Source organism: Gymnodraco acuticeps, unplaced genomic scaffold, assembly GCF_902827175.1.
Source record: "Gymnodraco acuticeps unplaced genomic scaffold, fGymAcu1.1, whole genome shotgun sequence".
Lineage (NCBI taxonomy): Eukaryota > Metazoa > Chordata > Actinopteri > Perciformes > Bathydraconidae > Gymnodraco > Gymnodraco acuticeps.
This window is the reverse complement of record NW_022990692.1, coordinates 689897-814403: the sequence shown is the minus strand read 5'-3', so window position 1 is coordinate 814403 and position 124507 is coordinate 689897. Positions and strand designations below refer to the sequence as shown.

Below are 124507 nucleotides of genomic sequence, written 5' to 3'. Positions count from 1 at the left end.
TGTATTCTATAGGACAGTAAAACCAAAAATATCATTTAAAACTGGAGAGATTAAAAAATATCCATAAATAAATGTTAACTAGGTAAAATAAGATATGAATGAAGAACAAAAATAAAATAAGTTACATTTATTTGTTATTGGCTGTGGTAGGTTATTGGTTATGTTCACATACTTATTTGATTATTAAAATGAAAAACGATCTTTTTCATATGGGTGTTTAAAGTTGTACCCCTAGGTCAGGTCTCTAGTAATTGGGCGCTCAAAGTGCACCAGGTTGAAGCATTCTACTTTAAAATGTTAAAACAAATCTTCCTGGGGAGGCATATCCCTGACCCCCCTAGAGGATGTGATGTCCACCCCCCAATTAAAATATGTTCATACAATACTAAATGCATTTGAAGCCTTTTTATATAAGCTGTCCACCATGTCAATACGTTTATCTTTTTGTGGTGTATTTGTCTTTTGTAGAGGTTTTTCATTGCCAGCTAAAATCTTGCCTTGGTTAGCAAATTGGTCAGAACCAGCCCTGGTGTCATCCCCACAGTACCCCCCATTTGAAACATGTTCCCACGGCTATGGATGCGTAAATCCATGAGTGGGAAATATAATCTACGTATTCGTCCAGTATTGGATCTTCTAAAGTTTCACCATCCCGGAATAAAACAATAAATCTATGTAGGTTATTGGGTTATTTTTCAATATTTGGCAGATGGGACCAAAATGGGAGGTGTAGCTCAACAGGAACCTTTGTGTTGGGTAACATTGACTCTGTAAACATGACTCTTAAAGTATGTGGGTCACACTCATGGTCACACTGCAGCTTTTCTAAGTAAAATACTTTGATAAATGGTAGTTTTTAATGCTTTTGCCTTTTTATTTCTGATGCTAACTGATGTGGTCCCCTGAAGTGGCTGAATTACTTTAAATATTGTGTATATATTCAGGTGTACAGCCCTGGTGTCATCCCCACAGCACCCCCCATTTGAAACATGTTCCCACGGCTATGCCTGTAAGTGTGCTTGATGTAGCTACAGCTGTTCCTGCTGCAAACCTGGCTATATCTTGTCCTTTCCTCAAAACTATGCCTACTACTTCAACCCCCACTGCTACTCCCGCTACCGCATTCATCCTTGCACATTACTGCTGCATATACTGTATTTGTTGTATGTATTCTTATCAGTGTATTTATTCTTATTTATACATTTGACATGAGACTTCCTCATCAGAAACCAAAGCCTGCATGTCTGAGATTACTAATTTCCAACAAGACACTGTTTCAAAGACATACCCGTATTTTCAAAACATTTTCAAGTTACACTTTTGTTGCACTCACATCTAGCTCAGATACATTTATATCAGAGGTAAAACCCTGACATTGCACAATATCTGCACATATCTTATCACCTAGCTCCATTGTCTGGTCTGAATGATTTAGACATTTGTGTTGACCACAGAAGACTTATGTAACTGCTGTCAATGCTATTGCAGTGGCTTCTCTTAATAACGCTTCCCTAAAAGCAGTCACATGTGGGCAATGATAGGTTGTGATCTGTACACGAAAGGAACATTCTGTGGATAGATTAGATATGAGTTTTGCATTATCAAAACTCATATCTAATCAATTTGTTCCTTCTATTAGCTTACATTTCAATTACAGTCTTTTGGAATGTGTGAAATCATAAAATGGCATTCTGTTATTTGTTTATTGGGTTACAGTTTTAACATTTTTAAATGTAATGTTATTCACTGACACACAACTCAAACCGCTAGAATATACCGCCTTCTAGTGGGCAGTTGATGCAACTGCATTATTTAAAGTGTTTATAGAGAGTTAGTCTTTTTCTCTCACCTTTTCTTGAGCATAGAAAAGGGAAACCATTCATCTATCTATTACTAGAGAAAAATGTGTATCATGTGTGTTACGTTCCGTCCTGGTGCAGGGGTACAGAGGGAAGTAATCAAATATAAAAATAACCGGCAGAGAGAAAAAAGAGAGAGGAAACTGATTTCTGAAGCCACAAGATGTTGTTTGAATGAATCAGAAAGTAAAGAGGGCACACCAGACAATATGCATAGTAAACTAATGTGTGTGTGTGTGTGTGTGTGTGTGTGTGTGTGTGTGTGTGTGTGTGTGTGTGTGTGTGTGTGTGTGTGTGTGTATATGTGTGTGTGTGTGTGTATATGTGTGTGTGTGTGTGTATATGTGTGTGTGTGAAAACAGTAAGCAAAGTTTCAACAGGAGACAGAAATACAGCAACAACAACAGTGTTTGATGATTACATTAAAAAGAAAGTTACTTTACATGACCTCTAACTGAATCTTATTAATGAATGATGTTTAAACTGATTTTGAATTATGTGGTTATGAAATTGGGAATGTATGTACAATATCAAATCTAAAGTTAATGTGAGTAAAGTTCCTGAAAAGGGAATAATTGAATTAAGCTTGAAGTTCAGACAACAAAGTCAAGCTTATGAATACAAATGATCAGCGTATTGATTAAGATTTCTATACGATATCAATAGAGATGTGATACTTGGTGATGCATTCATTTCTTGTCCTTAGAGTCAGATTGATCTTAAGCCTTTTAAACACTCCGTCTTTAGCTTGCTTTCTGACTTCTTCCTGTGACGTGTTTCCTGATGACTGTCAAATGAGCTCCACCTCTTTTTGTATTTGTTCCTCCACTGCTTAGCCTTGTAGCATCTCATTGGTGTAGTAGCTTCCTTTGTTTGCCTTTACCATCTCATCTATTGTGTTGAGTAGCTCCTTCACCTGGAACTGGTTGCTCCTGTATTCATCCTGCTGGTTGTTCTCCCAGTATCTATTATCTATGACGTGGCAGCGGCCTCCGCACTTCTTCACAAGATCCCTCGCAAGCTGGTTCTGCTGGACAAACTGCTTAATTGTCTGTCCTTTATCGAGCTGGTCACCATGAGTGAAGAGAACTGTTGCGTATTTGAAGACTTCTTCAAAAAAGTATTGACTTATTTTTGTGATGACAGCCTGTTCTTGCTCTGTGAATCGACGCACTTTAAATACAATGAGAAAAGCATTGGGCCCAGGAGCGCACTCTATGATACACCTTATTATCTCCGACTTCAGCTTCTCCTCTGATGTATATGTGTCGAAGAAACCAGGAGTGTCGACCAGAGTGATGCTTCTTCCATGGACATATCTGGTTTCTGCTTGACATGTACTTGTTCCTGATTTGGTAGAACTGATTGCTTTGAACACTTTTTCTCCAAATATGGTGTTAGCCACGCCGCTTTTCCCAACTCCAGTTTTCCCCAAGATAACAATTCTGTTTGACTCTGAAAGAGAATCATTTCCATTAATAATACTCTATACTTGTCTTTTGGTTGTTTTTGTTAGAAAAAAACGAGGCAAAGAAATCCATAAAAACTCAAATAATTGAACTTACTGTAAATTGTCAAAAGCAAATCAAAAGTGGAGCGACTGCTAGTTGCAGCTTGTTGCTATGAGTTAACACAAATCTGGACATGGCTTCATGTGTGCTTTTATCTGATCAAACCACATTCCTCTGTTAGCATTCAGATGTGGGCCATGATAAAATGCTGTCTGTACACGAAGGGAACATGCTGTGGATAGTTTTGATTTTCATAAAATGGCATTCTGTTATTTGTTCCTTGACTTCAATTGTTAACTGTAGATGTAGTCTTCTTTACTGACATACAAACCCACCAAAGGTTTTTACCCAAATCCTTAGAATAAACTGACGATGAGCTAATCCCCCCTAATTCTAATGTAAATCTAGATAACTTTATTCCACCTATTCAGATGTGTCCACAGACAAGAAAGGAATTACAGACAAAACGTCCCATCATGGCACAGATCAGGTTACCTGTGTTCTAGTCAGAGTAGAGATAGTCAAATGTACTTTAAAAATATTTGCTTTGTGGATGACTGTTTGCTTTTTAGACTGATTAAACCACATAGTAGTCACTGCAGACGACTTTTCTGTTTCTGTATGTATGAATAAATGACAATGAATACATATTTCTTTCAACTATTATTTAGCTTTTTTTTCTGAGAATTAATCAGAATGGATACTGATCCAATTAACAAAGTCCATTTACTCAAGTACTGCACTGAAGCACACATTTGAACTTGAGTTGAGTATTTTCATTCACACTTCATACATCTACACTACTACATTTCAGAGGAATATAATATTCTACTTTATACTCTACCACATAGTTACTTCACAAAACATAGGATAAAATCACAATACATTGCAACACCTTTTAAAGATTAATCCGCCCTACATTTACAGCTCTGCAATAACACCAGATATCAAAACATTTGAAAAAATCAATTCTAGAGGTGGTTGTAAGCCATGTTTGGGATGCAGAGATTGGTGGAATCTGGTTGTTTTTTATTCCTTTTAAAATCCTTGTTTAACTTTTACCAAGCCTCCGAAAGGGAGGAATCTTTGGCCTAATTCCAATAAACAGGGCTTTTAAAAAAATACAATAAAAAAATAAATGCATGAATGACAGTTTCCTGATCAGCAGGTCTGCTTTTTAGGGTGGCGACTGCATGTTGTTTGGAAAGAACGGATTGTGTAGACTTTTATTTTGAAAGGTTTATTAGTGGAATCAGGCCTCTATGTAACCCTAACCCAGTTTGTATGAACATGACATTAAAATAATTGGCCAACAGTACGGTAATCCTCCCATCCTGCATTTGCGTATTTTGACTGACATAATTTGTGCGCAGTGAAAACCATAGTCAGTGCAGCTACAATAAGTGGTTCCCTCTCAAATACGACTACGTTCACAGCTTTCAACACTCCTAATATGATTAAATTCAACATATCATCAATAGAATATGTAGTCTTTTAATATTTCGTGAGAAGAGGGAGGATGGCAGCTGCACCCTTTCATATCTTTTAAAGCTGGAGTGGTTTGTCTCAGAGTGATATAACAGGTTTAATGGAATTGTATCTGTTTTTACTGGCAGCATCCAACAGCATCGTACATGTACGTACATGTTAAGGTTGTTCAGGTCGTTTTCTCGTCAACAGTATCACAATAATACAATTCCAGTTGCTACTTTTGAGACACTCAGGAATTCAGATTAATATAAAGAGACTAAAGCGAGAGTGAGTTAGTCTCTTCAATGATGATGTAGATTTCAAAGAAAGGTGTACAAATGAACAGCTACATAATAAAAGGCACAATAATTTACAGTGCGTTATATTGGCAATGGTTTTTCACAATTTTCGGACAACAAAGAAACCTTATGCCACATATTTGCAACTCATCTTTTGGTTTGGTTTGTTCACCTACATTTTTAACAGTACATTTATATTGTTTTATGAATAAATACATTTAAAAGCAACCTATCAGCTGTTTGATTCTTACATAATACATGAAAAACCATCCTGGTCTCACCAGAATGCGTGACTCCACCACGACTCCTTAACACCGCAGTACGTGGTGGAGTCACGCACTTTGCTACATTTATGTGTCGGCACCACGCAAACAACCCCAACGTAAAGTGAATGAGGCTCCTTTGTCGTGGTGCACACACGCATTTCTACAACGTCCCGCAGTGAGCTTTTATTCTATGAAACGTTTTTAAAATCTACTTTATAGCTTGTAGTAACTCACGGGAGGCTTCTTTTATTTTATTTGTATTCATAATTTTTTTTTAAATTCGTCAGAATGTAAATATTACATTAGTTAAGAGTTTTTGTTCTCAAAAAACAGTGCATTGTATGTAATACAACTGTGATTTTTATTAAATTAGTTACTACTCATCAACTCAAAAACACCAGCAACAACAACAGTGTTCGATGATTACATAAAAATAAAGTTAGACCTCGAACTGAATCTTATTAATTAGTGTGAATGCTGTTTACAGCTTTCCACTATAGTTCTTTGAATCTTTATTCTTTCCACTTATTTCAGCCAATACTTTGGCTCTCCATAACTTCAGCTTATTTTCAGCTACAGAAACCATTCAAATAGTAAACTATTCAGCCTGTTCAGGAATCAATGGGAAACCTTCAACTTAAAAAAAATATTTTATACTTTTTGAAATATTCAGGTTTTTAAACTCTTTTTTTAACATGGAAGTCATTACAATGCATTTGAGCTGTAACAATTAACACAGACAGACAGACAGACAGACAGACAGACAGACAGACAGACAGACAGACAGACAGACACACACACACACACTGTGGGTGTTTCTCAATCGCGAGTACGCTTGCTTGGTAGCACATGTCTGCCGAGCATCTTGCTTCAGAAGCGAGGCAAGAATACTTCCTGCCATTCGGAAAACAAAGAGTGGAACAGGCTAGCAAGTGTGCAGGTGTGCGTCATATGAGAGGCCCCACCTGACATCTTCCACCACAGATTTGGGGAAATTGGTCCGTGCGCAAAGCATTGTGGGGATTTTAAGACCGTGGAGTCTACTCATCCCTCGATATGTCTTCAAACGGAGTACGCCGGGCTCGGTAGATTTCCAAGTATGCTGGAGATTGGAACAGTACTTTGGCGGCACTCGATGACGTAGTATGCTTGAAATAGTGGCTCTGGAGCAGCTTTACTCGCGATTGAGAAACACCCTCTCTCTCTCTCTCTCTCTCTCTCTCTCTCTCTCTCTCTCTCACACACAGACACACACCGATGATGATGAATGATCAAGAGAAGAGAGAGAGGGCGATCAAGATAATTGAGAGAGGGCGATCAAGAGAAGAGAGAGAGGGTGATAGAAGAGTGAGAGGGTGATCAAGAGAAGAGAGAGAGGGCGATCAAGAGAAGAGAGTGATACAAGAGTGAGAGGGTGATCAAGAGAAGAGAGAGGGCGATCAAGAGAAGAGAGAGAGGGCGATCAAGATAATTGAGAGAGGGTGATAGAAGAGTGAGAGGGTGATCAAGAGAAGAGAGAGAGGGCGATCAAGAGAAGAGAGAGAGGGTGATACAAGAGTGAGAGGGTGATCAAGAGAAGAGAGAGGGCGATCAAGAGAAGAGAGAGATGGCGATCAAGAGAAGAGTGAGAGGGTGATCAAGAGAAGAGAGAGAGGGCGATAAAAGATTGAGAGGGTGATCAAGAGAAGAGAGAGGGCGAGCAAGAGAAGAAAGAGAGAAGAGAGAGGGCAATCAAGAGAAGAGAGAGAGGGCGATAAAAGATTGAGAGGGTGATCAAGAGAAGAGAGAGGGTGATCAAGAGAAGAGAGAGGGTGATCAAGAGAAGAGAGAGAGTAATGTAACCTCCTAATGTAATGTATAACTCCTATGAACATTTTCAAAAAGTGCTCAAACTTCACATGTGTGCTAACAGTCCAGCCGTGAAGACATCGACAGTTTTGAGATTTCTTCAAATGCCGTTGCCATGGCAACACAATGCTCACCATGAAACACGGTGTTCTCATAACTTCAGTGAAAATGCTCGAAATGGCCCAAAACTTCACAGGTTTGGTAACGATGCAGCCATCAACACATCTAAGCGTATTATGGGGTGCTAAAAGCAGCTACCACATCTGAGTTTCTTCCCGTTAAATGGGTATGACACATTAATAGGTTTTTAAATATTAAGAAGCCCTGAGACACAGTTTTGTGAAAAAACACCCCACTGCCCCCTGTACAGGGGGCTCTAGGGCTTAACACATAATCATTATTAAAGGTTACAGATTGATTTTGTATTTCACAACCGTAACGTTTGTGGACTCACAACAGACACATCAAAAAACAGTATGGATGACATATTCTAAAAGTCATGACCATTGCCCAAACAACAACTTGTATATTTAAGATAAGTTAAACTGAGTAAGGAAAATACACATTCCATGTATTTGACATTTTCTAAAAATTGTTTGTTTGTTTTTTTAACTCAGTATTTAAAAAAGAAAGCCAAAAATGTAAAGCAAAGACGCAAGGACCATCACAAGGTAAGATCTCAAATAGACAAATTAATTTAACCTCAAGTTACTAAATCTTATAGCTTAAAAAATGATTGAAATAAATGTACATGTGTGACAAACCTGGACATGTCATCGCCAATTGCTTAACATTGAAGCGCAAAGAATAGTCGCAAAATCTGCCCCAGCCAAAAGGCATTGGCTTGATTACAGACGAGTCAGTCACAATAACTAACCTTGACTCTGAGATTGACCCATGTTTCAAGCCTTTTGTCTTTGACAGGAGGGTCCCAGTCTGTGATTGTTGCTTCTGCGTTGCCGTTTTCCAACCAGTCAGCCTGTGACTACGGCTCAATATTCCATGGCATTGAGATGGGTTTTATCCAGTGGCCACTCGTCATTAGGGGCACAGCCCCACCTAGTGTCATCAGAAAGTAATGCAAATAATAATTCAAAAATATGCATAAACAATATATGTAAAATATATTTTAAGATCATCTCAAGAAACGTCATCTCATAATTCAGAGAGCTGATTGGCTATAAGTATGTGTGCTGCGAAAATAGTAGTTGTGAAGAGGAGACTGTGCAGCGTATAGTGATTAAAATCAGTAAAACGGAAAGAAAATGAATGAAGTAGATCATCTACTTCAGGTTTGGTAAGTTCATTTTATGTCATATATTTTGTTGATCTTTTTTGTTTTGCCTATAGGCTATTGCTCTGCTGCTGGATCGATTGATATTGTGACCTCGGTGGTGAGTGTCTGTGTTTTCCTTATATCCCCCCCTTAAAGTGGACCTATCATGCTATATTTTAATAATATAGTGTAGGACCATATCTATATAAGGCATATTTATACTTTTTTTTTTCAAAATACCAAACAGATCATGCATTTTAGCCATGCCTCATTTCGCTCAATTTGCACTTTTTTACCCCTGTTTTTGCAAGGGCTGATTCTGTGAGAACAGCACCACCTACAGGCCTGGCATATGTACTACAGCGTCTCCAACGCTTTCGAACGGCAATGGCCGTGGCTGTCTCCTCCTGATTGGTGGAGTTGGCCCAATAGCCGTAGCATCACTGTCCTGACGTCAGGAAAGTGTTAAAATCTGGATCAGTTTTTATCAGATCCGTTGCAGCCCCTTTTTTAGAGATTTGGGTATGGAGGAAAATAGAGAGGGTTGTGTTTTCTGACACTTGGTGAGTTCCCTGGAACACCGGGGACACATATTCATGTATAAAAGAGGTACAAAAGTGAATTTTGCATGATAGGTCCCCTTTAAGGGAGGGGGTGTTACGGCTGCCGCCTTCTATCTGCCCATTAACCTTTCTGTAAGTGTTTGCCGCTGTGTGTCGCTGTGTGATGCCGGCTTCCTGTCCCTCCCCCGGTAGGCAACACCGAAGATCTGGATTGGAGCATGCCGGGCCCGACTCTCCAATCCCCACACACACCTTCCAGGGAAAACTACAAGAATGTGTGCACCTCAGTTAGTCGGGAGAGGTCTGAATCTGTGGCAGACGTCTCTCGGTACTCTCTCAGTACATTCATGTGATAGCCCGTTAACAGTGGTTAACTCAGTTGTTTGTGTATGTGTTCTTGTAACTCTGTTTATCTTGTAATACAACGTTAACTGTGGTTCACTTGTACCCAGGCTGTGTTTAGGTGACTGTCTATTTTTGTTAGCCTTGTTCTTTTTATCCCACTTTAGAAGTGAGGTTTTCTTTAGGTTATTTTGTTGTTAGTTATTTTGTTGTTTGTTTAAACTGGTGCCTTTGTGGCCTTTTGGTTTGATTGTGGCTGTCTTGTTGCCAACTTTATTGAGCACTCTCAATAAACAACTTCCAATTTACCAATTCCAACTGGTTATATGTTATTTTCCACTTTCCACGAGCCGGGATGTAACATGGACCCAAACTTGTGAAAACATTATTATAATATTAATATTATTTATAGAATAAGTAACCTTAACTTACCACTCATGCTTGGAAAAAAGGTAAATCAGCAGACTCTGATCTGGAGGTTGTTGTGAGTGCGTATCGTTTCTTCTGCCTTTCGCTTTGTTTGACACCTGTTTGACTTGTTTCTTAGCGACACACTAATGGCATGAGCATATCACACAGTGGACATTTTAATTCAAGTGTCCACATTTGTAATAAGCACCAGCTTTGTTGCATGTCAACAAGCTACAGAAGCATGTTCCTTATTTTTAACATTTCACATCTCCACTGTTTTTTATTTTTACCTTTATGGGGCTTCAGTTTGGATTTCTAGACCAATTGTTTAAATTATTGTTGTTTGTGTACTTTTCAGCACTGCACATGCAACTCCTTTCTTCCAGGAAGGAGTGAGGATGATTTAAAATAAAACATTGATAAGACATGGTAGACATCCTGCTGCTGGATTTACATCCATTTTGGAATTTAAACTTGTCAGTTGGTTAAATATTTTCTAACTAATCCTGATCCTTATTGACCAACACACTCTCACTCCATTAATGTCCAGGAGCGACGCTTGGTCAGGGTCCCGAGGCGTGCAGTTGGGACGGTCCTCTCCTTCAGCTTCATAAAGGGACGCAAATAGCTGATTGAAAACTGATTGCAATGTATTCCCATCTGCGGCGGGATTTGACGCTCATGGAAGCTCGGCATTAGTTTATGTCGGCAGCATTTAAAGGCAATGTGAGCATCCATTCCCATTGGATAACGGAGAATTGTACACCCGGAAGTAAGTATTCCCCTTACTGTCGATTGATTTGACAGTGATATCTGCACTACTCGTCAACTAAAAAACATTGATTGGTTTAAATTGTGTGCAATGCTTTTGTATGTTTCCCCTTCGATTCGGAGAAACAAATATTTTTTCGGAGTTTAGGTTTGGCAGAAGACACTACACTACCCAGAATCCCCAGCTATCATTTAGGACTACACCATGTGCTCTGTTTGACAAACCCCGTGATTAGTTCTCAAGCTCTGTGATTGAATTCAGTGAAGGTGATTGTCAAGTGCAAACAATCAGGCGAGATATTAGATAGTTGGTGCTTGAGAAGACAACAAATGTATCTGCAGATCCCTATAAAGCATATTCATTACTCGTTATTCTCTAATTGTTCATCAAAAACTGTATATAATGGCTATTTTGCACATCCCTTTCAAGATTTCAAGATTTTCAAAGGTTTATTGAAATATCATATACACAACTACGGTGTAGTTATGCAATGATGACAAACTTGGGTCATAGGTTCCTCAACAAGAGATCTATCAATATGTGTATACCTCCACGACGAAGGTACGTTTTAACCGTTTGTTTTTTAGTTCTAATTGAAACAAAAGAAACTCCAGAAACGGGTCGTTTTTTGTTTTTCAATTTTGCCCCAAAACGGAAAAACGGCAATTCAGCTCGTTTTTTCGTTTTTCTGTTCTTACTGTTAAAACAAGTATACCACTCAATGTTTCGTATCCATAGGTGGGTGGGTCTCCAGTGCCTCCTTGCTTCTGATTGGCTAGTTTGCCTTATGCTTGCGCTGTACTCTTCAAAATAAAGGTTCTAACTCTTTGCCTTTACACAGTGCAAAAATGACAAGCTTCTGCTATCTTTGATGAGCCATTATTTTTGGCCATACGTTTTTCATAAGACTGATGAAGTTGTAATCAGTTGTAGTTACAAGTAACTATCCCAAATACTATGAAATACTTTTACTGTGTACTTCTTGATACTCTCCTGTCAAAGTCCCCTCCATGGTGCCTGTCTTGCTGCTATATGTGACGAGCAATACAAATACTTTCAAGTTCGAAGACTGATCATGTTGGACTCAGTAGTTAGACTACTAGCGTAAAGACTATAAAATACTTTTATTTTGTATTTTCAGAGATTACTTTCTGTGGTGGTTGTACTCTCCAGCCACCTCCCCTGTGTGTGTTTTCCCTGTCCCTGTCTGTGTGGGCGTGGTGGCTGGCATTCCTGGCTCCCGGCTCCCGGCTCAACCTCCACCTGCCTGCTGCAATCGTTGTTTAACCCCAGTGGTAAAACTCTCAGCCTTCTCAGCCTTCTCAGCCTTCTTAGCATTATTAGCTATTTCCTCTAAACCTGAATGTTCTTCTTACCTGTTCTTCTTGTGCTCCAGGATCACTCTCCAGCCGGATTATTCTCCACGCTCCTCCACCTCAACAGCCGCCACCAGCCGGATTATTCTCCACGCTCCTCCACCTCAACAGCCGCCACCAGCCGGATTATTCTCCACGCTCCTCCACCTCAAAATAAACCTTTTTTCAACACTCTGCCGTGTCCTGCGTTTGGGTCCTCTCGGATAACCGTAACAACTTTCCAAAAATTGAAAGTTATCTTGGTCCCGCTCCCCACGTGAAAAACAGGGTACGTTTAGTGCTGCTAATGTAATGAAAATGGCTAGTAGTGTTTTATTTAAATGGATATTTAGATAGTCAACTAAGAAACATAAAGTACTTGAAACGTACATTTTGGTAACAATTTTGAATATGATCATTTTCTTGAGCTTTAAACTACTGGGGTCAAAATTACCACCAAGGATAGAGGGTGTTAAGCAAATGTGAAGATAAAGGAGGGTTAAGAATGCGCCGGTGAAGATGGCCGCATCGTTTTACGGCTCCTCTCCAATTTTGCCCCTTTTCGTATTTTGTGTGTATTTATTTTACTTTTGCCGTTTTACTTTTAACATGGTTTGCAATACGCAAGCTGACCGCACCTACTCTGCCATACAATATAGCAGAGAGGAACTTCTTTACATTGGAAACTTCGTGGACAATAAAAACCCTCCGACAGACAATGGAGATTCGCCATGGCTACCTGAGAGACGCAAGAAGAAGAAGAAGAAGACAACGCGAGGGTGCCGGGCCGGGCTGCTGGTCAAACTGAGGAAACGGGAGAACCGACCCCCTCTTCCAAGTATTCTTCTAGCTAATGTTCAATCCATTGAAAATAAGCTAGATGAACTCAGAAGTCGGATTGCTTTTCAACGGGACATTAAAAACTGTAACGTGTTAATTCTCACTGAGACTTGGCTCAACCCTGCCATACCAGACTCCGCCATTGCTCCTGATGGATTTACTATTATTCGCCAGGACCGGACTGCTAACTCGGGGAAAAGTAAGGGAGGCGGTGTGTGTGTGTAATGACTAATAACAACTGGTGCACAGATGTGAAGATTATCTCTTCGGACTGTTCGGCTAACTTAGAGCACCTTATGATCACATGCCGGGCTTTTTACCTGCTGAGGGAATTCACATCTGTTGTGATAACAGCAGTGTATATCCCCCAGCAGTCGCTCGCCGACAACAACACGGCACTCGATCAGCTGTTTGGGATTATTGATAAGACCGAGACTTCACGACCAGATGCGGCGTTCGTTGTGTTTCAACACCGCCAATATGAAGAAGGTCTTGCCAAAATATTACCAACACATCAGCTGCCCGACGCGTGGGGGAAACATACTGGACCATGTTTATTCCCCTTTTCAACATGGTTATAAGGCTCTCCCACGCCCTCCCTTCGGCAAATCAGACCACTTATCACTGCTGCTGCTGCCTGCTTACAAGCAGAAACTTAAAAGGAACAGACCGGTAACAAGGACAGTACAGCGATGAAGCGAGGAGTCAGATTCAGCACTGCAGGATTGCTTTGCATCTACGGATTGGAGTGTGTTTGAGGACAATAATATCAACACACACACGGACACTGTCATCTGCTACATTGGGAAATGCATCGATAACGTGGTACTGAAGGTTACTGTACGACCATTCCCAAATCAAAAGCCATGGATAAACGGCGAGGTGCGCGGCAAGCTGAAAGCGCGCACTATCGCGCACAGAGCTGGAGATTTGGAGGAGTACAGGAAATCTAGGTATGATCTCCGGAGAGCAATCTGCAATGCAAAGAGACAGTATAAAGAGAAGGTTGAATCTGACTTCAAAGGCAGTAACACCAGGAACATGTGCGCGGGACTAAGAACAATGACAGACTACAAAGGAGCAGCGGGGGGTGCTGCGGGAGTGTCTGCATGTGCATCTCTCCCAGATGAGCTGAATAGTTTTTTTGCACGCTTTGAGAGCAGCCGGCCTGTGGAGGTAGAGAGGGACCAGGAGCTAGAGCCCTGCCCTTTTGTTTTAAACAGGGCAGATGTGTGTAAATCCTTTAAAAGGGTTAACCCACACAAGGCTCCTGGACCTGATGGCATCCCTGGCCGTGCTCTCAGGGTGTGTGCAGTTCAGCTGGCAGAGGTGTTCACAGACATCTTCAACAGGTCCCTGCTGCAGTCTGTAGTCCTCTCTTGTCTTAAACACTCCACTATCGTTCCTGTCCCCAAAAAGACAATAATCACCTGCCCCAACGACTACCGCCCAGTAGCACTCACCTCCATCATAATAAAGTGCTTTGAGCGGTAAGCGAATGCTCTGGTTTTCGGACAAAATTAACATGGGATCAGTCCGGTCACTGGACGTACTTCGTCTCACTGGAATATTAACGGTCATAGTGAATATAAAATCGTCCCCATGTATCCGGCCAATGACGGGAGAGTTTTGAAAGAGACAAAACACTATTCCATACATTTAAAAACACTTAAACAATGTTTACCCAGGCACCTTCCCTGGCTTTTAAAGTGCAGAAATGCGCCCTGGAGGTATTAGACTATTTACAAAATGTGGCACTCTGTTTATTTCACACTTCCAGGAGAGACAACGGGGAAATTCCCTCTTTGTGCCGCTCACAGACCCCCAAAGGACGGCTTAGAGACCTCCAGCACGAGTCCCTAACAGTGGCACTCTGTTTATTTCACACTTCCAGGAGAGAGTCCGGCAAAAGTCTGTCTATTTGCCGGCCTATAGACCCCCAAAGTACGGCCTAGAAACCTCCAGGAGGTGTCCCTGAAATGGGCACTCTGTTTATTTCAGACCTCCAGGACAGAGACCGGGAAAATCACCTCTCTTTGCCCGCTCACAGACCCCCAAAGAACAGCCTAGAGACCTCCAGCATGTCCCCATAACAGTGACACCTCCATAACTTTGCACACCGTGAGTCCCCGGGCCCCCATTACATTACATTACATTACATTGCATTTAGCTGACGCTTTTATCCAAAGCGACTTACAATAAGTGCGTTCGACCAACAAAATACAAACTTGAAGAAAACAGAATCATATAAGTACATCAGGCTTCATAGAGCAAAAACATTTCAAGTGCTATCAACTGGCTTTAGATAAGCCAGCCCTTTATTAGTATATAAGTGCTTTGTTAATAGTTCTATCGCTCGAAGTGGAGTCGAAAGAGATGAGTTTTCAGTCTGCGCCGGAAGGTGTGTAAGCTATCTGCTGTCCTGATGTCAATGGGGAGCTCATTCCACCATTTAGGAGCCAGGACAGCAAACCCACGTGTTTTTGCTGATGGGAACTTGGGTCCCCTTCGCAGCGAGGGTGCAGCGAGCCGTTTGGTTGATGCAGAGCAGAGTGCACGTGCTGGGGTGTACGGTTTAACCATGTCCTGGATGTAGGAAGGGCCAAATCCATTCGCAGCATGGTACGCAAGTACCATTGTCTTGAAGTGGATTCTAGCAGTTATCGGAAGCCAGTTAAGGCAGCGTAGGAGCGGCGTGGTGTGGGAGAATTTAGGAAGGTTGAAGACCAGACGTGCCGCTGCATTCTGGATGAGCTGCAGAGGTCGGATGGCACATGCAGGTAGACCAGCCAGGAGGGAGTTACAGTAGTCTAGGCGTGAGATGACGAGAGCCTGGACCAGAACCTGCGTCGCTTTCTGGGTCAGCTGGGGACGCATCCTCCTGATGTTGTAAAGCGTGTATCTGCAGCAGCGGGTTGTAGCAGCTATGTTTGCAGTGAAGGACAGGTTGTTATCTAGGGTCACACCCAGATTCCTTGCAGTCTGAGTCGGGGAAACAACAGAGGTGCCAATGTTGATTGTTAGGTCAAGAGTGGGACAATCTTTTCCCGGAAGGAAGAGCAGTTCAGTCTTGTCAAGGTTGAGCTTGAGGTGATGGTCAGACATCTACAGTTAAGCACTCCCCCACGGACTAAACCCAGGTATTCACACCCACCAGAACTTCGTGCCCCTGGTTACCCTAAAGGGGGGTGGATTTTGTGGTGCTTTTATGTCCGCCCCTCAGCATCCAAATTTGGCCTTCTTATTGGCACCACCACCCCTTCTGTGGAGGGTATTCTCATGCCCCTGGTTGACTTAATGCTGCCTGCCCCTCAGCATCCAAATTCGGCCTTCTTATTGGCACCACCACCCCCCTTCTGGGCTGGAGGTTCAAACACTTTAACTTTTTTTCACCCTCCTCTGGCTTACACCTCCTCCGCCAACACTTGAGCGCTCATCACAGGGTTCAGCACCAAGGACAGTGCCTCCCCGGTGCTGATGGAACGTGGCACTTTATCTGCCCCTAGGAACCTTCAAGGTTATATCTAATATTTATTTATTTACAACCATGTACAACAATGTACAACTATTTACAACAATTTACAACAATTTAAAACTATTTACAACAATTTAAAACAATTTACAACAATTTATAACAATATTTTAACAAAAAGAGAACAGAAACAGTATACACGGTATACATATTCACAATTTTTAGCGGGGTTCCGGGGACCATATTAGGGTTCTAATTCGTACGGTGCACCAGGGCAAACGAGTCCACGGCCCCTGCCCCATCCTCAGGAGTGTCAACCGGCCCCGGTCCCGACTTCATTGGCCTCTTTCCCTCCCGCTTCCGCTGCTGCTGCTGCCGCTCCAATGACCCATCAGGTTGCTCATGCTCTGAAGAAGAGGTATCATTGGGGTCTTGTCTGCTGCTCTCAGCCCCGGAGCCCTCTTCGGAGGTCTCCCCATCTGACAGCGGTAGACATCCTTCTGATGCTGATGCAGCTGCTGCCGCAACCGATGACGCCCTGAACATGGAGCAGATTTGCAATGCCTCCTTTATTCCAGGTGCATTCGCGTAGAACCGGTCAGCCGTGGTTACGTTGTGACACATAAACCTGGCGAGAATCGACCGGCTTGCTGGATCTTGGTGATGCTTGATATTGTCAGCCAGGGCAGTGCGCAGGATTGTGAAGGTGACGGCTGTTACCAGCCCAGCATCAGCCCTTACCCTCTTCAAGTGAGCGTTCAGGTTCTTGGAGGCAAAATTCCCCGTTGTGAAAAGGAATAATTCATTCTGAGGACCCAGCAATGCCTCTTTAATCCCCATCCACCGCATGACCCAGCTAAACTCCTCTACTGTAAGCGCCAGCTGTGCTTCGCCAAATGTCTTGGCCGTCTTGTGATCCTGCACATGGATGATGTAGCCCTCAGCAGTTCCCCTTTTGGCCGCCTCTAAGACCTCAGTGTTGGTCATGTTTGCGTACACGCCCGGCCGGACCCGGACGGAGGCTCCAATGGAGGGTGAGATAGCCATAGAAAAGGTACTGGGTGATTGAGGTCGGCTTGCTGGCCATCAGGGCGAGAAGCTCCACCTGGCTCGGCAGACGATCCAGTTTGTTCCTCTTCACCTTAAACTGGTGGAGAGTGACTGCCTTATTCAAGTTTTTCGTGTTGGCTTTCACCTCTCTCATTATGTGGGTCATATCAGACTGGGTGAGCCTGCACCCCCGGGGCTTTGACTCAGACATGTACCCCATGAAGTGGTTCACATTCTTCAGGAAATACTCTGATGTTGTGACTGCCCGGTCCCCCTTTGCAATGTACTTGCTCCAGCCACGGATCATCTTCATGTTTCTTAGGAACAGCCAGTCTGACAGGCGGTTAACACCATGGGCCTGTGAAGTTCTTTATCCGGCTGACCTTCGACATAACGTTGTTTTTATGTTTTGCTGTCGGAGCGACACCCAAACAATGATCCCAGTATGTCTGAAGGTACGCCTCCATGCTTTTAGGCAACGTGATTTCACGCATGGTATTCCCCCGTCCATACCCAGTGGACCAGTAATTTGAGGGAGAGGGCAAGTCCTTAGCCAGCTTAGCTTTCAGCTTATTGTAGACAGACGCACGGCCAGGGTCTTCCGGCATACAGGGTTCTCGCTACTGGAGGCTACCAGGACTGCCTGACAGCCTTGACCGGGCTCCTGAGAGGGGTGTTGCTGCATGAGGCTACTGGGGACTGCCTGACAGCCTTGACCGGGCTCTCGAGAGGGGTGATGCTGCATGAGGCTACGGGGGACCGCCTGACAGCCTTGACCGGGCTCTCGAGAGGGGTGATGCTGCATGAGGCTACTGGGGACTGCCTGACAGCCTTGACCGGGCTCTCGAGAGGGGTGATGCTGCATGAGGCTACGGGGGACTGCCTGACAGCCTTGACCGGGCTCTCGAGAGGGGTGATGCTGCATGAGGCTACTGGGGACTGCCTGACAGCCTTGACCGGGCTCCCGAGAGGGGTGTTGCTGCATGAGGCTACTGGGGACTGCCTGACAGCCTTGACCGGGCTCTCGAAAGGGGTGATGCTGCATGAGGCTACGGGGGACTGCCTGACAGCCTTGACCGGGCTCTCGAGAGGGGTGATGCTGCATGAGGCTACGGGGGACTGCCTGACAGCCTTGACCGGGCTCTCGAGAGGGGTGATGCTGCATGAGGCTACACTGTAAAAAAAAAACTCGTTAAAAAACGGTCAAAGTACTGGCAGCAGCGGCTGCCAAACAAAAACCCTTAAATTAAAGTAAAATACTTTAACTGAAATAAAGTGAATAAGCCATTAAGTTACGGGAAATGTCCTTAAAGAATTTACAGGAAAACACTGTAATTTTACAGATGTATCCTCTCTTTTTACAGTCAATAACCTTTAATAAAAGTACAGCACTAATACTTCTACGGGCAAATACTCTAATTTTACAGATTTATCCTCTCCTTTTACAGTCAATAACCTTTAATAAAAGTACAGCACTAAAACTTCTACGGGCAAAAAACCCATAAAAAAAAGGTCAAATGACTGGCAGCAGCGGCTGCCAAACAAAAACCATAAAATTAAAGTAAAAATACTTTAACTGAAATAAAGTGCAAAAGCAATTAGTATACAGAAATTGTCCTTAAAGATTTTAGAGGAAACTTTTCAAAATCCATTGTCTTAAAATGTTACATTCAAATACCTTAAATAAAGTTCTGATGAGAAAAACAGTTTTTAAATTTTTTTTTAATTAGATTTGTCAAACACTAAAATAAATACAGAACCTAAAGTTCTACAGCTAGAATACTGTTGTTTTACAGCTTTCTAACATTTTCCAATCAAACAGGTTCAACAAAATGTTCTGTAGGAAACAATTACTCCTAAAAAAAAACTTAAAATATAAAAATATTTGTAGAATTATAGTACAACTAATGAATACAGCATTTCATATTTAAACATCATACTTATAAACAGTAGAAACAAAAAGTAAGTTGAATTTGTTAAGATTACTTTGAAACATTCTCAACTGAAAATAACAGAAATTGCAAAATGGCGACATGTTCACATTGTCAATGTGAAGGAGCAGTGAGCAGGATTTAGTACGTCTAACATTGTAGGTTCCAACCAATGGATAACTTGTTCACTCACCCTCCTATCCCAAGTTTGTAGGATAATGAATATTGGCTGCAAAAAACTTGAGGCCCAATCATGTTTCCTCTGTCCATTCTGTGCTACTGTAGACGTGGCAGTGCAACCTAGAGGACAAACAGATCAGCATCAGAAACGGGTTTATAGACAGGTAGGTTCACACGTACGAGGAATTTGACTAGGTGTCGTACATACAAATTAACAAATTTAAAAAAGTACACAAATAGCGAACAATATTAAGAACACTGTAATAAAAATATAGTAAGATAGAAATAAAATAAAGCAGTAATTTACATCGAAATAGAATGCAATAAATTATAGAATATAAAATATGTGCAGTAAGCAATATTTAAACATTGCATTATTTACCATCCTGTGATCTCCATTATGTAATGCATAGAGTCTGCGTTGTGGCTGAGGTAAAGTGTCAGTGGGGGGGGGGGCGGGCCTTGTTGAGGTGGCGAGAGGTTTTGGTCCTGATGGAGAGAGGTTCTGGTCCTGATGGAGAGAGGTGTTGGTCCTGATGGAGAGAGGTTCTGGTCCTGATGGAGAGAGGTACTGGTCCTGATGGAGAGAGATTTTGGTCCTGTTGGAGAGAGGTTCTGGTCCTGATGGAGAGAGGTGTTGGTCCTGATGGAGAGAGGTTCTGGTCCTGATGGAGAGATGTGTTGGTCCTGATGGAGAGAGGTTCTGGTCCTGATGGAGAGAGGTTCTGGTCCTGATGGAGAGAGGTTCTAGTCCTGATGGAGAGAGGTTCTGGTCCTGATGGAGAGAGGTTCTGGTCCTGATGGAGAGAGGTTCTGGTCCTGATGGAGAGAGGTGTTGGTCCTGATGGAGAGAGGTGTTGGTCCTGATGGAGAGAGGTTCTGGTCCTGATGGATTGTGTTGAAGGCAGAGCTGAAGTCCACAAACAGGATCCTGGCGTAGGTTCCTGCTGTGTCCAGGTGCTGGAGGAGGAAGTGAAGTGATAATTATTAGTAAACCATAATGATGGATGTTATTATCAGCAGCTGCCAATAGATCCCCTAAATCTTGTATGATGGACCTTTGAAGCACAAGCGCACACACGCATTATTGTGGGAACAATCAAACGCACCCTCCCAGGCACTACGTGTTAGCGAAGTACAACTGGGATTTCGAAGAGGAAGATATGCTTCGTCAATTCTTAATAAAAAATAAAAACCAACAAATTGAGCACTTGAGTTTTCATTAGCAGCGTCTAGCTACAGCTGTGGAGCTTCGGTCAATACCACTAACAGTCTATTTCCTTAAAATGGTACATATCGCTGAATCTATATTTTCATCTTCAGGTGATTAAATCTGCATAATGTCCCTGTACAATAAAATTCGAGCATTTTGTAATCCAGTGAGGAAATTCAAGACCAGTAAATATTGATTGATTAAACAACACTAAATAAAATGTTAGTGTTTTCTTCAAACTCAGACAACACTGGGTTCGATGCATCAATTCATGGTACACAGACCAAGGGAGGGCTTGGGTTACCACCGGGTCGGATGGTCCCACCTCCGCACCAACACGGGGCTGGTGATGGCAACATTGGGTCCGATGCATCAATTCATGGTGCCCCGACCATGAGAGGGTTTGGGGTGCCCTGGAACCAGGCACCACCCCAGCAGGAAAGAGTGATAGAACCGGGGTAAAGCAAAGAAAGTGTCCGACAATAGTGACTTGTGAGGCGGCCAGAGAGTCTGTCATCTCTCGGTCCTATCCTCCGGGCAACACTGTGGTAAAAACTGGGTTAAAATGCCCAAAAAGTAAAAAAATAATTCATCCATGGAAATATGGGTCAAAATAAAATAAAAGTACCCAGAAATAGTGTCTCATGACCCCGCAAGAGAGTCGTCGAGGCAACGCGGTGGCCGAAACTGGGTAAAAATGGCTAAAAAGTAAAAAAAATAATATATTTCATCCATGGAAATATGGGTCAAAATGAAAAAAAGTACCCGGAAATAGTGCCTCATGACCCCGCAAGAGTCCCCTGTTGACTCTCCTGGCATTCCTCCATTGGCAAAATAATCAGAGTGAACTTTTTTGAGAACCAGGAAAATGAGAAAATTCTATCCCAAAATAGTGTCTCATGAGAGTCTGTCATCTCTCGGTCCAATCCTCCAGGGTCACAGGGTGTGGGGTCCGAGCCATCTCCAGTCCGTGTTTACATTGAGAAAATGTATCCCAAAATAGTGTATCATAATCTCCTGCCAACTCCCCTTGCATTCCTCTAGAGCCACAAAGTCAAACTTAAAGTATTTGGAGAACCAGGCTGGGGGGTCAAAAGGCACAAAATAAGGCTGAGCCAGAGTGCATGGTGAGCGGACACGTTACCCTCCGTGATTGTCAACAGCCGTTTTTTTTTCGAGTGCACCCAAAAACTGGGTTTCCGATTTCGTGCAGACGGTAGTTTGAAAAGTATGGATGAATTTTTTTTTACGGATTATCGGAAATTAAGCCCCGGACACTTTTCCACATCTCCGTTGCACCTTACAACGGAAAAGGGGGAAAAACGGCCCGAAGCGCCAAACAGTTGAGCCACTAACCCGTTGGCACTCAAACTTCATTTTTGATTATTTTAAGATATAATTAACCGTTTTCTTCACTTTCATTTGCTTTCCACGGGTGGGGGCGCATGGCAGGCCGCCTGTGAGCACCCAAATTCGGCCTGGATCATCCAGGATTTGTGGGCTAAGCTCCATAAACTGACTAAATCACCCAGAAAGGTCACCTTTCTAGCCCAAAAATATATAATACAAATACATTTAAATAGTAAAAGGTACAATTGTGCTCTGCATTACCCGGAATTTGATTTCCATAGCCCCATGATAGTGATTAAAAATCATTTTCATGGGAAAAAGTGTTAAAACGCCTGATTAAAGCATATGCAGGACCCCAGTGAGCTCCAGACTATGTGCATTGTGTTAAGGAACCATATTAATGATAGAATAAATGCATTTAAACGCAAAAGTAATGATTTAAAATCATTTTAGGGGGACAATTGTGGAGAGGAGAACTATCTGTTCATCTGGTTTAAATGTGGTGGTGATAGTGGCATTAACTAGTACCCAGTACCGGGAGAGAACCAGGCTACAGCACATGTCTTTTCAACCCAGGAATAAGTGTCTGAATCATGGGTACATTGGTGTTTAAAGTCCTGGGAAATGTTTTAATTCAGGATGTTTTAAGTATGGCTTCCCTTCTAGCACACACCCAGGGGGGAACAGATGACACATGTACCCAGGAATAAGTGTCTGAAACATGGGTACAGTAGTGTTTAAAGTCCTGGGAAATGTTTTAATTCAGGAGGTTTTAAGTGTGGCTTCCCTTCTATCACACACCCAGGGGGGAACAGATGACACATGTACCCATAAATAAGTGTCTGAAACATGGGTACAGTAGTGTTTAAAGTCCTGGGTAATGTTTTAATTCAGGAGGTTTTAAGTGTGGCTTCCCTTCCAGCACACACCCAGGGGGGGAACAGATGACACATGTACCCAGGAATAAGTGTCTGAAACATGGGTACAGTAGTGTTTAAAGTCCTGGGAAATGTTTTAATTCAGGAGGTTTTAAGTGTGGCTTCCCTTCCAGCACACACCCAGGGGGGAACAGATGACACATGTACCCAGGAATAAGTGTCTGAAACATGGGTACAGTAGTGTTTAAAGTCCTGGGAAATGTTTTAATTCAGGAGGTTTTAAGTGTGGCTTCCCTTCCAGCACACACCCAGGGGGGAACAGATGACACATGTACCCAGGAATAAGTGTCTGAAACATGGGTACAGTAGTGTTTAAAGTCCTGGGAAATGTTTTAATTCAGGAGGTTTTAAGTGTGGCTTCCCTTCCAGCACACACCCAGGGGGGAACAGATGACACATGTACCCAGGAATAAGTGTCTGAAACATGGGTCCAGTAGTGTTTAAAGTCCGGGGAAAAGTTGTTTGAATAATACCTCCAGGGCGCATAACTGCACTTTACAAGCCAGAAATAATGTTTAAATGGTCGGGGAAAGTATTTTTAAATGTCTGGAAGAGAGTTTTAGCCAGTCATTTTGCACGATATAATTTAACATTGACGCCAGGAGAAAAAGAGAGAGAGAGAGCGCAAAATGACTGGCTAAACCCCAGGAATAAGTGTTATACACACGGCATCTATTGCACGTCTGTCCGTCCTAGGAGAGGGATCCCTCCTCTGTTGCTCTCCCTGAGGTTTCTCCCATTTTTCCCTTTAAACTGTGGGTTTTCTTCGGAAGTTTTTCCTTGTACGATGTGAGGGTCTAAGGACAGAGGGTGTCATATTGTCATACTGATATTTTGTACAAACTGTAAAGACCACTGAGACAAATATAACATTTGTGATATTGGGCTATATAAATAAACATTGATTGATTGATTGATTGAAAGGCGGGGAAAAGTTGTTTAAAATAGTCTGATACCTCCAGGGTGCATCACCAAAACTGTACAAGCCAGGGAAGGTGCCTGAATCCCGGATACTTTAGGTCTGTCACTTAGGGTAACCGCACCACTAATATACATCTCCCGAGAACGGACGTCCATTATTCGTAAGGCCTCTAAAGAGGGTTAGTCAAATCATTCATCACCTCCTCCCTCCCTGACTCTCTGGACCCCCTGCAGTTTGCCTACAGAGCAAACACGTCCACAGACTACGCCATAGCCCTCACCATCCACACTGCCCTCTCACACTTGGACCCGAAGAACAGGAACACATATGTGAGAATGCTGTTTATTGACTACAGTTCAGCATTCAACACCATTGTGCCCTCCAAGCTGGTCATCAAGCTCAGAGAGCTCGGGCTCAACAGCGCCCTCTATGACTGGATCCTGAACTTCCTGACAGGCAGACCCCAGGCAGTGCGGGTGGGAAACATCACATCCTCCACCCTGATTTTCAACACCGGTGCCCCTCAAGGCTGCGTGCTCAGCCCTCTCCTCTACTCCCTGTTCACTCACGACTGCGTGGCCACACACAGCTCCAACACCATCGTGAAGTTTGCTGATGACACGACCGTCATCGGCCAGATCACAGACGACGACGAGACGGCGTACAGAGAGGAGGACGAAAACCTGACATCTTGGTGCCAGGATAACAACCTCCATCTCAACATCAGCAAAACAAAGGAGCTGATTGTGGATTACAGGAAACAGCAGGGAGAGGGACACGCCCCCATCGCCATCAATGGGACTACGGTGGAGAGAGTCAGCAGCTTCAGGTTCCTTGGGGTCCACATCACTGAGGACCTGACATGGACTCTTCACACCACCACCATCACCAAGAAAGCTCGATAGAGGCTCTTCTTCCTCCGCAGGCTGAGGAGGTTCAAAATGGATTCCAGGATACTCTGCAACTTCTACAGATGCACCATAGAGAGTATCCTGACTGGCTGCATCACGGCCTGGTACGGCAGCTGCACCGATCTCAATCGTAAGGCTTTACAGAGGGTGGTGAAAACTGCACAGCACATCACCAGGACGGAGCTGCCATCCATGGAGGACCTTTACTCCCAGCGGCTCAGGAAGAAATCCCTAGGGATTATCAAAGACCCCCATCACCCCAGCCACAAACTGTTCCTTCTGTTGCCGTCTGGCAGACGGTACCGCAGCATCCTGGCAAAAACAAAAAGATTCGGAGACAGTTTCTTCCCGCGGGCAGTGAGACTGTTAAACAATTGAACTACTGAACCAATTTCACAATATTCATCTGCTACTTAGTCATATATATATATATATATATATATACTATCTAATATATATCATTCCAATAACTTGTATATAGACTCGTACTGAACTATTCCACTTACTCACTTTATTTTAGAACTATTTTTCTTATTGTATTACTTTTACTATCTGTATTATTATGTTGCATTGTTGGAGAAGCCTGTGACATAAGATTTTCAACGACATAACTACTCTGTAGCTATGTTAGTTTGACAATAAAGAACCTTGAACCTTGAACATTATATACATAGCTGTTTTTTGTTTTACAATATCCTAAAGTCTATTTTTAACACACTATTGAGTTGGCTTTTTCATTACATTTAAAATATAAATTGTACCTAAAATAATACGGAGTGAGCAGGGTATACATATTCACTCCATATGCAATCAGGATATTTTTAGTTCGAAAGATATTTGTCCAAATTGACTACAAAATAGTACAAATGCAAAACATAAAAAAAGAAAATGTTTGGTGAGTGAAGTCCAAAGCCGTATTATAGATTATTTGATTGTGTAATTACAAGGTGAGAGAAAAATAAATCCACATTGTCCTATTCAAATTGTATTTTTCAATTTGTTAGTACAATCTTTCTCAGAAAAACCTTTTCTAAATTAAAGTAAATTATTTAAAAAGGTTGAATAGTTGAAATTGAACGTAAACGTTGTCAAACACCACTCCTGAAATTGACTTTGGTTGAAGTTTATTATAATATTGATATTATATAAAGATCTATATATAACATTGATTAAGACTTACGGGTCCCTTTTAAAATATATATATATTTTGTATAATGTTGTGGTGCCTTATTTTCAATTTGAAAACACATGGAATTTTATTAATACAGCAGATGAAAAGATTTGCAATTCTTCATGGGTGTCATTGGCTCTCTAGATAAAGGCAGTATCTGTTTGCTAACCTCAGATATTGATTTATTTAAATAAGTGACCTTTGAATACATATTGCAAACAGAGCCTTAAAAAGGTGCAGGAAAAGGACTTCAAATATTACTTAAAGACTGGACTTTTTAATTCAGTCAAGAGAAGAGAAAAGAGAAGAAAGGAAAGAAAATTGTTATAAGGGGTTATTAATGGCAGACATAATATGGCTAGGGAGGCTGTGGCTGATCGTGCGTTGATCTTCGGATCAGGGGGGACTGGTTAAATCCCCACTGCAGTCAGCATGTCGTTGTGTCCCATGGGCTTCACCCCAAATAGCTCCTGTGAGGATTGTCTACAGTATTGAGTGTATGTAAGTCACTTTAAGGTAAAAGCAACTAACAAGTAAGTCAGTGGCACTCAGACTCTACAGGGGTCATTTTTTGATCATGGGACATCACCCTTGTACAGCATCAGGACAATATCTCTATGGAGTCAGACACTGAAAGTGTGCTGGAGGCTGATGCGTTGACTGGGACAGATGGAAAGATGAGGATGATGAGACTGAAGAATCTGCGAGGAACGAACTAGGGGCAGAGAAATAATCATATTTTAACTAGGGCTGTCAAACGATTACAAATTTTAATCAGATTAATCACAGCTTAAAAATTAATTAATCATGATTAATCACCATTCGAACTATGTCCAAAATATTCCATTTATTTATGTATATTGTTGTGGGAATGGAAAGATAAATGAAAGAAGGCGGATATATCCATTTAACATACAGTATCTATGTTTATTATAACATTTTTCTGCGTGTCAAAATGAAAGACAACCCACACACCTATCAATCATCAAACCGTGGGGTCTTAATTCATTACGTGTTGATTTATATCAACGGGGGAGTACTTCAGGAAAGTCGACAGAGAGAGAGGGGGGGGCGGCGGCGGCTAGTGGAGTGACCACAGAGTGTGAACGTTGTGATCAGCTGTTTTAGCGCAGTTTTCCAGTGAAGGGGGGGGGAGTCTCCCTCCGCAGCCGGTTGGCGTAGTTTTGGCACAATTCCGTTGTACAGACCGACGTTAACAGCAGCCCTGTCTGTGCACACGGAAACCGACTCTGTCGTCCGGTGATCTAACCGCCTTCTGGAAAAGCTTCACAAGTACGTCGGTACGCAAATGCGCTTTGTGACACAAGTGACGGTACGCATTTCAGATTACACACATAACCTGCGTACCAGTTATGTGCACCCCTGTACTACAGCAAAAGTATTCTCCGTCGGGACTTCCTGCAACAACACCACGCCGTTATCAAAGATGTTCTATTGAGAAGTCGATCACTACGTGACAAAAGTTTTCAAAACCGTGGCTACTGAAATCAATCTTACTAACTGCTGTCTGTGCAATATACTCCGCGCGAGTTGGCAGACTTTATTTTGCTTCCTTTAACATCATTTTTCAGGGTGGGGCTAAGCCATTTATTGGTATGGGTGTAGCCTACCCCAGCCATACCCTGGCGCTGCCACAGGTGGCACGTATGGGGCGGGCCATTCTGCACATGCGTTAAATGCGTTAAATATTTTAACGCAATTAATTCAAAAAATTAATTACCGCCGTTAACGCGATAATTTTGACAGCACTAATTTTAACCCTTTAATTGCCAGACCAAGAAGAAATCTATGGACAAATTATTTATTTGCATTTTTTTTATCAAATAGGACACAAATAACCACAAACCATTTTGTTACTGACCACACAGTTTTGTTTTTATGAGCCTCTACCAACTGGTCGAGCTGGCCTTGGCAAAAGTGCATTTTCAACAATCATCATATAGTACAGTATTTGTATGCATCAAACTCAAATAAAACAAACTCAAATAAAAAAAATTTTGTTATGGAAGATGAGCAATATATACAACCAGATATATTCATAAAAAATTATAATTGTAAAACAAAAAAGAAATGGAAAAAAGTAATGGAAAGTGTTTTTCATTATAAAACGTTTGGCCTAACAACAAACAACTGGCCTAACAGCAAATATCTATATCTTGTGTTGGCCTAACTTGTTCATGTGTGTGCAACTTTGGGCTGCATTTCATGCATGAAAGGTGCTTGTGAAGCTGACAATTGAGCGGCCCAGACCAAGCAAGGAGGCAGAGGCAGCACGTCCCAAATATAACCCGGTGTGGGCATTTATTACAGCATGAACACAATACACACAGCCTCAATCCTGCTGCTGCTGTTCAAGTGGGCACAGCCTGCAGCCACCAGGATCTCACACACACTACCAGCCTCCAAACAGACAGGGCAACAGACCCTAAATACACACACTAATCAGCAATTCGACACAGGTGGGGGGGAGGAGACAACACAGGGCACCAGGTGCACACAATCAACAGCCACAGACATGGGCGAAGGGGAACACTTTTAACATGAAACAGAGACAGACAAACTTACATAAATTACATATATTCCCATGCTTCCTGTGCAATGTTTTTAGTGCTATATTACCCGTAACGGAGGCCGTGATCTATGGGCCCAGAGATCACCTCCGTTACATTTCCTTACCCCTCTCCCCAGGAAATACAATGTCTTAGGAATCTTGGCTTCCTCAGGGGGGGCCGTGAAGTCGAAAAGAAGCTTCCCTTTCTTCCTCTCCATGCGCTCCTGCTGGTTCTGCGGTCTGACGCGCTCTCTGTCCTGACGGACCTTCTCGGCCATCTGCATTTTGCGCTTCAGTTTTTCCCGCTTCTTCCTACGTCGGAGGTGCCGGTAAACGTGGAACTCCCCGCTGCCTGCAACAGCGCTGGAACCAATCACCTCCCGGACGAACTCCGGAGTTTTGGCAATTATCAAAAGCTGCGACTCCTTTCCTCCAGGTTTCCTTGGCTTGTTATTCTTCTGAGTGTGCGCCGCCATCTTTCCAACCGTTCTCGATGCTTCTGCCTTCCTCTCTTCTTCCCTCTGTAACCAGAGCTGCTCCTCTTTCTGCTCTAGCACCAATCTCTGGTTCTCCGCCAAGATCTCTGATGCCTCAGCGGCAGAGCCAGCGCCCGTCGTGCCTCCAGCCAATCTGCCGTCCTGCCTCCGGAGTCTCCGTTCCTCTTCCCGTGCGAACTGCTGCTCACCGGCTGCCTGAAGCTGCAGGAGTGACCTCATCATCTCCCGCAGTTCCTCCATCACTCTCACCTCCTCACTTGGTCAATCCCACTTCTGACACCAATTGTGAAGCTGACAATTGAGCGGCCCAGACCAAGCAAGGAGGCAGAGGCAGCACATCCCAAATATAACCCGGTGTGGGCATTTATTACAGCATGAACACAATACACACAGCCTCAATCCTGCTGCTGCTGTTCACGTGGGCACAGCCTGCAGCCACCAGGATCTCACACACACTACCAGCCTCCAAACAGACAGGGCAACAGACCCTAAATACACACACTAATCAGCAATTCGACACAGGTGGGGGGGAGGAGACAACACAGGGCACCAGGTGCACACAATCAACAGCCACAGACATGGGGGAAGGGGAACACTTTTAACATGAAACCAGGAAACAGAGACAGACAAACTTACATAAATTACATATATTCCCATGCTTCCTGTGCAATGTTTTTAGTGCTATATTACCCGTAACGGAGGCCGTGATCTATGGGCCCAGAGATCACCTCCGTTACAGTGCTATATAAATGATTATCGCTCTTTCTCTCTGAGACTCATAAGGCAGTACTAGATTTAGTAATATTACCATGAATCTAGCCATTTATTTACCATATTCTATTGGAAAACATCTCTGAAACTCTGAAAAAGTCTTATTGCTAGTTTACAATATGAAAGCCAATTCAACCGGTTGGTTGAGCATATTTTCAAAAAAAATAATTACACCCTTGTTACAAAAATGTTTTGTGCATCAAGTTATATAATTCTGTTCAGTAAGTGCTCTGACACTAAAATATGTCAAAAATGATATGGTTACCTTACCAACATTTACCAAAAAGAGTCATTTCTTCAGGAGTGATTTTTAGCATGCCAACTTTCTCAGTGGAACCTAGCTGAAGGGCATTCTGTTCGAACCACAGTGACATCTAGAGGTTGTTTTGTGCATAACATGTCAACCAAAGGGTAGAGCTGGCTGAATCACATGGATTTACACTTTTTTATTTATTTTTCAACAAGATATCAAATCACAAAATGTGCTCTACCAAATGGTGGCGCTGGCTGCTAAAGGTTAAGACAGCATCATCATAAGAGGCCAACAAGAGTGACAAGGTGTGTCACTTTGCTGAAGGATAGACCAGCTATGCAGGATATTCTCTGAAGATTTCCCAAGGGGTAAAAGCTGCTGCTGGAGTACTGACTGGAAGTAGTGCTGATATCATGTCTACCATATCCTCTTAAAATACTCTGTCCAACAATATAAGTCTAATGACACATTTTTATTTAAGATGCATTCTTGTACTAAGGAGGGGAATTTGAAAAAGAATACCTGAAAAAGTACTTGTTGGTGTAGTTAAATTAGTATACTGAGTCAAACAGTATCACTCTCATTAAGAATTTATGGCAGAACATCATTTTATCTCTCATCAAAGATAGCAGAAAACATGCATTAATGTACTTAAGAGGGGAGTTTGACAGAGTACACAGTAAAAGTACTCTAAATAATATTGATCAATCCTCAACCTCCAAGCTATTTTAATATAGATGCTCGATGCTGACTAGGGTTGGGAACCGAAACTCGGTTCCAGATGAGAACCGATAAGAAAATGCCGGGTACCGGGTACCCATACAAAATACACAATTTCGGTTCTGCTTAACGGTTCCTAAACGCGGTAGACCCTGTATTCCAGCGGGTCCGTCTGCACCGCGGTGCTGCGGTGACCCGGTGGAATACAAGGCGGACCTGGAGAATCACAGAACGGCCGGTCGTCAGCGGGCCGTTGACGGCCGGCTCGGTACGCTGACGGCCGGCACCGCCCTTCATTTTTTTAAACGGCATCATATAAATTGCGCTGACAGGCGACAGAGGTCCACAGTTGCCCCGCAGCGATGCTCCCCCGCCCTCCCGTAGACATTTCACGAGCTCAGTCACTTCATAACACCAAAGATAGGTCGCGGTAAACACTCTGAAGTGAGGCTCCACTACACTAAAAAAGAAAAAGAAAAGGCAAAGTGTAATGCCTGTTAATAGCTTGCCACAGGCATAGCTCAGTTAAAATAAAGCACAGCTATTGTGCAATACATTTGTATTGCATGTATATTTTTTAGTAACAATTTCAGTTAAAGCTTTTAAGAATAAATATATTTTTGTTATCTAAACGTTTGACCTCTTTATTTTACAATTTTGGAATCGAAACGGGGAATCGATAAGAACCGGAATCGATAAGCAGAACCGGAATCGAAATCGGAATCGATACATTTCAAACGATACCCATCCCTAATGCTGACTTGACCACGCAAACGGGAAATACGGCCGCATCAATTCAGTGTCAGTAACATCAAACAGAGAGATACTCTACTTTATAAGATAGGGATTCATGGCTGACAGTGCAAGACAGACAGCCAGACAGACCAACAGACCAACAGACGCGCACACACATACGCACCCACACACGGACAGACTGTCTTCTGTATGTTTTGCATGTAGCCATATATTCAATGTATATTCGTGCAAACACGCACTGCACTGTCTAGGCAAAGAGTATGAACCTTTATTTTGAAGAGTACAGCGCAAGCATAGGGCAAACTAGCCAATCAGAAGCAAGGAGGCACTGGAGACCCACCCAGCTATGGAAACGAAACATTGGGTGGTATGCTTGTTTTAACAGTAAGAACAGAAAAACGAAAAAACGAGCTGAATTTCCGTTTTTTGGTTTTGGGGCAAAATTGAAAAACAAAAAAACGACCCGTTTCTGTTTTATTATTAGTTTCAATTAGAACTAAAAAACAAACAGTTAAAACGTACCTTGGTCCTCCACCATTAAACTGTCATATTCTGCACATTTCTTATTCTATCTACATACATCTTATAAGAGTATAATAAATATGTATAATATTGGTTAAAATAAGTGCTTCAACATAGTTAACTTTGCAGGAAAGTTGATTGTCAAGTCCCAAAACAAACCATGCAATATATTAAACGTTAAGTACTTTGTCAGGCTTAATATAGATACCCCCAAAGCTTTTTGCTTACATGTATTTAAAAGAAGACCTTAACCTAAAGTATTATTTAATGTTTAAATAAAGCCTAATTAGTTTGTCTGTTTTGCACATCCTCCTATCAATATCTTTGTACATCCGGCACTAAACTGTTATATTCTAGATACCATTTACAGTATCTTCTTGATATTTTCTATTCTATATTTCTATCATTGACCTTCTACTTTTCTCTTATTTTGTATATACTCTTAATATTTAAATGTTTTCAGAAAATATAACACATTCAATGCTTTACAAAAATGAAATACATTAAGAAAAAGGCATTTTAAACAGTCATTAAAAAGCAACACAATCTCAATTCAATTCAATTCAATTCAAAACCTTTATTTATCCAGGTAAAATCCCATTGAGATCAATTATCTCTTTTTCAAGGGAGACCTGCAATCTACCTGCATTGCATTACTCTAAACGTGTAATAACGTGCTTTAACCAGTAGGTGGGGTGGATTAAAAAGCTGTCAAGTTTACAGTGTTAACAAAATAAAATATACTGCTGTTTCTGGTTTAGTTTACGACGGATATATTTAGTTATTGGTTTGATATTTGTAACACAAAAGCGATGGAAAAAACCCACAGCAACACAGAAAAGATGAATCCGTGTATCTACCGTCCAATTGTTTTTCTTTATTAAACACGTAAACGGAAGAGCGTCTGAGAGGCGTTTTTGCTTTTTGCTTTTTACCTTACTAAATGGTCAAATGGTCCTTGGAGCGAGAGGCGGGGCTAAACTCACGGAAGTGATTTCAAAACAAAAGCACTCGTTTGCTAAAATCACACTTTGAATCACTACAGTATCCTGCTGAAGGACCGGTGATTATTATAAACAAGGGGAATTTAGCGACCACAACGAAAACGGCCAAGACACATATTGAGCCCAGAAAATTGATGTTATTAAAGGTGGGGTAGGTAATTTTGGAGAAACCAGCTCGAGTGCGCTAGAGTTGAAAATAGACAGCCGGAAAAAATCTGCCACTTCCTTACAGAGCCCCTCCTCCAACACACACGAATGCGCACATGACCACGAGATAAGTTTCTGCACAGATGGAAGGCTGGAGTAGAGAAATAGTCCTATTTAAAAGACAGCATTGTCATAAGAGGCCAACAAGAGTCACAAGGGTTTGTCACTTTGCTGAAGGCAGTCTCTAAAGACTTTCCAAGGTGTACAAATGCTCCTGCCGGAGTACTGACTGGAAGTATTGCTGATATCATGTCATATTCTCTTAAAATACTCTGTCCAACAATATAAGTCTCATGAAGAAAGGTGTTTTAACGCTGATTCAAAATAGCAGAGAAACATACATTCTTGTACTCAGGAGGGGACATTGACAGAGGATTAATCAAAAAGTAGTTGTTGCAGCCCAGGAGCCGGGCTGTAACAGAAAGCAGGGAGGCGAGACGAAGGGTAAGAAAATAGCAATTGTTTATTCTCTTATAAACAATGTAATGACAGAACCAGCCACAGGTCCCCGAGGCTGGCACGGAGAGAGTGCCCAGAGGAGTCCGCCAGACGTAACCGGCTGGGCTCCTCCTATATCCTTTCCTTTCCAGGTGTAGCTCATCAGCACCTGAACCTGTGAACCTAAGCACACCCACAAAGCACACACAGAAACAGCACCCCACGTGGTGTGGAGGGGTCGTCACACAAGGTTCCTGATGACTGTTTAATGAGCACCTCCTCCTCTTGTTGTATTTCTTCCTCCACTGCTTGTAGCATCTCATTGGTGTAGCATCTTCCTTCGTTTGCCTTTACCATCTCATCTATTGTCTTGAGTAGCTCCTCCACCTGGAACTGGTTGCTCCTGTATTCATCCTGCTGGTTGTTCTCCCAGTATTTATTATCGATGACATGGCAGCGGCCTCCGCACTTCTTCAACAGATCACTCGCATGCTGGTTCTGGTGGAAATACTCCTCAACTGTCTGTCCTTTTTTGAGGTCGTCACCATGAGTGAAGAGAACTGTTGCATATTTAAAGACTTCTTCAGAAAAGTATTCGTCTATTGTGCTGATAACAGCCATTTCTTGCTCTGTGAATTTCTCCACTTTAAGAAGGATGAGAAAAGCATGGGGCCCAGGAGCGCACTCTATGATACACCTTATTATCTCAGACTTCAACCCCTCCGCTGGTGTATTTGTGTCGAAGAAACCAGGAGTGTCGATCAGAGTGATGCTTCTTCCATTGACAGATCTGGTTTCTGCTTGACATTTACTTGTTTCAGAGTTGGCTGTATCATTAATGTTGAATACTTCTTCTCCAAATATGGTGTTAGCCACGCTGCTTTTCCCAACTCCAGTTTTCCCCAAGATAACAATTCTTCTGTCTGACTCTGAAAGAGAATAATTTCCATTAATAATACTCTATACTTGTCTTTTGGTTGGTTTTGTTAGAAACAAATGAGCTAAATCGTAAAAAAATTCGTAAAACCTAAAATAATTTAACTTACCGTCCATGTTGTCAAAAGCAAATCAAAAGTGGAGCGACTGCTAGTTGCAGCTTGTTGCTATGAGTTAACCCAAATCTGGGCAAGGCTTCATGTGTGCTTCAGGGCCCACTTATGAATACAAAAAAAGTATGCGGACCACATTCAACCATAAACAATATGGAGGCTAAATAAAGTTCTGATTTGTCAATTCAGAACATGTGATACGTTGTAAATCCAGTAGAACAGACCGCTGTCAAGGACTGTAATGACCGTTGCTAAGGACGATCGAGAAAGAGAAAGGAAAAGAGGTTCAAATAAAAATAAATCTTAATGAAAATGTTTCCACACAAATCATAATGTTTTGCAAATTATTTGGCGGCAAATATTGAATAGAGTGGCGAAGTCACGCCCATCTACATCTAAATTATGTATTGAAGTCAATGAAGAGAGAAAACTTATCTTTCGATCCCGTTTGAATTGTGCCACAAATTACACATATGATGTTTGTCAATGTAAAATATTATTTCCATGTCAAAAAAGTCAGTTTGTCGTAAAACTGTTGAAATATAAGACTATGAAAAATACACAACTAGAAAGACTACAAATCCCAGAGTCGCGTAAGTGATGTCATAACTGATGTCACAATTGTTTTCCTCCACTAAGAGATAACTAAGATAAGATAACTTTAACAAGATGCCTGTGTGCTTAGTACCAGGTTGTTATCATACCAGCAATGGGTCTTGCTCGTTATTTCGCTTCCCGTCTGATGAAAGGACCAGGAGTGGCTGGATCAAGTTAGCTACCTAGCTAGTAGCAAGCACGTCATTTTTATTAGCCTTAAAGAGCAACTTGCAGGGTTTTTTTTTTACTACATTTATGCTTAACCTTGCCTGAAAATTACAATTAAAAAAGTTAATGCAGGATTTGATATGTTTTACAAGACATAATGGCAGGAATTCAGAGGGAAAGGAGCCGTTTTGAGCTCTGCTACTAAAAACATATTTTTTTACGACAGTCACATGGGGCAGCAACTTTCTCGGACTCCTTCTCTGCCCAATCCGTGGTAGTAGTTTGTAGTTGGTTTGAGCAGTTGTGATTTATTGAGCTGGTATTTTTTCGGTAATTTTACATTGCATTTCACCATTTTTAATCATGGTGAGCTCGAGTTTGTGCAGGTTGCACAAACTCAAGCCTGTCAGGGCATCGAGTCCACAGTTTCCCTAACAGGAAAAGGACCGGAGCTAGCGTTCGTTCCTGGGTGCGTTGTGCGAGGTGCATCCACCCCCCTGCAGCACATATACTCTCCACAGCTGAAGCCTATCAAACAAAACGTTTATCAGGAAACCATATTACATCTCTCTCTCTCCCCCCCCCCCGTAAGACGTAGTGTGGAGTTGTATTAGGTAACGCGAGATACGGCTGATACTTGCGCATTAGTTTCTGTTATGGATCAGTATCAACAGTCCTGGCAGCAGGGGCGGACTGGCCATCTGTAGAATCTGGAGAACCACAGAACGGCCGGCCGTCAAGGTCCGTTGACGGCCGGCCCTTTAAAAAAAAAAAATAGTTTAACGTCATCATTTAAATTGCACTGACGGCCGACAGAGGGCGCTAATGCAGTTGTGTGGTTCTTATCTGTCAAATAATCACACACGAAGAAGAAAAAAGACCGGCCACACGAAGAGAAGGGATTAGACGCCGCGGCAGACAGGGAGAATGAAAAAACATGGATACAAATCAAAGAAAACAAAAAGAAAAAGGTGGGCCGAGAAGGCAAGAGAGAAAAAGGTGAAGTCACTCGCAGGTGAAGCATATCAATGTCGCAAATTGACAGACCTTTTTGGCAGCAGCGCTGCTACAAGCACTATCATCAGCAGCTTAGAACAAGAGCAAGATGATGAAGAGAATGATGTGGGCACGAGTTCAGATATACAGCCAGCCTCCTGCGTTCATGATGAGGGACAGAGTTGAGCTGGTGGAAGAACCATCTCAACTGGCACATACAAGTGCAGAGCAAGAGCAAGAGGTGGGTGAGAATTATCGCTTGAACTCAGTGTCGTTTTCTCCTGGAGGCCAAGGGATGCCAGGCTTCCCCTGTTTTTTTGGATTGTAGTTATAATTTTAATAAATAAATAAAAACACTTCGTTTAGTTTCGGTAATTATTCTGCCGGCCCATCTCTCCCCCATTCTCATTGAGTATTTTACAAAGAGTGAAACAGCGCCCCTCTAGATGTTATGGTGAAACAGTAGATTGCACTCTGTTGCGAGAGGAGGCTAGCCAAAATTGGCTTCCCTTGTTGAAAAGAAATTGAGGGATTGACCAATCAGATGAGGCTCACTCATGCCTCACAATCCAATCAAATCGGATCAACTTCAGTTCGTACTGTAACTGTCATCACCACCCTTAAAAAGTAGTAAGCAACTGAAGCAATTGCAATTATGGAGGGTGGAGAATTTCATCAAAAAATAATTGTACTAAACTTCTGCTACAGCAGCAACTAAAAATGTAATCTGATGACGGGCCAATGATCAAACTGGAGCTGTGTACAGAGAGGAAAAAAGGAGTGAATCGGACGTAAAACTTTAAATAATAAACAGCGAATTTCTAACATTTGATATTTCATGTGGCCGGACTGGGTCAGTTTCCAGGGCTGAATTTTAGTCCCAGTCCGCCCCTGCCTGGCAGTAACGTTACTATATTATCAATACTACTTTAGTTATAGCCTGATATATGATAGCTAACTTTACAATGTTGTGATGTGACTCACGTTAGCTAACAGCTGTCTGTAGCTAACGCCGGTCACTCACCAAGACAGCTGCCCTGTTCTCCACTGATTCTCCTCACACCAAAGCTCCATTTCTCGCCGATGGCCGTTATTTCTTCTAATCCTTGGCTGCTCCTGGTCTCTTGGACACCTAGCAGGCTCATAATTATAATCATATGCATTTGAATATATTAATGCTGTCAAAATTATCGCGTTAACGATAAAAAAATATGTAACGCATTTAACGCATGTGCAGAATGGCCCGCCCCATACATCCCACTAGTGGCGGCGCCAGGGTATGGCTGGGGTAGGCTACACCCATACCAAGAAATGGCTTAGTAGCCACGTTTAGACCAGAAACGGTTTTGAAAACTTTTGTCACGTAGTGATCGTCTTCTCAATAGAACATCTTTGATAATGTCTTCTGGCCAATCAGAATCAAGATAACAGCGTGGTGTTGTTGCAGGAAGTCCCGACGGAGAATACTTTTGCTGTAGTACAGGGGTGCACATAACTGGTACGCAGGTTATGTGCGTAATCTGAAATGCGTACCGTCACTTGTGTCACAAGCGCATTTGCGTACCGACGTACTTGTGAAGCTTTCCCAGAAGGCGGTTAGATAACCGTACGACAGAGTCGGTCCTCCGTGTGCACAGACAGGGCTGCCTGTTAACGTTGATCTGTTCTGTACAACGGAAACTGGTGCCAAAAACTATGCCAACCGGCTGCGGGAGGGAGACGCCCCCCGCACCCCCCCCCCCCCCCCCCCTTCACTTGAGAACTGCGCTAAAACAGCTGATACAAACATTCACACTCTGTGGTCCACTCATGCGGCTTTCACACCAGCGCTTTTCCCTTTCTAGCTCCGAGCTAGAGCTTTTCTGGTTCAGCTCCGGTTTTCCCTTTTCTGCTCCCGCTCTGTTCACGACACCGCCCAGCACCCGACTGGTGCTGCCGCTGCTGCGTCATGACGTCATCGTTTACATCGCTGATTTGCTCCCCAACGGCATTACGGCGCTCACAACAACAACAACAACAACAACGGGGAACTGCGTCGGGTCGATGATCGTGTTGCTTTTAATCACACGAAGCCAGATTAAATTGAATAACGACTTCTCCAACCTTATACTTTGCTCCAGAGTGCCGTGGTTCATTGTTTATTAATGTGTTTCTGCAGCATTTACCGACCGCTGCAGTGTTGGCTGCTCTTCCACGGGAGTTTATTCTCCTCCGTTAGCTCCCGGTTAGCTCACACTGCTGCGGCCGCTCTAAAGTATTCACTGTCCGACTCACACAAGCAGCTGATACATATCCCCAGTTCCCCTTAGCCTAAGTGAATGTGTGTCAGTCTGAATTGACGCTGTTTGGTATCACAACGCTGTTATGAAAGTTTCTCTGGTATGCTATAAAATGGGTGATGTTAGCATAGCAACCGAAGCTAAACTGACTACTTGCTATTGCTATCCTATTGTGGCATAAACCGTTTTCTCCAGGCACATTTTACCGGCGTATTTTTATTATGATTCTACTTGTGATAGTCGGACACGACAACCTGTGCAGCCCATGTATTGATTCCATCCGATAGCTGCTATAATACAAAACAACACGTCTGCCTCTCTCCACAATGATCAATCATGAACGGATGGTCAAAGTAAGGTACAAATAAACAATCACACGAAGCCTGGTTAGTATTGCCTGACTTTATAAAGTATGTTTATAAGCACTACTGCTTGTAGGCAGGCATGACAGTCGACCCATGTTCAGGGGAGGAGGGTTTAGTTTCCTGCACGTCTCGACGTAAGAGAGACGTAAGCGACGCCACCTCTTAGCTCCGAAGCTCTTGCCTCTAGACCGACAATTTTTTGGAGCTGGAAGTGAACCCGATTCCGGAGCTAAGAGCCAGCGCCGCTGCGGTGTGAACAGGAAAACCCGGCGCTTTTCAGGCTCCAGCTCCGAGTCGGAGCTGAAAAAGCGCTGGTGTGAAAGGGGCAAAAGTCTACTCCACTAGGCGCCCCCCGTCGACTTTCCTGAAGTACTCCACTAGTCCCCCCCCTGTTGATAGAAATCAACACGTAATGAAATAAGACCCTACAGTTTGATGATTGATTGTGTGGGCTGTCTTTCATTTTGACACACAGAATTTTTTTATAATAAACATACATACTGTGTTAAATGGATATATCCGCCTTCTTTTATTTATCTTTCCATTCCCACAACAATATACATAAAGAAATGGCATATTTTAGACATAGTTCGAATGGTGATTAATCATGATTAATTCATTTTTAAGCTGTGATTAATCTGATTAAAAATTGTAATCGATTGACAGCCCTAGAATATATATATTATCAACCTCTTCTGTGTCAAAAACTAGCATTGTGATCCATGTGTATTCATACGTTAGACCGGCCGCTCTCCCCCATGTTACGTCCAACCCGGTATCACAGCAAGACGTGAACATGTGACGATTTACCTTGCTGGGAGACGTGAAGATGTCACGATTTCGTCCCTTCAAACGTGACAGTTACACGGTATTGTTAACCCATGTTAATCAGTGGAGAAATAACCGGAAATGCCAAGCAAATGCTACCCCGACGGTCGGTTGTTATTGTCAATATTAATATAATAATGATTTATTTTTTAATAGTCACACTCGATTACGCAGATTTTCTTATTGCCCCTCAGTTTTGGCGTCAGTTCTCCTGTTTGTCTAGAAGTCTTCTCATCAGGCCTCTATAAATAGAGAATTACGGCAGATATGTAATATTTAATGCAGCCGTATTACAATGCCGTTATGTGATGACTTTCAAATAGAAAGCACACGGAATACAAATCTGCCACTTCCTTACAGAGCCCCTCCTCCAACACACACGAACGCGCACATGACCAATGAGGGCACGAGATAAGTTTGTGCACAGATGGAAGGCTGACAGGCAGGTAGGCCATCCAGTTATTTTAGCCGGGCCGGCTAAAATGATTGGTCGTGCTTTTTACAGTACTACGCAGACCCGGCGGCAGACATACGTCTCTGGGCGGGCATTTGATTTACCAGGGCGGGCCCACCCCGAAACGTACGTTTCCCGGGAAATCTCGAGATTTGTCAAGGGGGGGGGTTTAGGTTGCCAAGGCTGTTGACAGTCTTATTATAGGCTACATCTAGGGATGCACCGAATATTCGGCCACCGAAAATTATCGGCCGAAAATGGTTAAAAAGGCCCTTTCGGCTTTCGGCCGAAAAAATATCACCGAATGTCAGAACAGGCTTACGTTGGTAACCTAACGTGTTGTTGTGATGACGTAATAAAGACGCGGCGACCATGCTCGCGGCTGGCTCACAGGGGGGGGGGGGGGGACATTGACCTTTGTCATCGAGATTGCCCTGAGCCTTTAACAAATCGTATTAAATAATCTGATGACAGACTGTAAACAGAATAGCTGAAATTTTAACAAACTAAATAACTCAGTTACCTCTAATCATTAACCCATGTTTGTATACTGTAGTTAACTCCGTGTGTTGCTGCTAGCATACATAACACCTGACGTGGAAACGTTACTCGTGATGGAGCTACAGAGCTGCTAGAAAGACGGTCGAACCCGGTACATTCCTCCGTCTGCATGCGGTGCACTTTTGCTAAATGTTTAGACAAATTGCTCGTGCTTACATGCTAAACTCTTATTGCACTTATGGTAACAAGTATTCTCCACATCGAGACGGGTAAAGTTGAACCACACCTCGGAGCGCGTTCTCTCCGCCATCTCCGCAGTGTGCTCTGCTGCATGTAGCAGCTGCGTGTGTGTAAACTGCCCCGCCCCCTCGCACACAGACGGGGGAGAGAGATCTCGTCTGATCGAAAATACATCATAGACGCATTTGTTGTCTTTGCATATTAGAAACGAGTTGGCGACACTAAGACTGCGATATAATGTTTTTTAGCAATAATACATGACATATATTAATGTACTGTATGCATTCAAAAGTGCTGAATAAATGTTTTATGGACCCATAATAGTGATTATTATTTAAGTTAAGTTTTGCCATAATCATGTCTATTTCCATAATCAGAACAACATTGGTAAAAAATGTATACATTATATATATATATTTCTATTAATCATTTTCGGCCTTTCGGCATTCGGTTTTCGGCCAACTGTTTCCTATTTTCGGTATCGGTTTCGGCCAAGAATTTCCCATTCGGTGCACCCCTAGCTACATCCATTGGTTGTTTTTGTGGCACATTTGTAACGCTGTGCCAACTTGGGCAGCACACAGGGTGGAGAGGTGGAGTAAGGTTGAGCGATGGAGAGAAAGGGAGAGAGAGAGATATTGAGCGAGGCAGAGAGCATGTGCAGCGGTCTGCTTGCGCACAGAGCAGGAGTTTGTGAGAGAGCCGGCTTGAGAGTCAATTTCTCTTCAAAATATAATTGATTGCCAGCCTCCCTTGTCCCTGGCTGGCTTGCTAACTCGTTGGTAACGTAGCTGATGTCTTCTAATGTGCCTGCATCTGGCGCTGAGTTGCCATATTCCTTTCATGAACCACTTTCTGATATCCATTGTTGCAGATACATATAAATGATAATAGCCAAACTAACCTAGCAAGAGTGAAGTGACAGGCTGCTGTGCCGCATCTCACTCAAGACCCCACACGAATCAACCCAGCAAAAAACCAGTCGCGCGCGCAGCCTTTCATTCAGAATTTCATTCAGAATTTCATAGCAAAATAAAAAAAATGATATTAAACTAATCTTTCAACAGAGTTTAAAACAAAAATAAATATTAGGACAAAGCCCTACAAATATAACAACAATAAAAATAATCAGTGGCGGCTCCAGAGTGTTTTTGTTGGGTAATCTATGGTAGGGCTAACCCATACAGTGGTGGGGCTCAAGTCAGTATTTGCAATGTAATTACATACACGCTCCCCTTGACAGTGAAACGCCACGCGTGAGGTCTCAATCCAAATTGAACTGTATGAAATAAAAAGGCACATTTGTCTTGTAATAAATAAAAAGGGCGACCTGGAGCCAATTCTGCAATTTCCCCAGAGGTGAAAGAGTTGACCTGCTGAAAACCCAACCCCTGCAGGGGGGTCTGGGGGGATTCTCCCCAGGAGATTTTTTGAAATACTAACATAAAATACACATTCTGGTACTCTCTTGAGAATAAAAATAAATAAATCTATTACTACGCGACATATTTAAAAAAAAAATGAATGCCATTTTAGTTTTGTGTTACTTTGTTCTGAAAGCTGAACCTGCTGCTCCTCACAGAGAGAAGAGGGAAGAGGCTGTGAATTACTTTACATTGTGGATAAGGGTGGATAGCCCCCAGTGTTCTGTGTGTCAAAATGAAAGACAGCCCACACACCTATGAATCATCAAACCGTGGAGTCTCATTTCATTATGTGTTGATTTCTATCAACACGTAATGTTGTATCGATGTATATAGAGATGTACTACAGCAAAAGTATTCTCCGTCGGGACTTCCTGCAACAACACCACGCCGTTATGGTGATTCTGATTGGCCAGAAGACATTATCAAAGATGTTCTATCGAGAAGATGATCACTACGTGACAAACAATTTCAAACCGTTTATAGTCTTCGGTATTTACTGCTGTCTGTGCAATTTACTCCGCGCGAGTTGGCGGACTTTATTTTGCTTACTTTAAAATCTTTTTTCATGGTGGGGCTAAGCCATTTCTTGGTATGGCTGTAGCGCCGCCACTGAACATAATAATGAAAGAGTTAAAATGTTGTATTCAGCCCTGATTAAAACAGCGAGCCCAAATCCTGGATGGGCGGGCCCGGCCCCATGGGGCCCGCCCATGACGCCGGGTCTGGTACTACGGCTTCCACAGATGCATTTTTTTAATGGATTTTTTGTCAAAGCACTTAAGATATTCATTGCTATCGGGATGTTAAAAGCATTCCATGCAATATAACAAAAAGTGTATCTCGAGCCGGTTTCTCAAACTTACCTACCCCACCTTTAAGTGTGGAAAATGTATTTGAAACAGAAACGAGTGACCTAGGTTTGAAGCTCAGACAAGAAGTAGACCTTTTTACGTATAAATAGGAAGATTATCCTGAAGTCTGCAGAAGGATCTTTGTTCATACATTCTCTTTCCTTTATTCAGAAGATTATGTTACGTTTGGCCTCTGTTTTAAAACACCTTGTGCTTTATCTAAGACAGAGAGTGCTACCTCTGTAACAGCCTCTACTGCCCTCTCTACTGCTTCCTGTGGAGTTTCTGCCCCCTTAGCTGCACCAAGTCCTGCTACACCCCCCATCCCAGCTCCCACAAAAGCAGTTGCCCCTGTAAGTGTGCTTGATGTAGCTACAGCTGTTCCTGCTGCAAACCTGGCTATATCTTGTCCTTTCCTCAAAACTATGCCTACTACTCCAACCCCCACTGCTACCTGCCAGTTTGGTCAAAAGCTTGTTCAAATTGCTGCCTTTTGCTTTCTCCCTCACTTCTGTCTCTGGTGATTGTGTACTGTGCTTTTCCTCATTTTGTATTTCTTCCTCTTCTGCTTGTGGCTTCATATTGGTGTAGCAGCTTCCTTTGTTTTTCTTTATCATCCTATCTATTGTCTTGAGTAGCTCTGTCAACTGGAACTGGTTGCTCCTGTATTCTTCCTGCTGGTTGTTGTTCCAGTATTTATTATCTATGATATGGCAGCGACCTCCACACTTATCCACGAGATCCCCACCAAGCTGATTCTGGTGCACCAAATCCTTAATCGTCTGTCCTTCATCGAGCTGGTCACCATGAGTGAAGAGAACTGTTGCGTATCTGAAGACTTCTTCAGAAAAGTATTGACTTATTTTCATGATGACAGCCTGTTCTTGCTCTGTGAATTTCTCCACTTTAAGCACAATGAGAAATGCATGAGGCCCAGTCGCGTACTCTGAGCCGGTACACCTCAATATCTCAGACTTCAGCTCCTTCTCCTCGGATGTCTCTGTATCGAAGAAACCAGGAGTGTCGATCAGAGTGATGCTTCTTCCATTGACAGATTTGGTTTCTGCTTGACACTTTCTTGTTTCAGAAGTGAGCGTGGGGGAGGTTGTGTACAGTTTCTCTCCAAATATGGTGTTAGCAAGGCTGCTTTTCCCTACTCCAGTTTTTCCCAAGATGACAATTCTCCAATTTGACACTGAAAGAGAATAATTACAAATCAAAAACACTGCACATTGGACCTTTGGTTGTTTTTTATAGACATAAACTAAATTATAATTTACTGTGAATTAGGGGTGCAACAACTAATCGACTTAATCGATTCAAATCGATGACCAAATTAGTTGCCAACTAATTCAGTCGTCGATTCGTTGGTGACGTCATCACGTGTGTTTTACGCGCCGTTAAGGTCCAACGTTATCGGTCTTTTTACCGGTACTGGAGACATTTAAAAATATATGTCATATGTATTATTGCTACAAAAACATGATATCGCAGTCTTAGTGTCTTATTGTTAGATCTCGTTTCTAATATGCAAAAAGACAAAAAAATGCGTCTATGTTCGGTGTATTTTCTATCTTTCCAATCCAGACGAGATCTCTCTCCCCCGTCTGTGTGCGAGGGGGCGGGGCAGTTTACACACACGCGGCTGCTACATGCAGCAACACACGGTGGGGATGGCGGAGAGAAGCGCTCCAAGGTGTGGTTAAATGTTACCCGTCTTGAGGTGGACAATGCTCATTGCCAATAGTGTTTAGCATCTAAGGGCGGTAACACGAGCAATGTGTCTAAACATTTAGCAAAAGTGCTCCACATTCAGACGGAGAAATGCACCGGGTTCGACTGCCTTTTCTAGTAGCTCTGTAGCCCCCCGTCCACGAATAACTTTTCCACGTCAGCAACACACAGAGTTAACAAAATTATACAACATGGGTTAATGATTAGAGCAGGGGCGGTTCTAGGGGGGGCAGGGGGGGCCAGTGCCCCCCTAAGACTGACCTCTGACCCCCCTGTGGCCCCCCTAAAAATGAAAAGTGAAAAAAATGAAAAATGTATGATTTATTACACGATTTATTGAATGACGGAATAGGCGAACTAACGTTATTCGTCATTCTAGTCGGACCCATTAGAGCGGTGCACTCTTTCACTGTCCGGCTGAAGCGCGAGAAAAACAAACACTTTTCATCTCGGATCATCAGAGGCTGTTGCATCCAAGAAAGACTGATTGAAACCTACGTTTCGGGAGACTACCACGATAATTGAAGGTGATTTAAACTATTGTATCGGTGTAATTGTAGATGTAAAGTAGAGATGTAACTATTCATTGCCTTTATTTTTATATAAATATGATATGGTGTTAGTGCAAAAATTGTACTATAACTAGTCTAGTTCTCTTTTTCGTCCTGCATTTATTGTGCCCCCCTCAGAAAATAACTGGCCCCCCAGTGGCCCCCCCAGTCAAATTGGTCTAGAACCGCCACTGGATTAGAGGTAACTGAGTTATGTATTTTGTTAAAGTTTCAGATATTCTGTTCACAATTCTGTCATCACATAATTTAATATGATTTGTTAAAACATTGTTGTTCCTTCTGATGAGAAATATTATTTATTTAATTTAAATAAAAAGCAATGTTAATTTTGTTCACAATTTGTTAAGTTAATTTAATAATATATGTATTTTTGAATCAAGTATTCATCTTTATTGTCTTCATTGTTAGTTTCCACATGCCTAAAACAACCTCAAGCTAAATCTAAAAGTTGATGGCTAAATAAGAGCGTTTGAGAAATTGTGCAAGGCATACAGTAATAGTTTGAATAGTCGATTGATCGTTTCATTAATCGATAGATTAATCGATTATCAAATTAGTGGTTTGTTGCATTTATCCTCATTGACCAGAAAGCAGTTCATTTGCATAATAAGCCAAAGAAACGAGTAATGACATAAAAAGAGGCCAACAAGCAAATTAATGAACATTTTACTATGTTATGTCTCCGACAAGACCAAAACAATAAGAACAAAACAACAACTTTAACATCCATCCATCCATCCATCTTCTCCCGCTTATCCGTGGTCGGGTCGCGGGGGTAGCAGTTCCAGCAGAGAGCCCCAAACTTTCTTTTCCCTGGCGACATCAACCAGCTCTGACTGGGGGATCCCAAGGCGCTCCCAGGCCAGCGAAGAGATATAATCCCTCCACCTGGTCCTAGGTCTACCCCTTGGTCTCTTCCCAGCTGGACGTGCCTGGAACACCTCCCTAGGGAGGCGCCCAGGTGGCATCCTAACTAGGTGCCCGAACCACCTCAACTGGCTCCTTTCGACGCGAAGGAGGAGCGGCTCAACTCCGAGTCCCTCCCTGATGACCGAACTTCTCACCTTATCCCTAAGGGAGACACCAGCCACCCTGCGGAGAAAACCCATCTCGGCCGCTTGTATCCGCGATCTCGTTCTTTCGGTCATGACCCATCCTTCATGACCATAGGTGAGGGTAGGAACGAAAATGGCCCGGAAGACCGAGAGCTTTGCCTTCTGGCTCAGCTCCCTTTTCGTCACAACTTTAACATCCCACTGTTAAAATATGTGAAACCAAGCATTTATCATTTACATTTCTACATCTTGCAACTTATTGTGCCGTGTTCATATTCCGACAGAAATAACTGATTCACTTACTCTCCATGTTGTCAAAAATGAAGTAACTCTGCAGCAACTATAAGTTAGAAGGATGAGACTGCTGGAGTGTAGAGTAAGTTTCCTGTATTGCCAGTGTGTGATTTTTACCCAGAAAACCTTGTTTAACTTTTACAGCTCCTAATGTAACTCTACCACATTCCTCAGGAAGCACTATAGTGCAACACTATTGTAAATTAGCATTGGACAAAACAGTTGCACACACACACACACACACACACACACACACACACACACACACACACACACACACACACACACACACACACACACACACACACACACACGCACACACAGCAATTATTAGCAACTTAAGAGTGATATTATCTTAGCTATTGTCTTTCTGGTTGTTCCTCCAGTACTTATTATTCAACTGACCCTTTACAAGAGGATTCTGTTGTACAAACTCCTCAAGTGTGTGTCCTTCATTGAGCTTGTCGCAATGAGTGAAGACAACTCTTGCATATTTTAAAACGTCTTCATTAAAGTTTATTGTTGTGCTATGTGAATTCGTAATCTGAGGTACACCAATTTCCCAGTCTCCTGTTCCTCCTAGGATTTCAGTTTTTCTCGCAACATGACCATTTTCCTATTTGACACTTTAATGATTCATCCATCAATAATATACTCCACATTTGTGTTTTGGTTGTTTCCATGTAAAAGGTCCACATAAACTAAATTATAATACCATTATTGCTTCTTAACACCAGGAAGCACTCATAGCTTAATTAGCATATTCAGACACAAGATATTTGAAATTGGATGGACATTTTTCACTATTTTATTTTATTTTGGAAACCAAACGATCAATAAAGAAAATAAGCGGTGGATATCAAGTCTTCATTGCTGCAATGTTCAAGCCACAGCACATATTGTAACCACAATCTCATCACATTTCATAGCATGCTTCAAAATAATCAATATATTTGTTCATCTAAAAACTTAATTTGCTCAAATGACATTCTTTCAATTGTTTCAATGCTGATGCTTGAAAAAAAGTTTATATTAACAAAAGATAATAAGAAGAATGTGAACAAATCTTAGTAAGGGTGTAATGCAAGGAAGTGCCTGTGTAATAAAGCAAATAATAAATGTATCTCCCTCAAAAATGTCTCTTATGCTGTTCCAGTGTGATGACGTTGTTGGATTTTACCAGCATTACAACTTTTTTTTTGTCACACATTTTGTCAGATCTCACTTTTCCTCTATATACTTGTGTTGCACATTTAGCAGAGGTCAATTCACATTCAAGGTAAAGCGCTGCAAAAATGTAAATATACATAATGTAGGTGAGTTTTATACAAACGGGACATTGCATTTCAGCATTTTACATTAGACACCAAACGGAAAGGTTTTGCATTTTTTGTCAGAAATGCAATACTTTTTTTCTAAAAGGCCACACAAGCTTTTAGCATATTAAATTCTGCTTTATGTCTCCGAATGTGTCCCTCCTTATCTCTTTTCTTTTCAGGCGCTGACAAACACTAGTCTGGCGGTGTAGGCCAGGTCAGCGAGGTAAAGCAGGAAGTTGAGGGCAGTGAGCACGGCCACTGCGATGAGTTTCGACGTTTGGCCTCCACGCTGGTGCTGTTTGTCAAACTGGAACACGGGCCAGATGATGGTAGCCGTCAAGTACATGATAACCGCCAGGAGCCCGTAAGCAGACAGGAACTTGGAGAAGGGGATTGGGAGCCAGCCGGTGCACTCGCCTACACACAGCACCACCACGGCCATGGAGAGGATGAAGCAGATGCAGTACACCGCCATGCACCACTTGAGCGCGGCGTGGTGGTTGTACGAAACGGGGTCGCTGACCAGGATGAAGATGATACAGGCAACGAATGTCTGGCACACCTTCAACAGGCCGGGAGCGGTCGCCATGTACCCCGCCACCTCTCCCGGCCTCGCTTTAGTCAGGCTCACCTCCCCCATGTAGGCCACCGCCGCCAGGCAGGAGAAGACGGTGGCGGCGATGCGATGGCCGCGAACCTCGCCATCTAAGTGCTGGTCCTTGAGGAAAAAAAGCGGGAAGATGACGGAAGCCGAGAGGCAGAGGAGGGAGGCGTAGCAGGCCACGGTGATTGGAAAATTGGTCCAGGACACCGGGATGCGAGCCTGGAGGCCGAACACCTCAACCAGCAGGACCAGCAGGGTGCAGGCGAAGCTGAACACCCAGCAGAAGATGCACCAGTCAGACATGCCGCCGTGGTGCAGTTTGCCGCCGTGTGATGCAACACTGAACGCCACGCAGGTGAACAGCAGGGCGGCTACGCGCACCCATAGCCGCTGGGAGGTGGGGAGCACGATCAGTGGCATTATGGGACGTCACGTCAGTCAGGAATGGAGAGCGGCTTCTTGAAGGTGAGTCTTTAATACTGAATTTGAGCTCTTGTGTTGGCTGCTTGTCACACTCTGTAGATGTTGTTACATATTCTGCAGAAAGACAAAAAAGAGAGTGATTTGATTAAGTTTAAGCTCATTTTGATTTGATTTTAAAAACCTTGTGTGCTTGATTATTTCAGACTTGACGGCAGAGTACATGGGAAAAGTTAAATTGTAACAATCAGAAATCATGTAAAAAATACTATAATTTACCAAAAAAGGACAGACCCTGTAAAATACACAATATTTCAATCTTGCCCAAGATGTGCAATAAACAGGTAGCCTACGGCTCCACCAATCTTACTCAATTTTTATTTTGGTTGTTTGTTTGTTCCTTTAACTTGTGTATAACAGATTTGCAATGGTCTCTGGAATCTCTTTGCAAACTTAAACTCAAGCCCTGTAAAAGCTGAAGAATGCAAGAGCTGTTCAAGCTGTAACCTGTGCAGATAAAGTATACAGGAAGTGGAAGTGTGTCTGCAAAGGAGTTGGAAAGTCCCTTAGACTAAATGTGAAGAATGAGTAAACTCCAGTGTGCACTTACAGTTTGATATTGGTGACCTCAAGTGTGGTTTAAGTGAAGTTTTTTGTTCTCCCTCAGACAGCATTACAGTGTGTACAAGATAGGCAAGGTTAAACAGGCCTGAGAGCTGCAATGATAACATTTGAAAAGGGATGAACTGAAGTAGCTTTGAAGGACATTTAAAGTGATAGAATATCTTATTGTTGCCAATGAGGAGCCACCTGCTTTTTCATAGATATCATTAATACAAAGCACAAATAAATCTGCATCAGGTTGTTTTAGGGTAGAGCCAACAGCATGAGGTTTTCCATAGTCATGCACAGACATGATGGCTGCATTTTCCTGTCACAGAAACATGCTTCATATCAATAAAAGAAACCCATGTTTATCTTTCGACTGTGCCCCACTTGCTGTTTAAAGATCAAACTGCTGTCTAGTTCCCAGGTAAGATAAGGTGACATGGGGAAAATGTCATGTTGAAAAAATGGGAAAAAGGGGGCGAAACCTCCAAAAGGGGCGGGAGCTTTCTTTCAACTTTTGGAGAAGAATTGGGTTTTTTCTTACACGTGGTAACAATTTTTTTTGCTTTCAAAGAATATTGAAGTGAGGCAATGTGCCTTTTGTCGCAGGGACTCCAGGCCCCTGCCAAAATCTGAGTTGCAGTACTTTAAATGTTGCATCTAACAGACTGATCTCGGCCTGGTGATGTAGATTCACATGCAGACCGTTAGACATAACCTTGAAAAGCCATGAGTGCAAATCACCAGGTCCAAGGCCGGTGCATTGTTCATAGAGGAATTAGCTTCGTTCCTACTGCCTAACTTGAAAATTGCAAACCTAATTTGTGTTTTAGCCATTAACTCCATTCCCACGCTTCCTGTTCTATGTAATGACTCGTCATCATACACAGGACGCAGCTCTGAGCTAATGGCACATCTGTAGGAACCCACACTAGCAAAACAATCCAAATGCTTTTAATCACTTTAGGAATAAAGAAGTTAAAAAAATACAGCCCACATCTTGATAGATAATTTTAAAAAATCAACCTTACACCTTCTTTACCACAAGCTTTAATCCCTTGTATTTCGATTTATGGTGAAATATGTGAGTTAAAACAAACTTGGTCACCCAGTTTCCTTTCTGAGAGTGTGGTTTATACCTGAGATAAATGAGAACAGTGGTTGTGTGGCCTCATGCCCTGCCGACAGGAAACCATACTTTGGTGTGTATTTGTTGGTTTGATAGTATGCATAGGCCTACATACCATGCATGCCTGAGAGTTGGATCTTATATAAACCTTCCTGAATGCTACCCTGTATCACTGTATAGAGTTTAAATGTTATAGGCTATAGTTAGCTTGAGATTTGGGAACATGCACAGCTTCTTAAAAGTAACATACCACAACTATTTTACATTCTTTATTTTTTAAATCATGTTTTAAGCGAATCCAGACTGTAGTAAGACATAGCAGCGTTATAATAAAACCAGATGAGATACGTTTACTTGTAGTGATACAAAAAAAGCCTAATATAGCCGGCACTTAAAGAGGCTTTCCGTTCCAAATAGCGGACATACCGCACCCAGCCGTTGATATCAGCTCGCTTCTCCTATAAATAATCGTAAACCCTGAAAACTTCTACTCTGCCGAACATCTGAGGGAAAGGAAGTCTAAAGATTCAACTTACCGACTTTATTGGCTCGGAGTTGTCTTTCAGGTTATTGTTTTAAAGCGTAAAGTTCCTTGTTACACCGCGCATCTCTCCTCCACTCATACCAGTCTCAGCAGCATAATGGATCCCACGCCCCGCATTGGCCATATTTGGTAAAGTGTTGAAGCCTCTGTACAGGGTCATCACAAATCTTCTCATATTACGTAATGTAAAATATATATATGCCAAACCCCTTTACTCTGGGAGACTAAACCAAAATATGACTGATGATGTCATGTTGCTGGTGTCCCTAATCTGCTTCTTATAAAATAGATATACTTTTTTTATCCAAAATTGGGAATGTATTTAGCACAACCAGACTCAAAAACGTAATAAACTCTGATTTAAAAATACAATTAAAGAACACTTCATGCAGTCCAAAGATGTTGATCAAATAAACACTGTTTTTTTGTTAATTTGCATTGTGCCTTTTGAAGGCGCTTTCAATTATTGTTAAACAAATTGTCCAACAGGAATAAGAATTATACACAATATGAAAAACGACATCAAACATTTTAATGCAAAACATACACAGGGTTTACATGGATTCTCTTAATATTCATATAGTCTTAATTTTACATGAAGATTTTTCCTGCCATTTAAAAAATAAAACTGAACAAAGTAGATTTTTTTATATATAAATCCTCTAAATAAGACCTGTAGACTTTCTCTTTTAATTTGAATCTGAATCAAAATACTTAATTTCTCCTGGGGGGGGAATTATGTTTCGTGACAGGGGCTCAATTTAAGAATGAAATAAAGCAAAAGATACATACAAAATATAACATATATTTTTATAAACAAAAGTAATGAAAGTAAAAATGTATACTGCAGGCTATCTTTGTGGCCAACGTCCTGCAGTACCGCAGTCCATCCAGACGAGGCCACTGTTGCGCTCTGTTTGTCCGTATGATCATTGAGAACATGGTGGTGGATCAGCAGCCAGTCAAGACATCAGGATAACAACACAGCAGAGATCAGTATTCCAAGAACTAAGGATTAAACAAAAGAAAAACATATATACATATATGCAACGACAACCCCTGATACTTCTGGCAGACCAAGACAGAGAGAACCAACCCTCGGAGTTTACCACTGAATTGTTTTTAGGGGAAATCAGGACCTGAGGTGGAGCTTTTTACTGGATTGTATTCTAGCTAGCTGGCTAACATGCAGCATTAGTGTTTAGACATTTGCACTAAAACGAGAGTCTGGGGATATATATCGAGCTGAAATTCGCATTGGCTGACACTATCTCGACCATTTCATCCTCCATATCTTCGCATGCAGTTGTAGTCATGCTGGCATTTCACCTTGCAGACATAGCTGGTTAGCTAGCTACCTCCGAAGGACCGACTCGTTGGCGCAGGTGAAAGCCGAAACCACGGCGCTTTCGCTCGGCCTCAGGACCAACGCCATGCCGCGGGTTGAACTCGGGCCTTCCGTAGAGCTCACTTCAGGAAGCTAACGCTAGCTGGAAATAGCAGGCCGCTTAGGTCTCAACAGTGACTGTATGGTCATCTTATCAAGGTGTTTTGATTTGACTATAGCCTAGTCATCTGATTAGATAAGTGCACCTTTTACTTTTTATTCTGCTTTCGTTTGTATAAGCCCAGCGGCTGTACTAGCTAATGCCGGCTAATCTGATAATTAGCTATCTAGCTCATAGGCGAGTAATGCATAGCAAATCCTAGGTTGTTGTTTACATTGAAGACTACAAGATACAGTTGAAAACGTGTTGGATTTGTGTTTTAATGTACTGTAAAAAAAAGTGCGTTATTTTTTAAATGGTGTTTGCAATTGTAAGCCACAGACACACCAGTACACTTAATATTGTTATCAAAATAACACTCATGTTAGATTTGAACCCAATCCAAGAAAGCATATGAGTACAATACGTGCCACATTAAAGTATTGCTTAGCTTGTGTGGGATGTAAACAAGTCACATGTAAACAAGTCTGACTGCGTTTAAAGGTTTTGGTAATTTCATTGCAAGGTGTCACTACATATCAACCAAGATGATGCTGTGCTGTTATCGAGACTCCAGCTATGCTTGTTAAATAAGTTGTTTTGAACATATCTGTTCAGAATTAGCAGTAGACAGACACTGAAAGGCATGGGAGTTGTTGACCTCCTGGTGCATAGCGAGACATATCAGCCATTCATTCATGATTGATGACCTTTGAGGAGGCAGACTGTCCTTTATCCATTTCCCACTAAAGCTGATCCACTGCATCAAGCCACTAACAGCCGTGTAGTATTTATTTTTGAACCACTAATGTGACCTAGTGAAGCTGAGGACATTTTAGTTTTAGCAGCATTTTTGTTTATAGTCCTACTGACACATTGAACCACTGGGAGTGAATGGGAACATGAGGAACACTCTGTTTGATCTGAACCAGCTTCCCAGTTGAAGATCTGATCAACAGAGAGACCCATTGTGTGGACTGAAAACTGAAGAGGAAAGAGACGATGATGGGGATGATGATAAAAGAGGCCCAGTGACAGTGTTGATAGCCCACCAGGAAACAGAGGAGTGTCACAAGGCTACAGACATGAGTCTCCGCCAACCCACCTCCACGCTGGACAGGTACGAGCCCCACATCCGCTACACTCACACAGTTTCTGTGATTAGGGATACATCTCAATCCCTTGCTTAACAATGTAGTGCTTCCTGATGACACTGAGAGGTCCAGTCTGGTCTCTGGAAAAACTAGTCAGACAGGCTGTTTACTAGAAGGTGAGAAAACTGCTCTTTGGACAAGGAAAAAGGGAAAAATAATGTATGCATGACAATGGTAGCAGCCTGAGAATTCATTCTTAAACATTACTTTATTTCTTACCATATAATCCCAACATTGTTTATGAGAAAACGATATTATCACAATACCTATGTTTTGTCACTGGTTTGACAGATGATTTACCAAAATATAGTGAATGATGGGGATAGATTCTGTAACCATAACTGTGCAAAAGGTGTATGGCTGTCCGCTTTCAAAAGGTGGAATGCTTGTGGTCACGTACTGTGAGCTTTAACAATAATGCCCTATGACTAATAATTAACATACTCAAGGTGTCTGAACCTTTAACTCACTTACACAATCACGTATGTTCGTTTCTTCAATACCAAAGATAAGCAAATGTACATTTTATGATATCTCTTAATTTGATACTCCTGAATCCGCTGTAACCTAGTTCACAGCGTTGTGACGTGAAACACAGGGTTACGATTGGCCAGCCCTGAGGCATTACAAAAAAAGGTAAACAAAGAGGAGTGGCATGTCTATTTTGGTGTGCTGCTGGTATTCCTATATTTACTAAGAAACAGCTACATCAACACGGGTTTAAGATGCTAATATAATATAATATAATAATATAATACACCTAGTTTATTAACCTACCACTTCATTTAAATAAATACTTAAATAATACAATATTTGAAATTCACATGTTATGCATATATCACCACACATAGCTGCTGTGGTGTTGTTATACACAAGGGTTCAAACAGTGCTTACATTGAAACAAGATCAAACATGCTTCATCTGTATAACAAATAATACTCTAGTATGCAGTGGAACATTTAAAAATGTAACGTATACCCTGGCCGATCCCCTAAATGGCCGTGAAATGAAGTAAAAAAATCCCTAACCCACATTTGTATGTAACATGTTTTGGCCGTTGTCACAGTAACATAATATGTCGCAAAGTGGCTGCTCAGTCCCTGAAGGTTCAGAGTGCAGGGTTCATGGTTAAGAGGGGGAATCGAGATCCGTCCTATTCGTTGCTTATATGTCGTGTCGTGACTCTTCACCTGCTGTGTTTATTACGTCGATACTAAAACCTAATGCACCGTATTTCATCTCAGTCATCGCCACATTCCCCTCTGTGTTTCTGTAGATGCATCTTTGTCTTGATCATATGTCTTTACTGTTTCTCCTGCTGTCAACTTTTTCCTTGTGTGTGTGTGTGTGTGTGTGTGTTCTTGTGCTTGTGCCTACCACTGTGTCTGTGTGTGTCATGTGACAGCCGGGCAGCCAATAAGAAAAACGCCCGTCCGTTCAGGTAGGACAGCTGTCCAGAAAGAGTCGGTTTGGGGTTAATAAGGAGACACAGATTGTACAGCTGTGGCAGCAGATTTCTCAATGGCTGCGCTTGTTATAGAGACTCTCTACAGGGAAACATCTACTAATCATTTTCATGATCAATTAGAGCATCCATTTATTTGTATAACAATCTTAGTTTCCCAAAATCTTAGGTGTTATGTTCATATTGCTATTTGTTCCCTTCTGTCTGATGCTGGGCAACTGTTGCATGCCAACTCATTCTCTAAACACCTGGTATATTTTCAAAGTTGCAAGTTAAGATATTGTTTTACTAATATAGCTTTTATTATACTATTTGTAGAATTTGGATTCCAGTGCTAATTGGCTCCATGTTGCAGCAGCTGATTATCTCCAGACCATAGTAATCAAACCCATTTATGGATGAACTAATACCTTTAACTGTGTTCTGCTAACCATTCATTGGATGGAATAATATCATTCACTCCATTATTTATAGTGTGTGTCTTTGCAAACACTCTTACAATCTGTACGAGTATAAAGGGTGAGATTTGGATTCAGTTTCTGTGTCGTTTTAACTGAATATTGATCCTCGTGCTGAATTTCTTCTCTCTCTTTTCTCCCTTTTACTTTGTCTTTTTCCTTCTTTCGCTTCAGCCCTTTTGCTGCTTGGTGAGTTTTCCCTTCGCTTGCTTTTCTTGTTGCTTCTCGTGCAATTTATAATATTCCCACCACTCTTACACCACTGACACATCTGACCTCTGACATCCCTCTCTCCTCTTTTGTCCAACTGTAAGATTCCCCTCTTTCCTTTGAGCCTGTCTTTTCATTTATCTTGATACTCCTTCTCTTCATTTATTCCCTTCCCACTGCAACTACCCCTTGAGACAATTCAAATGTGTTGTTGCTAGGGCTGCTCAATTATGGCAAAAATCATAATCTCGATTATTTGGGTCAACAATTGATATCACGATTATTAAAAACGATTATCCATTTACTTTTACAATTTATTGGAGGAAAAAAAAAATGTGAACAGTATTTTTTTAACAGTTGATTACCCTGAACTTTAAATATTATTCAACTGAATAAACAAAACAAAAAAAATTATTTAAAAAAAATAAAAATAAAAAAGTAATCGTTTTATTTCCATTACGTTGTTTTCGTAATCGTTGCAAGCCATAATCGTAATTGCGATTAAAATACGATTAATTGAGCAGCCCTAGTTGTTGTTGTATGCTAAACCTCGCTTCTCTTCAAACCAGGCTCAGCAGTCTGACCATCGGTGACTCGGAGCGCAAAGCGTCTGCCGCCCAGCAGAGAGAGCCGATTCTGGAAATCCCTGCTGAGAGTACGGGTAACGACAACCTCCCTGCTTTTGTTTCAGGATTCATTTCAAATGGGAATATATTAAATAACTCCCGACCGTCCGTCTGTCCTCCTCTCCCAGGCACCGGTCTTGTCCAGAGATGCGTGGTCGTGCAGAAGGACCAGCTCGGCTTCGGCTTCACAGTTTGTGGAGAGAGAGTCAAGCTGGTGCAGAATGTCCGACCAGGTGAGACGATGCACCGCTGATGGGTCTTATCAAGTTCTCCAAAAAACTGCAATGTAAAGTAATTAAAAATGGAAAGATAATATAAATAGATAGATTTTTATAATTAAATTGACGTGAAGTTGAGTGCATGCGCATAGCTAATGTGTTGATGCTATCAAAAGATCGAATTCAGTTACTAAGATGCTCCAATAGACTGTGATGAAAAGGGCTTTTTCCTCCTTGTTTCATGAGATTATATTTTGTAAAATAAATGTTTTGTGATTGAATTGACAAAAAGTCTGGATAAATAGAGTGTTCATGTACAACAGTCAACATGACCTTGATGGTAGGGAGATGATAATGAGTTATATGGTAGCACCCAACAAATATATTTTTGTTCATGATTTTCACTGTATGTCTTATCTTTACAGGTGGTGCAGCAGTGAAGGCTGGGGTTCATGAAGGGGACAGAATCATAAAGGTTTTTACTACTTTTAATCCCAAATAACAAATGACCTTACATTACATGTAATTTGTTAGACGCTTTTATCCAATGCGACTTACATACATCCAGTACTGGACCGAATGTGACGGTCGTTAGTTTTTTCCTGTTTTTAATGTTCCTGTTCCTTTTCTCTTTCCCTCTCTCAGGTGAACGGCCAGCTGGTGTCCTCCATGTCCCATCAGGAGGTGGTAAAGCTCATCAAATGTGAGTTTGAAATATGATTGATGTGTTTTGGTATATTCTGTTTATTTAGCATGTATTTATCTGACTCCATTCCTGCTTTTTTTTTTTGTTATCCTCTCGCAGCTGGACCGTATGTCGCTCTGACACTACAAGGACCGCCCCTTTCAGCCTCACTTCCCTTAGAGCCCCTCCACACGGACCTCACCAATCAAAGAACGTCTCTGGGTGGGGAGGCCCCCCCGACTCCGCCTCCCCCCTTGCCGTCGGGACTGAGCAGCACCCCATCGCAAAGAATCACTGGACCCAAACCACTGCAGGTAAACCAATTTAAATTAAGGATTGATGTCATTTCCCAGCTGGTATTTTAAGAAATACTGATTATTTTACTCACTTTTGTATACACCATCATACAGATTTGTTGTACATTGTGTTTTTTTTTAGGACCCAGAAGTACAAAAACATGCCACTGAGATACTCAGGAGAATGCTGGAGCAGGAAGAGGCTGAACTACAGGTTAATATATACACACACACACACACTCTCGCACACACATACCATGTATACATCACTTCAGGGGACATTACATTGACTTACATGCATTTCCTGGAGACTTATCCTAACCTTAACCATAACCAACACATGCCTAACCCTTATCCTAACCCTAACCAAGTATTCACCCTAAAATGAATGATTCCCCTCATGGGGACCTCCATTTTGTCCCGATAAGGGAGGCGAGTCCCCACACGTGACTGTAAACAGATGTAGGTCCCCACAAGGATAGTAATGCTAACACACACACACACGCACACACACACAGGTGTCCCACTTAAGTAACAATCCCTGACTGCATCCTCCAGATAATTTCCCCTATGATAACATTCTTCTGTGACCTACTTAACCCCCTTGTTGCACCGTGCTGTTTGCACAATTAGTTTGGGAGTTAGTTTTGCAGCTAATATCTGATAACCACTTTGCAGGAGTTGATGGAGGAGCAGTTGAGAATCCCGTCGTTTTCACTTGGGGAACGGATAGAAAGAGCAAAGAGGAGAGCTAACCAAGTCAGGGTCAAGATTCAGCAAGATCTGGTGAGCAGGCGTTACTGTTTTATATATATTTGTTTTTATACTACCTGGAAACGTTTTAGAAAGGCTGAAAAAACATTACAAAATTCAAAATGAATTAATACAAAAACTTTTTTCCTGCCATAACCACAACATGTTTTAGGTAGTACAGGTTCAAAGGGTTTTACATTTGACCTATATGCCTGTTTTGTTGCTCCTGTTTGGCCCATTAAATCACTAAAAATAGCTTCAATTGAATCATCTGCTGCTTTCTTCTGCTTCTCCAGGACGGGACGCGATCAGATTGTGCCACGAGCTACGTCATAGCAGGAGAAGGTGCATCTCTTTACCTATTTAAGTAAACGTCTTACAAAGCTAACACATTAGCTCTAATGATTAGCATGCACACTTACTGGTCTCATGTGTCAGCAGGAAATACTCATAAATTGTTAAAATGACTAAAGATCTTATGATTAAAATGCTGAAATTGGATCTTCTGTTGTGGAATTCACTGTTTTACTTTCCACTGAGGCCATAGACACTAAATGAATAACCACCTGTCACGATATGATTGTCTTTTTCTAATGGTGTAAAACGTCTCTGTGCTCTGGCAGGTCGACTATCAATGGACTCCAGCGAAGGCGACGTGGAGGTAGGCTGTTTCTTCGTCTTTTTTTAAATAACTGGTGAGGTTGTATGTGATGGTCCCACTCATCCCGTCCCCCTCATCCTCCCTCCCTCCCTTCCCTCCCCAGGCTTTTGAGAGTCCCCACTCCTCCCCCTCATCCTCCTTCAGGACCCCACAACACCGCCGGCAGAACTCCGACACACACACCCTGTCTGACTCGGTGAGATGGACGCACACTTTCAGTTTAATCTAGACGACGCCTAAAGAGATGTAGCAAAATCTCTTCTAGTAATTTCTCATAATCCTCGAGTGTGTGACTGAGTGCTTCTGTGTGTGCGTGTGTCAAAAGGGCGGGAAGGCGCAGATCATCGGCCCCGAGGAAGAGGATGAAGAAGATGACGGTTATGCATTTAACGAGGTGAGAAGAACACTTAAGAGTTTTCTTTCCCCACTTCTATTTTTCTTTCTGTTCCCTTCATTTATAAATGGTTCCCTTTTCCTCCGTCGTCCTCTCAGATGGACGGTCCGTTCCAGGACATCGAGCTGTTGAAGTCACGGCCGGCACACATGGCGGTGTTCATGAGATACGTCTTCACACAGCTCCTGGACCCCAACCCTCTGGTCAGTCTACGATAGATTTTATATCAGATTACAACTACATGTATTGGTGTTCATTTTGTCCACTATTTGTAATTTTAGTCTTAGTCAAATATTTCGTTTTTTGAAAAATGTAGTCAAGTTTTAATGGAATTTTACTCAGATTATATTATAATAATAATAATGGGTTTTATTGGTAACGCACTTCATATTTGAAGACAAATCCCGAAGTGCTACAAGCAGTAAGCATAGAGCAATATAAAACATCACAAAACACGGTAGAGTTAATTGTAAAAACAGTATAAAAAAAATGGCTAGTCACAAATCTTAGTCTACCTGTCGCACTAAATTAACACTACATGTCATCAAGCGTCTTTGGGTTCAAGAAAAGCGCTATAGAAATCAAATGTATTATTATCAAACAGGAGTGTATAGAAGTGTTGTGAATGAAATGGATTCTGCTGTTTCTGTACGACTGTGTTTATCTGCTTTCTTACATTTTGCGTGTGTGTCCACAGCTGTTCTACCTGTCAGTGGAGGCCTACCTGGGCTCCAGTCCTAAAGACGCCCGCGCACTCGCACCTCAGATCTGCTCCCACTTCCTGGACCCAGATGCTGTATGTACCAAATTATTTTACACTTGTATTGTTCCTTTTATCTGTTATATCAAAGTAATGGCTGCTAATGTGCAACGTGTTGGAACTATTTCTATTTTTGATTTGCAGAAGTAAATGGTATGAGAAGAAGCTGAATGTTTAACCTACTTCTCATACCATTTCCTTTATCAGACAAGTCACACATTTACCATACATCAAGATACATACTTAGAATAAATATAGTTTACAGTGCCTGAAAAACATGCCTTTTCTTTCTTTAGCCCCTGAAAATCAAAGTGCGAGAGGAGTATCTCACAGATATAGGTAAGACGACTACATCGCAGTTGTGTTGCTGGCGAATTCACTTGTTTTGAAACGACTGGAAAATAATATCTGTGACAGATTCAATTAAAGGGCGACCCCGCTGACATGATGTTGTGTCCTTGTCCCTTCAGAGGGTCGGCTTCACGCCTCGGAGGACATCAGGGGTCCTCTGTCCGAGCTGCAGCAGCAAGTGTTGCCGGACATCCAGGACCAGATCCAGGACTACAGGTACTGAAGGCTGACAATACTTAATACGTTAAAGGTCACCTATTATGCAAAATCCTCTTCTTCATGTCTCTTCTACATCAACATGTGTCCCCTCTTCTTCATGTCTCTTCTACATCAACATGTGTCCCCTCTTCTCCATTCTCTACATCAACATGTGTCCCCTCTTCTTCATGTCTCTTCTACATCAACATGTGTCCCCTCTTCTTCATGTCTCTTCTACATCAACATGTGTCCCCTCTTCTCCATTCTCTACATCAACATGTGTCCCCTCTTCTTCATGTCTCTTCGACATCAACATGTGTCCCCTCTTCTTCATGTCTCTTCTACATCAACATGTGTCCCCTCTTCCTCATGTCTCTTCTACATCAACATGTGTCCCCTCTTCTTCATGTCTCTTCTACATCAACATGTGTCCCCTCTTCTCCATTCTCTACATCAACATGTGTCCCCTCTTCTTCATGTCTCTTCGACATCAACATGTGTCCCCTCTTCTTCATGTCTCTTCTACATCAACATGTGTCCCCTCTTCTTCATGTCTCTTCTACATCAGCATGTGTCCTCTCTTCTTCATGTCTCTTCTACATCAACATGTGTCCCCTCTTCTTCATGTCTCTTCTACATCAACATGTGTCCCCTCTTCTTCATGTCTCTTCTACATCAACATGTGTCCCCTCTTCTTCATGTCTCTTCTACATCAACATGTGTCCCCTCTTCTTCATGTCTCTTCTACATCAACATGTGTCCCCTCTTCTTCATGTCTCTTCTACATCAACATGTCTCCCCTCTTCTTCATGTCTCTTCTACATCAACATGTCTCCCCTCTTCCTCATGTCTCTTCTACATCAACATGTGTCCCCTCTTCTTCATGTCTCTTCTACATCAACATGTGTCCCCTCTTCTCCATGTCTCTTCTACATCAACATGTGTCCCCTCTTCTCCATGTCTCTTCTACATCAACATGTGTCCCCTCTTCTTCATGTCTCTTCTACATCAACATGTGTCCCTCTTCCTCATGTCTCTTCTACATCAACATGTGTCCCCTCTTCTTCATGTCTCTTCTACATCAACATCAACATGTGTCCCCTCTTCTTCATGTCTCTTCTACATCAACATGTGTCCCCTCTTCTCCATGTCTCTTCTACATCAACATGTGTCCCCTCTTCTCCATGTCTCTTCTACATCAACATGTGCCCCCTCTTCTTCATGTCTCTTCTACATCAACATGTGTCCCCTCTTCCTCATGTCTCTTCTACATCAACATGTGTCCCCTCTTCTTCATGTCTCTTCTACATCAACATGTGTCCCCTCTTCTTCATGTCTCTTCTACATCAACATGTGTCCCCTCTTCTTCATGTCTCTTCTACATCAACATGTGTCCCCTCTTCTTCATGTCTCTTCTAAATCAACATGTGTCCCCTCTTCTTCATGTCTCTTCTACATCAACATGTGTCCCCTCTTCTTCATGTCTCTTCTACATCAACATGTGTCCCCTCTGTGGAAAGGGACTCTGAAAGTTTCAGGAACAAAGATTCTCTCTCTTTTTGATCCATTTTTATAAAAACCTGTCTGAAAATGAGCTGATCAGATTTTGGCCACTTTATGATGTCATAATGATGTTTTGTCTTGTGTAACCATTAGCCAATCAGCAACCAAGGTAACCCCCCCCCCCCCCCCACCTTATCACCTGAATCTCCTCCTAGAGCACCATTGTGTTCTTTGTAACCAAATCTCTCTCAGAGGGGCGTGGGGAGGGGCTCCTTATTTTCATCTAAAGTAACAGACAGAGAATCAGCACTTTGGAAACAGGGCTGAAACAGAGGGGATTATGGGTAATGCTGCAATGATCTGTTTGGTGTTTCAGCCAATCAGAGACAGTCTCTATATATATCTGATACCTATAATATCTTGATGAAAAACTGTATAATAGGGGACCTTTAAATCAAGAACTGAGAATTATTATTTCCCCCTTGTGATTATTATCTAAAAAGCTAGCTATGTACGTACACATGGGTCCTTTGGATACTTAGAAGCACTACATGTTTTGCAAATAACATTTCAAAATTCTTCATGGGAAGTAAAAGAAGTGCAGCATGTGCATGGCACTACTGTTCGCCAACGTTAGCTTTCATCAGTGTAGATGCTAACGGCGTTGAAGTTGAAGGCCTTTACAGATTGTGTTTCTGTGTTTCGTAGGAACAAGCAGATGATGGGCCTCGGCTCTCTGTTCGGAGAAGGAGACCTGCAGCAGCTGGACGGAGACCCGGTGAAAGAGCGACAGGTGGTGGACAGACAGGTCACCGCCCTCTGGGAAATACTGTGAGTCTGGGGCTCTCACAAATACAAAAACGTGCAAAATTGTGCAGATCAATTCGGTTTTTCTTTTAGATCTATACACAAATCTTCACACTTATGCCAAATGATCAAACAAAACCTTATTTCTAGGTCAGATACACCTGTTAACAAATCAAACATTGGTTTACTTTCAACATGTAGTGAATATTAAACTCCACACACTAAACCAGGCTCCGCCGCCAAGTGGCTCAATAAAATAGTTATTACAAAGCGACAGAAGGAGTTCTCCCAAGCTATCATAACAAAGGTCGGCAAACCTGGAGACCACATGACGTTCCCTCCTTCGACTTTATACACACACAGGCCGCTTCCCATCACATGACGGCTGCACCACAGTCTGTTCCTTTCACCTTTTGCTTACACCTGGATTTAACTCTTGAGGATTTAAACTGGATATCGCTTGTTATTTGCTGCGTTGCGACTCAACAGCCTTTTTATGTCTCTCTCTCTGTTCCCGCTCCAGATCAAAGCACGAAGAAGACAGAAGGTACAACTAGTGTCAAAGGCAATCTGTTTGCTTCTTTCTTAAACACCTTTTCTGCGTTTGTTTTTCATCGTGGTCTTTTCTCCTCACGTTTCCGTGTTTGTCCTCTCTCTCGTTCTCTGTCCGCCCCCTCTCAGTTCTCCCCTGGCGTCGGCCGTTCACCTTTACCTGCGGCATTCAGGTATCAAGCTAAGAGACTCCAAGGTCTTCCCTGGGCTGAGCACAGAGAAGGAGAAGTGGCTCGCCTTTTTAAAGACGAAAAAGGTAACTGCCCTCTAAAAAACAATAAAGCTGTAATGGGAGGGTAATGTCAGGTTGAATCCACATTTTGTTTTAATTGAGCACATGTACTCAACATGGCTGTTAGAAATGTGAACATGGGCATCTGTTTTATTTTTCAAAAATATTCCCCTGTCTTAATTATGCAAACCATAACACATTCTGCAATGTGTGTTTACAGAATCAGCAAAGGAAACAGTATTTTATTTGTAAGCAGTGCTGTATATATCTTCTGCCTCTGAGTTTAACAAGGTGTAGATCACTATGAGTCAATCTGAGATAAGAAAAGCTTGGCTGTTTCTGCTTAAGTCCATTGATTTGTTTGCCTCTAAACTGTGTCCGCTTAAACATAACTGTGGAGCAGCAATTTGGGTTCAACTCAAATATATTTGCATGGCTAACAAAACACAATTGAATAGAAGTCTATGAAAAGAATGAGGTGTGTGTGTATATATATTCATATATGTTGATTATATTATATGACATGACTGACGCTTCCTTTCTCCATAGCTGAGTGGTACCAAGAAAGAGAAAGATGGAGAGGATAAAAAGAGAAATCCCATCCTGAAGTACATCGGAAAACCCCGGAACTCCTCCCAGTCTAGTAAATACACACACACACACACACACACACACACACACACACACACACACACACACACACACACACACACACACACACACACACACACATACCATGTATACATCACTTCAGGGGACATTACATTGACTAACATGCATTTCCTGGAGACTTATCCTAACCTTAACCAACACATGCCTAACCCTTAACCTCACCCTAATCCTAAACCTAACCAACTCTTCACCCTAAAATTAATGATTCCCCTCATGGGGACCTCCATTATGTCCCCATAAGGGAGGCGAGTCCCCACACGTGACTGTGTAAACAGATTTAGGTCCCCACAAGGATGGTAATGCTAGGACACACACACATACACACACATGCTCTAGTTCACTGCAGATGGCTCATGCCGGTGGCTTCATTTAGGGATATTTTTTTTCTATAAATCATTATTATAATCTGATATCTGAACCCAGTTCAATGTCAAAATGCTTCAATATTTTTGGTTTATTCTTCAATGCATCACGCTAGTCTCACAAGTGCATTACCAGTATGTAATATGTGAACATGAGTGTGTGTGAGAGGTCATGGTCAGCTGACGGTATTGGTTCACTGGCACATCGCATCACACTCACGCAAACACGGACAAGTGATGCTCCCTCTCATTGTATTCGTCAGACGATATTGATTTATTTGTGCCCTCTGTCTGCCCTTTTTTATTGTTGTTTTTCCATTGTTTGTTTATTGATTTCTTTATTGTGTCTTGTTAGTTCATTGCTTCTTTTTGGTTTCTTTTGGTTTTTTAGCATTCCATGTCCCGTTGTCACCCACCGAAGGTATATCTTTTGTTTTTTATGTCATTGCACTGTTGTTACATTTTTGCTTTTTCAACATACATGGAATGAATTCAATTTGAAGACCTCGTTTTAGCCCACTATTGTATCGTACTGTACAATAAAGCAAAACGTGTGTGTGCAGTCCGTCCTGGCAGTGTGAGGAACATCATTCAGCAGTTTGAGAACCACACAGAGACGGGGGAGGATGGGGGAGACCCCGCGGACCCCCCGAGGCTCTCCACCAGCAGCCTGGGAGAGGACAGCATGGACAGGTACTCCATCATCAGAATCAGAATCCCTGTATTCGTCCCACAGAGGGGACATGTACATTGTTACAGCAGAAAAGAGCCACAGACAGCTTAATGTTACCTAAGAAGCATGCATACTAAAGATTAAAAAAAAGTTACACAATTTACAAAATACACATCCTGTAACAGTTCTGAGGATTTAGCAGCCAGGTATATATTGCACAGTTTTTAACGGCATTTATATATATGCCGTTAAAAACTGCAATATATACATAAACTGTGCAATATATATATATATATATATATATATATTAGGGCTGTCAAACGATTACAATTTTTAATCAGATTAATCACAGTTCTAAAATTAATTAATCATGATTAATCACCATTCGAACTATGTCCAAAATATGCCATTTATTTATGCATATTGTTGTGGGAATGGAAAGATAAATGAAAGAAGGCGGATATATCCATTTAACATACAGTATCTATGTTATAGTATTATTATTATTATATCAATCATCAAACCGTGGGGTCTTAATTCATTACGTGTTGATTTCTATCAACGGGGGAGTACTTCAGGAAAGTCGACAGAGGGGGGGGGGGGGGGCGGCGGCGGCTAGTGGAGTACTTCGTGACCACAGTGTGAACGTTGTGATCAGCTGTTTTAGCGCAGTTCTCCAGTGAAGGGGGGGGGGAAGTCTCCCTCCGCAGCCGGTTGGCGTAGTTTTGGCACAATTCCGTTATACAGACCGACGTTAACAGCAGCCCTGTCTGTGCACACGGAGACCGACTCTGTCGTCCGGTGATCTAACCGCCTTCTGGAAAAGCTTCACAAGTACGTCGGTACGCAAATGCGCTTTGTGACACAAGTGACGGTACGCATTTCAGATACTTACATAACCTGCGTACCCGTTATGTGCACCCCTGTACTACAGCAAAAGTATTCTCCGTCGGGACTTCCTGCAACAACACCACGCCGTTATCTTGATTCTGATTGGCCAGAAGACATTATCAAAGATGTTCTATTGAGAAGTCGATCACTACGTGACAAAAGTTTTCAAAACCGTGGCTACTGAAATCAATCTTACTAACTGCTGTCTGTGCAATATACTCCGCGCGAGTTGGCAGACTTTATTTTGCTTCCTTTAACATCATTTTTCATGGTGGGGCTAAGCCATTTCTTGGTGTGGGTGTAGCCTACCCCAGCCATACCCTGGCGCTGCCACTGGTGGCACGTATGGGGCGGGCCATTCGCATGCGTTAAATGCGTTAAATATTTTAACGCAATTAATTCAAAAAATTAATTACCGCCGTTAACGCGATAATTTTGACAGCACTAATATATATATATATTAGGGCTGCTCGATTATGGAAAAAATCATAATCTCGATTATTTGGGTCAATAATTGATATCACGATTATTAAAAACGATTATCCATCTACTTTGAAAACATCCATTTATTGAAAAAAAAAATTAAACCGTATGTTTTTAACAGTTGATTACCCTGAACTTTAAGTATAATTCAACTGAAAATCCAATAATAAAAAAAAATAATCGTTTTATTTCGATTATGTTGTTTTCATAATCGTTGCAAGCGAAAATCGTAATTGCGATTAATTGAGCAGCCCTAATATATATATATATATATATTGCACATAGTTGGTTGGTATTTAACAACAAGGGGTGTTATAGTCTGTGTTATTGTGTGTGTGTGGGGGGGTATACCAGGGGCCGTGGTGGTTACATAGTCTGACCGCTGTCATGAAATGTATAATCCGCATGTTGCACCTGATTTCAATGTTGCTATTTTAGAGATAATTTTTTCTCGTTCTCTCTCACAGCCCTGCGGTCTCTGTGCGTCTGGCACGCAGCGAGTCGTTGAAGGCTCAGGGTGAGGGCCGTCGGCGGGGCGTCGTCTCAGGGACGGAGTCTGTCCCTCGCTCTCGTAGCGACGTGGACATGGAGGACTGCGGAGAGGAGAGAGAGGGGCCGGGCCTTAGGCCGCTGCAGCACAGCGCCTCATCGTCCGCGTCCAGCAGCTCTGCACGGTAAATATTGGATTTTGTGTTTTTTCAGGTAACATCTCAAATGTCTTAATGACATACTCAGATATAGATCCTCCTTTAATACTACAGGAAGGGATATACAGAGGTGGGAGAAGTACTTTTGTACTTGAGTAAAAGTAGAAGTACCAGAGTGTAGGAAGTAAAAGTCCTGCATTCAATGTATTAATTAAAGTACCAAAAGTAGAAGTACGTCTTATGCAGATTGGTCCATTTCAGAATAATATATATGATTTTGTTTATAATATATGTTTTGATTATAATTATTGATGCATTTAAAGTGTTCTCAAAGCTGGTAAAGGTGCAGCTAGTTTGAATGGCTTTGCATACTGCAGGGTAGCTTGTGGATTTACTCCAGGTGGAACTAAAGTCTGATTTAAGAGTTGATTATATTTCACATCATTCATCCAGATCTGTAAAGTAACTAAAGGTAGTAAAATTAGCATATTTACCTCTGCATTTTAGTGGGGTAGAAGTACAATGAACTAAACCAATTGAAAGACTCGAGTGAAGTACAAATCCTTCCAAATTGTAATTAAGTACAGTACTTGAGTAAATCTGCTTAGTTTTTTTACACCACTGGGGATATGTAGCTACATAAGCCTCCAAGGGTCAAAACTCACCCCTTTAATTTCAAACACCCCGGACGTTACCCCCCCCCCCTCTGGAAGCGCAGATTCTCACCTCATGCAATCTCTCTTTCTCGCACTCAGGTCTCTAGAGAACCCTACACCCCCATACACCCCTCGGTCTAGACGCAGGTGAGTCCTCCCGGTAGTTGATCAGTGATCAAAAGTATTTATCTGGCAGGAAATTAACCCTAGAGGTGTCAGACGTCTTTTCAACATTGAAGATGAAACAGTTTGGTTCTCAAGAAAGAAATGGCCGCTTCAGTCGCCCTACAATGTTAGATATGTTTTGTATAGAGTGGTGCAGTGATGACGTATTTTTGTAGGCCGACCCGGAAGTAAGCTGCTGGTTCCCTCGACAAAAAAGCAATGGGATTTCTCCATAGGATTTTGGAAAATAGCTCGAAATAAGGTCTGTGGAAAACGAAGCTGTTTGATAAATGCACGTTTTGTTCAGCCGGATAATCTCCACATGTCTACTTTTATACATTTTGAATCATAAATCTAATCACCGGAAGCAAAATACTAACGTTATGCTATAAAGGAACTACAGCCGAGTACAGCAGGGTCGCACGACTTCACCGTCACGCCAGCTTAAGATCGACATTCAAAAATACAGATTCTAAATTGTAAAAGTTGAAGTGTTTGTTTGAACAGTTTGCAGGAGGCAGGAACTTGCTTTCCAGCAGAACAGGGCAAACACACTTAGCAGGAGTGTTTACGTGTTCGGCGTAATGATGTAAAACGGCCTGGACAACTTCTGTAGTCCTATTCAGCCACTTGTTAACAACCATTGTTTCTCAGACACGTCAACTCTTCAGAAATCACCAGCGGGGTCACTGCTGATGGATTTAATGTCGTAGAACAAAACGTGATCCGTCTCTTAAATTTGAGTCAACCACAGACCTTATTTCCAGCTATTTTCCCAAATCCTATGGAGACATCCCATTGGCTCTGAGACCAGGGAACAGGAAGTGGTGACATGCTGACTCACTTCCGGGTTGCAGGCCTCGGTCCTGCACCACTCTATTAAATTGGTGCTTTTCTCTCTCTCTCTGTGTGTGTGTGTGTGTGTGTGTGTGTGTGTGTGTGTGTGTGTGTGTGTGTGTGTGTGTGTGTGTGTGTGTGTGTGTGTGTGTGTGTGTGTGTGTGTGTGTGTGTGTGTGTGTGTGTGTGTGTGTGTGGTGTGTGTGTGTGTGTGTGTGTGTGTGTGTGTGTGTGTGTGTGTGTGTGTGTGTGTGTGTGTGTGTGTAGGAGTATGGACTCTCCGCTGACCCTTCTGCTGGACGCTGCTGCCCTGGAGGAGGAGGTATCCGACGGGCAGAACTGGCAGGACACGGTTACTCCTCAGCTCCTCGCTACGCTCAGTCCCCGGGAGGTGGAGAGACAGGCGGTCATATACGGTACGAGTCAAATACAACACACATGAGATTTTAATATGATTGTTATCGTCATTTAACCTGACACACAACTCAAGCTCAACATCCTGTGCAATGATAAGGGATTGCTTTTGTTAAGATTTTATTCCTTTAATTTTAGCGATATTCTCTACCTGTTCGGTTCTTTATTGATAACTCTTTTTTACATTAGATTACATGTTACTTGTTAGACGCTTTTATCCAAAGTGACTTACATACTCAATCCTGTGGGCAATCCCCACAGGAGCAATTTGGGGTGAAGTGTCTCAGGGACACAACGACATGCTGACTGCAGCGGGGTTTGAACCTGTGCTCCCCTGATCCGAACACCAACGCACTAGCCCACTGCGCCACACTACTCTTATCGGTTATTTTTCACTACTCGATATAACTAAATGTTGTTTCTTTAGCAGCAACAGTAATGTTTACAGAATAAACTCAGAAATATCTCACGGGAAGCAAAGCTAAAATGTGAAGTTTGAAAGAACAGACAAGCAATTTATAGGAAATGTTTCCAACCAAACTACTTAAAGGCAGCCGTTTTAGCTTGATTGTAACAATTTTCTGAGATTATGATCCCCCCCTCTTCGTTTTCTTCACCTTCAGAGCTGTTCACCACCGAGGCGTCCCACCTGCGCACCCTGAGGGTCCTGGACCAGGTGTTCTTCCAGAAGATGAGGTCTGTGCTGAACTCTGATGAGCTGGCCTGCATCTTCCCCAACCTGCCCCAGGTCTACGAACTCCACGGTCAGTGAGCGCGTGTGAACATGTCCAGGTCTTCAGCCACACATATCTTAGATAAGGACGATTCCTGCCCTCTTCTGGTCGTACATACAGAGTGTTTGATTACAGGTATAGCTGCATATTTCTGCGTGTGTGCTGCTTTACGCCGTCAAGACAATTTAGGCTCGTTTCAAAATACGAAATACAACTTTTGAAATAGTGTAACAACTTTAATATGAGGACTATGTGTGTCTCCATGTGAAATGTAACAGTGTCACTGCGTTCTGCTTCTTGTGTTTGCACAATAAAGTGAGTCGTACTTTGAGTCAACATGCTTTCAGGGCTGTATGTGTGCTAGGTAAATAATAATAAGTGAAGCAAATACTAAGGGATGGTTGTCAGCGTAACAATCTCAGCCTGCAGATTTGTTAAGTCAATATCTACTCTGCGCTTTAATAAAGAGACTTTATGAAAGTATATGATGCGATGTAATTGGACTAGCATTTAGCATCATCTGTTCCTTATGCTTTTAGCCTTGCCTTGTATTAATGGTATTATCTGAAATGATGTAACCGATTCCGACCCACATTAAGGTTATGTTATTAGTTTGTGTTTTTTCTTTGTTGTTTCTTTGCAGCGAGTCTATGCGAGGCGATGAAGAAGCGAAGAGAAGCCCCCACCGTTCAGGACATCGGGGACGTTATGCTGGCCAGGGTGAGCAAAGATGATCACCGCCGTCTAGTCCGTCCCCCATCATTTAATTTATTTTTTATTTAGCCTATATTTATACAGGTGTAGATCTCATTGACACAAGGTCTCATTTTCAAGAGAGACCTGTCAGTGGTAACACTACCACATAAAGTTACAGACAGACAGGACACTAAACACATGTTAATACTCCAGCTTCTCTTGTTAGAAGAGTTTGTTTATGGGCAGGATTAATATAACGAACATTACACATACATAAAACGGTCAGTCTAGGTGGCTGAATAGGCATGTAAATACACACAGGTCAGTATACAGATGATACAGGGATCACAAAGTACAGAAATCTGAAAGGATATGACGTGGGCTACTACACTTTATAATCTTATCCCGTTGCGCCCCGCCCCGCCCCGGTCTTTGGTTTTATTCATCATTACCAACATTCATTGACTCAATGAAGTTCCACCAGATATTTTCAAGAACTGTCAGCTTTCCTTTAGTAATGTATGTTCTAAAGCAACACATGCTGACAGATCCTTAATATATTTACTCATACTTGGTTTGCTCACATGTTTCCATCCTATAGCTATTGCCCTCTTCAGGATTAAGTGTTAACGTGGCGTTTGTGTTTCCAGTTTGAAGGGACGGCGGGAGACGAGTTTCAGGAGCAGGCGTCGCAGCTGTGCAGCCAGCAGTCTCAGGCTCAGGAGCTCATCAAGAACAAGCAACGCAAAGACCCTCGCTTCGCTCACATCATACAGGTACACACACACACACACACACACACACACACACACACACACACACCATTTTGTGACAGACATGTGCATGCTCCTGTTCCCAAATCAGTCAAAGATAGATATCAGTGCTCCAATTCTTCCTTATTATTCATTGAGCTCCTCTGCTCTTGTGTTTCACCGATTTTAAGTGTTGTGCAGTCTAATGCCTCTGATATAAGTTGTTCTTGTGGATTTATATTTTAACTTATATTTTATTTGAGTTTCAGACACTTTTACAAACGTACTCACAATTTTACCTACTGTTTCATTCATGTAGATTTTAAGACGTCTATTTCAAGTATTACATTTGAAATATGATCTGATGCCAGTCATACTTGATTAAGAATGTCTATTAAGATGCCTATTTAATTATGTTAGCATGAGTACAACTGTTAGAGTAGTTGGAGTAAAAGTAGGGTTTTGCACATCTTTTTAGTTTCTAATTGGTACTGATAAAAAGTTCAGATTTGCACATCTCTCTCCGTAGATGTTTCTTTGCCTAACGTCTTATTCTTTTTGTTTAGGAGTGTGAAGCGAGTCATCACTGTCGGAGGCTGCAGCTCAAAGACCTGCTGGTGTCTGAGATGCAGAGACTCACCAAGTACCCCCTGCTGCTGGACAACATCATCAAACACACAGAGGGTGAGGAAGCAACAGATACATCAACACAGAGAACATGCCAAAAAAGTAGAATTCATAACGTCAGAATTATTGATTTTCAGCCGGTTCGTCGGACCTCCCCTCACTTCAACGTGCCCACGCCTGTTGCCGAGGGATACTGCTGGCGGTGAACGAGGACGTCAGGGAAACGGAGCACCGGCAACGCCTCAGCCAATACCAACGCAGGCTGGACGCTGCGCCTCTATTCAAGGTAATCAGATAATCCATGTTGGTTTAACGGTAACTTTAGTATTTTTGCTTAATTTCCGATCAATTTCGAAAAATGGTCAGTCACAAAGAAAAAAGGAAATATGGTCCAGTTAGGTCTTGGTGATATATAAAAACGATATGTATATGAGACTAGATTGTTTGCCTTTACCCACTCTATACATACTCTACACCAGTGATTCTCAAATGGGGGTACGCGGACCCCTAGGGGTACGTTGGGGTACTGCAGGGGGTACGTTAAAAAGGTTAATTAAAAAAATACCATGCATGATTACAAAAATAATCTTACTACAATAAGTTAAATGGAAAATACAATTGTATATAAAATATTCCTAGAACCACTAAGGGGGTCCTCCTATAAACATGTTACATTTGTGTATTGTATTTATAGTTTTTAATAATATATCATTTTGTTCATTGGTTTGTTAAACATATATTAATTCAATTGAAAAACTCCTTGGAAAAATATTTTTTTTCTGCATAAAGATGAAAATATCCTTAGTTTGTTGTAATTCATGCATTAAGGAGTTAATACATCAAACACTGAGGGAACATCACTCTATTGTAATTATTTATATAGGCTTTTTCTGTCAAAAATGTCCGGGGTCGGTCAGGGGGTACTTGGCTGAGAAAATGTTTCAAAGGGGGTACCATCCATCCATCCATCTTCTCCCGCTTATCCGTGGTCGGGTCGCGGGGGTAGCAGTTCCAGCAGAGAGACCCAAACTTTCTTTTGGGGGTACATTACTGAAAAAAGTTTGAGAAGCACTGCTCTACACTATATCCACGTAACTCATCATTTATGAAATGCTCATTGTACTTTTGTAAAAGCATCAATATTCAACCCCACAATAATGATATGGATCTGGTTTTCCTCATGTTGCCCAGCCCTTGGTTCAGGTTGAAAATACGACTTAAGTAAACCCTATTTTTCTGTTTCTTACTCTAAGTGTTACTATACCAACCTGCTATTTGACTCAATGTGTTTGTTTTCCTCCTGTCCCTCACAGGGTCTGGACCTCACCACTAAGAGAATGATCCACGAAGGTCCTCTCACGTGGAAAGTCAACAAAGATAAGCAGATAGGTCAGAACCTCCCTGTGGATACATACAGTCATCAGTTTGTTTGTGTGCCTCTTACTCACATTGTCTGTGTCCCTCCATCAGAGATCCAGGCGCTGCTGCTGTCGGACTCCCTGTTGCTCCTGCAGCGGGGCCCGGACGACCGGCTGCTGCTCAGGTATCCGTCCCGCTGGCTGGGGGGGGGCGTGGGGGGCAGCGGGGACAGCAAGACGTTCTTCAGCCCTCTGGTGAAGCTGGACTCTCTGCTGGTCCGCTCCGTAGCTACAGGTCAGGAACGCTTACCCATAGATTTAATATTCCCCTCTGGCTTTTTGGATGATATAATGTATGTAATGGTGTTGTGATTTGTCTCCAGATAACAAAGCCCTCTACTTGATCAGCACCACAGAGAGGCAGATCTACGAGCTGGTGGCCGGGACGGCGTCGGAGAAAAACACGTAAGCTCTTTCCCAAGAAATGTCTACTTTGTTTAATTTAGTTAGACCCATTGAGAATTACAAGAGAGACTTAAATACACAAGTTGAATCAATAAAACTAAAACAATCAAACAGTGATAAAAACAATATATAGTATATACGATTTCTGAAAACCCATTGGCGTATCAAACTACAATATACACTGCAATCCAGTCCTAATATATTTTTCAAAAGAATCAAAGATGTCTTTCCCAGATTCTGGCGTTTGTGCTTATTGAGCATCCATGTGTTACAGCTGGAAAGATTTACTTGAAAAGACCATCTCATCGTCCGGCGGTTCATCCCCCCTGATCAATCACGGATCCATACCTATATCGTGAGTAATTCTGACGTCTATGAATAATATATAAATAAATCTGTTCCTTTGCAACACAGTTCTGTAATATGTCTTCAATTTAATTATTTTCATGTCTTTCTTTAATACATTTGTTTACTCCTTGCATATGCTTAATGTACATTGTGTATATTTTTTCTACAGCTCCTCCAGTCTGCGCAGTGCGTCCCCAGTGTCAACTAGCAGCAATGTGTTTGCAGGTAATTAAATGATCTTCACCCCAAATATGTAAACTGTGTGGAAATGTAGTTTTTGGTTGAGTCACTTCGTTTTTTATTTTCTTCATCTTCCAGACAACTCAATAACGGAGCAGTCCGATTCCATGGAGACTCATTCCTCCAACGACGACATTGTGCTCTCAGCACACACACCTACTGACCAATCAGAAGCTTTCATCTGCGGTGAAGGAGAAGCAGTTGGTGTGGCCGAGGCCGCTTTACAGGACGGTGAGAAACAAACACATCTGTTACATTTGTAATCATCCGATAGGAATTTAATAAAATCACAACCATTATAGTTCATTCTAAATATATTATTTATTTATTAATTGTTGTTTGTTGTTGTCTCCACAGTTGAAACACTAAGGCAGCTCATTTTACGAGATTTGGACGAGGACGGTTGGAGCCACAATTCAGACGACACGCCCACCAACGAGACGACCAATGAGAGGAGCTCGTTCACCGAGAGGCAGCGGCCAGAGTCTCTGGAGACTGTCCTCAACTTCAGCACCAACGAATGGGAGGCGGAGCCTGAAGAAGAGGCTCCGCCGCTTGACTCTGAGCAACCCAGCAGCGTTCAGGTCGTGAGGAAAGGTAACGGATACATCTTTAATCTTCCCACAGGGCTGGCTGTTTTTGGGTGAAATCTGGGTGTCTTTAATGGCTGCCTTCCTCTGCATGTTTCTCTTCACTTGGGTGATTCATTAATTTGTTTCTCACACACTTTATTTTCTCTTTTTCTTCTGTCTGCTTCCACTTTACAACACACTTCTTCCCCACGCACTTTTCCTTGTCACACATCTATCCTCTTAGCTGTGGTTGCGGGTCCTTCTTCTTCTTCTTCTGTCCCTGACGACATCACTGCTGATGTCACACTCCCCTCCGACCAATCACACGAGCCGAGAGGCGAGGCCACCGCGCAGGGTAATGACGTGCTGTCGTTTTATCAGAAGAAGATTATACCTTTTTATGTAAATGTCGGATAATTATCAAGATGAGTTCTGGAGAATATAATCTTTGTGTCGGTGTTGATTTTACCGCTAAAACAAAAACACTTTCTGCTCCAGGGAACATGTTCTACCTGGTACTGCCTACAGCGCAGGGAGAGAGCGCCACCGACGACCTCCACGACCCTCCTACTCCCACCGCCAGCCACTTCCCTCAGCCTCTGGAGGAAGTGATATCACTGCAGCCCGAGGAAGAAGCACCCGCCTGCTTCTCCAACCAATCAGAGGCTATGCAACTGGAACAGGAAGAGGAAACGGACCAATCGCCGCAGAGCCACGTGATCAAAAATGTGGACGAGATTTTCCACACCATCGAGGGGCTGACGAGCAAGCTGCGCCAGCTGAAGGTGAGTTTGTGTTGACGTGGCAACAAGGTGGCTGTCGGACCGTGAACTCAAACCTAATCCAACTCACAAAAAACGTTTTCTGTACAGTCATCACAAAGCGTCATTCTTACTCTTATGTTATTTTTAACCAGTTAGAGCATCTTATTTCTGTCTTACGAGGATACATGGTCTCTTTCCCCAACAACTATGTTATTATTAAGGTTTTAAATGCTGCCACGAGAAGAGATCAGCTTTCATGGGGAGTGGAGCTAATACTGCAGCCATATATAGGGGACTTTAGTGAATGCAGTTTATAGTATCTGATTAAAACATTTAGTGTACCTCATGCTGTGGACTACTAACTGTGTGCTTTACTTTGTAACATTAAATCTTTAAGTCTCTCAAAAGTTGTGTTTATGTTTTTTACATTCGGACGATAAGGCCCTCAACAAAAAGCAACAAACGGGGTCAAACGTTGTTCATGGTTTAACCCACAAAGTGTACAACAGCTCTCTTATAATGTCCTGCATCTTTCCCTCTTTTTTACAGGACATAGAGAATTCCCATCACACGCTTTTGAAGACCCTCAGAGAGCCGTTAGTCAATCAGGAGCCAGAGGACCAGCAGTGTCCGTCGGCAACCGTCTCCAGAACGCCGTCTCTGGATCGCGGCTCAGGGGACGGTGAGAAACAACCGTAACTATTTACAAAACAAGAATTGACGATGCATTCCTCTGTAAACTCATTTTCTTTTTCCTTGACCCCCACCAGGCAAAGAGGGCAGTCCAGCAGAGCCCAAGATTCAGTCGACGGGATTCTGACGTCACTCCGTCTCGATTGTTGGCGCAAGAACGCACTAATATCGGTCTCGGGCCCTTAAGCCCAGCCTCCCCTCACCCTTTCCTCCCTGCATGCACCGGCCATTCGATCAGAGCCCAGGACGGACCCTAGCTGTGTTTTTTTTGTTTCCCGTTTCCCTGGAATACAAACAAACCAGCCGGAATCACCAGGATCTCTGAGGTCAGCACAACTTCTACGTGGACGGAGCGAGGAAAAAGTATGAAGGAACAAAAAAGGCACGAGACAAGTTAACCAGTGAAGAGAAATTTAAAAAAGTTGGAAGCATTGAAAGTAGAAAATCGGAGTTGGATTTTTGAAGGAGTTGTACGTCTTGCTTCTTTTTTTTTTTTAAAGAGCTGGTTGAAGAAACGGAGCAGAAAAGTGTTGAAATGTTAATTTAAGGGAAAATCCGAAGGGACCCATCACCCCTGCACTTTACCCACAATGCATCCCTCTGTCATGTACAGTGGACAAATCAGGGACAGGAGATGCCACTGGCTTTATTTAGGGCCCGACATTTGAGCCAAGATGGCCTCCGGGGGTCCCCGCCCCCCCCTCCGCCTCCACTGGTTGCTTTACACTGATTCACCTGCCACCGTGGCCGAAGGACTGTGTCTATATAATTCAGGTTATTTGCACTGGGTAAGGAAACCAACACATCATTTTTATTTTGTCATTAAGCTCGGATTCATATCCTCACACTGTGGGAGTTACACGAACGTGTCATTGGGAGCAGCCTCACTGACTTATCCTCCAGTCTGTTTTACTCATCATTCATGCCATTGTTAATGTTGTTCATTTTGAAACCCTAAACCGCTGTTTACTACTGAAATGCTGGCAGGTTTTCTTTTTCAGCGCTGCTTCAGAGAGGGTCAGGGATCTCAGCGATAAACAAGCTCTTCTGATCATGTCGCGTTAGGGAGATTTGAGAATGCTTTGGGAGAAGACGGGCAATGTTGAGTGAGGAAAGAGGACAAATAGAGATTCAAACTTGAAAACTGCTCTGAAAAAACGTCGCCCTCAATCAAATTGCTGCCAAAAATCGCCGCTGACATCGCCTGTCCACACTTTGAGATTTAGTGTGTGGAGGGGTAGATGCTGCGAACCAGCAACTCTTCACTTCTCCAGCAGTCACACATACATAGTGTTCATATCCATCCAGCCAAAGCCATGAAAGGACTGCGCTCTGTACCTGAACATCCCCACCCTTTGAACAACCTGTATTTATTAGGTAACTAAGATTATTTTTTTGACAAACTCTGCACATTCTCCAAGTAAAAAAAACTGCTTCAGTATATGCAAATGTTAAATAAGCAAAAATAAATTGAAACAATGGTTTGACATTTTGGGAAACACGTGTATGCAAAGGCTGATAACGCTAGCAGCCGCTTAGCTTAGCTCAGCGCACAGACTGGAAATGAGGGAAACAATTAGTATGGGTCTGACTAAAAGTAACATACCACCTACCAGAATCTGTAAAGCTCATAAATGAACACGCTATGTCTCATTAGTTCCTGTAGTTTCTTCTTGTTTCTGCACCTGAACTCACACATTTCTGCGTGTGTTTTTTTAGGATTTGACTAATTAAGATTTAGTGCGTTGATTTGGGAACTTTGTAGGTTCTGCTAGGTGGATTTTGTTAGCTTAAGACAGGCTAAAGCTAGCGGCTTCGCTTCTTCCAGTCTTTACGCTAAGCTAACCTGCTACTGGTTCCAGCAGAGTCCTAAAAACAGACACGAGAGTGGTATTCAACACAATAAAGCAAATAATCTCAAACTATGTAGGAGTAATTTAAGGTTTTTGTAACCAATGGTTAAGGCACATTTACCAGCAAAGACTGACACTAAAGCTTTTTCTCTCAAACGCCTTCTATCTTAACCTAAATTGATGACACGCTAAAAAGAAAATATATCTTTAAACTCTTACAAGGAAAGAATTGTGTTTCTTTTGTACCAGTTTAATTATTTTCCTCTTATCAAGCTGATGGTCGCACCGAACTGGATTTTATTTGAGCTGGTTTCAAATACTAACAGACTTTACCGACAATACATTACCAAACTGATCACCAGGAGCCAAGTATATTAACCAGCTGAATTCTACTTTCAAAAGGATATTTCACTGCTGTAACATAGCCGTCACATATGAACAAAACAGACATTTTCAACTTAAAAAGGACACCTTTTGACGACCAGAGTGGCTGATTTCAGCAGGAAACCCCGAATTAACAACAGGGATTTGTGATAAAAAGTTCAAATGTTCTACCAAAGTGAAATATCTTTCCACAGGTGTAGAAGGGAACATGTTTTTTGTTTCGACATTATGGCTGCCTATTTTCAAGTGACCCAGAAGTGTTATCGAGAAGAAAATATTTTTGTTTGAAACATTTCCATGCCAAGCTATGGACACACAGTCATCACTGTGCTGTCCATAATTTGGCTCAAAGAAGTCAATATCTCTCCTTCTCCTCGACAAATAGTACCTTTTCTTTCCTCCCACCTCTAAACATTTTTCATTTCCAATTTCTACCTCTACACTTCAATTTCTTTATATCTTTCATGATATCTTCTTTCCATTTTACATTTACATCAGCGTTGTCGCCCTAACCGGCTAAAAAAGAAAAGAAAAAGAAGATATAACTGATTCCCTTTTTTTTAATGTTGCACAAAAAACTTCCCTGCACGGTGCAAACTACTGTATGCATACACACGTCTTTAACTATCATCTCATTGGTTTTATTTTGTGTCTTTAAAAAAAAAAAAAATCGTGTTCACTCATGTAATATAGAGATCAGACCCACTTGTTTTATATATGTTAATTTTTTCCTGTAAAGCCTTAGTCCTCGTATTTGGTTTTATTTTTGTAGATATGATAAAAAAAAAAAGGATGTATAAATTATTTTCTTCTCCCTTGTTTTTAAAATGGATGAGATTGTTTAGCTGCACAGAAGGAAAACAGAGCTCGTGTCTCAGATTCATGTGTTTTGTGAGATTAAAAAGAAACTGGATAAACTAAATGAAATGTGGATTGTGAGTTTTTGATCTTTGAATTTGGGTTGAATTGTCACCAGTTAATTAGTAATCTTGTCTCTTTAAGTGAGTGTTGAAGTTATTCATTTGGATATGTTTTATTCCCTTAGTAGGATTAAGGATCTCTAAATCATCACCTACTCAAAACTATAGCAGCTTTTCATGGTTTAAAGTCGGGAATGTAACAGGAAATCCAATTTTTTTTTGCTTTAAAATAAAAGCAGAAGGTTTGTAGAAGGTATAATAAAAAATGTATATATTCTGTATGTACATTAGGCTTATATTCATAATTTCATTACGAAATATAGATATATCCGTAGACATTACAAGTGTGCATTATTGATATGACAAGTATCTTTTTATACTATGTGCACAATGCGTGGGGTTTCATCCATATGTTTAACATTTAAAGTGTTAAACGTTTTAAATGCAATTGTGTTCCTTTGTAAACAAAACATATCGGCTTTATTGTTTAAACTGACACCGGAAAATTCTAGGGCAAATGTCGGTTTTATTCTGATGTCCACCCGGAAGCAGTTGGTTTACTCTCTCTCCAGCTTGACTCCGTGTCTCCGGTGCTGGAGGTCTGCGGAGCGGCTCAGCTCAGCGGGGATCCGCCACAAAGCAGATGCGAAGCCGGGATGAGTTGCGAGTCGCTGCCCTTTGTGAGGCTTCGGTGCTTCGGTTTGAAATGCGATTTTACAGCCGAAAAGACAACAAAACAAACTGCTATCACTAACAAAGAATCAAGTTACACTCCGGTGATAAATGAGCGCGGAATCTGAGATGAGAGTCGGGAGAAAGTGATTTTTGTAGGCACTTTTGTTGCTCGGCTCTTTGTGCTGCAGCGTTACCCTTTTGGATAGAAAGGTAAGACATTCCTGCATGCATTCTGGGTAAAATGTGGGGTTTCTGAATGAGCATTTTCACCATAACAACGGCTAACTATGCCAAAACTACAACAATCTACATTTGTGCCTTTCCCCCCCCTCTTAACATATTTTTTAGCTGTATTTGTGCACGGACTGATGAGCTGGCAGAAAACAGTATCGATCTCAGATTCATTACATTTCTCCACCAGTGTGAACACACACACACCGGGTTTCCACAAAGCTCATTCTCCATGAGTTGTTCATTGTTTTTATCCGCGCACTTTTACGCACTGTGTGCCAAATGGAACGCTACAGATTTGGTAGATTTTACTCCGCTGTGCAAACACGCATGCGAGAGGAGTTTTCTGTGTGTGTGGTCACCAGTCTGTTGCTCATCACTGCATCCTGGGTGTGTTCGGCTTTGTCTCACTCCTGGTTTTTCGCACTGATTTTTAAATCGTTTTTTAGCTTTTAAAACTGTGTTCCTGGGCTTTAGTTCAAACGGTTTGTTTGTGGTGTAAAGGCCTCGAAGCCTGGGCTCGGCTTTGCTTAAAGGAGTCTGTATTGAGGCTGAAGCCACGCCTCGATGGCCCACTGCCACCCTGAGGCCTGGAGGCCCCCGGGAGCCCCAACATGACTGAGGCGGCATGCATTTGAACATCCAAAACTGAGACTTAAAGAGAACCATTTCTATTTTTAACAAAGTAAACAATTGTACTCTTGTTTGAAATGTAATAATAACGAGTTGAATGACTTTTTAGAGCAACTCTATCACCAGAGATAAAACTATATATTTTGAGCCTGGCTTCTCTATGTAGTAACAGTTTGTTTCCACACTAGTACTTATCCAACCTATCACATCCCAGATGATGCTGTGCGTGCTCTCCAGTGAGGATCAATGAGCGGTGGATGGATTACAGTGGGAGATGCTCGGAAGTGCGATCAATGGGATTGTTTGTCACAGACGGGGCTAGTTTTGTTTATATTTCTGCCACAATAATTATGTTCAGATAATTGTTTTGTTGATTTCCAACATAAAACCAAGTTGTTTTTTCTCAGTACTGAGGGTCGCATATTTTTCCTCAGGCTCTGTGTTGTGTCTGGCCCTAGATTTGACCAATACACACTTATAACAGCCACTTCATGCAAGATAAAGCCTTGTTAAATCTGCACACTCTGCAGCAAAGATAATTTTATGCAAACTAGAGAATCAGGTCAGTGTGATTTCCATTTTTAAACAGAAATCGTGCAGCATGGCATGCATGATGTAGTGACTAAGACCAAGCACATTCTCCTTTTTTAAAGAGAGACATGTGTCCCCTGTGCGGCGTCTATAAAAAGAGTTTTTAATGTTTCATAGCACGGGACAGTAACATTGTTGTTCAACCATATCTGTGGAGCTTTATGCTTGGTCTCATATAATTGCAGGAAAGCAAATCTTCTCCCCGTTGGCAGGTTGTCTTGCAGGCTGCATCAGGCTTTCCGTCAATATTTCAGTATTTTTGTAGCTGCATTATGTTCTCTACCCTCACAAGCATTCACGTGATGCTGTGTCCTAAAAGCTCGTCAGATATTAAAACCGTGTCCCAGCTGACTCCAGAGTGGCTATGTTATGGTCACTTTCCCGTAAACACTTTTTCTGCTCATGTGTGAATCACATGAAAGCCATTACTGAACACTGGCCTGTCTGATGGAAGACGGACACAGGAGGTCACGGAGCAAATTGAGAGTGCGAGGACTTCTTATAACATTAAGACTCAGATTGTTCTACGGCTGATTGGGAAAGTACCTTCTGGGGAAACAAACTGTGTTTACAGTCCGCTTGATTCACAGGCATAGCCTGGTAAATGATTAGTTTGTGTCTTCAGAGGTGTGTGTTTGAGGGAGAATTAGAGGAGGGGGGTGCAGAGTTGATGTTCTGGTTGCTGTGGTTACTACCCCCCTCCTGTCTTTTCTCAGCCCTAGCCTCCCATTCATCCCCATTGTAGTAGTGAAGCTCTGTTGCCCTTGGAGACCACAGGGGACAGTTTGGGAATGTGGCGTCCGGGCGAGTATGTATCAGACATGGACCAACAAGGAAAACCACCATGCATTTCGTATAAATGAGACACTGTGCATGTTCTTCAAGGTCGTGCAGTTCTTCTGGAATGGTCCTGATGTTCTGCATGTCGTGCACACTGGAGACCTGCAGCCCAGAATAGAAGTAGGTGTAGTTGCCCTTTATTGGCTGAGAACACACTCAGGGCCACATCACTTGCTCATAAAAAAACTCCCTTAAAGCGGAAGAATGGGCCCAGCTATGTCCTGTGTGCCTGAACAACACACACACACACACACACCTCTGGGCCAACACTCTAACAATGCCCCTCTTCTTGTTGCTGTTCCTTGGTATGTTTCCCTCTGAGATGCTTTTCTCCTCGTCTGATATGACAAATTGTCCCCCTCTCGGTCTCCTCATTTCTCATCCTGCCTCCTTGCTGTTCACTCTCAAACACTCCATCTATCTTCTTCTCTCTGTAACCCGTTTTCTCTTCCTTCTCCCAGGCCTCCAAGATAGATTCCCTCAGGAGTAAGGTGGACCTGCTGCGCCTCCCCCTGGCTCTCTCCACCAAGTCCATCAGCAGCCGTAAGAGCCAGCTGGGCGTGGTCTGGGAGAAAGGCGGCGGCGGCTCGGGGGCAGGAGGGGCCCGGAAACCCCGCCCACCGCCGGCCTCAGACATGGACAACGAGTCGACGTACTCGGGCTACTCCTACAAATCGTCCCAATCGCGAAGCTCCCGCAAACACAGGTAGAGGACCTCAGGTGTCACTGTACTGCTGATTAATTGGTCATTCAATAACATCTTTGAAAGTAATAATGATAATACGTTTATTTATTATAGCACCTTTCACAGAAATAGAAATGCAATTATTTTTCGTCAATTAATTGAGAAAATAATTGCAAAAATCTTTGCTGTTCATTATCCCTCAGTCCTCGAATAGAGATACAAATACAATTTAAGACATAAGTGTAGAATTGTCCAACTTTGGCGCCTCCTGTTGGAAGTATACAAAAATGCTGAGAATATTCAAAAACATAATCACATAAAAATGTACACATAATGCATTGAACACTGGAATAAAAGAAGAAATAAAAAAAATAATATATTTGTAATAATTTTAAATATATATATTGTTGTAAAAACACCCTTTTATTGTTTGATTTACATTTATACATTTAAAGTATTACCACAACAGAATAGCTAGACTTCAGGTTTTTAAATAACCTGCCAGGACACAAAATGATTTTCTCCCATTGATAATAATCCCTGACTTGTCCTTTGTCTCCAGGGATAGGAGAGACAGACATCGCTCGAAGAGCCGCGACAGCAGCATCCGAGACAAATCGGTGACCATCCAGGCTCCGGGGGAGCCGCTGCTGGACGCCGAGTCGACCCGCGGAGACGACCGGGTCAGAGGCAGACTCTAATCCTTCCTCTTCATCATCTGTGTTCAGCCATGTTTCTCCAACGCTCATTACTCTGCTCTCTCTGCAGGATGACAACTGGGGCGAGACCACCACGGTGGTCACGGGCACCTCCGTGGACAGCGTCTCCAACGAGGACCTGACGCGACTGAAGGACCTCGAGGACTCCTCTCCGCTGCAGTGTCGCCGGTTCCTCGGCCCGGCGCTGGGCGGGGTTCTGGGGCTCTTCGCCCTGGTCACCCCTCTGGCCTTCCTGGCCCTCCCGCAGCTCCTCTGGCGGGACACCCTGGAACCCTGCGGCACCCCGTGTGAGGGTCTTTACATTTCCCTGGCCTTCAAGCTCCTCATCCTCCTCATCTCCACCTGGGCGCTGTTCCTCCGCCCGCCCAGAGCCACCCTGCCGCGCTTCTTCATCTTCCGCTGCCTGCTGCTGGCGCTGGTGTTCCTCTTCGTGGCGTCCTATTGGCTGTTCTACGGGGTGCGCGTGCTGGAGCCCAGAGAGACTGACTACAGGGGCATTGTGGGATACGCAGCGTCTCTGGTGGACGCGCTGCTGTTCATCCAGTACCTGGCCCTGGTGCTGCTGGAGGTCCGGCACCTGCAGCCCGCCTTCTGCCTGAAGGTGGTGCGGACCACCGACGGAGCCAGCCGCTTCTACAACGTGGGCCACCTCAGGTTAATATTATTATATTACTGTTTGGTATTACATTGTTTGGGTACTTTTTTCTATATTTTAGATTTCTAAATTGAACCCTTTTCCTTGTGGGAATCTAATTTTGAAAAAAACAAGGTTATATCTGCAGGCCTTTTGGTCCTTTTATTATCAGTCTAACCAGAGGAGACTAGACTTTTGCCATTCCTATATTTTATGTATCCAATTTTTGTTGGATTTCTTTATTAACATGTTTCTTGTTAATCTTATTAAGAAATAAATAGGGTTATATTTGCAGTTCCTTTTTTGTCTGTTTATAGGAAGGATATCTCTTGGACTAGCAAAGACATTTCGCAAAGCTCTCCAGAAAGAATTGATAACCGTTTTTTTGTGGATACGGCTATCATAAGGCCATTTAAAGCATCACACTTTTTCCTTTAATTACTCCTGAGCTGTAAAGTCTTACGGCAAATGATTGTTCTCCAGGATTATTTGATTCATATCAATCCATGAAACTCTAAACCTGCTGCAACCATATCAAGATGATAAATAAAAATAGGACATTCAAGTGATTCTGAAAAATGTAATGTGCATCCCAAAAGCAAAATAGAAACAAAGTAAATGGATCATTCTGTAGTCAGTTGTCTGAATCTTTCCTTTTGTGTTGTATGATTATAACATTTTTAAAACCTTAAAATAAGAAGAAAGGATGCTATCGTCATGACAGAATGAGCACAGGAGAAGTTAATATTCAGAAAAATGGCAATTATTCTACAGCTACTGTATGGCTTTCAGGTTATTCTTCAAGTTGAACTAGACGTTCTGTTTCTCAGTATTCAGCGTGCAGCCGTGTGGCTTCTGGACCAGTACTACAACGACTTCCCCGTCTACAACCCTGCCCTGCTCAACCTGCCCAAGTCCATCCTCTCCAAGAAAATGTCTGCCTTCAAAGTGTACAATCTGGGGGAAGGTAAAACACAGAATGTACTCTTCAACCTTCTCCATTTAGTCCGTTCTGCACCAGAACGATTCCTATTGTGTACATACCATAACAAAACAATAATATAATGATACATGTGAGTCTTACACTCTAAAAAAGAGTGTAATTAGTATGCCAGTTCCTCAAATAATACTTTGCTATCATGCCAAATGTGGGAAATTCTTTAATTTGATTGTTTCTGTCCGCAGAGAACAGCACCAATAACTCTACAGGCCAGTCCAGAACCATGATAGCTGCCGCTTCTCGAAAAAGAGACAACTCCCACACGGAGTATTACTACGAGGAGGCCGAGGTGGAGCGGAGGGTCCGCAAACGTAAAGCCAGGTGAGGACAGACCCACACACATAGAACGCATACATATAAAGATACAAACTGAATAAGTACCAGAAGTACTTGATATGTGTTATGGCCCATTTAAAATCAGAGATTAGATTATTACTGCAGTAATGTGTTTATTAAAGCAAGATTTATATTCTGATCAGGTTCATATCAGTATGTAGTGTCTCTACTGGGACATGTCTCCATGCTTTAATGTTCAAAAAGCTCTTTATGTTTCTCATACTGCAGCACCTCTTTGCACCCTCTGTCTGAAACCAGAGCCCAGTCTGCTCTGATTGGTTAGCTGGCCGGCTCTGTTGTGATTGGTCAACGGCTTAGAGATGTCCCGCCCCTTAGCCTATCACGTAAAATGCGTTGGAGCGCTAGCATGTTAAGGAAGTAAACAAAGGAGTCCAATAGAGGTGTTTCAGGCGGGGGAGAAACTCTGGGATTTTAGTCTTTGCAGACCATTTACATGCGCGAAAACTTTTAACATACTTCAGGGAAAGGGAAACTCCAAAAAGCTTAACAGGACCCCTTTAAACTCTAATGATTTTTTCAAACGTGCTTTGTGCTTTTCACATTATGTGTGTAAATACTGATGATATCATCTTTAAACCTTGGTGTCTCCTGGTTTCTCCTCGCAGGCTGGTGGTGGCCGTAGAGGAAGCCTTCACCCACATAAAGCGTCACCAGGACGACGAGGGGTCCGTGTCGTCCCCCAAGCACCCGCGGGAGGTGATGGACCCCCGGGAGGCGGCCCAAGCCATCTTCGCCCCCATGGCCCGGGCCATGCAGAAATATCTCCGCGCCACCAGGCAGCAGTCGTACCACAGCATGGAGAGCATCATCAACCACCTGCAGTTCTGCATCACCCACAGCATGACCCCCAAGGTGAGCAAGGCTGCTTCCACTTTCTATCATCGTTATTCTTATTTTAAATCTTTAAGCGCTTTGAGTACCAGGAAAAGCGCTATATAAATCAAATGTATTATTATTATTATTATTAGTATTTATTATAGCTTTTAATTTTTTGTTTTAGTTTATCAATAAATGAAATTATAATCCTTTCATATAATTTTGAATTGTTTTATTTATTTTTTATTAATTGTGTTTTGATTTTATTTGTCTTGAGTTAGTTTTTGTATTGTTTTAATTTATAAATTAATTCAATGATAATATTTTTCAAATAGTTATATTTCAATATTTGTATTTATATGATTTGTATTAATTTAATTGTATATTGTTTTAATTGGGTTATTAATGATAGCTTTCAGTTCTTCTTGCATACATATATAATACAATTATTAATCAGTAAAATATATATTTTTTTATAGTGTTTGTTTTTATTTTGTATTTAATCGTTTCACTTTTTTTGTTCTAGATTTATTTTAGTTTTATTTTAGTCTTATTTTTTTACTTCTGCATATCATGTCGCCTTTTTTTACTCAGATTTTTTCTTCCACTTTTTCTTAATATAATTCAAGACGTCATCTTTCTGTTTACTCCTGCTCAGGCTTTCCTGGAGCTGTACCTCAGCCCGGGTCCCACCCTGCAGTACCTGGACACCAGCAGGGGGCGCCAGTGGACCCTAGTGAGCGAGGAGCCCGTGACCTCCGCCCTGCGTCAGGGTCAGGTCTTCTCCCTGAGACGCCTCGACTTCTCTCTGGTCGTCACGGTGACCCCCCTCCCTTTCCTGAACCTTGGGGAGGAGTTCATCGACCCCAAAAGACACAAGTTTGTCATGAAGATGCAGTCAGAGACGTCTGTGTAGGAGCAGGATGAAATAACAAGTCTTTTTTTACCTTTTTGTTAGTTCTTTTTTTATGTTTTTTATCTTTTTGTAAGCCTGACGCCCAAACCACTCGGCCGAAATATCAGGAAGTGACAGAGAAGACGCAACAGAAATGCCTCATCGCTGCCCTTGTTCCTCAAACAAACATTAGTCACACTCCCTATAACTGCTGACTGGTTCCTTCTGATATTGCACTACAGACTGCTTCCAGTTCCCATGATACTGACATTTAAGGGCTTTCTTAACGTGGTATTTCAACACACTTAAAAAACTATTTGACATTTTAGATTCAACACCTTTATTCAAGAGAATATGGTAGGATGTGGTAGACTAACATTTCACCTCAGTGAGCACTGACCTTTTTAATGCACAACAAACTTTGTCAGATAGTCCTACTTCTCTTTTTACTTGAACTTCTAGTTTGCTTTTGAATGCTATAAAAGGGCATAATCAAGCGTCCATTTGAAGTGCCCTCGTCTTTTATCACCTATTGGACTGGATTCTACAGGTGAAACTGCGTCTTATATTTGTATTCGACTGAAAATTGGATTCGAAAATGTTCCACTACAAGTTTGAAGTAAGAAACACTGGATGGACTTTAATGCACTGAGGATTTGTGCTTTTTTGTATTTCCGGCTCAGGTTGTGTTGAATCATCTAGTGAAATGCAATCCTGCACTAATAAGAAATATGACTTTTCAAACCAAGTGTAGGAGCAGTTTGAATCCAGTTACACTGGCAGCGAATTTTTTTTCACCTACAGTACAAGGCTGGAATTGGACTTGATGGACTCTTAACATAATTTAGCCAAGTACAACCAATGTGGTTCATTTTGCCAGCTTCATGTTGATTAATGTCTTTGATATTTTAAAGTGAGTGTGTCAATGTGTGTGTTTTGGTACTGGAAAAAGCGGCCAACTGCCTCATGGCCTTAGACCCAAAAGCTCCCTCCATGTGATTGATTCAAATGTTTTATATTAGTAACATTCTCAGCTTAAGCACAGTCTGAATTAAGACAGGTCAAATGGTATTTCCCCTAACAATGTAATATTTAGTATTGCACTCCTATAACACTGTCACACTCATGATGGACAGAAACAAATGTTATTCCACATATTGACTTGCCTTGGTTGCAGCTTATCAACTACATTTCCCACAATGCAACTCTACCGCCAACATTTCATTTACATATTTGGATGCTAGTCGCAGCTTATGCCTTTACATGTTAATTCAACTATTTCTCACTGTTGTGCAGCACGAAAAACAGACTATAATTTCTTAATCGGGACACTTTGGTGTACACAGTCATCATACAGTATGTATTGCTAAATTAAATTAACCTGACACAAAAAGTCAAAACCCCTTAGATAAGAAGTTGATTATTTTTTGCTTAAATAATTTATCAGTAATCAAAATAGTTGCAGATTTTATTTGATGAACTAACAAATAAAAGACTAATCATTCCACTTTTAGAGAACTAATTGGTGCCGTTTATACTAGGGGTCATCAGGGGCCCCTTAGAGGCGAATGGGGCCACATATTGTGTCTTATGTCAGTCAAAGATGTCCTTTTTTACACTACAGATAGAGATTGTCTTGCCACTTACAAGCAGTGTACTTTTCCTACGATTGTATTTTCTTGTGTTTTGATGGATCACTTTGTTGTACTCGATTTAACACTCAGAAGAACAGTGTCTTTTACATCAAGCTTGTACATACTGTGCTTTTTTAGGACTGAGTTGATGTAAAAGGTTTTCTAATAAATGATCTCATCCAAAAGAAAATGGTCCCGTGTTCATCATAAGATGTCTACATTATTTCTTCTTCAGGAAGTGACACTTATGTGTGGGAGGTTGTGGTTAACGCTAGAGTGATGTGTACGATTGTCCATTGCTATGAACATTATGTAAACTCCTACTCCTTGTATCTAAAGCAATTATAAACAACTAAATTAAAGAAATAACAATATAAAATAATACAAAGAATGTACAGATTGGGTTGGCTACTACTGCATAGAAAATAAACTACTTAAGTTTAAGAATTTACACAGGTATACAAAGAATTACCTTAAAAAGTGCATATATTTAGGCTGATAATTGTGATAACAAAGCCTTATATCATAAAGAAGGGAAAATATGTTAAAATCCTAATAAGAATGTGTGCATATGAATCATGATACATTTGATGAAATAACTCGGGTATGTACATTTGGGTCGTTCCTCACACAGACCACGTGTTTTAGACAGAAAAAGGAAGTAGAAGTTAACAGACACTGGTCTCCGTCTGTGTGTTGGATGCCAGGCACGATGAAACTTCTACTCGTCCTTCTATTCCTCCAAGGTAAAGTATGTCTTGGTTTTATTTGCTGAACATATTGAGCTGTTGTGTAAACAGTTGTGTCAGAACTTGAACATATTCAAAATGCTGTTCACCGCTGAATGGTTGACTTCCTGTTACAAGAGTTACAAAAAAAGCCTCAATGTGTAACACTTGTCACTCATAATGTTGTATTAAATGTAAGCAATCCCTAGAGGATAACTCGTACTGACTGTTGTAATTATCATATCAATACTTTCCTTTACAGAGTCTTACATTTAATACACTACTTGGCTACCATTTCAAACAGTGCCTAGGCTTTGTGAGTGTTAAGAAATAACGTTATGAAAAAATACATTTGTACAATATCATGGTGAAGTGTGTTAAATAAAAAAAGAAGTCAGAAGTTTCGTAAAAAAGTAATAGGAAATCTCATAGTACAGTATGTAAGTAAGTCATAATTCATTGCAGTTTATCATTAAAGAGGGTAATGTAAAAAGTAATTGTATAGTATGTCAAACATACTGTAAAGTGTCATAGAGTAATAAATGGTATTAGTATATTTAAGTAAAGTAGGCTATGTATCCTAATTAGAAAATAAGTCGTAATATTGTCTTGAAAGTCATAGTATAACAAGTCCAAAATTCTTCTAGCATGAAGGATGCATGGCAATCCTACGATTGTATGTCAGAGAGGCATAGTAACATACATGAAGGAATATGAAAAACGTCCATAGTGTTGAATGTCGAAAAACATGAAAAACAGTCACAAAAACAAGTCATAGTGTAGTATGTTAACTGAATGAAAGTTAATTAAGCAAAAAAGCTACAGATAATTGATCAAATATATGGTATAACATGTCAAAAACAACATAGAGAAAACGACATGTCGATAACTCATCAATTTTATTTATCAACATGAAATTAGACCTATTCATAGCCTCCAGGGGGGTATACTACGAAGCAGGATTTTCTCTTAGCAGCTAAATTCACGGAAAACTCCGGCTTTCCGGTCCTACGAAGCTGGTTCTCTTTTTAGCAGGCTAGATCTCCATGGTAACTTATGCTTAGCAGCTAACCTGGTCGGGACCAGTATAGGTTGCAGGCTAAGAGCTCAACTCAGTGAAAGCACCGCCTGCTGACCAATCAGAGCTCAGTGTGCGGAGTTTAAAACGATCAAGTCATATTACAGGAGAAAGGAAATACAGAAAAGCTGCCGTCGCAGGAAAGACGGCCGGCAAAAATCACCGACTGTGTGAACGTGAACATTAATAGAATATCACCTCCCATCTTCAGAGCAATCTGACTATTATAACATTAGCGTTAAGAAAGCTTACTTCAATATATGCCACAACATAAGTAACCGGATCAGAGTAACATTAAGTAGGCCTACAGTCCGCGGCATATCACTTCATAATGTATCATATATGTTCCGTATCTGGCCGTGCAACACTCACAGTGTCACATACTGTATGCAGAAGTATTATTTTAAGCAACACATTAAGTTGACGAAACACTTGAGACAAATGTAATTAAAGTCAGATCGTGTTTTAGACGGGGCAGTGATATCATAAACCTGTTAATGTACGCATTCAAACACTTTTTCTTTTGCCAGCTGTATTCACCTTGCAGGTGCAGACTATGTGGCATGTATCCTGGATAAAGTGTTTAAGACATGGATGTTTAAAGTTTAACTTCTTCATTTTTGACTAGTATTAAAGTTCACTTTTCATTCAGGAAGTATGACGCTGCGCTGTCAGTGCGCTTCTCCATGTTTGTGATTGGTCGAATGCTCCAAATACCACCCCTTTCATGTGAACGCGCACCTAACTAGATAGGACACGGCTGGCTTGAGCGATCCACTTGATAACCCGCGTCGTAGTACAGTTTAGCGAGAGCGCGTATGTTTTGGATTAGGCCAACCGGCTAACTCAAACATATCCAGGTTAGGTTGAACAAGCTTCGTAGTATAGGCCCCAGGTGATGCTTTGTATGATATGTTATCCATTCACATTTAATATAGCACCACCATCAGGTCAAAATGGCAGTTTATCCAATACTTAATGACTTGTAAAACAGAAAACTTTCCCATCTCCCTCAGGTATACTTTATGCAGTGGCGGCTGGTAGAAAATATTTTTGGTGGGGCTTTTGATATAGTGAGTAAAACATATTTTTTTGGGAGAAATGACCCCTTAAATTAGGACTTCTGGTAATGTAATGGCGCGTTTCCAGTGCAGCGCGGAGCTCGCTTTAATGCTGCGTTCAGACCGGACGCGATGCGAATATTCGCTTCGCTCTAAAACGCTCCTATCGCATCGCTCTAGTCGCTCGAGTTTCACCGCGGCTGCCAGCTGTGTTTACTCGCATCATTCAAACAAGAAGCGCTGGCTCGGGAGCTACAACTACAACAAAATGAACATATTTTACCGTGATTAAATTGTAATTATTTTTATGTTCACACAAATAATTATGAGACATATCTATGCCCATACTTTTGCAACGTGCTTGTTGCTGCTGTTTGTCTCGGGGCTCCGCCCGGTAATGATAAACTAATGCCACGGGCAAGGCCAGGCAGGAAACATGTGACTTATCAGTAACTTTAGACATCGTAACACAATTTTAAACGAGATTTTATTGTAGATTATACATTTTACTGATACCAATTGTATGATATTTACCTTGTTCATTAAAAATAAAAATATAAAATATATATATATATATATTTTTTTTTTGAATGTGGGAAGAGGTGGGGCGGCTCCCCTATGGGCCGGCCACCACTGACTTTATGCTTTGTTTGTGTTAGCAAATGTTAGCATGCTAACACGCTAAAGAAGGTGGGTTAACAACAGCAGTGAAAAACATGGAGATGTCCACCAAGCTAAGAATCCAGATTGGTGCTTAGTTGTCTTTGCCATCTTTTTTTTGTGTCAAATGTCACCAGAGATAAGTTACTGAATACACCTAAAACTCTGTAATGTTGATGCATTATTGTTTTACAGTGACACCAGGTGAATCCAGGGAAGTCACTGGGTACATTGGGGAGAACGCCACCTTGCTCTCAGGAGCCGACCTGAATAGGACTCTTTCCACGATCAACTGGTCAATATACACAAATAACACCTATATCGCCACCTTATCCAAAGGGACAATACAGCTGGAGTGGTTTGACCGATATAAAGGGAGACTCAGTCTTAACAACTCCTCAGGTGAAAGACGAATAAGTGTAAGGGAATCATTTCTTTATTTCTCTCGTGGCAGTGTCTCTTCAAATGTCTTTGTCTTTTTTTTTTTCAGGTGACTTAACTATCCGCAATTTGACTTCAAACGATGCCATGCAGTACAATGTAGGCCTCACCGATACTGAGAGACACAATAGCGCACACAAGATTGATCTCAAAGTGAAACGTAAGTGAGAATTAAAATGTTTTATTGTCAAACATTGTCTTAGGACAGCTCGCGTTCCTTATATCTGATCAATCTTTGGAAACATTCAGAATAAAACAACAAACCTTTGATAAAATATCTTCAATTAATTTCTTACACAGACTCTTCCTACACTGGAAAAAATGCTTCTCCAAAAACGAATTGAAAATAAAAGTTACAAGGCGTTTTCATTTGAAATAAGTACACAAATCTGCCAATAGAATATGTGAAAAATAAGCTTGGTAAGATTTCTTGAAATAAGAAGGGATATTTAGATAAATCAGATGTTTAGCAGGGAAAAGTTATTGTGAACTATATTTGACCAGAATCAGGAAATGCTGTGTTACAATATAAGCCGCAAATGTGTTCTGTTTTCTGGTGGTTTTCCAATAAATATGTGAAAAGAAATCTGAGATACAACTCAAAACAAGATCTTTTGACTTAACAAGATGACGCATTGTCAAAAAACAAGACCCGATATCTCACTGCAGTGTTACTTCTGAAGTTATTCTGTCTTATAGCAAGTGTAAAGACACATTCTGACTAGATATTGGACAAATATACTTGGCAAGATTTCGTGTTTTTGTAGTGTAAGTTGAACATGTTGCTAAAAAAGCAGATTTGGAAATTCTGCCGAATATATCACGTACAATTTCAATTTAAACCCCCTGCAGAACGCCTCCAGAAGCCGACGATAGACACTGCCTCTCGTCATGCAGCAGCAGGAAGCTGTTGGTGGCAGCTGAATTGCTCCTCAACGGATACAGTCAACGACTTGTTCTGGCATACTGAAACTCCCAGTGTGACTTTCATCAGCGAGACCCATCCTAAAGGCGGCTTTGCAGTTATTGTTGCCTTTCTGAACAGCACAGAGAACAAGGCTGAATTCAGGTGCACCTCCATCAGGAACAGGGAGAACAGCAGGGAAAGCGCCTCCAGTGTTGTCACTTTAAAATGTGGAGGTAAGGTCAAGAAGGAGTTAAAAGAAAAAACATGTAGCACTGGAAAAATGCAGCTCCAAAAACAAGGTGTTTTCATTCGAAATCAGTCAAATCTCCCAATAGAAGTGAACATTAGCTTGGTAAGATATACCAGATAAGTCAGAACTTGTAATTAGCGAGGAAAACCTATTTTGAGCTATATTTGACCAAAATCAGGAAATGTGTCACAAAATAAGCCAGAAATGCTCTAAAGTTTTCTGTTTTCTGATATTAGCTCTAATACAAATGTAAAAAAAACCTTCTTTCATCTGAGATTCAACACAAAAGAAATGTTTCCAAGATGCGTTGTCTAAAAACAAAAGCCTATATCTCACTGCATTGTTACTCCTTAAGTTAAGAGGTCTTATATCAAGTGTAGAGACATTTTCTTTGTCGAAATTAGACAAATACACTTGCTTAGATTTTGAGTTTTTGTAGTGTGCCAGATTCTAAGAAACTCATTATAATATTATTGTGTTCTTTCCCTTGTTCTTACAGATGACGAGTCGAATCCCAGGATGTATTATCTTGTTCTGTTTGTTTTGGGATTCTTCCTGGGAGTTGCCCTGACATGTTTAGTAATCTATCGGAGAGGTAACAGGAACACATCTTGTTTGGAGGGAAATTCTTACAGATCTACAGCATTAAATCATAATACTGCAGAATTCTGAAATGTAAGCTTAGACATAGCTAACTATAAAATAGAACCAATTAATGATTAAAATAACACATTTTGTGGCACCACACCAAAATTGGAGGTTTTAGAGCAAGATGACATTTGGGGATGAAAACGGATTAGACACTGTAAGATATATTCATTCATTTGATCTGGTTGCTTTTGTGTTTCTGTTACTGCTTGTTAACATCACGTCTCTCTTTTTCCCACAACAAGAAATCTACAAACTGCATAAAAACATCAACTTCTGAAGATGCCAACACTGTAGTGTAGTATGTGAATGGTAGTATTGTACAACTTCAAAAAGTGTAAGCAAATGTACAACAGACTAGTGGTGGTTCAAATGGTTCAAATATAACGAACGCTGCAGTCCGTTTATTATCTATTTAGGAAGCAAAAACACATGAACGTATTTTACAACAATAAATGAACACCTGTGCAATCTTACGCAAATATCCAAATAACCAAAACAGATCAAATGAATGTGTGGGAAAGTGATTTTTTTTTGTATCCGTTAAACACTTTTTTACTTTTGAAATTGCTACCATTTATGTACAAGTGTACATTTGTATCCATATTATGTCGGTATATGTATAATAATTGTGTTATTTAACCCTTGTGTTATGTTCACATTTCGCACCCTTTGGTAATGTTCGGGTCAAATTGACCCGGACATATTTCAGTGTGTAAAAAAAATACAGAATTCAACATGCACAATTCCTTATATATATTGTCTTTAACTCATTCCCCAACAATATAAATGAAATATATGATTAGTTTTTGAAAATACTCTTTGCTAGATCAAATTTAACAATGGAAGTGTCCATCGTTTTTTGTGATAAAAATGTAATTTATGTTAAAAAATGTAAATGATATTTTTTTTGTTTAATGTTTATTATTTTTAATCTGTCATATAATAATCAAAGCCCTGAAGGAAATAAAGCAATTTAGCAGCAATTGGAACACAAGAACCACACAGCCAAAAGTATTTGTCTGTGAAATATAGAGGGAATGAAACATCCATATAAATGACATAGCACAGATATAAACACAAAGCAAATAAAAACAATTAACAGTCACTATTCATAAAATACAGTATATCCGAAAATTATATTGATGAAGTGACGCTGCAGAACATCATGTGAGTCAATGGGCAGGTCCGTTTAGGAAACACATGATGTGCAGAACTTCTTTGTGTGTATAGCACAGATGTACTTGTTGCAGTTGCTGCATGTAGTCTGTGTCTTTGAGTCCTTTGAGGGTCCACAGACCTCACAGTTGGCTGTGGGGGTCTTCCAGAAGCTGACTGTGGGGGTCTTCTTGCGGCTGGCTGTGGGGGTCTTCCAGCAGCTGGCTCTGAGTCAAGTTCATCTTCCAATTTGCTGTCAAATTCTGAGTTTACCTCCACATTATCCTCATCTTCAGAAATGTCTTCCTGTCCCACTTCACCGTGTTCCTCTAATGCAGTGTTTCTCAAACTTTTTCATACCAAGGACCACTTAACCAATAAAAAAACACTCGCGGACCACCTAATTCCACAAATATCCAAAAACACATCGTTTTTTACAAATCGCCTGAAAATGGTACAAACAAGTGGCCACATGTTTGATGAAGGTGTTTATCTGGGCTATATCATGCAATCGAAAGTGAAACTTAAGCTCGCTCCATTGCGGAGATATTCCCGCGAGAGTGCGGAAAACTTTAATTAATTAATTAATTTAAAATGTGAAATTTTACCAATATACTCACGGACCACTAGGGGGCGCTCACGGACCACCAGTGGTCCGCGGACCACACTTTGAGAAGCACTGAATGCATTCCACTCACTCTCATCCATTATTAGCTCCAAGGCTCTGAGCAGAATATCTTTTGGCCATTTTGTTGGTAGATAATTGTAGTTCTGCACTACACTGTTACTACACTGAGGTTATGTCTCAGTTTAGTCCCTCCTCCCGCGTGCAGGTGCGAGGGGGGACAGTGCGAGAAAATGTAAAATGTTTATACATTTCTGGAAGATCTAAAATGTTTATAATGTAGGATAGTTTTGTGGACACACTACAAAGGGTAAAGATCAAGGGAAAACAGGATCAAACAGCTTCTCTATGCATACAATTGTGTGTGTGTGTGTGTGTGTGTGTGTGTGTGTGTGTGTGTGTGTGTGTGTGTGTGTGTGTGTGTGTGTGTGTGTGTGTGTGCGTGTGTGTCTTTAGTTTGTGTGTTTTTCTCTGTCTGTCTGTCCTGGTATTGTATCCGGGTCAGATTGACCCGAACCTCTTATGAACGACATAAATGCGGGTGGGCATTTTTTCATAAGTGGAAAAAAATAAAAACAATTCCACATGTCCTTCACAATAAGTAAGCCCCGGCCATTGAGTTTCAGGTTGAACGAAAATATCCTTATATTTTTTTTTATTCATTGACAATGGAAATCGGGTCAATTTGACCCGAACACCACACAAGGGTTAAGCAATTTTGTAGAACATTTTCTGTTTTTTAAAGGTCAAAAATACATTGTTTTTTAAGATACATTTTTGCACTTTTGTTTATTATTAACCACTTTGACTGAAAAAATGTATGTGGAAGATTGTGTTCAGTAACACCAGTACAGTCTGCATACAAACAATTTGAATTCGATTAAATACATGTTTGGTTTTTTCTTATACAAACGTTGTACTGTTGTGTTTAATCATTCACCGAACCAAACATCTGCACAATATTGATAAAAGCTTCCTATATTCATGTTTAGCATTGTTGTTCAATTCATACCAAATGTTAAATAAACCTTTAATAAAGCAACACACTTGCACAAAATGCTTAGAAATAAACATTGACAATAATTGTAATGTATTATAGTCATTTAATATGAAGACATTTGCACAGCAGGCTTAAACAATGAGGCACAAACGATTTGCATGGGATATTACAAAAAAATATAACCTCTGTATTTACACATTTTTACAACACTGTTCATCGAATAAAATGTGATCCTGTAGATTTGGCAGTTGAGATATAATAAAGGTTGTTTTTGAATGTGATAAAGGGAAAGTAAAAAACCCTTTAAGGCCAAAGACAGAATGACATTACCTTCTTGTAGTCCGTTTTGTGCTTATTGTATTTACTGATATTTTCTATATACATCATGCTATGACCCTCTAGGAAATGTCTTGATAGGGCGACACCGATTCATTCCTCAAGCGATTTAACTGGATCTTGTCGTACACCGTATTGGGCTAGATGGGTGATAAAAGGAGGAAAACAATCAAATATAGTGTCACAAGTTGACACCATTTTATAATAAGGGTAGTTCATTTACTCAGATTCTGCTTATTTATGCATGACTTATTATGATTCAGTGCAGGAATTAATGCAGCATGTAAAATAAATTCCTGTTGCAGACCGTTGACAAATTACCAAGTCCATGAGTTTATCTGATTGGTTCAAATGTAATGTAATAATGTGAATTCACAGTTACTTTAGTCATTCATAAAGTGACCAAATTGTCTTGATTCCAGATCAGTTATTTTTTAAATAAGGGAGGTCATTATGCGACTTTAATGGTGCTCCACCACCAGCTCATATGGCAACACTTCATCACATCAGTGTAAGGGAGGCTGTGGCGCAGTGGACTAGTTGGTGTTCGGATCAGGGGACCACAGGTTCAAACCCCACTGCAGTCAGCGTGTCGTTGTGTCCCTGCGCAAGACACTTCACCCAAAATTGCTCCTGTGGGGAGTGCCCACAGTATTGGGATAGTAGTGGTCTAATGGATAGTGAGGTGGGCTGAAGATCGGAAGGTTGTGAGTTCAAATCCCGCCAGAAACACCACCACTAGTGTGAGTAAGGCACTTAGCCCTTAGTTACTCCAGGGAGAATGTCCCTGTAATCGGTAATTGTAAGTCGCTTTGGATAAAAGCGTCAGCTAAATGAAATGTATATGTGTTGAGCATGTAGCTTTGGATAAAAGTGTCTAACAAGTGACATGTAATCTCCAAACATGTAATGTAATGATAGAGTCCTTCCTTTCATTCGTACTGTAATGAATGGGTCGTCAGTTGTGATAATATAATAATATAGTCCATCCACTATTCATGATACATTTAAAAAATGGTCAGCAACAGGAATTCATGACCCCGTATTAATATAAATCATCGAGCCCTACATGTCGTTGTAGTTAAGTGTGTAAGCTTCATTTTATAATAGGTAGTCCCTGCTAAGTCTCTCTTTTAGCTAAGGGGTTCTTGGCCTGAAAGAAAATGATAGAGTTATTCCATAAGGGTACATTTTCCAGATTGAACCATATCACTCCCATTTCTTTGTTCTTAGAAGTAGGAAATGTACAGTTGCATATTTTTGAGTTCTGCTCTTACCCCCGGTGGGACCGTGTTGACTCTGTTATCAATGGTTTCATACAGTGAGCACGGCTTCTGGAGGTTTAGATGTGCATAATACACAAAGGTAAGAAAAACAGAGGGCAAAGTGGGTTAAACATGCATTTCATCCTTCAAAAAACAAGCATTTGATTGTTACAGATTGTTTGTGCAGAGTAAATACATGAGCATACTTACATCCCCGATTGCAACATCATTAATATCAGCATACACTGTGAGGTCATTTGAGTCAACGCCTGGTGGTAGGTTTTAATGAAAGAAACAAAGCATAAGAAAAATGGTCATGCATGGATCATAACAAACAACAACATGAAAGACATATTACTATTCAATAGAATAGAATCATTTATTGTCCTTACACAGGTACAATGAGATGAGTAGAGCCACTCCAACAAGAGACGTACAACATTCAGGAGGAGACAACATACAAACAACAAGCATTCACATATATATATTGTGTCAGTGCATGCTGGAGTTTAGTGCAGTTATTGCTCTGGGAAAGAAACTGTCTTTAAGTCTGTTTGTCTTTGCTTTAAGATTTGCTTCAATTCAGCGTTTCTTACCTGCTTGACTTTGTTTGTGGCGATAAGCACACACAGCTACTCCAACTATAACGGCAACCAGCAGACAACCTCCGGCTCCCACAATCAGGGCAGAGAAGAAGGCTGTTCGTGCAGGAAATGGTGTTTTCCCTTGAAAATGGACAGTTATTTAAATCTAATAAAATATCATCAAACTACACCAATAAACCACAATCACTTCTCTGCACATACCTCTTTCTTCCGTTTCGAACGTAGTGTTGCTGCAACTCACTGTTTTGATTGTCGACATCTCACTGACAACATTGGAAATTGTGCAGTTGAATTTGGTGTCTTCGTCCTGTTGTCTGAGGATGTGCTGCAGCCTGAAGCCGTTGAAGGTTTCGGTTCCCACGGTCCACTGGAAGGTGACATGGCCAGTAGTGGCTGCACTGCACTCCAGCAGAACTGTACAGGATGCGTTCGAGGTGTGCCAGGTGGAACTGGAATTGACGATGGGCTCCTTAGTTATGGGCTCTAATGAGACGATTGGTGGGGAGAGAGAAAATCAATTTTTGTAAACCTTTATTCCAAACCAAAGATCTAAAATATAGTCATCCATTTTGTTTAAATCGAATAATAAAGAGTGTCATAACGTTTTCTGGAACTAAAAGAAACAATTAATCAGCAGGTTATAATTTTATCATCAAGAAGTAAAGGGATTTCTGAAAGTGGACTTGTTCAATGATTACACACCAAGCACCAATAAGCATTAAAGGAATATCCAATACATTATTCTTTGTGTAGACGATGGAGTTTAGACCAACTATTGATATAGTAGGCAAACAGCTGTGTACAGTATAAGCCTTACATTATATCCAATAATATTCACATAATAGTTTTATTATCAGACACCATCAACATTTAACAGTCTGACTGTCTAATAATATTATCTATAATAATATAATGTTTCAATAGGTCACGAGTAGAAAGCGCAATAAATAAATAAAGTAGTTATTTTTCCATTATAAAGGCATGTGTTCTAAAGGAATTATTCAATCAAGAAACTACTTAACGTAGTATTTTTTATTATTTATGAAATACTTATTTTAGGTTACTTGGAAACGACTTACCATGAACATACAGGATGATGGTGACTGTTGGGCGTTGGCCTGTTTTCTTTGCTGAGTTAAAACTGAATTTACCAGAATCTTTGAGGGTCAGCTCTCTCAATGTTAAACTGAAATTGTCTGGGTTGAATTCTAATCTTCCATCAAATTGAGAATTTTTGAATGCACCCTCGTCGTCTGCAATTTGTAACCCTTCATAATTCCATTCTGCCTTGGTGACCTCTTTAGTCGATAAGCCTGATGACAACTCCACAGTGTCTCCAACTTTTGTGTGGATTTCATGTTGAGGATTGGAGGCCTCCACATCTGAAACACATAAGCAAACAACAGACTGTCAAATTAGTTTCCCTACATTAGGAAAGCCTTAATATTCCTTGTGTTCACCTTGTATGCAACATGAAGTAGTAAGGTAATGTTCAACATAATGTAAGAGGAGAAAAGAGCATGTTCAATACCATCATGCACGACATGATCTAAAATAGCTTTTAATAACTATAGCATGTCCGATTTAATTATTGATACGACGAGTCAGAAAACAATTTCCTTGTCAACCTGGTTATCTTTAACTATGACATAACCAACGATTTTTACTGACCTGACTTAACTTTTTATATTACAGGGGTAGGATCGGAAAATACTTATATTAGTCATATTTCCAATTGTTATGAGTTGTTGGAAATGCATTGACAAACGGTTTTGGAATTCAGAAAAGTGAATATCCTGAGATTGGCCACTGAAAATGTCTTAGTTGTAGTTATGTGGTGAAGAGTAGGGAAATTGAACATACCAAATAAGAAAACAATTGGTCGCAGCTGACACTATTGCGCATTTAACATTTTAGGACAATAACAGTCATCAAAGCTGGCCAGGTAACCATGGCCTAATTTCTGAGAAGAGACTCAAACCAAAGACCCTGACCTCAGTGACAAAGTTGAAATGAAAGCTAATGTTATCCTGTACTGTGCATCACTGTCTGTCAGTGCTAGTGGTGAAGGGTTCTCGGAAAACACATACTTTTTTTTGGTAACACTTCAAACTTCTGCAAATATTCTGAGAAGATCCACTTTGTGCATGGAAGCAAGTACTCTATATAGTGTAAGACTTGCGATTCGTCTAAATATACTGTTTAAGTAAATTAATAGCTATAAAAAATTAACGAATACTCGTAAAAAAACACAACAAAGAGGAACCAGAAAAACGGAGAGGATGACCCATCCCTGTGTCGTGTAACGATTTGATTGTTGTAGCCAAGCAGTTGCACCAGAAAATTCGCTGACACAGAGTGTTCCAGATAATTCAAAGCACATTTAAAAATAAAACCACCGGATACAACTGTTTGCCTATAAACGACATTATAAGCTTACATTTTTCAATAGATGTTGAGCTCCATGAAAAATGTATATCTTTGTTATTTCAGGAGAGAGCAAATTATGTTTTTTCAACCATCTATTTCTTCAATATGGATGTCCCAGTCAGTTTCTTTCGGCCATAGCCGCAGCCCCATATCTAACTGGTGCTTTTAAAACGTCTTGCAGTTGCAAACAAACAAGAAACAAAAACTATAGTCTTCTCTCCCAATGAATACACGCCATTTCCCAATATGAAATGCGCATGTCCAGTCAATTCTGAAATCTTGACCTAATTTCCTTATTGCAAGAACAACACAGAGTACATCAAAATTGTCCCCCATAAAAGTACAAATCTATAAAGTTTGAAGCTGAGATGCACATACCATGGAGGAAGCAGCCAAGAAGTAGCACAGACATGTATGTTAACAAGCAGCTCTGGCAACCACCAACCATCTTTGTGACGAGAGGAACAACGTCTGTTTCCTTTTCTCATCTATCAAACTGCACCGTGACAGTTCTAAAAAAAAAAGAGAGAGAGTGGGTGGGTGGAGTTCTCTGTCGACAAAGAAGCAGACAAAGTTATCAGGCCTGAAATATAATGCAAGATAAAGTAGACCTATTAAGAAGATATCAACTGGAAAGTATATAAAAAATAAGAGTTTAAGGGTCAGTTCAAGATTGCCTCAATCGACTATTTGCGGCCTTGTGTTAATTATTTTCCTACCCTTAACTCACTCAAGTGGACAAACATTATATCTGCAGGCAGCTATATCAGAAAGACATATATGAAGTTTCACGCTCAAATGTTTATTGCCCAGAGCAGGAAGAACTCAACCACATCCTGTTATCAGATGCATGTTCATGGATGAGGAGATGCTGAGGTGATATCTGTTCAAGCTGTAAAAAAATAAATGTCTTAAAAAACAACTGAGTGCAAGTTCAGTGCTACACTGGAAGTGCATAGAGGAGCAGTAACACCTCTGCTGTCTTGTCTTAAGTGGGGAGTACACACCACTGCTGGGCCAGAACAGAGAACAAACACAGAGTCCAATGACAAAAAGTGTGGCCAGCCTAGAGGCAATAGAGAGCAATGGTCCCGTTATAGCGTGAGCTTTTACATTTACTTAAAAGTTCAAAAAAGCAGTTCCTGTTAGAGGCAAGCATCTTACATTTTGTGAAAACTGCAACAGGTGGCAACTGTAAAGAACAGAGAAGATTGAAATCCGTTTTGGGAGTGGCGGGCAGGAGCTTTACGGAATTTTGATGGTAGACGAAGCTGCTCCAATAAGGAGATAGAAGATATGTGAAGAAGACGAGACCTGTCCTTCTCTAGCAGGGAGGGGACAAATACTCCTTAGGTTGTATTGGATGCTTTTGGATAAGATGCAAATAAAAATGGGTTGAATCGAAAGGCCTTTGTTTGGGACCCTTCTGACCAAAGGAGCACAATTTCCGTATTGTCCTAGCTGAGCTTCAGATAGCTACCATGCAAGTAGTAACGCCTGCTCCTGTCTGACTGTGAGTTGGGGAAAATATGGTGACATCGAAGCAGACTGTTTTTGTTGTAAATAAGACCAATGTGAAAACCAATAGAGCTTTTCCACTAGAACTTAGGACCAGTACCATTTATTGGAATCTAAATCCCTAACCCTCCGCCTTTTAGCCTCCTGAGAAGCTGGTATTTCAACAAACTCTCTTACTGCATTGCAAGTTTTATATTTCTCCACAGAATATGGTTGGAGAAAACTGAACTGTTTTGCTGGTAAAGGTGCAGCAGTGCTTGCATGACTAAGGCCCACAACTGTATGGATCTTATCGCATCACTAGAGTTTGTGTGCAGCTCGACCACATGTGACCACATAGGAAGTAAGTTCCCAGAATAAAGCTAAAGGCTTACACGTATGTCATGTATGTCAATTCCCTTTTCATATTCAGGGAGAGACGTAGCAAAGACTACTTTCAAAAACTTAAAATCCATGGATTGGTTGGGAAGGAAAGTGATGACGTCATGAGGGTTTGTTTAGCAGGAACTATAACCTCTTCCGGCAGAGATTACTGGTAGCCGTGGTCACCTTACAATAAACAACACTTTACTAAGTGTTGCTTCTGCAGAGGTGGTCTGTGCTCTGCAACCTAACATGATTTCCTATGAACTTTATGGTAAAAGGCTGATGTGAAACTCACAGGGGGAAACAGAAGCGCTGATGATGCTGCCCACCTAAAGAGCACCAGGGAAAACTGTGTCTGATATTCACAACCACTTGCTTGTGTTACTTCTCTATTAATTCACACCATTTGTATACCTGTGATCAACGTTTTACAATGACATCTCCAATTGCATTTAGCCCACACATGTCATATCAGACACTTCTTTTTTTCTGACTATAAGTTTTTAGCAGAGGTGGTAAGTAAATACGTACATTTACTCAAGTACTGTACTTAAGTAACATTTTGAGGTACTTGTACTTTACTTGAGCATTTCCATGTTATGCTTGTACTTCTACTCCGCTACAATTCAGAGGTAAATATTGAACTATCACTCTACTACATTTATGTAGTACCTTTAGTTACATATACAGCTTAATGATAAACAATACGATCAACACTTCAAACACCTTTAAATACACCCGGATTGATTTCACATTCTACCCAGCAGTAAATAAAGGAATTGAAATTAGTTCTAGTTTTACCAGCTTGATAAACACAACAATACATCAATATTGATAACCAAAACAAATCATATGATTCTGAAATGAGGCCATTTGCACAATGAATACTTTAACTTTTGGTACTTTAAGTATATTTGATGTAAATACTTTTGTAATTTTACTTGAGTAACATTTTAATTGCAGGATTTTTAATTGAAATCAAGTATTCCTACTTCTACTTTTACTTAAAAACAAGATCTGAGTACTACTTCCACCTCTGGTTTTGAGTAAACTAAACCTAGCATTATTTCAGTTTTCACAAAATGACCATATGGTTTGTCAGTCGGCTTTCTTTATGACTGACTGTCCCTCAGATAGAACGACTACATTTTCCTCTAGTGCCACAATGAGGTTGACCATTTTTATTTTTGCGGCTTCTTATTACATAGTGTAAAAAAAGATAATAGTTAAACAAAGTGTGTATTGAACTATGACCACATGAACATCTTAGGAACTGAAAGCAGAACTAGAGGGCACCAACAAGTGGCTGATAATGTTGCTGACATGACAAAGCGTAGGAAAGAATACTCTCAGCTTGATCCACAGTCAACTTATTTTGTTTAAATAATGGAGTTAATTGTCCTCCAAGATAGGGGAAAAGGACTTACGTTTGAATGTATGTATTGTAAATGATGTTTTCTAGCAACTGTTCATTACATATGAAAAGAGAATTGTTGATGTGCATGTCTGCACATAGGGTGTTTCCCATAAAATACAACTGTTATGTAACATCAGTGTAAAAAAACACAAAGTAAGGCAAAAAAAGACATGTTGTTTCTACAGGCCTCTGCTATTTTGGTGATGATGCATATCTTTGTATAGAACTGAAACACAATTATTATTATAAATGCAACTGTGTACTCGATACAGCTATCATATAACGTTTTCAAAGTTGGATACGCATTTGTCAAGTTTTCAAAGCTGTTCCCAGTTATCGTGAAATATCGATGAAATCATCAGTGTCCTTAAATTACTTTTAAAACCATTTGAAATGTTTGACGCCTGTATTTACTTACATTTGATATGCATACGGACCTAGAGTTATATGGACCTTTAGTGCATTTAATAATAAAGGCTGGAGTAGCAGCACGAAGTGTTCGTTCACAGCTCAAGTCAGGGTCACACTGCCCCCTACAGGAAAGGGCTGGTACAAAACATAAAATAAGATCATTACTGTCCATGTGTTTCTACTTTGGGTGAAAATACTGTATTACAGCCCTTACCTTACAGAGAAATGATACTGTTTACATTTTACTAACAAAAATGTAACGATACAAATAGGATTTCTTATTATTATTTATTAAATCCTTTCAGCATTTTTTTCGGGATAAGTTCAAATTTCAACAGATGTTAAGTTAATTAAGGTAAATTGCCTTGCTCAAGGGCACCACGACAGTGCCCAGAAGGGGACTGTGACTTCTCAAAGTACCAGTCTATTCAGGGACTTGAACCGGCGACCCTACGGTTCCCAGGCCAAGTCCCTATACAGACTGAGCTGACGGACATATGCCCAGTTAACAAAGGGTGAAGATATTGGGCTTTTGTGTCCTGTGTATGAATGTGTTATAGTATATTGTCAAGAAACAAAACTCCAGAAACCAAACACATAAAAAAGAAAAGCTCAAAAATAAATATGAAATATTTGGAAATACTTTAAGTGTAGTTATTGTTGCTTAGGTCGAATTCGATTAACATCTGTTGGCTCAAGTATTGCATAACGTCCTGTTTATCAGTTAAGTTTGTTTATATCCTGTATACTAACTGCAAAATCATTCAACTTTGCGAAAGTAATGAAAATGTTAAAGTTGGAAACTGAAGAAAGCAAACGTTTATTTTATGGTTTTATTTACTGTGTATGTCTTTTAGTTTTTATTACGGCTGTGTGGTACTTTGGTGCTCCACAAAACTATGTGGACAAAATCATTTTAAAAATACATAAAAGCGTTTATAAAAATTGGAGTCATGGCTTGTTGCTGAATTTTTTTTTTATTGCTGCATACAATAGACCAATATTTTAAATGATACAAAAAAACCTCCAGGTAAAAACATACATCAATCCATTTTAAAAATACAAACAAATTGTTAATTTGATAAAAAAATAAGCAAAAAACATGTCTTCAAGGACCTGGGGGGAAATAAGAGAGAAAGTAGAGATAAAAGGTTATTTAAATTGTATTTGTTTTTTAAATAAAGAAGATGCATACAACATTATTACCAGGAGCTTTGTCTAGTTTCACTTCAGAATAAACCGTTTCTTCTGCAGCAGAGGAGTTTTCTATGGAAATAAATAAGAATGTAGTTTGTCAGCATAACATCTATCTGATTAAAAGATAGGAGAAATACGTATTTATTGCTTGTATCGTGAATACTCACCAGTCCTTCTAATGTCTTTAAGGTGAATCAAGGAGTAAGTGACATCGCCGGATTCATCTGAAATACACATAGCTTAAACTAAAGCTTAACTTAAAGACTCAAATGTGTAACCCAAATTGAATTAAAGCTATTTTCATAACATAAAGCCATAATGTTTTCATCTTTTATTAATATTAAGAAGAGTATTTTGATTTTGAATTTAGGCACTGCTAGCCTACAAAAGCACCTTAATTATTGTATGCTATGTTGTTACGACATAGAAATGAAATACTCACCCTTCTTAGAAATGTTTTTGAGCTCAAGCACCGAATATGTCGCATCCCTGGATTCATCTGAAATGTACAAATTAGTTTAGATTTAAAAGAGTGAACCTTGAATTGTCATTTTCGAGCCTGAAACCTGAAAAACAGGCGTGGGGTTTAAACAGGTTAAAGCTATTTTCATAACATAAAGCCATAATGTTTTCATCTTTTATTAATATTAAGAAGAGTAAACTACTTTCCAGCTTCATGGATTTTGTCTTTTGATTCAAGAGCTTAGATATTTCACCTATACCAGACAATTAGCATTACAAATGACAAACATATGAAATGAGAACTTAATCTTGATTATTTGTCAGGCTGACCGTGGAGATGAGAGGAAGGAAGCTGCGGTTGAGTTTCTTCATATGAACCACTTGATCTGGAGCAAAGCCCTGATTGGTTCTCTGAAACAGTGTGGTCCTAAGAATGTAAATAAAATAACACATGGTAAAAAATATAGTAGACAAGTATAGTCAAGTTCAAAAGACTTGTACCGACCTTGCAAACCTTGAATCTACAACAACAACAAAAAAGACATTGGTGTTCTTTGTATTAGAAACTGACGCACTACCATTTCAGATCCATCAAATATCAAAAGGAAAATGTCTCACTTTTGGACTTCATGCAGCAACAGAATAGCAGCAGGAGATCAGTAGCAGAATAAATGATCTCTTAATTTTTTCAGGACTGGATGCTGCTACAAAAAAAAGTTTTCATAGATTCAATTTTTCTTCAACAGAGCTGAAAGCTGGGTTTCACATAAAAAAATAAACACCTAATATATACACCCTATTTAAAGCACGTACTTTACGAATTAACACATACGTATGCAATTGTATACATGTGAAGACATACAGAACATTCATAGATAACCACACTAACCAGTGCTATTTCTAAGTAGAAAGGAAGTCTTTCTTCACCTCAGATGGCAACCTAGTTAATGGAAAAGGAAGCGCATAAGAGACAAATGTAAAAATAGGCGCATTCACACCGCAGTACTTTTCCCACAAAGGTTCATGAGAACTTAGTTCATGAGAACTCTTTTGTCGCGTTCACACCAAAAAGAGCCAGTACTAAAATTAGTTCATAGCCGCTTTCACACCGCAGGACTTGCCGTAGGCCTACTTTAGTGCCGGCACTAAAGTACCACGGCACTGAATCCGCCAGGGGGCTAGTGCCAATCGCATTCACACCGCAGTACTTTCCCTGAGGCAAGATTACGCTGACGTCACTTAGTCTTCTTCTTCTCTGGGTTTACTGGCAGGCCGCAAAAAGGAAAAGGACATTAACCCTTGTTTGGTGTGTTTCCCTTATTTATCTAAAACAAATGACATGATAAATGACTTTTGTTTATGTGTGTAAGACTTGTGTTTCTGCCCCTGCTATTGCTGCACAAGGTTGCAACATTGTAGATACATTCAACCACCGACACCTGTCTGCTCTCACATTCTTCTATTCTGCAAATTTGGGGTGGGACACAATAAATAAAGCTTCGCCAGTTTGTTTGTTTTATTGCACAGTCAAGACATAACAATAACGGCATCACGCTGTTCCAGGTGTGTCGTATGCGTGTAAATTGAAGTTAAATAAAAGTGTGAAATGTAAAATAAAGTGTAAGTAGTTTCAAAACAATGTAACAGTGGCAATATATATAGCAGCAGACACACCTTAGTGCAAGTTAGGTGTCAGTATTAAAAAACAGTGGCAATATATATATATATAATAACAATAGAAAATCGTTACCACTCTTATTATTGTGGTCTTTAATTTTTTTATAGTCCTGCCTGAGTTTCTTTATTTTTACCCGGCATCCGTGTGCACTGTGCACGATTCCCAGCTCAAGTAGCTTTTGCGAACATCGCTCAAAACATTTGGAGTTGGGAACTGCTTTCTGTAGAAGCTGCTGCATCCCGTCCTCGGAGTAAATTGCCAGAAGCGCCGACACTTCCTCATCATTCCACCGCTCCGGTGTTGTAGTACGTGTGGTCATAACTGCTTTAAAGTACAAAAAAACTACTCGCTCAGGTGTGGATGTGGTTTTGTAGCGAGGAAAAAAATGGCTGCCTAACAAAAAAAATTCAGAGTCTAACGGGGCGTGGTTTGCAATTCGCCCAGCCAATAGAAATAGAATAGAAATTGGCACTCTTTTATCACCAGGTTCGTACCACCTCTCTAGCAGGGACTGAAATTGGCCAAAAGAGTTCCCGGCACTGAGTAGTCCCGGCGGTGTGAACGCGACATTATTGGTACTAACGGAATTAAAGAACCAAAGTACCAGGGAAAGTCCTGCGGTGTGAATGCGGCTCATGAGAACCTTTTTACCCCCACGAAAGTCCCTGCTAGAGAGCAGGGACTTTCGTGCGGCTCTCTTGTGAGAAAAGAGCTATATTTCTGATTGGCTGGAAGGATTGCAAACCACGCCCCGTAAAACTCCCAAAAAGTTTTGTGAAGCCGCCATTTTATTATCCTCGCATTAGCATTATTAGCATTAGCATTAGCCCAGCGCAGAAACGCAGAGCGACTAACTTATGGCAACACAAAATAAAACATGGGAGCGGTGGAGATGAGGAGGTGTCGGCGTTCTGGCGATTTACTCGGAAGGCTTCAGTAGAAGCTGCTGGGATAAAAAAATCGTAGTTATATCTCCTGTTATCAATCCATTCACATTGCCCGCCATGAACTTCCGGGGAACGATCCTCGTCTACATGAACCACGTGACGATAACCGTTTTTGGACTTCCGTTGTCGTAACTCTTCTATCTATATGGCGCTGCTTCTACTGAAGCCAGTCCCCAACTCCGGGGACTTCCGGCCGGGGACTTTGGGCGGCAGTATACGCCGTGAAGTGGTTTGCGGCCTGCCAGTAAACCTAAAGCAGAAGAAGAAGAAGTGACGTCAGCGGCTTCATTTGCCTAATCCACCCCCAGGGACTTATTCCGGTGTGAACACGATCTGTACTTAGTTCATGAGAACTAAAGAGTTCTCATGAACTAAATTCTCATGAACCTTTGTGGGAAAAGTACTGCGGTGTGAATGCGCCTATACTCACATTTTACTGACAACCAACTCTGTGCTGACTTTTTCTCTGCGTCTCGACACATGTAGAAGCCTTCGTCGGACTTTGACATAGCAGAGATCCTCGGCTCAGCCCTGGTATACCTTTGGAGAGTATTATTTCGATAAAAATAAACATTAGAAGATAATGATCCGCTCTTCACTTTGCAACTAAGATGAACAGAATCTCCTTCAGTCACAGGATGGACAGGGCTCACCAGGATAATATCACCTGTAAAGCAGTCGATGAATATCAAGTTATCGAGATAATCCTCACAGACACTCAGTTATACATTTGTAATATAAATCCAGTTAGGGAATTGTGACAAAAATGTACTTACTTTGTAGAGTAATGTTGACTGCATTGCTGAATTCACCAGATGCAAACTCACACCAGTACACCGCTGTTTTGTTTGTCAGATGTTTGATGATCCATGTGGATCCGTTCTTTCTGCCCCAGTCAGAGCAGTTTGACAGATGGCCTGCTTCAGTGAGCCTCACCACTCTCCACTGGTTCCCCTCACAGCTCCGTGACACAGGCTCTGAGGGAAAGTGCTGCACTCTGTCAGGACTCACTTTGACCGATGTTCCATGAGAATCTGAAATACAAAAACAGAATAATTGGAAATTATCTTCTGAATGTTTTCAACATGAATTCAGCCTCCTAGAGTAGATGCGCTCTGTGAAGGAGGAAACTACAAACTTTTACCGGGCACATTTAGGTCCAAATGGTCAGTGTTACATGATGAAAAAAAGTTCTAGTTGTTCCCATACCTATTCTACCAACCTTACAGCGTTCAGAGTGACTTTTAATAAAGCTTGTTATGCCTGCTATAAGTAAAGATTCACATTTTTCTGCTATAAAAATACTTTGTGTTTTTAAAATGGCAATTAAGGAGGCATTTAAAGATGGGTCCTAATGGGAACATCAGATAGGAAGAGATAAGCGACATAAAGAAACATTCTCACCTCCAGTCAAGACAAACTTTGGTTTGCTATACCAATAGTAATGCACAGGGTTTCCTCTTCCAGCCCTGCACACATACCCTGCTGTGTGTGTCTGTCCATTAACAACGTAGGTATTGTTTTCAGTCCCATTGCTCTTGCCGGGTAGTAGCTCATAGCTGTAGTTGGAGTTGATAGACAGATTGGCGACGGCCTTATACCAGTAAAACCTCCACCCTGCTGCTGAATCTGTAACACTGCAGTTCAGAGTGACGGAGGCTCCCTGACTCAGCCATGAACGAGACACATTGAGAGCAGGTTTTGGATTATCTGTTGGAGAATTATTACATTTAATAGTAATTCAAACAAAAAACATACCTAAGGAACAGTGGCGGCGCCAGAGTATTTTTGTTGGGTAATCTATGGTAGGGCTAACCCATAGTGGTGGGGCTCAAGTCAGTATTTGCAATGTAATTACATACACGCTCCCCTTGACAGTGAAACGCCACGTGTGAGGTTTAGATTATTTCCCTGTGTCAATCCAAATTGAACTGTATGAAATAAAAAGAATAACAAATACTAACATAAAATACACATTCTGGTACTCTCTTGAGAAGAAAAATAAATACATTATTACTACACGACATATTTAAAAAAATAAAATAATGCCATTTTAGTTTGTTGTTACTTTGTTCTGAAAGCTGAACCTGCTGCTCCTCACTGAAGAGGGAAGGGGCTGTGCGAATGACTTTACATTGTGGATAAGGGTGGATAGCCCCCATTGTTCTGTGTGTCAAAATGAAAGACAGCCCACACACCTATCAATCATCAAACCGTGGGGTCTTATTTCGATACGTCTTCTATCAACACGTAATGTTGTATCGATGTAGATGTACTACACCAAAAGTATTCTCCGTCAGGACTTCCTGCAACAACCCCACGCCGTTATCGTGATTCTGATTGGCCAGAAGACATTATCAAAGATGTTCTATTGAGAAGACGATCACTACGTGACAAAAGTTTTCAAAAATAAAAATAATATTTTAGAAATTACACTTTATCGCTGAGAGCTTTTCTAAATATATAGGCCTACAGGGTAAAATTCATTTAAAAAAATCATAAATAACTCAAAAGAATACTCTTAAAATACAAAACGAACAATATTAATCACACATTAAAATCAGATCTTGAGAAATCGCTTTAAATCCACATTATAAAAACACAGTCCAAGGTCCTGCCTTGAAAATGCATCTATAAATATAGTATCAAATGATCATGGTTGATGAAACATAGTCAAATTAACACATTCCTTGGCTCTAAACGGTTTTGCTAAAAACCGCTGCTCTGTAGACAAAACAATGATCCTCTGTTCTAAAAACAAAAGTCAGTGATATACTCACAGAATAACCCCAGCGTGCAGAGCAAAGTGTGTCCCATCTTCACATCCAACACTGACTCTCTGTCTCTTACACATACGTCCACTTTAACACTTGAAGAAAATTGAGGAAGACTAACAGAGCACTGTGGGAGGAAATCTGATGTCAACATGAGCTCATTGGTATTTTACACATTTTCTAAGAATAACTAGTCTCTCTTTCCTTCCTGTTTTACATTTACATACACGTACATTGCCAGTAAATAGTCATTTTTGCTAAACTCATATCTTTATCTTTATATTTACCTGACCTTTATTGCAATTGTAATTCTGATAATTTATCATGCATTAGTCTAAAAACACTAGACAAATGTCAGGATTTTTTGGTAAAATAGGCATCTTGTAAACCTCTAATATTAGATGTTTCTACTGCTTCATCACTATAGTAATAACAAGGGCAGACGATTCAAAGTGACACATTTTTGGTCACATCTCAAATTGTGCACCTCTAAATTCCTTCTCTCGCCTCAAAGTATGACTGTACTGGATCCCCAAAATAAGAGGGAGGATGATGAAGCAAATCAAACACCTTGTGTAAAGAAAAGTATAAGCACTTAAGTAAATCAAGTTTATTGATGCAAAACAAAGCAAGCTTTTTTTTTTAAATACACCTAGATTAAAGCCATATGATGCATTTTCTTTAAATGACTTGCCATTACATTAACTGTACAAAATACTGTCGGATAAATGGAGAGCAAAGCTGCAAATAAGGTTTAGTTTTGGTATGTTGTTTCCATTCCTCTTGTCCTTACAGAAGACATTGTTTGATCTGGAAGAAAACCAAAGAAGAAAGAGATTACACTTTTTTAAAGAATTAGGGTGTTTCATGACATATTAATCCCATTTAAAACATATTTAACAATATATGAAATAAATAAAGTGATTGATCTGAATACTTACATGATGTTACGCTGCATTTTTACCAAGAGCTGTTCCTGGTTTGAGTTCAGAATAAACAGTTTCATCCGCTGGTGCAGGACTTGACTTCCCTATGAATGAAGAGATTATTATTATTTTGTTTTTACAGTATTCCCCCAGATAAAAATGAAAATGTACTGGTATACATTTTCCTCACAAGAGGGTAGAGTGATAGTTTGATAGAAGGAATTGCTCATGATGATTCACAACAGTTAAACATGTACGGATACAGATGAATGAAATGTCACATGCCCTGATGTTTATTTCATGAATGCATAGAATTGGCAGATAATTAAATAAACAAACATTGACAAAGTTATGTGTAGGATTTGAACATTGCTGACTTTGGCAACACCTTGTGGCACATTTTAAAATGACACCATATCAGGCAGCACGTAACCCAACACAAGCTTAAAGCAGGTAGTATTTCATCATACCTGCAGCTGATGCCATCTGCACATCTGAGTAAACACAATCCTCCGGTTCATTTTTCTTCCCTGTTAGACGGATCAAGAGAAAGCATGAAAAGACACACTTTACTTAATTTAGGCACTGCTGGCCTACAAAAGCACCTTAATTATTGTATGGTATTGTTACGACATAGAAATCAAACACTCACCCTTCTTAGAAATGTTTTTGAGCTCCACAACAGAATATGTCACATCCGTATATTCATCTGAAATATACAATTCGGTTTGTATTTAAAAGAGTGATCCTTGAATTGTCCTATTCCAGTATTTATATTGACTATACTGTACCATTTGCAGGTTCTTCAGGGCCTCTGACTGTTGCATAGAGACAGGCATTATCTGAAGAGAAATCAAAATCAAACCAAATATATATTAAAATCCCTCTATATGAACTCCTACATTTTTTAAAACAACTAATGAGAAATGGAAATGCTACTCGGTTAATAACGTTAACAATACATTCAAAACGTAGAAAGGACTCAGGCTGACCCTGGACAACAGAAGCATTTTCTCTTTGGTTAGTTTCGTCCTGGTTGATCATGTGGTCTGTAGCAGGGCTCTGATTGGTCCTCTGAGATCTGGTGGGCAAAACACATGTAGTAAATGAAGTGGATTTATTAAGGAACATATGACTGCTGTCATGTTCATAATAAAAGAAAAAAATATGTGTTGTACCAACCTGCTATAGCATGAATCTGTTAAAAACAAAGTAATACTATATTATTTTGCATTGGGAAAGTGTCCTACTGTCAAAACAGTACATGTGATTACATTAGAGTCAATCTTCTATCAGAAGAAAATTATCTCACCTTTTGACTTCCTGTATAAATACAGGAACAGCAGCAGGAGAATAATCAGTGAAACTCCACAAAGCAGCCCAACGATCAGCAGGACGGGAAATTCAGAGGCTTCTCCATGCCCGGACGCTGCTATTATAAGTAATCATTATTAATATTATATCTGTAACACTTTCCTGTAATGGATTAACTTTATAAAACCTTTTTTAATTCAAACACAGTTTAATTCAGAAGAAACTAAGCTTTCTATATATCAAACTGTAACATAGTTTTCAAAAAAGGAAGGTTTTTTTTTATATCTTATATCTTACATTTTACTAACTTGTATTTTCAATGCTGCTCATGTAATCATGGTCATATGAATGTTTTAAGACTGAATAAAGAACTGGAAAAATATATTTATTTTACAAAAACCAAATGTATAATTTGGAGGAAACTCGTTGAATTCAGTAATAACTGTCTTTTTTAGCTCTGACTCAGCAACACATCTCAAAAAGAGGAAACTGTTCTTTATCATACTCACATTTGACTGAGAACCAACTCTTTGATGAGGTCCTACCATCTACTGAATCTCTCCGTTTACATTTATAAAAGCCTTCGTCTGACTTTGACACTGCAGAGATGGTCAGCTCCCTTCTGGTATCGTTCTGGATGAGTTTGTCATTTTTATAAAAATCCACATCATAAAGAACAGTTCCTGTCTTTAACTTGCAGCTAAGAGTGACAGGAAGTCCCTCAGCCACAGGTCGGACAGGACTCACCAGGATCATTTCACCATCTGAAATAACATAAATATAAAGGCTTTGTCAGAGACATCAGCTTTTTCAGATTTGATATGTTTAGGCACAACTGGTCTAGTCTGGCAGAAGCAGAAATGCCAAGGTGTAGATATATGAGGAAAATAAAACACATAGAATATTATCTTTGATCTTTCAGAGGAGTAACCCTGGAGTTCACTTCTCAAATTAAACCTTTTTATAAAGTTTTAACTCACTTTGAAGAGCATTTTGGCTAATGCAGCTTCACATTTCAAAAAGAATATAATAATTCAGAAACACATTTTTTAAATAATTAAAACTCACACTCCATAGTGATGTTGACTGCATTACTGAACTGTCCTGTTTCAGACTCACACCAGTACACTCCACTAAGCCAGCTTCTGGTTATTGTGCATGTGGATCCAGTCATTGTCCCCCAGGAAGAACAGGGAAGAAGGTAGTCAGGTTTAGAAAACATCCTCACTCTCCACTCAGTGGAGTTTCCCTCACAGCTCAGTGACACAGGCGTTTTGGTGAAGTGCTGCACACTGTCAGGACTCACTGTGAGAGACGCTGCTGAGTTAATATCTAAAACACACAAAGAGGGGACATTTAAACCATGCAAACTGAAAAAGACAATGCATGGGTACAGCAAACCTGCCACTTAATTTACCCTGAAAAAACAAACGGGAACAAACTAAAGTAGGAGGAAAACAAAACTGAAAGTACCAGTGTCTCAATCCCACACACATTGTTTTAATTATATGTATTGTTTATGTCTTAAACCATTTAACCAGTAGATAAATATCTTGAAACATATTCCCAACTAAAAACATAAAGGAATTCCTTACCAGTTATATCTAATTACAATGTATTGTAGAAGCCTTTTATTATTATGTTTTGGATTTACAAAGTCTAAGGTTTGAACCATGGCGAACAACAACTCATGTGTCAGGATGAAAAGAGGGCCAGGAGATTAACTCGTGTTCAAATTCAGTCCAGAAGCTGAATAAATTCATCATCATTCTGTTTTAGAGAATAGTTTTGAAAACTGAACTATGACCTGATGCTGGTGTAAAATAATGTGACTTTGTTCCATTTTGCAATAATGGAAAAGTCAAAACAAACATGCCTCCAGTCCAGACAAACTTTGATGAATACATTTGTTGGGCTAATGGTGGTAAAAACTGAAGAAAGAAAGGAAAAAGGAAGAACATACTGACCTCCAGACCAGACAAACTCAGGATTGCTGTACCAACTGTAAAACACTGGATCTCCTCTTCCTGCTCTGCACACATATCCTGCTGTGTGTGTGTGTCCATCAATGATGAAGAGATCCTGTTCAGTCCCATTCTTGCTGCCAGCTAGCAGCTCATAGCTGTAGAAGTTGCCTGACAGTTGTGGAACAGCCTTATACCAGTAGAAGCTCCAGCCAGCAGAAGGATGATCAACCCTGCAGTTCAGAGTTACTGAGGCTCCAGGACTCGGCCATGATGGAGACACAGTGAGGACAGGCAGAGGTCTTTCTGTTGGAAAGTGATTTATTTATAATTGGTGGGTAACAAACACTCCTTGCATCGTACATATTTTCTTCAAACATGTAAAACAAATGTGAGGTAAATAAATATAATAACCAACATATTATAGATTATATGTTTATATACATATAGCAAAACAAATCTAATAATGACAAATGACTTACTGTCAGATAATGTGAGGACATCACTCCAATGCGTTGAAGGCATTTCACCTTTCAGTCTGCCCTTACACCTGTAGTCTCCACTTTGTGAGGTCAGAGTAAGTTTAGGATCAGATGTCGGAGGTGTTTCTGACCCAGGTGTCGTCCATATGTAATCCCACTCAGAGTCTCCTCCATCCTTAATTTCACATGTGATCGTTTCTCCAGAGTACATCTCAGGCCAGTTGGGTCGCAGGGTCACAACAGCCCTGTTTGTGACTGTTAGAGTAAGAAGCACAAAATACAAAAAATGAAACAAATATAAAATTCTTAGCGACCTTCTTAATCCTTACTTTCAAATATTATAATTTATATATTTTTTATGACATAATATTTGATTTTTAAATTACCGACTGCATCGCTGTACTCTGTGTAGTAAACAGGGTTTCCTCTTCTTCCTCTGCACCAGTAGACGCCTCCTCGTGAGACACTGATTTGGTCATTTGTGAGGAAAAAAACATCTTGTGTCTTCAGGGGTTCAGAGGTTTTCTCTTTTTTGTACCAGAAGTATCTCCAACCAGAAGCTGATGATGGACCTACAGAGCAAGTTAGAGTCACATTGCCCCGTCCTGGAAATATGTCATTCAGCTGTGCCTTTGGTTTTGCTGTTTAATGTAGAATAAAGGTACAAATGTTTACAAAATGTTAGTTATTGTCCCTGTAAATAAGCCTAGCTTGAAAAATAATACACATTTACACTGAACAAAAATATAAACGCAACACTTTTGTTTTTGCTCCCATTTTTCATGAGATGAACTCAAAGATCTAAAACATTTTCTATATACACAAAATAACCATTTCTCTCAAATATTGTTCACAAATCTGAAAAAATCTGTGATAGTGAGCACTTCTCCTTTGCTGAGATAATCCATCCCACCTCACAGGTGTGGCATATCAAGATGCTGATTAGACAGCATGATTATTGCACAGGTGTGCCTTAGGCTGGCCACAATAAAAGGCCACTCTGAAACGTGCAGTTTTGCTTTATTGGGGGTCTGAAAACCAGTCAGTATCTGGTGTGAGGGTTAGGGTTAGGGTAATGTTGTGAATTGAGTGGCCCATGGTGGTGGTGGGGTTATGGTATGGGCAGGCGTATGTAATGGACGACGAACACAGGCCACTCGATTCACAACATTACCCTAACCCTAACCCTAACCTGAACTTTTTGTTCAGTGTATAATATATCTTATCCAGCACTCTTAGTAATATTCAATCACTGTGTATGTTATAATGAAAATATAGAGAAATAACTATGCTTATATTTCTATTTATAACCACTGAAGTAGTTGGTTAACCTTGTGAAGAAACGCACATAAAACGGGGTGAACATTTAAAAAGCATTTTTTTTTCTTTGTTTATTGTCCAGTGTTTCTAAGATTAGGCAGAAAATAGAATTATGTTTCATTTTGGGTTTACTAAATGTCTGAAGCTTTTAGGAAAACTACATACGTTAAGTATGAATGAAGAATACCTTTTCACATCTCATGAAAAAGGAATACATTTTTACCTGCATATAATCGCTGTTAAGAACATTAAGGTGTATTAGTTATCCCCCCCCCCAAATGCAGACACTTACACTTACGATGATTCAAAAACAAAAACAGAAAGATATGGACACAAGATGTGTGCAACTGTATTTAGTTTCCTATCCATTTGAATATGATTTAAGTGGGGGGGGGGGACCTCACCTCCTCTAGGGGGGTCCGGGGGCATGCACCCCCGGGAAGACTTTGTTTTTTAATATTGAAGTTAAAAGCATCAATCTGGTGCACTTTGAGAGCAACATTAGGAGATCTATGGATACATCTCTCAGCACCCATATGAAACAGAACTTTAAGCAGATTTTATTTTTCTTTATGGATATTTTACAAATCACTCCCCTTTCAAACTTTATTCTTTTTATTAATAACAACTTTTTTGTCATATAGTATTTTATACCTGTTTTTCACCTATTCTCTTATTTTTTTATAACTATAATGATCATATAGAGGTGTGCCTTTACCTCACTGAGCTGAGGTTATCAGAGCTGCTCAGTCTTTCAGGAGAGAGCTCTCTAAAGCTCTCCCCCCCGCGGCCGCTTACACAGTCAATTCCAATGTTAATAAAAGCACACAGAAGCTGTGTACGTTTTTTGGGAGTTTGATTTATTTTAAATTAACACAAATACAAAATTAAAACCTATAAATGTACACTAAAACCATTATTTAAAAAAAAGAACAATTTCACTAAAACCTCTGGTTTTTACTGGGGCTGGGGCAGTTCAACTTGATTTTTTTTGGGGGGGGGGGGTGGGTGTGCCATAGTTTATGGGTGCTGTACGCAATATAGGCGTAGTTCTGTTAGTATAAGATAATAAGATGTACTTTGTTGATCCAAAATCGGGAAATTATGTTGTTATGAAATATAAAAATAAATATGTTTTTAATTTCAAACTTTTTTTTTCTTTTTTCTCCCCAATTTTCGGCGCCCCCTATGGGTTGATGCGCCCTTAGCATTCGCCTATACTGCCTATGCCGAGGGCCGGCCCTGGGTAAAGTATTATCTTTATGTAAATGCTTTGATGTAAGAAGCTGTCTTTCTGTTCTTATTGTAATACTAATTGTTGATTTTGTGATAACACAAAAGCACAGAATTGTACAGTATACTTCACCTGCCTATACAGCATCAGTGGCGCTTGTCCTAACTGGGTTTTCATTTCAACATGGCTCATTAATAAATAAAAAGTGCTTTTATTGAACTTGGTCATGGTGGTATTACTTTGATCACTTACCTGATACAGTTAGATCGATTTTATTGCTTATTTGTGTTGATCTTCCGTGCTGAAAAAAGCATTGGTATTCACCAGTGTCGCCTGTATATAGAAGGGGTGATTTATAGCTCTCATGTTTGCCGTAAGAGAGAAAGTCTTGACCATTCTTGTGGATTGCGTAAGACCAGTCGCTGCCTTTGCCTCCTGTAATGTCACACTTGAAGGTCACAGACTCTCCAGAAAAAAAGATTGTCCAGTTTGGCTCAATGGTCAGCGCAGCATCTAGAAACCATCACAAGATACATGAAGTAAAATGTGTTTCCTTTTTGTCAAAACATTTATAATTCATTGACAAAACGGAACACACAAAACAGAGGATGTTGTTTGGAGAGTTACATAGGTAGATTTTCACTTTACTTATATATTAGTAAACAACAAGAAAGAACATTGTATAATTACCTTGAGCTTCTCCATGGTAAAGTAAATTCAGCACTGAAAGAAGTATGAAACTACATCAGACATGATCAAACTGAAAGAAATCAAACAAAGACATCATAACATCAGGCATTTAAAAAGTTGTAACAACGGTAATTAAAACATTCAAAGTACTCACAGAGAAACCCCAGTAAAGAGAGAAAAGTGTGTCCCATCTTCACATCCAACACTTATAATCTGCTCCTCTGTTTATGATAAATTCTTCTACTTTGTGAAAATAGAAAGATCGAAACTGCAGCATATGAAGAGAAAACAGGAACTATAGAGAAACAAATGCAATGTAATATTGGGAACGGAAGTTGATTTCTAACTTCTTTTAAAAAGTACACAGCCTGGGCTTCCTTCCCTTTTTCACAAAGCTCACACTGAACAGCTTTTAACACAGCAGATTGTTTTGCACCTTGGTTTAGGTATCCTCAAATCATGAAGAGACATGCAGTATTAAAATATCCTTCCTGATGTAGATAAGATCATCCTGTGGGCTCGTGCTTCTTCACAAATGGTCGGTAATTATTGATGCTTCTGTAATGACTGCTGGATGAAGTCTTTCTAGAAAAAATAAAGTGCATACAGTTTTAAGAAGGAGATACAATTGCAGGCGTCATACTCACTTTATAATCCATGGGCCTTCTCACCAATATTTCATATGAAAATGTGTGTAACAGCTTTAAACAAATAGTTGAACTGCAGTGCTGGAGTGTTATGGAGGAATTCAACTTTAAGTTTAGAAACAACCTCACCCACAGGAAGTTTCTCAAAGTCTCTTTACCAGAAGTGAATGTGAAGAGAGACAAAGTCCTGCCCCCTCCTAGAGATAGACTCTATCTACGTTAAGGGAGCAACATTACATATCTATATCATTGGTAATAAAGCAATCATTTGAATATGGAAAATATTTATTGAATAGGCGCAAAATGGTATCACAACAGTTGAACAAAGATGACTTAATGCCATAATAATGATCGAAATAACTAAATACCACAACACTTCAGTAGTTGTGAAGTTTTAAATGGGGTGGGTAGTCACAATTGAAAGCTTCCACTTCCATGCATGAGTGCAAAGCTATAAGTGAACCGTAAGCAGTCAATTGTTTAGTTATTAGTTAGGAGTTATATTTACATGGCATCAGACCCTGCTGCCAGACTTCAGAAGGACTATTTGTGGAGAGTAGGTAAAGTATCAGATAAAGTAGTTTGACACCACCTTGTGGTCAAATATCGAAAAAAAGCTTCAAATATAACTGCACAGTGACTGGAGAACAAGTAAAATAGAATATTCTCAGTAAAACATACTTACATAAATTGGACAAACTAATGTTGGCTCTAGTTTGTCAGTAGATTCCCTTCTTCTATCTCTTTACACAGAGAATACTGTATGTTTACCCATGGACAATGTAGGAACAAAGTACCATATATTCACATTTTGAGATCATACAAGATAATAAAGTGTAAGTACTAGCAGAAAACAAATTATATATTAAGTGCATAAAAGGTTTTGGTTACCATTTTTTTTATTTTAATGCCAATAACATGTTTGAAAAATAATAAAATGTTCTGCCTTGTTTTCCTATTGGTGACAAGCGTATGAGAAATTCCATCATGCATTAGGCATTAGATCATTTGTTGGCACCCTGTGGTAGCATCTAGTAAGAATCATTCACTGAACAGTACATGCAGGTATAATTGCATTTGGGTTTTATTAATAATATATGTGTGTGTCCACTGTGTGCATCTACAGTGCTAAAGCATGTGTCCATACTGCATATATTAGTATCTGGCTCTAATATCACTAAATGTACAACAAGGTTAGAGCCACATGATCTGAATCAGACATGTAACAGATAAGGTTGTAACACAATGTTTTTACACTATAAGTACACAGAAAATAAGTATACAGTTGAATTGCAAAGCATTTAGCATGTTCCTAGAAAGGCCGTTATTAAAAAGGCTATTTACACAAAAGCAGCAAATACACTCAATTGCTGAAACAAGGATGTTGCTTTTCATGTGTTTATCCGTTCCATTGGTTATGTCCATGAGGATGTCTTTATTGATCTGGAAGAAAACCAAAATTAGTTATTATCATTACTTTCTGCTTGTGATACTGTTTTTGAATACAACAATGTATG

The 124507-nt window shown here is 40.8% G+C and overlaps 10 protein-coding genes across 41 annotated transcripts; 3 read left to right on the top strand and 7 right to left on the bottom strand.

The window, feature by feature from the left end:
* Positions 1–1923: 1923 nt before the first annotated feature.
* Positions 1924–8227, bottom strand: LOC117555538 (GTPase IMAP family member 7-like). The gene is made up of 2 exons (XM_034230429.1): positions 8131–8227; positions 1924–3314 (listed from the first exon to the last, which is right to left on the bottom strand). The coding sequence occupies exons 1-2, from the start codon at positions 8150–8152 to the stop codon at positions 2692–2694; spliced, it is 645 nt and encodes a 214-aa protein (XP_034086320.1). The 5' UTR covers positions 8153–8227; the 3' UTR covers positions 1924–2691.
* Positions 8228–33320: 25093 nt separating this feature from the next.
* On the top strand, positions 33321–80743 carry arhgef11 (Rho guanine nucleotide exchange factor (GEF) 11). 9 transcript variants are annotated; one of them, XM_034230416.1, is made up of 43 exons: positions 52629–54332; positions 55772–55807; positions 56464–56478; positions 57069–57160; positions 57254–57358; positions 57769–57818; positions 57989–58046; positions 58149–58342; positions 58467–58538; positions 59003–59110; positions 59374–59422; positions 59701–59738; positions 59842–59934; positions 60064–60132; positions 60231–60335; positions 60830–60928; positions 61189–61231; positions 61363–61459; positions 63653–63775; positions 64275–64298; positions 64433–64559; positions 65085–65178; positions 65961–65990; positions 66133–66262; positions 68084–68290; positions 69019–69066; positions 70189–70337; positions 70959–71099; positions 71713–71789; positions 72416–72541; positions 73084–73201; positions 73282–73430; positions 74458–74533; positions 74615–74797; positions 74886–74967; positions 75242–75322; positions 75485–75540; positions 75634–75786; positions 75913–76152; positions 76372–76482; positions 76626–76912; positions 77441–77573; positions 77662–80743. In XM_034230416.1, exons 1-43 carry the CDS (start codon positions 54298–54300, stop codon positions 77709–77711), a joined length of 4353 nt encoding a protein of 1450 aa, XP_034086307.1. In that variant the 5' UTR covers positions 52629–54297; the 3' UTR covers positions 77712–80743. The 9 variants fall into 9 exon arrangements, with proteins under 9 accessions (XP_034086314.1, XP_034086309.1, XP_034086311.1 ...); XM_034230418.1 differs by lacking the exon at positions 65961–65990 and having other exon boundaries at positions 52628–54332; XM_034230420.1 differs by lacking the exon at positions 69019–69066 and having other exon boundaries at positions 52628–54332.
* LOC117555536 (GTPase IMAP family member 7-like) lies at positions 33851–35036 on the bottom strand. Its single transcript, XM_034230427.1, has 2 exons — positions 34737–35036; positions 33851–34619 (listed from the first exon to the last, which is right to left on the bottom strand). The coding sequence occupies exons 1-2, from the start codon at positions 34741–34743 to the stop codon at positions 33874–33876; spliced, it is 753 nt and encodes a 250-aa protein (XP_034086318.1). The 5' UTR covers positions 34744–35036; the 3' UTR covers positions 33851–33873.
* Positions 39478–47116, bottom strand: LOC117555507 (GTPase IMAP family member 7-like). Its single transcript, XM_034230385.1, has 3 exons — positions 47110–47116; positions 43900–44670; positions 39478–39533 (listed from the first exon to the last, which is right to left on the bottom strand). The coding sequence occupies exons 1-3, from the start codon at positions 47114–47116 to the stop codon at positions 39478–39480; spliced, it is 834 nt and encodes a 277-aa protein (XP_034086276.1).
* Positions 47891–51872, bottom strand: si:dkeyp-67a8.2 (myeloid-associated differentiation marker homolog). Its single transcript, XM_034230426.1, has 2 exons — positions 51718–51872; positions 47891–49560 (listed from the first exon to the last, which is right to left on the bottom strand). The coding sequence occupies exon 2, from the start codon at positions 49441–49443 to the stop codon at positions 48595–48597; it is 849 nt and encodes a 282-aa protein (XP_034086317.1). The 5' UTR covers positions 49444–49560; positions 51718–51872; the 3' UTR covers positions 47891–48594.
* A 577-nt stretch (positions 80744–81320) lies between the features above and the next one.
* Positions 81321–90641, top strand: LOC117555530 (vang-like protein 2). Of its 2 annotated transcripts, XM_034230411.1 has the most exons (9): positions 81321–81626; positions 83757–83831; positions 84173–84417; positions 84959–85079; positions 85165–85769; positions 86580–86716; positions 86935–87070; positions 87712–87958; positions 88581–90641. In XM_034230411.1, the coding sequence occupies exons 3-9, from the start codon at positions 84347–84349 to the stop codon at positions 88836–88838; spliced, it is 1575 nt and encodes a 524-aa protein (XP_034086302.1). In that variant the 5' UTR covers positions 81321–81626; positions 83757–83831; positions 84173–84346; the 3' UTR covers positions 88839–90641. The 2 variants fall into 2 exon arrangements, with proteins under 2 accessions (XP_034086302.1, XP_034086301.1); XM_034230410.1 differs by lacking the exon at positions 83757–83831.
* A 424-nt stretch (positions 90642–91065) lies between these two features.
* Positions 91066–96700, top strand: si:cabz01074946.1. 2 transcript variants are annotated; one of them, XM_034230349.1, is made up of 6 exons: positions 91066–91197; positions 94174–94380; positions 94469–94579; positions 95272–95559; positions 96076–96171; positions 96470–96700. In XM_034230349.1, exons 1-6 carry the CDS (start codon positions 91152–91154, stop codon positions 96502–96504), a joined length of 783 nt encoding a protein of 260 aa, XP_034086240.1. In that variant the 5' UTR covers positions 91066–91151; the 3' UTR covers positions 96505–96700. The 2 variants fall into 2 exon arrangements, with proteins under 2 accessions (XP_034086240.1, XP_034086241.1); XM_034230350.1 differs by having other exon boundaries at positions 96076–96700.
* Positions 96701–99090: 2390 nt separating this feature from the next.
* LOC117555562 (signaling lymphocytic activation molecule-like) lies at positions 99091–107855 on the bottom strand. 2 transcript variants are annotated; one of them, XM_034230486.1, is made up of 8 exons: positions 107363–107855; positions 104022–104155; positions 102293–102595; positions 101415–101696; positions 101205–101333; positions 100819–100877; positions 100621–100677; positions 99091–99483 (listed from the first exon to the last, which is right to left on the bottom strand). In XM_034230486.1, the coding sequence occupies exons 2-8, from the start codon at positions 104089–104091 to the stop codon at positions 99406–99408; spliced, it is 978 nt and encodes a 325-aa protein (XP_034086377.1). In that variant the 5' UTR covers positions 104092–104155; positions 107363–107855; the 3' UTR covers positions 99091–99405. The 2 variants fall into 2 exon arrangements, with proteins under 2 accessions (XP_034086377.1, XP_034086376.1); XM_034230485.1 differs by having other exon boundaries at positions 104022–107855.
* A 458-nt stretch (positions 107856–108313) lies between these two features.
* Positions 108314–114781, bottom strand: LOC117555561. 15 transcript variants are annotated; one of them, XM_034230472.1, is made up of 12 exons: positions 114420–114781; positions 113044–113349; positions 112416–112673; positions 112070–112306; positions 109942–109954; positions 109633–109718; positions 109520–109535; positions 109345–109441; positions 108995–109051; positions 108720–108776; positions 108562–108621; positions 108314–108471 (listed from the first exon to the last, which is right to left on the bottom strand). In XM_034230472.1, exons 1-6 carry the CDS (start codon positions 114565–114567, stop codon positions 109703–109705), a joined length of 978 nt encoding a protein of 325 aa, XP_034086363.1. In that variant the 5' UTR covers positions 114568–114781; the 3' UTR covers positions 108314–108471; positions 108562–108621; positions 108720–108776; positions 108995–109051; positions 109345–109441; positions 109520–109535; positions 109633–109702. The 15 variants fall into 15 exon arrangements, with proteins under 15 accessions (XP_034086363.1, XP_034086369.1, XP_034086367.1 ...); XM_034230478.1 differs by having other exon boundaries at positions 109904–109954; positions 112099–112306; XM_034230476.1 differs by lacking the exon at positions 109633–109718 and having other exon boundaries at positions 109904–109954.
* Positions 114782–115008: 227 nt separating this feature from the next.
* Positions 115009–123114, bottom strand: LOC117555559. Of its 7 annotated transcripts, XM_034230464.1 has the most exons (18): positions 123015–123114; positions 122780–122928; positions 122498–122638; positions 122344–122376; positions 121906–122166; positions 119486–119740; positions 119100–119354; positions 118621–118923; positions 117722–117985; positions 117163–117417; positions 116652–116771; positions 116522–116537; positions 116332–116420; positions 116131–116181; positions 115992–116048; positions 115810–115869; positions 115355–115443; positions 115009–115223 (listed from the first exon to the last, which is right to left on the bottom strand). In XM_034230464.1, the coding sequence occupies exons 3-17, from the start codon at positions 122532–122534 to the stop codon at positions 115361–115363; spliced, it is 2139 nt and encodes a 712-aa protein (XP_034086355.1). In that variant the 5' UTR covers positions 122535–122638; positions 122780–122928; positions 123015–123114; the 3' UTR covers positions 115009–115223; positions 115355–115360. The 7 variants fall into 7 exon arrangements, with proteins under 7 accessions (XP_034086355.1, XP_034086354.1, XP_034086357.1 ...); XM_034230463.1 differs by having other exon boundaries at positions 122780–123105; XM_034230466.1 differs by having other exon boundaries at positions 122498–122583; positions 122780–123105.
* Positions 123115–124507: the final 1393 nt, after the last annotated feature.

Excerpts from the sequence above, each read along its gene's own strand:
- LOC117555538 (XM_034230429.1), bottom strand. The coding sequence starts at position 8,152 with ATGGGTCAATCTCAGAGTCAAG. Across the intron at positions 3,315-8,130 it reads GGGTCAATCTCAGAGTCAAG|AGTCAAACAGAATTGTTATC; the intron begins GTTAGTTATTGT and ends ATTCTCTTTCAG.
- LOC117555507 (XM_034230385.1), bottom strand. Across the intron at positions 39,534-43,899 it reads GCTTTTGACCAAACTGGCAG|GGGGGGGACTAGTGGAGTAC; the intron begins GTAGCAGTGGGG and ends TTCTATCAACAG.
- si:dkeyp-67a8.2 (XM_034230426.1), bottom strand. The coding sequence starts at position 49,443 with ATGCCACTGATCGTGCTCCCCACCTCCCAGCGGCTATGGGTGCGCGTA.
- arhgef11 (XM_034230416.1), top strand. The coding sequence starts at position 54,298 with ATGAGTCTCCGCCAACCCACCTCCACGCTGGACAG. Across the intron at positions 68,291-69,018 it reads GCGTCCAGCAGCTCTGCACG|GTCTCTAGAGAACCCTACAC; the intron begins GTAAATATTGGA and ends TCTCGCACTCAG. Across the intron at positions 73,202-73,281 it reads CATCATCAAACACACAGAGG|CCGGTTCGTCGGACCTCCCC; the intron begins GTGAGGAAGCAA and ends ATTGATTTTCAG.
- LOC117555530 (XM_034230410.1), top strand. The coding sequence starts at position 84,347 with ATGGACAACGAGTCGACGTACTCGGGCTACTCCTACAAATCGTCCCAA. Across the intron at positions 86,717-86,934 it reads AGTGTACAATCTGGGGGAAG|AGAACAGCACCAATAACTCT; the intron begins GTAAAACACAGA and ends TTCTGTCCGCAG. Across the intron at positions 87,071-87,711 it reads GTCCGCAAACGTAAAGCCAG|GCTGGTGGTGGCCGTAGAGG; the intron begins GTGAGGACAGAC and ends TTCTCCTCGCAG.
- si:cabz01074946.1 (XM_034230350.1), top strand. The coding sequence starts at position 91,152 with ATGCCAGGCACGATGAAACTTCTACTCGTCCTTCTATTCCTCCAAG. Across the intron at positions 94,381-94,468 it reads CAGTCTTAACAACTCCTCAG|GTGACTTAACTATCCGCAAT; the intron begins GTGAAAGACGAA and ends TTTTTTTTTCAG. Across the intron at positions 95,560-96,075 it reads TGTCACTTTAAAATGTGGAG|ATGACGAGTCGAATCCCAGG; the intron begins GTAAGGTCAAGA and ends TTGTTCTTACAG.
- LOC117555562 (XM_034230485.1), bottom strand. The coding sequence starts at position 104,091 with ATGGTTGGTGGTTGCCAGAGCTGCTTGTTAACATACATGTCTGTGCTA. Across the intron at positions 101,697-102,292 it reads CATCATCCTGTATGTTCATG|AGCCCATAACTAAGGAGCCC; the intron begins GTAAGTCGTTTC and ends TCGTCTCATTAG. Across the intron at positions 99,484-100,620 it reads TCAACACGGTCCCACCGGGG|CCCAATACGGTGTACGACAA; the intron begins GTAAGAGCAGAA and ends TCACCCATCTAG.
- LOC117555561 (XM_034230469.1), bottom strand. The coding sequence starts at position 114,567 with ATGTTGACATCAGATTTCCTCCCACAGTGCTCTGTTAGTCTTCCTCAA. Across the intron at positions 112,674-113,043 it reads AAAGTTTGTCTTGACTGGAG|ATTCTCATGGAACATCGGTC; the intron begins GTGAGAATGTTT and ends TTTGTATTTCAG. Across the intron at positions 112,307-112,415 it reads AGTCAACATTACTCTACAAA|GTGATATTATCCTGGTGAGC; the intron begins GTAAGTACATTT and ends ACTGCTTTACAG.
- LOC117555559 (XM_034230464.1), bottom strand. The coding sequence starts at position 122,534 with ATGGGACACACTTTTCTCTCTTTACTGGGGTTTCTCT. Across the intron at positions 117,986-118,620 it reads TGAGTTTGTCTGGTCTGGAG|ATATTAACTCAGCAGCGTCT; the intron begins GTCAGTATGTTC and ends TGTGTGTTTTAG. Across the intron at positions 116,772-117,162 it reads GAGTTGGTTCTCAGTCAAAT|CAGCGTCCGGGCATGGAGAA; the intron begins GTGAGTATGATA and ends TACTTATAATAG.